General features: G+C 43.0%; 5 protein-coding genes and 4 pseudogenes across 8 annotated transcripts in view; 4 read left to right on the plus strand and 5 right to left on the minus strand.

Moving 5' to 3' along the window:
- The first annotated feature begins 9,920 nt into the window (after window positions 1-9,920).
- On the plus strand, window positions 9,921-10,905 carry LOC116469519 (small ribosomal subunit protein uS2-like). The gene has a single exon (XM_032755613.2). It carries the CDS (start codon window positions 9,984-9,986, stop codon window positions 10,869-10,871), a length of 888 nt encoding a protein of 295 aa, XP_032611504.1. The 5' UTR covers window positions 9,921-9,983; the 3' UTR covers window positions 10,872-10,905.
- Window positions 10,906-21,628: 10,723 nt separating this feature from the next.
- On the minus strand, window positions 21,629-32,249 carry LOC131383578 (large ribosomal subunit protein eL32-like). The gene is made up of 3 exons (XM_058439735.1): window positions 32,171-32,249; window positions 29,038-29,075; window positions 21,629-21,904 (listed from the first exon to the last, which is right to left on the minus strand). Exons 1-3 carry the CDS (start codon window positions 32,247-32,249, stop codon window positions 21,629-21,631), a joined length of 393 nt encoding a protein of 130 aa, XP_058295718.1.
- Window positions 32,250-36,998: 4,749 nt separating this feature from the next.
- ZNF697 (zinc finger protein 697) lies at window positions 36,999-66,342 on the plus strand. Of its 2 annotated transcripts, none has more exons than XM_032154851.2 (3): window positions 36,999-37,132; window positions 59,335-59,597; window positions 61,356-66,342. In XM_032154851.2, the coding sequence occupies exons 2-3, from the start codon at window positions 59,372-59,374 to the stop codon at window positions 62,765-62,767; spliced, it is 1,638 nt and encodes a 545-aa protein (XP_032010742.1). In that variant the 5' UTR covers window positions 36,999-37,132; window positions 59,335-59,371; the 3' UTR covers window positions 62,768-66,342. The 2 variants fall into 2 exon arrangements, with proteins under 2 accessions (XP_032010742.1, XP_058295381.1); XM_058439398.1 differs by lacking the exon at window positions 36,999-37,132 and adding an exon at window positions 56,356-56,376.
- Window positions 66,343-75,734: 9,392 nt separating this feature from the next.
- LOC116469527 (3 beta-hydroxysteroid dehydrogenase/Delta 5-->4-isomerase type 1-like) lies at window positions 75,735-84,087 on the minus strand (annotated as a pseudogene).
- A 790-nt stretch (window positions 84,088-84,877) lies between these two features.
- Window positions 84,878-87,191, minus strand: LOC116469521 (selenide, water dikinase 1-like). Of its 2 annotated transcripts, none has more exons than XM_058439399.1 (2): window positions 86,012-87,191; window positions 84,878-85,331 (listed from the first exon to the last, which is right to left on the minus strand). In XM_058439399.1, the coding sequence occupies exons 1-2, from the start codon at window positions 86,997-86,999 to the stop codon at window positions 85,216-85,218; spliced, it is 1,104 nt and encodes a 367-aa protein (XP_058295382.1). In that variant the 5' UTR covers window positions 87,000-87,191; the 3' UTR covers window positions 84,878-85,215. The 2 variants fall into 2 exon arrangements, 1 of the variants encoding a protein (XP_058295382.1); XR_009213651.1 differs by having other exon boundaries at window positions 85,227-85,331; window positions 85,593-87,189.
- Window positions 87,192-97,510: 10,319 nt separating this feature from the next.
- On the plus strand, window positions 97,511-98,519 carry LOC116469526 (glyceraldehyde-3-phosphate dehydrogenase-like; annotated as a pseudogene).
- Window positions 98,520-107,890: 9,371 nt separating this feature from the next.
- On the minus strand, window positions 107,891-118,728 carry LOC116467937 (3 beta-hydroxysteroid dehydrogenase/Delta 5-->4-isomerase type 1-like; annotated as a pseudogene).
- A 3,783-nt stretch (window positions 118,729-122,511) lies between these two features.
- On the plus strand, window positions 122,512-123,521 carry LOC116469525 (glyceraldehyde-3-phosphate dehydrogenase-like; annotated as a pseudogene).
- Window positions 123,522-142,885: 19,364 nt separating this feature from the next.
- Window positions 142,886-143,538, minus strand: part of LOC116469522 (3 beta-hydroxysteroid dehydrogenase/Delta 5-->4-isomerase type 1) — a 7,816-nt gene continuing 7,163 nt past the window's right edge. Inside the window, exon 4 of one of the 2 annotated variants that reach the window (XM_032154853.2) lies at window positions 142,886-143,538. This exon is cut by the window's right edge and continues 572 nt beyond it. In XM_032154853.2, the coding sequence (XP_032010744.1) occupies window positions 143,299-143,538 (240 nt within the window). In that variant the 3' untranslated portion in view covers window positions 142,886-143,298. The other variant, XM_032154852.1, reaches the window with a different exon arrangement.

Here is a 143,538-nt window from a genome sequence, read left to right on the forward strand (position 1 = left end):
ATCAATAGATGGAAATCAACCCAGAACTTGACACAGATGACAGAATTAGTAGGCAAGAACATAAAAATTATTATAACCGTATTTCATATATTTAAAATACTAAAAGGAATATTGGGCTGGGCATGGTGGCTCACGCCTGTAATCCCAGCACTTTGGGAAGCCATGGCAGGCAGATCACCTGGGGTCAGGAGTTGGAGATCAGCCTAGCCAACATGGCAAAACCCTGTCTCTACTAAAAATACAAAAAATTAGCTGGGCATGGTGGTGGGTGCCTGTAATCCCAGCTACTTGGGAGGCTGAGGCTGGAGAATCACTTGGACCTGGGAGGCGGAGGTTGCAGTGAGCCAAGATCACGCCACTGCACTCCAGCCTGGGCAACAAGAGCAGAACTCTGTCTCAAAAAAAAAAAAAAAAAAAAGAAAAGAAACATTGAATCTGTTAAGTACAGACATGAAAGGATATATAAAAGACTCAAATCAAACTTGTAGAGATGGAAGCTACAATGCCTGCGATGAAAGATCACTGGATGGGGATAATAGCAGATTAGACATTATGGAAGAAAAGGCTGGTGAACTTGAAGATATATCAATATAAATAGCCCAAAATGAAACACATCGAAAAAATGATGAGAAAAAATAAGCAGAGGATCAGTGAGTTGCTGGAAAATATCAAGTTGCCTAATATCAATGCAATTTGAGTCCCCAAAAGAGATCAGGGGACAAAGTAAGAGAAAAAAAATTTGAAGTAACAATAGCCAAAGGTTTTTCAAGTTTGTTGAAAATTGTAAATCAACAAATCCAGAATCTCAGTAAACCCCAAGCATAAAATATAGGAAAAAAGACACCAATGATCACATAATAAAGTTGCTAAAAAGCAAACAAAAATTAAAATAGGGACAAATGAAAAATCTTAAAAGCAGCCAAGGACCAAAAACAAACAAACAAAAAACAAAAACAAAAACAAAAAAACATGGTAAATATAGAAGAAGAATAAAGATAACAATGATTGCAGATTTCTCATCAATGCAAGCCAGTAGAAAGTGGATTAACATTCTTGAAGTACTGAAAAGGGAAAAAAATCTATCAATGAGTATTCTATAACCAGCAAAAACACCTTTCAAAAATAAAGATAACTTTTCCAAACTACAAATGCTGAAGGAATTAATCACCAGCATACTTTCACTATTAAAAAAAATTTAAAGGAAGCCTTTCAGCAAAGTAAAATGATACCAAATGGAGATCTAGATGCACACAAAGGAATGAAGAGTCTCGGTAATGCTATCTATGTGAGCAAATACAATGATGACTTGCCCAAAGTCAGAAAGTGGTAGAGCTGGGACTTGAGTGTAGGGCTTTTGACACCAAGGTCAATCTTAACCCACTCCACTGCAGCTGCATTTAACACTGCCATTAATTTAAATTAACAAACACTGATTACATTCTTATTCTATACAAAGTTGCTACAACATTGGTAGTGTTGGGGGGGAATCTAAGAGTAAATGAAGTACATGCTCTGCTCTCAAAGGAGCTTATCTTCTATTCGGAGAATCAGAGATAAAAAGGAAAGGGAAGTTTAGGGAAGAGTGTGGGAAGTTCTGAATATGTCCTGAGAGTGCAACTCCACCATCAAAATTAGAATGCTAATAAAGTGAGTCCACTTTCAAATCAAGAGCAGGGCCATTTCATCCATTAAGGATTACAGGTCCAAGAGCCCAAGATCCATGATGGTCTTAAAACAGTACTCATTGATAATTCAAGCTGAGTCTGGCGTTAGAAGATTTAAATAAAAACACAACACCTATTCTTTCATTTGACAAACATTTATTGCCATGGACTGTAAAGAATGCTGATGTAAAAACTGGAACAAGACACGGTGTTACTATGATCAGTATTATCAAGCATCTACAAAGTGGAATAGGCCACATGCAGCTGGTTAGCTCAGAGGAGGGCTAGATCACTGGGGGCTAGCATTCCTGGAAGGTTCTATGAGCTGAGCCTTAAGAAGGATAGACTAGAACAGGCAGTGAAGTAGGATGAACTGGTCCAGGGGGTTCTGAGCACAAGTATGGAAGCAGCAATGTGCATAGGAGGTTGGTGGAAGTGAAGAGAAGGACCCTAGTCTGCCTGTTGAAAAAGGAAAGAAAGGAGATTAGGTTGAAAGAGTAGGCTATGGAGAAGCTTTTAATTTAGAGATTGACAGGGGGCTCAGGCTATTAATAGGGGAAGAAAAGACAAGCTAACGGGTAAATTCTAGAATCAAATCCAAGATTACATATTCATTAGTAACTTTCTTCAACTAACTATAACCAGTTATTAGACAATGTATAATTTATACAGTAAGCAATATGTTTTTTATTCTGCAGGGACAAACAGGAACTCTAAGGAAATTAGATTGGCAGATAAAGTATAAACTGGCAATCTAGTAAACACAAATCATCCCAATGACTCGACTCCATGTTGACTTACAGGCTGAGGTGTTATCCATTCAGTTAGGCCACAGTGGCTATATGATCTTTGATCAATTACTTCCCCTCTCTGTGTCTCAATGTCTTCATCTGAAAAACAGAGCTGTCGTAAACATGTCCTGAAAAAAAAAATGGATGTGAAAATGCTTTGAAAACATAGTTCCTAAACAACTGTTATTTGTTATTATTATAGAGTAATGAGGACTAAGAGACATGATTCCACAACCATTCATCATTTATTATTCTGAATAAGTTTGAAGAGCATATGCTTGATATAAAGAGGGCAAACATACTCAAAGATGACCATTTTTTTTCTGTTATTTTGTACCATTGTCATTGAACCTGCTTTTCTTGCGGTCATTTTATTTATTGATCTTTCCTTTGCTACAGTGTCTTTTCTTGCTTCGTCCGTCTATACAAGATTATAAAATGTACCTCGAATTCAAGTCAAAGAAATGAAAGAGTTGAGGTGTATGGTATGAACATTTATTTAACTATTTATTTATTCAAACTAATTGTTCAATTAAAATATTCCAGAAATTATGCAAATAAGAAAAAATCTACATCCTTAAGGAGCTCACAGTAGGAGGGCCACATAGTCATGTAAATAAATAACACTATCACAAAAGAATGTCAAAAGGACTTTGGAGGAGGGTGCTCCCAGATGCTCTAACAGAAATCAGATTGGCTGGCTGGGAGGCAGGGATGTGGAAGCTTCCAATGCCAGGGACCACTGCAGCAATCTAGTAAGTAGATCATGCTTTGTGCAGAGGGAATGGGATGCCTAAAAGGATCAATACATGACAAGCCATAACATATCCAGGAAACTGCAATAAGATTAGCAATTTCAGAGTATAGGTTCTAAGGGAGTAGTGATGAGTAATAATACAGGATAATGGACATCAGCCAGGTCGGGAGGAGCTGTGCAGAGGAGTATGCAGAATCAGGGGGAAAAAAGTGCAGCAGTGAAGGAATAGATTGCACAATAAGGTGGTGAGATTTTATCTATGATATGTAAGAGAGATTCCAGGTGTGGATGTGTTTACAGCCATTAGATTATTACATATTGAGGAGCCTTTTATCCTATTTGTATTGTGTAGTCCTTTTACTTCTCTTACTGGCCATCCCTACTGAATGTCTTTTGACCATTTCAATGTTAATTACCTTTGTAACAAGAGTAGGATGGGGAAAAAGATCAATTAACTTTGAACATATTACTCTAATAAGCATGTGAACAAGTGAAATAGTTCTACCACTGGTCATCCAAATGAATCATGTGAGGGAGTAGACCAAACAGAAGTGAAGGCAATTTGTGTGCAACAGTGCCCAACAAGGACTAGCTGTTATGTATGTTTTGTGTCTAGCTGCTTTCAACAGAGAAATGATAACATAGGCAGCATTTTCAATCCACTTAATACTCAAAGAACTATTACCAGTAAATCTGGCAGCACCACGTAGGGAAGCAGGAAATTCACTAAAAAATCAGAAACATTGTGAACAGCTCTAGAATGGAATGCTGTAAATAGTCATGAGTTTGGTGTAGAAGCAGAGCAGAGGCAAAGAGAGAGCTTGCAAGTTAGCATCTTACCCAAACCGTGGAGTCCATAAATAATTACTCAGAGAGTGGAAAAACTGGTTTGTTGAAATTTGGAGGACATTAATAATGCTCTGTTTCTCCAGTGATCTCTTCCCACAGGGGAACTGGCAGTGCTTGGCAAGCAGCCTCATTACTCACAACCCTGCTTCTGCTGGGCTGGCAAGATCCGGAGGTATCATTAAACACATATAGTGGGTAGTCTTCCCCAGGCTACTCCAAGAAATGAGGTCCATTCAACAGTCAGTAAACATTTATAGAGTCTATATATAAATTGCTTTTGTTGTAAGAATTTATTGTTCTTTCCCAAACAATGCCCATTTTTTTCCAATACAAGTACACTAAAAGTATGTGCTAGAAAAGAACAGTGAAGGCAGGTGCAGTGGTGTGCACTTGTAACCCCAGCTACTTGAGAGGCTAAGGCAGGAGGATCACTTGAGCCCAGGAGTTTGAGGCTGCAGTGAGCTTTGATCACGCCATGGTACTCTAGCCTGGACAACAGAGTGAGATCCCTATCTCTTAAAAAAATAGAAAAGAACAGTGGAAAGATATTAAATGTGTTCATTTTCCTTCAAAATAAGGGTATAAGAACAACAGATTATTTTTGGTCTTAAAGGGGGCTTAGAGTCTGTGATGGTTCATTTTTTGTGTTAACATGGAGGATGTTATTGGATGAGATTAACATTTAAAACCTGGCATGTGTTTATGGATGAGATTAATATTTAAATCCGTGAATTTTTGAGTAAGTACATTGCTCTCCATAATGTGGGTGAGCCTCATCCAATCAGTTGAAGCCAAATAGAACACAAAGGCTGGCCTCCCTGAGCAAGCAAGAATTCCCCAGCACACTGCCTTCCAGCTTTATCTGCGCCACTGGCTCTCTTGGGTCGCTACCTTGTCAGCCACTCTGCAGATTTTGGACTTGCCAGTCTCTATAATCACATGAACAATTCCTTATAATAATCTCTTTCTATCTGTATATATTCACATCTTATTGGTTCTGCTTCTCTGGAGAACCTTGACTAATATCAAACCCAATGCTACTCTGTTTAACAACATGCTATTTAACACAGAATCATTGAATCAAAATCCTTTTCTTATTGACAGGGAATACAAACAGGAATTGAACACTGTTCTAGACCTGGAGAAACTGAGATCAACTGGGATTAAATGGTATTTGGATAAATCCGGTGTTTCTTTTTTACCTCCTTAAAATTTGGCAGGTCCAACTGGATTGTATTGCGTGAGACAAACAGCCTTAATTCCATTACCTTATGAATTTTCCCATTCTACCCATTGATGTATTGACCGTAGTTCTTTACTCTTGTGCACACATTTGGAATTCCAGAAATGCAAGACCCACTTACATATTAGGGCCAAGACTCAACAGGAGCCTGAGTCTTGTGGTTGTCACCTCTTGCCACTCTAGCACTATTCCATTCTGGACAATTTCCTCACTATCTCCTTGTCCACAGAGATTTCACTTGAGACTCAGGATTCATATTGAGGTGGCCTGAGTCATACAATGTTTTCAACCACTATTTATATTTCAACACATACAGTGTTTATTGTATGCCAGGCATTGTCATAAGCACTTTTATAGAATGTATTCATTACTCATAAGAACTCTAGGAGGTATGTTCTATTATTAGCATCCATAACATAATAGAAATTATATTTAATCTCTAAATGAGTATAGAGATTTAAAGACAATTTAAAGAGATTTAAAAAGCCAATTTTTAGCTGACCTCATAGCAGCATTGAGATTTGAATCCAGGCAGTCTGGCTCCAAATTCAGTTGTAACCACAATACTCTGTTGTCTTTCTACTTGCTTTAAGGAAAACAAGAAAATATCCCTGAATTGTCTGCCTCTGGCCCAGGAAATGTTCAGCACTGACTTCTCATATTTGTTATATTCTCATATATATCTTCTCATATTGTTATTTAAAATATTACCAAAAGATGAGGATGTTGGTGGCATCTCTCTTGTTTCCACTTGGCTCTCTACCCCCTGAAGGCCTCTAAAACCCCCTACTAGATCCATTTGGTCCCCACTTGCAGGTTCAGCTCATCTTGATTCAGAGATGAACTGATCCCCAAAAAGTGTGTTAGGAACTATAGGGTCAAACAAAGCTCATTGACTTGGAATCAAGCCAACTTACTGCTAGTTCTGCTGTGTTGCCCAGGCTGGAGTGCAGTGGCGCCATCTCGGCTCACTGCAAGTGCCGCCTCCCGAGTTCACGCCATTCTCCTGCCTCAGCCTCCCGAGTAGCTGGGACTACAGGCGCCCGCCACCACGCCCGGCTAATTTTTTACATTTTTAGTAGAGACGGGGTTTCACCGTGTTAGCTAGGATGGTTTTGATCTGCTGACCTTGTGATCCGCCTGTCTCGGCCTCCCAGAGTGCTGGGATTACAGGCGTGAGCCACCGTGCCCGGCCTCTTTCCTGCCTTTCAGCTCTGCTCCTCTCAATTCCCCAATAACACAATCCCTGGTCTCCTAAGTGTGGGCCCCAGGATAGTCTGCAAACTCATCACCTTCTAAGGGGGACTGCTTTCATTGAGTGGTCCCAAGCTGGCACTAGAGGCCAGTGTTGCAATGTTTTCAGTCTTTTCAAAAGAAATAGAAATCTTTATTATCTTGTGAAATCGCTTAATTTGGAGTTGGCTCCAATTACTTTTGAAACACTCCATGGGCCAAAAAGCACTTGTGTTTATGGTCAACAATTAGTGACCCTCAAAGAGGCTCTCTGGACTGAGTGTAGTGGCTGATGCCTGTAATCCCAGCACCTTGGGAGGCCAAAGTTGGAGGATCACTTGAGCCCAGGACTTGGAGACCAGCCTGGGCAACATAGCAAGACCCCGTCTCTACAAAATTTAAAAAATTAGCTGAGTGTAGTGGCGTGGGTCTGCGGTCCCAGCTACTTGGGAGGCTGAAGTGAGAGGATTGCTTAACCCAGAATGTTGAGGCTTCAGTGAGCCATATTCTTGGCCCTGCACTCCAGTGTAAGTGATAGAATGAGACTCTGCCTCAAGAATAAAAAAATTTAAAAAAGAAGATTTCTAAGCTTCTTCCCAACGTTTCTGACACACTGTGACTCTGACCTCTGCCCACATTTCTACATGGCTAATTTTTAAATAAGATCAATGGCTGATCCTAGGTCAGCAAGAACCACAAGGTCAGGAGTGTTCTTTCTTTGAAGTTCCAGGTTAATCAGATTCTCTTTAGGAAAAAGAACAATACTTCTCTTTAGGTAAGGTATCTACCAGAGCAGCCCCCTCTCCCACCCGAAAGTCACCTGAATACAGCTGTTTCCTGTGCCTCTTTCTGCTACAAATCTCTGCAGCATGTTTTGTTTTATGCATCAAAACTAGATCGACCTCTGCATTCTGATCATTTCCCCATGGTGTTGTCTTTTTCCAAACTTTCTGTTTTCATTAACTTAAAAAGTCTATGATGCTATCAAACTGATTAAGCTCATTCCAATCAAGCACCACATGCTGAAGCTAGTGAATTACATTGCCAGTTGGGCTTTAAAAAGAACAGGTTTGAATGTACATCCTGATGTATTATATAATATATTGTGAATATGGATTGCGTTGAAGCTATAATTATGAGGGATTTAATACATTCGGGCCTACATTCAACCCCGATGTACACATACTTATACATATGTAAAATGTTTGGCCCCTTAACTTAGCGTTGCTGACAGTTGTGGGAAAGTTTCTAGAGTTGTCAGTCACAAGGTCCTGTGAGAATCTGATCTAAGCAACTCAGCCTTCCCTCAAGAAAAAAACACTCATAAGCAAACAATTTCCCAAAGTTTGTGCACAGACCCTTAGGCATACCTGGACCCCACGTGAGAACTCCTGCTATGTCAGTGAGGGTGGTCAGACCCCAAAGTAAACTTAGATACTTCCTCTTTACCCCTTTTTTTCTGCTTTAAAAAATCTCAGCGATTCTTTCCTGCCTTTTTTTTTTTTTTTTTTGAGAGGGGGTCTCGCTGTGTTGCCCAGGCTGGAGTGCAGTGGCGTGATCTCGGCTCACTGCAAGTGCTGCCTTTCGAGTTCACGCCATTCTCCTGCCTCAGCCTCCCGAGTAGCTGGGACTACAGGCGCCCGCCACCACGCCCGGCTAATTTTTTACATTTTTAGTAGAGACGGGGTTTCACCGTGTTAGCTAGGATGGTCTTGATCTCCTGACCTTGTGATCCGCCCGTCTCGGCCTCCCAGAGTGCTGGGATTACAGGCGGAAATCTGTCCACCAGATGGCGCGCAAGAGATTCCAGTGTAACAAAACAACTACAGAAAAATTACAAAGCGAAATTTGCCCCGTGGAAGAATAAATAGAACTATGACTTCTATTTCACGTGTACTTTTATGTTCTATTAAGCACCTAACAGTTACATTCTCCAAACCCCTGGACTCTGGGTGTGATGTTCAGACAGGGAGGCACACAAGTTTCCACACCCGGCCTCCCTCCCCTTCGACCACCCGTAATCTCCGAAGACAGGGCACCGCCCAGTGAGACTAGGAAAGAACTGGCTATTGGTGAGATGTGCTCTCGGGAGGAAATTCCTCCATTTGAATGAAGGGCTGATTCTTACCTGAGTTCCCTCCCAACTCGGTGTCCTTGGGAAGGGTGGTCTCTCCTGTCCTAGATTCTGCGGCACTGCTCTCTCCCTATCTGCTCATTTTCTGTGTAATTTGATCAGAAATATTTATTTTTTTATGTGCAAGCTCTTCCAACTGTTTATAGCTTTTCACATTTTTTTCTGAATATAATAAGCTCGTTACAAGAAATGCGAATAGATTAAAAATTTAGAAAAAGTATAATTCCTCTATAATTCAACTCTTGGAGGTAACTACTGTTAAGTTTGGTGTATATGCATCTAGAACAGGGTTTCTTAATCTCAGACCTGTTGGTATTTGCGGCCAGCAAATTCTTTGGAAAGCTGCCCTGTGGATTGTAGAATGATTAGCAGCAACCCTGGCCTCTGCCCACTAGAGGCCAGTAGTAGCCTCACCACCACCACCACCACCACCACCACCACCACCACCCACCACCACCACCACCACCACCACCACCACCACCACCGCCTAGTTGTGACAACCAGTAATATATCCAGACATTGCCAAATGGTTTCATATTACACATACTTTCGGGCAACTGACTTTTCAACTTACATTTTTTGTTGTTGTTGTATCTTAACAATAGATTTTGGTCATCTTTCCATTTCAGAACATCTGGACCGATTACATTCTTCAATCTATTGTATCATGATTTATTTAACCTGGTATCTTCTATGGATGATCATTTGGATCATTTTTAATTTTCTTACTTTTACAAATGTAGCTTGGTGAAAAAAACATATTTAAAACCCAAACTGACTGCAGCCACTTGTAAGGGAAGAAGAAAGGCATATTTCATAGCAGAGGGAAAACAAGTATCCATATTGCTTCCTTTTACTTATAAATCTTGGTGAGTAAAAGAGAAAAGGAAGTCTGAAATGTGGAAACCTCCACCCATTTTTTGTACTGTTAAAGCTTGAGGCCAAATTAATGGTCCCTCCAGTAGTCTAGATGTTATCAAAGCTTTAGAAATGCAAAGAAGGTCCAGGAATGGGGAGGGTTAGAAAGCGGAATTGTTCTGCATACCGAGAGACAAAGTAGCAAACGGAAGGAGCGTGTGTTTGCCTGTTTCTGCTTGCCAGGGTAATTTTACAAAGCCCCTGATTGTGAGGCCTGCAGCTCTCCAGAAAGATACTTTGACAAAACAGGATAGAGCACATCCCCCATGCCTCTTGCCTCAGTCACTATATTCCTTAAAATTTAAGTGACCCTAGCTTTTTCCGCGGTATCTGTAGGGGGGTCCATACGGCGTTGTTCTGGATTCCCGTCGTAACTTAAAGGGAAACTTTCACAATGTCCGGAGCCTTTGATGTCCTGCAAATGAAGGAGGAGGATGTCCTTAAGTTCCTTGCAGCAGGAACCCACTTAGGTGGCACCAATCTTGACTTCCAGATGGAACAGTACATCTATAAAAGGAAAAGTGATGGCATCTGTATCATAAATCTGAAGAGGACCTGGGAGAAGCTTCTGCTGGCAGCTCGTGCTATTGTTGCCATTGAAAACCCTGCTGATGTCAGTGTTATATCCTCCAGGAATACTGGCCAGAGGGCTGTGCTGAAGTTTGCTGCTGCCACTGGAGCTACTCCAATTGCTGGCCGCTTCACTCCTGGAACCTTTACTAACCAGAACCAGGCAGCCTTCCGGGAGCCACGGCTTCTTGTGGTTACTGACCCCAGGGCTGACCACCAGCCTCTCACGGAGGCATCTTATGTTAACCTACCTACCATCGCGCTGTGTAACACAGATTCTCCTCTGCGCTATGTGGACGTTGCCATCCCATGCAACAACAAGGGAGCTCACTCAGTGGGTTTGATGTGGTGGATGCTGGCTCAGGAAGTTCTGCGCATGCGTGGCACCATTTCCCATGAACACCCATGGGAGGTCATGCCTGATCTCTACTTCTACAGAGATCCTGAAGAGATTGAAAAAGAAGAGCAGGCTGCTGCTGAAAAGGCAGTGACCAAGGAGGAATTTCAGGGTGAATGGACTGCTCCAGCTCCTGAGTTCACTGCTACTCAGCCTGAGGTTGCAGACTGGTCTGAAGGTGTGCACGTGGCCTCTGTGCCTATTCAGCAGTTCCCTACTGAAGACTGGAGCGCTCAGCCTGCCACGGAAGACTGGTCTGCAGCTCCCACTGCTCAGGCCACTGAATGGGTAGGAGCAACCACTGACTGGTCTTAAGCTGTTCTTGAATAGGCTCTTAAGCAACATGGAAAAATGGTCGATGGAAAATAAACATCAGTTTCTAAAAAAAAAAAAAAAAAAATTTACGTGACCCTAGTCCTTGGCTTCTCTTACACACGATAACATCTCACGGGGTTAGTCATTATGCTTCTATTACCTATAACCAAATGTACTTTAGTAAACTATAATCAAATGTACTCTTGCACCCAAACTTAGATGGGATTTTGCATATACTGAACCTCTACCACCTACCTACCAATGGGTTGAAACACTGCTTTAGGGTCCGACAGACCTCTCTGAAAGACTCCTCCCGGGCTATGGGCCTCAGTCTATAGTCCTCAGTAAGAACTGTGAATAAAACTTATTTTAATTCTCTAAAAGTTTGATTTTTTTCCCCCTTGGGTATTTTGACTGTCCCTAAATAGTCCATGGGAAAGCAAATCCTGAAAACAGAGAACTGATAAAATTTCAGGAAATGCCTGAGGTGGAGAGAGAAGGTCAAGTGACAAGCAGTATACCAGAGCCCATGGACAAATGTGGCCAGTGAGAAATTCTTCATGGGAAAGAGGACAAGAGGACAAAGGGCCTTTATGTATGAGAAAGTCTAATATTAATCTTTGAACGAGTCAGTTTGTGTGGTTGTAAAAAATCCACATTCAGATGGCTTGGGAGGTGTTTTTGTTGTTCTGCTTTGTCTTGAAAAGATAGAATGGTAAGGAAAGGGGATTGAATTTCACACGTACATTGGTTCAAGTCAAAAAGACAAGACAGGCTAAAAGAGGTGAGATGCAAGTGGGCTTGAGACAGAACCAGAGCTCTTAGCAAGATAGAAAGAACTGTGAGAAAATAAAACTACCATAACTCACAGAAATCACAGGGAGGGCAATGTACATCCCACAGGGTTATGATTCCCAGGTGAACTTCATTTAAATCTCAAGGCGTAGGGTGACTGTTGGCTACTGACTCACGCAAATGGCACTGCTATGACATCCTTTCTGAATGTATGCCTTTACGTTTTTGTACAACTTTTTTTTTTTTTTTTTTTGAGACGGAGTCTTGCTCTGTCGCAATTCATAAGTATTTATTGACTTTCTACCATCCGCAAATGTAGCAATGAGAAAGCTAGTCAATTGTATGAGATCCATAAAGATGATGTTTGCATTCTTTTAGTTAAATTGCCGAGTCAAAAAACATGATAACTTAAAAATTCGGAAAGCCATTTCAAAATGTTCTTTCTTATCTGGAGATTTGATTTTCATCCAGGCGTTGCTTTTATATTTTATATTTACTAATGGTGTGATGTGTTTCTCTATATTTAATTCTTATCCATCAAAATTGTATGTTGATGTATCATGTGAATCCCTTAATGATTTTTTCCCCAAAACATCCAACTAGTGTTTTAGAGCCACAATTTATCCAGTAGTTCAACCTTCCACCACTGATTTGTAATGCTTCCCTCATGATATTTTAACTTCTCTGTTTTAGAATCTGCTTCTGAGCTATTCTTTTTATTTCATTGAATTGCCTATCTTTTCTTATGCCAGAACCACAATTATTGTTTTAGCTATTATAGCTTTATGACTAACTTAACACCTGCTAAAGCAAGTACTTCCTCTTTCAGGAATAAGACAAGAATGTCTGCTCTCACCACTTCTATTCAGCAATGTGCTGGAAGGGCAAGTAGGCAATAAAATAAAATAAAATGCATCTAGATTGGAAAGGAAAAAAGTAAAACTAACTCTATTTGCAGATGACATGATCTTGCATATGGAAAATACTAAGAAATTTACTTAAACTATTAGAAGTAATAAATGAGTTCAGAAAATTTGTAAGATTTAAGATTAATACACAAAATGGGCCAGGTATATTAGCTTATGCCTGTAATCCCAGAGCTTTGGAAGGCCAAGGCAGGATGATCTCTTGAGGCCACAAATTTGAGAGCAGCCTGGGCAACAGCGAGCTTATGTCTCTAAAAAAAAAAAAGAAATAAAAATAAAAAGATTAATACACAAAATGAATTGTACTTCTACATGCTTTATTAAAAATCTGAAAAAATTAGAAAATAATTTCATTGAGAGCAGCATCAAGAAAATAGGAATTATAAAATAGAAATAGGAATAAATTTAGTAAGAGAAAAGTAAGTCATTTTTGTTTTTTTTTTATTGTTGTTGTTTTAGAGACAGAGTCTCTCTCTGTCACCCAGGCTGGAGCACAGTGGCATGATCATAACTCACTGCAGCCTTGAACTGTGCAGCTCAAGTGATCCTCCAGCCCCAGCCTCCCAAAGTAGGGTAAATCTTGTACTCTAGAAATTAGAAAACATTGTTGAAAGAACTTAAAGAAGATCCAAATAAATGGAAAGACATACATGCTCATGGATCAGAAGACTAGATACTGTTAAGATGACAATTCTGCCTAAATTGATTTATAGATTCAACACAATCCCTAAAAATCCCAGCTGGCTTGTGTGCAAAAATTGACAAACTAAACACAAAATTCATGTACAAATGTGAGGTACCCAGAATAGCCAAAATAATCTTGAAAAAAATGAAAAAGTTATAGGATCCCCACTTCCTGATTTTAAAACATATTACAGAACTATAGTAATTAAGACAGTGTGGTGCTGGCATAAAGATAGACTTATAAATCAATAGTGCAGAATCGAGAGTCCAGATATAACCCCTTAAAATTATGGTCAATTGATTTTCAACAAGGGAGTCAAGACAGTTCAATGAGAGAAAGAATAATCTTTTCAAAAATTGATGCTGGAACTGCTGGGTACCTACGTGTAAAAGAACAAAGTTGGACCCTTCCTCATACCATTTATAAAAATTTATTAAAATGGACCAGAGATCTAAATTTAAGAGCTAAAACTATAAAACTCTTAGGAGTAAATCTTTGTGACTTTGGTGTAGGCAAACTCTTCTTACATACAACACTCAAAATATAAGCACCAACAACAACAAAAATAAATTAGACTTCTTTAAATAAAAAAATTTGTGTTTCGAAGAATATCATCAAGAAAGTAAAAAGATAGCTTATGTAATGGGAGAAAATATTTACAAATCATAGTTTGTAAGGGATGGTAGCGAATTCTTGTCATTTTTTGTTGTCTCGGCATCCATTTTAAATACTAGTTGGGCTTTTTTGTACCAGGTGGCTCTCCATTCCTATTGGTGTGCTGCCCTCCTCCCTCTAGGACCTGTGAGTAATACGCTGCTTCTGCTACTTCATGCATTTTGTTGTGCTGCCTCTTACATGGCTCACCTGACTGACACACCCAAATCTAACTTTTTTACTAGCCAGGGATCTCCTAGACAGTGGCCATCTTGGTAGGAATAAACTGGACACAGATCAGACAGCAACAAATGCATCTGCCAGGATAAAGAAGTATCTCATGAAAGATACACTGTAAGCAGCCATGACCAAATTCCCTAAAGCCCAGGGCTAGAGTTTATATAGTCTCTATCCTAAGAGAGACGTCAAGACTAAACTAGAAGGCCCTGGCATGGTGGCTCATGCCTGTAATCCCACTACTTTAGGAGGCTGAGTAGGGTAGATTGCTTGACCCCAGGAGTTTAAGACCAGCCTGGGCAACATGGTGAAACTCTGTCTCTACTAAAAATACAAAAATTAGCCACCTGTGGTGGAGCACACCTGTAATCCCAGCTACTTGGGAGGCTGAAGCAGGAGGATGTCTTGAGACTGGGAGGTTGAGGCTGCAGTGAGCCATGATCACACCACTGCACTCCAGCCTGGGCGACAGAGTGAGACCCTGTCTAAAAAAAAAAAAAAAAAAGAAGGCTAATTTAGAGGAAAACATATAATGAAATAATAGTTCATTACCTGTATCCATAGCACATAATGAACCCTTACTACTCAACAATACAAGAATAAATAACCCAATTTGGAGATGAGACCTAGATTCCCTTAGATAGCCTGTCTTGCCCTCTCTTCTGTCCAGTGCTGCCAGATTTCTGACCAGCAATGCAGTGTGGTCAAGTGAGAATGTCAAGAGCTGTTGTAGAAGCAGAAATCTAGTTGAAGCTACTTTATCTAATGTTTACTCATGAAATCTTACCTGCCTGGCCCTAACCTCATGGAAAAATTGATCACCTGCGTTTTGGTGCCCCTCTATCTCATTCACACATCTCTTGAGGCATCTGTAGCATTTTCTTATACATTCTTATTCACAGCCTATATTTTTCTTAGCAGCCTGATAACCATTAACATGTGTCTTTATCACCTGGCACAGCTCCTGGCACTAAGGGGAAGCTCAAGGAACATTTGTGGAATGAAAATCTTTATAAATGAAGTACCGTAGGCCAGAAAAGAGTTGGATGGAAAGCCTAAGAGGGTCTAGAACCTTGAAGGAGACACACCAATAGAGAGGGGCAGTTGGAAGTGGGGATGGTAGACTGGCTCCAAGGACCAGGAGAAAGGTTTATTAGGCAGAACATATGTTCAGGCAAACAACAGGTGCTGATCCAAACAAATAGTTGGCATCATGAGGGCTCAGCAAAAAGTACAGGGTGTCTCTAGAAGAGGAGAGTGTAGTTCCCAGGAGTTGGCGAACAGGCGCTAGTCAGGGATGCAGGCAGGTGGCTGGCGTGGGAAGATGTGATGGCAGGAAGTATCAACTTACCATCCCCAGCATCTAGCAGGTGCCTAACAAAAATGTTTGAGTGAATCAATGGTCCCTGCCCTCCAGAGGATTACAGTCTGGTTAAGGAACAAGGCTATGATACATAATCTTTGAAATTAAGAGCTGTTAAGAGGAAGTCCCTCAGATAACAACTGGATGAATATGTCCTGAATTCTCTCCTTGCAGCCAAACCAAAAGTTTCCTGCAAAGCTTTATGATACTTAAGTGATTTTGAGGAAAATACCAATGATAACATAAAATTCTTAAAAGTTTTCAGGTCACCTTTTTCCTGTTTCATTTCATGTCCTTCCTCATCTACACAGTCATGTATTTTAGTTTGTTATTTCTTTCTTCTTTTAGAAACGTGATCTCACTGGTTGGGCACGGTGGCTCACACCTGTAATTCCAGCACTTTGGGAGGCCGAGGAGGGTGGATCACTTGAGGTCAGGAGTTCGAGATCAGCTTGGCCAACATGGTGAAACCCCGTCTCTATTAAAAATAAAAAAATGAAAAATAAAAAAAAATTAGCCAGGCGTGGTGGTGGGCATTTGTAATCCCAGTTACTCGGGAGGCTGAGGCAGGAGAATTGCTTGAACCTGGGAGGTGGAGTTTGCAGTGAGCCGAGATCACACCATTGTACCCCAGCCTGGAAACAAGAGTGAAACTCCATCTAAAAAAAAAAAAAAAGAAGAAGAAGAAAAGAAAAGAAAAGAAAAACAAAAACAAAAAAAGAAACATGGTCTCACTATGTCACCCAGGCTGGAGTACACAGACACCATCATGGTGCACTATAGCCTTGAACTCCTGGGCTTAAAGGATCCTCCCATCTCAGCCTCCAGAGTAGCTGGGATTACAGGTGTGCAATACTGCACCTGGTTCTGTGGTTTCTTAAATGTACTTGTTATAAGCCCTGAAGAATGAAGCCCATTTTGCACAACAGCACAATTTAGTTTTAGCTTTTTTTTTTAAATTATTTTCAGGCCAGTAGGGGAGATTATTTCCTTCAAGCCAACTGAGACCAGTAAGTGTGTAGAACAGAGAACATTACTAAAAGAATTTGAGACTCCCTCATTCCCTTTCAATCTTTTCAATGCAAGTATGGTAACACATTGGGGACAGCTAGGTCAATGATTCATTTAAAGGCAAAAATGACTCTGCAGAATTCAAAATCCCTAGGCCAAGGATGACATTAAACAGAGAAAACCAATCATGCATATTTTACACATTGATCTCTAGGGTAGAAATCAAAGAAACTCCCGTGCCACCCCCAGATTTGTTTTATGGTCTACAATTTGGTTATGATAGATTTCTTCCACTTATAGTCACACAGTAGCCCCTAGAGAAATGGTCTATGAGAAAACAGTCTTCCTTTGTGAGAGTAAATATATGAAAAGCCTTGCAGTCTCCCTGCTAATAGTGCCTGCAGGTCTCCAGCAATTATATTCTCTACTTTGGGATGTGTAGATTAAATGAAAGGTTCGTATGTTATGGTAGTGGGGCCAGATATCTAAAGAGACAACATGCATCTATTAGAAAGGGTATGAGCATCAAGCCTTACTGTAGTGTATTAAAGAACCAGCTAAGGAAGGCCAGGCTTGGCGGCTCATGCCTGTAATCCCAGCACTTTGGGAGGCTGAGGTGGGCAGATCACTTGAGTTCAGGAGTTCAAGATCAGCCTGGGCAACATAGTGAAACCCTGTCTCTACCAAAAATACAAAAAATTAGCCAGGCACGGTGGCACAGACTGTAATCCCAGCTACTCAGGAGGCTGAGGTGGGAGGCCTGCTTGAGCCTGGGAGGTAGAGGTTGCAGTGAGCCGAGATTGGGCCACTGCACGCCAATCTGGGTGACAGAGTGAGACCTTGTCTCAAAAAAAAAAAAAAAAGAACCAGCTCAGGAAGAAAAGGAAATGTTCTCGTATAGCTACACTTCCACAGCTATAGTTGTGAGCCTACAGTCACAGCTCACTGCAGCCTCAAGCTCCCGGGCTCAGGTCATCATCCCACCTCAGCATGCTGATTAGCTGGGACTACAGGAGTGTGCCATCACGCCCGACTAATTTTTGTATTTTTTGCAGAGGTGAGGTTTCGCCATGTTGCCCAGGCTGGTCTCAAACTCCTGGGCTCAGGCAATTCTCCTGCCTTGGCCTCCCAAAGTGTTAGGATTACTGGTGTGACCCACTGTGCTTGGTGAAAACTTAAAGTTTTATCTATAATTCACACCCACTAGAATGGCCAAAATGAAAGTGCTGAAGAAGATGTAAGGCAACTGAAACTCTCAGACATTATTGGGGGAATATAAATTGCATGACCACTTCAGAAAACTGTTAGGCAGTATCTTCCAAAGATGAGCATACATAGGCCCTATGACATAGCATTTCCACACTTAGGTATATGCCTAGCAGAAATGCATTATATATTTACCAAATTTCACATAGTAGGAAGTCCATGGCAGCACTATTCAAAAAAGCCTCAAACTAGAAATAATACAAATGTCCAACAGAAGTAGAATGGATAAATAGATAGTGGTATCTTCATAATGGGATTCCACACAACAATAACAAAAAATAAATTACAACCTCACGTAACAATAAAAATGAATCTCACAATGTTGAGTGAAAAAGGCAAATGAAGGAGTTATGTATGTTGCCATTTATATAAAATTCAAAAACAGACAAATACAACAACTAATGTATGGTGTTATAAATCAGGACACTTGTTACCCTTGGGAGGGGGCAGTGACTGGAAAGGGCATGAGGTGGGCCTCTGGGATGATATTAATGTTCTGTTTCTTCATCTATATTTTGGGTACACGGATATGTTCTCTTTGGGAAAATTCAGTGAGCCGTGCACCTGTGATTAGTGTGCTTTTCTCTATGTACTTTTACTTCAATAGAAAATTTACATAAAATGGTTTAATATAATTATAGTCTGTATGTTTACTAGGCAGTTTTATGTAATTATAGCCCAGGATCATATTTGCAATAATAATCCAAATCTCAATCCTTCATGCTGCCCATAACTGCTGATGAGTAGGCTTTTATTTTTTCAGTGTTCAATTCTCCAGCTATATCTGAGAATTCCCAGAAAATACATAATTTTGGGGAACCATCAGTTTTTGGTGATCTCTTCGTCATGTATAATTAGGGGCTCTGTGGACCCTCTCCTCTGTTGTCCACTGTTACTTTCATCATTTCCGGTGCTGGCCTTGCCACTGCTGTCCTTCTCTTGACATCTCTTTCTCTCTCCCAGTCTCCCTTGCCCTCTTCTCTCTGGCCAGTACATCCACATGTCCACTTCTTTCAGAGAGGACTCCCTCAGCTCTGCCATGTGAGCTTTTAGATACAATTCTAGCATTTCTACCACTGCCTTACCCTCCCAGAGCTCACAGGTACCCTGGGACCAAAGGGGGACTGCATGGAAGGGTAGCAAGTACCACTGGGCATTATGCCTGGAGCTCCTGCTCCTCTGACTCCAGACGCTACTGCTCAGTTGACCCACTCTAGATACGTTTCTTTATTCCTGGTCATCTGCTCTCGGGGGACCAGTTGAGAGTCCCTGGTGTCCTGCATCCCTCAGGGTTTTCCAGTTCTTTAGATAGCTCAGTAGTCCTCTGAACCTCAATTACAGACAAGGCTCTAGTCCTTTCCAACCAGCAAATACATCAGCTGAGCCTCTTGTACCCAGGACTTTACCAGTTTTGGAACTCAAAGTCCCACAAGCCCCTCAGTCCCAGGCAAATCAGGATGATTGGTCACCCTGCTAATCTGGCTTCTCGGTCCCAGAATGGGCCCCACTAGAGACAGCTGGACATCTACTTCATTTTTCCCAAATCTCCATGGCAGTTAGGAGGCTTATATGCCCAGAGCACACACAGGACCTTCAGGAACAGTGTTGCTCATGTCCACATGCAAGTCTATTGGTAAGGCCTGGGCAAGCAAATTAAGAAACTGAGAATTAAAAAAAAAAAAAAAAAAAAGAACTTGGACCCACAATCATTTGAAGATTCTAACCTAAATATGTCAAACCTAATTCTTCCTGCCAACATATCTAGCCAACACATCTAACATTTCTAGCCAGTTCTTGTCTTCTGGCTTTCCAGGTTAGGTCTTTACATAAAGACAGGGCTCACAGGGAAGTCAGCCCTATGATAAGGATTATCAGAGATCAGCAACAGAGGGAGGTAACTGGACACTGAATATCCTGGAGATTCATCAAGGAGAGAGCCCAGTTCTTTAGAATGGGTGTCAACCAAGGAGAGAAAATTCTCATTCTAATGGGCTGCAGAGTGAAGTAAATAAGAGATTGATCTGGTAAAATTGCATTCAAGTTGGAAATTTGTTTTGTCATTAAAGCAGAATAATAATGAAATACTAGCTAGCCTGTTGTTTTTAGATAACACTCTGTGAGTAGTGTTGATCTTACTGGTCCTTAGACATGTTCAGAACAGTCTGAGGTGAAAGTGCTCTTCACCAAAAATAAACCAAAATAAAAATATGATAAAATACTGCTATGTTAAATGTTCACCAAAAGAATACATTAGTGCTCACACTAGATTTAGTATAAGTAAATGGTAAACAATTATAGATAGAACTGAGAACATTTTCCCATTAACTTTTTTTTCCCTGGAGAAATGCCATTATTTGATTCAAATTCAGTTAAAAAAAAATTCTGGTTTACAGAATAAGTAGAGGCTGAGTTTGAGAACTACTGCTTTAAGGAACAAGACTCCTTAGGATTTGTACTTGGGTTTGCTTCAGATCTGTCTGTCTTCTTAAGCTAATAGAATACTTCCTACCACAGTCTTGGTTTTGCTCTTAATTTACCTTACAAATTCTATTATTTATACAGTTCAAAGAGGAATCAGATGGCCAATTTATTGAGGTTTTGCTCTGTGGAACAAAAGCCAGTTTCCCCTTCCTCAACATGGTCAGGCTTACTTCTTATCCTCATACTTCTAGTATTCCCGGGTGATGACAGAGGGCTTCTGGGTGACTGTGTATACTTGCTGCAATGCAGAGCCCAGGGATGTGGTCCCATAGCCAACAAGCCTCATTCAGCAACTAAGGAGGTGATTTATTGGCTGGGGGAGAGGGATGAAGAACAGCCAGTTGCAAATGAGTGTCCTGTGACTCTAAAGGACGATGTTGTTGGTAAACAGCCATTAAGGTCATCCTGTTGGCTAGCTTGGCTTACCAGCTGGAGGGCTGCTGTGCCTAGAGCTTAGCAAGCTCAGTTACAACTCTTTTGCAGTGGGAGAGGCTTCAGTGAGAAGGGCTGATGGTATCTTACTGTATTTCAGTGTGATATGGTGTTGCCAACAGGTCCTACCTAAAACTGTGGGGCCTGGCAAAGCATCCCACTATTGGCCCTGGTAAGCCTTCTCCACTGTGTCCATCTCCCAACACCTAGCCTGCTCTCTCTAAATTGCTTTGACTTATGAAGTGCAGCCTTGGCCCAATTCATAACTACTTCTTTTTCAATTTCCTCAGGAGCAAAATTATCTCACAATGCAGTTGTTGACCAAATGAGGTAACACAACCAGGCGTGGTGGCTCATGCCTATAATCCTAACACTTTGGGAGGCCAAGATAGGAGGATGCTTGAGGTCAGGAGTTGGAGACCAGCCGGGGCAACACAGCGAGACTTCATCTCTACTAAAAATAAAAAAAATTATCTAGGCATAGTGGTGCACACCTGTGGTCCCAGCTACTCAGGAGGCTGAGGCAGGAGGATCAATTGAGCCCAGGAGTTCAAGGCTGCAGTGAGCCATTATCATGCCATTGCACTTCATCCTGGAGGACAGAATGGGACCCTGTCTCCAAAAAAAGAAAAAAAAAGAGAGAGAGAGAGAGAGGTAACGTGAGAGGCTTGGAAAGAGTAAGTTTACTCTTTCCAACTGCTCACAAGTTAAATTCATCTTGGTTAATCCTAGTTGGAATAGTGAAACAGAATTCAACCGTGTTTCGTAAACCTCCATGAGGGGGCTCCCTTTCATTCCAAATTCAGTGTGTGGAGTTCCAGTGCTTTTTTCTTTTTCTTTTCTTTTCTTTTTTTTTTTTTTGGCAGTTTTTACGTTTATTTAAACAGAAAATGTGCACACAAGCTGTCTACTCATTTTCTTCGCTGCGCAGCCTGGCATTGGGGTTGATGACTCTGATGGCCAGTTGGGCAGCTCTTTCCACGATGGCTTTGCGGTTCTTGGAGGAAACATTGTGAGCGATCTCAGCACAGTAAGATTTGTTGCACATCAGCAGCACTTCCAGTTCCTTGACGTTGTGGACCAGGAACTTCCGGAAGCCATTGGGCAGCATGTGCTTTGTTTTTTTGTTGCTTCCATAACCAATGTTGGGCATCAAGATCTGGCCCTTGAATCTTCTACAAACCTTACGTGAAGGGACGGAACAGAGCACGTTGCCTTATATCCCCTCCAGAAATTGGACATTGTTCTCACTTAAGATTGTGACTAGCAAAAGTCCTTTTTCTGTATGCCTTTAGCAAATAATCCTCTTAAGAACCTCAAAAACTCTGTCAGTCAGTTTTGAAATCCATTTTTATGGGGCAATATTATGGTCGCACCACAGACAAACAAGTGATAATACATGCATAAGTCTCAACTATAACAGAGTGTGGGAATGTAGATAGAAGCCACTTCATGGGGGGACAAAAGAAATTGTCAAAGGTTGGAATGCTTATGGAAAATCTATTTTGTGCTAGGTGTTTTATAGATGTTTAATTTAATCTTCTGTAACAGAGATTGGTAAACTGTGGCCCAAAGATCAAATTCAGCTAGCTGACTTTTTGTAAATAAAGTCTTATTGGAACACAGGCATGCTAATTTTTGTTGACATATTGTCAATGTGCTTTCACCATACAATGGCAGAGACTGCATGGTCCATAGACTTAAAATCTTTACCATCTGGCTTATTACAGAAAAGGTTTGCTGATCCCTGCTCTATTGCTGTGTGAGATGGGAAGTATTTACATTTTACAGATGAATAAACTGAAACTCAGAGAAATTAAGTAGCCCAAAGTCACACTGTTAATAAATGGCAGAGCTAGAATTTGACTCAGGCTGACCTTATTTTCAAAGCTCTCACTCTTTCTGCTATTGTTGCACACAAACCTCCCCAGTTTATTAAGTGCCTATGTAGGCCTGGTGTTTTACATTGTGAATCTTATTTATTTCAATGAATTCAAACTGCTGTGCATTGTTTTCAAGGATCTGCACAATCCAATTTCAGCTTGATTTTCCTGCCCCATCTCCTACTCCTCCCCTAGTGGGCCTAGCTAAAGTCGACCTGGTGCTGTTGCTGTTCCCAGACACACCTTTCACTTCCTCTCTCTGTGATTCATTTCATGATTCCACTACCCAAAAATAAACAGCTCTCTCAGTTTTCAGAACCAGCCCTGTCCTCCAGGAATCCTACCTTGACCACCCGCTGAGAAGCGCTCTCTCTCCCTCTTCCGACATGAAGAGCAGTTATTCTTCCTGGTGGTTTAGTGCTTATCATATGCTGCCTTGGATTATCTTTTCACAGGCATGTCTTATCTTCCAAAGGAGGCTGTAAATTTCCTGAGTGTGAGGACTGTGCACACTCCTCTCCACACCCTGGTAGAGTGTGTCATCTGCATTGGTGTTGTGTAATGGTAGGTCAATTTGATGAATGAACACTCTTTCATTGAAATAAACCTGGCTTGCCCTTCCACACAACTCAGCATGTAACCGAAAGCACAAGACCAGCACCTGGATGTGGGGTATAATGCGTGATGAAATGAAGAAAAATGCAGGAAAAAAGTGTAAGGAAATAAGCATCTCACCTTTATTTTTAACTCTTTAACCTGCAGCGTTAAAAAAAAAAAGTAGCATTAGCTTTCCTTTCAGCCATGTGAGCTAACAGTGCCTTTCCCAGGACAGCAAAGTGATTTCCACCATGAGATCTGGAGGCAGGCCTGGGTTGGAAAATCTCTGCTACTTATTGGCTGTGTACCTTGGGCAAGTTACTGAACCTCTCTAAGCTTCAGTAAAGAAAGTAATAACTGCCTAATTGGGTTGATGGGAGAAGCAAATGAGGAAATACCCTTAAGACTTTTAGCTCAGTCTCTGGAATATATTATGCTCTTAATAATTACCAGCTATTATTTTACCATAGCACCATCCCTAGACAGGCACCAGATCTAAATATTTAAGACCAACTGAACTCAGTCCACCTACTGCTGTGCACTAACCATCCTTCCTGACTGTGTGATCAAACAACACTACTACAAGGTGGCCCACTGCAATCTGAGGGCTTACCAAGGAAGGGGATGATGAATACCCTACCCACAGCATCTATATTTTAATGAGACATGAGAAACAGGAAAACATATTTAATCTCTTTCCCTGCTCTCTAAACACTACTTATAGCAGACATGTAGTTCCTTCTTTAACTTTAGGTTTTTTTTGTTTCTTTTGTTTTGTTTTGTTTTGTTCTTTTTCTTTTGCTTCTGTCAACTCTACTTAACATGTAGTTCTAAACTGGAGATAGAATTAAGAAACAGTCATGTGTCCTGGTCTGCTAATGCAATGTCTCAGGGTCTTTTGGGTAAACTCTCTTTGGTAAAAATATCTGCCACCTTCTAGAGAACCCAGTACCTCCGCTTTGCTCTACTGTTATCTTTAGACCTGCCCACCCATTCCTGTCTTCCCTACACTTTCTCGGCTGGTTATCAGTTCAGGGCACACCTGAGTTTTCAGATTTAAGTACCAACTCTACAATAGGATGAGGAACTGGGGTTGACGTAAGCAACACACAGATAGAGAAGCTACTGCTATTAACCATTGACCAGCTTGCTTAGCTGAACTCTGGCTTGACAGCTCGTATCTCTTTCTCTTTCCACTTGGTCTAATTTTTCAACATTGTTCTTAATAGCTGCCTGAACTCTTACAATAGTTACTCCCCTGGATTCTGTGCTTACAAAGCCTGTCACATAATCCTTATCTCTAGAGATCCCAGCCTGGTATAAACTCTTATTCTGGCTTTCTAGCCTCTTCACATGGAGGAATCCCAAATATTCTAACAGATGTAGCTAAGAATATAATCCCAGGAAATCATTCGTCTCCCACCTGGACCTGCATTCCATTTCCCCTCCAAAAAAGTCTTGATATAGGATATATAATAACTCTCCATAATGCTTCCATTTATTTTTAATGAGTACACAGGGTGACTGGTTCCTTTTTCAGTTGACCTTTTGAAGCTGTTAAACTGGTTTCTCTATATCAACAGCTGAAACAAATGGCCATGAATAAAATCTCACAGGGGAAAAACGTGAATGGAGAACATGCTGGTATAATTTAAGCCCATAAGACACAACTATACAGGACAGAAGTCCCCATTGCATGGACATGGATGGAGGGAAACATTTTATAGCCTAGTCTGGGAAATCTCTATACATAACTGTAAGTGTTGATAATTAAAGCAACTATTAAAGAATCCATCGTTAATGGATGAAGTGCCTCCAGAAGCAGCCAAGAGAAACTGAAGCTGTCATAGTGAGTCCTACAGTAGGAAAGGGAAACAAAGTTTGAAAAATAAGAGAGCTAATATAGTTAAAGTTGTGAACCAGAAAGGATTTCTGGTTGAGAAGAGTCAGGAAGTTAAGCTGGGAAGTGAGTGCAGCTGGAGTACTAACTACACGACAAGGGAAGGTCTACTTTAGGGATCAGGCCCAGCAAGAGGCTCAGCGAGGTTGTGGGGAGGGAGGCTCACAGAGCCAGGGCACCGAGAACTGGCCAAGACTTACCTCTACTGGAAGAGCACCAGCTCTGTGTCTACTCTGGGTTGTTGTCCACCCCTTAAAAAGTTTCTGCTGGATGAGAGCGTGTGGCTCCTGAAGAGTCCCTCTGAGTTTTGTAGAAGAGAGAGGGAGAGGGCTACATTTCTGGAGGGACTCCTGAACTGCTCTGTGTGCAGCACAGCTGGAAGCACTCGGGGAGACAGGCAAAGCATGAAGCAAGACCCCTGTGCCAAAGAGCTTTAAAGTGGGGAGACAGAACCAATACATTGCATGAAACATCCGAAGAGACAATGAAAACAGTATAAAATGAAACACGAGTGTTTTGTGGTCCAGTTTATCAGAATGATAGGCATTCATGGGGGGGAGGAATATATAGTAGGGAAAGGGGAATTTAGAGATAGAGAAAAAAAACCCTGTAAAATGGAAAGCTGAGCCCCAGCCACTGAATAGAAGTCTTAAGAGTGAGATCCAGTCCCTAGATAATTTGGTGTCCCTTCAAATTAATATCCTTTTGCAGCAAGAGATGTGAAAATTGATGATTATTTTCATTAATAAAATAAAATCTCTCTTTATGCTCAAATAGGGGATTTGCTATATGCACTAACTACAGCAGAATATTCTACTTATTTGGAATTGTTCTTTGCTTCACAATTTTTCTAGTGTCCATAACTAGAAAGCATTATTCACTCACACTCACCAAGGGCAAAGATAACTTGCTTGGTATAGTTACACAGGCTTGGTCAAAATATCTTTTCTGAAAGTGCTATGAGGATAGCAAGACCACTGGTGGCATATGAAAAGGGAACTTTATTTTTTAATCTAAATACTTAACGGTAATTCCTTCATAGCAAAAATGTATTTACACATCACTTGCAGAATCTGTACACAGGAATATGTTTTTAAAGTTTCTCCTGTATTAGTTATTTATTTATTGGCTCTCATACCAATAAAACATTTGCCACATTTCTATAGTTTTTGTTCTCTCTTCAGTTTTCATTTCAATTGTCCAATTAGATAATCTCAATGGGAGATATACTAAAGGAATTAAAATTAATAGTCTAAAAAATATCTTATTCCCTGTGCTATGCCACACATTGTTCAGTTTCAGAATTCAACTGCTGGCTTCTGGTCTTCTTGGGATTGGGATAGGACTCTAATTACACCAAGAAACATGCATGTATATATCACAGATAAATCTGCAGCCCCAGGAGTGTTTTTACATTTCTATCCAAAGACACTTCCTTCTTAAGTGGGAGTAAAAACTAATTTACATTTCATCACTTGTGTTGCAGTGTTGGTAAAAAGTTGAATTAAATAGCACTGAATCTCTGGCTAATTCCAGTAATATTTTAGTGCCTCCATGAATTGAGGCCTGGGGCAGCTGAGTCTGCCCTTAGTCTGGTCCTCACTTGTAACCATGCCCATGTCACTGAAACTCTCTAAACTCAATTTTCGCATCTGTAAAATGTGGATATTAATATCTACAGAATCTACTTCATAGGGCCACTCAAATCTCAAATGAAATAATGAATGTGAAAACATTTTTGCAAAGAGGACGATGTTGGATGTGTGTAGGCTATTATTTCACTAGTGAAGGAGAATATGAGATTATTAAAGAAATATTACAATGAGAATCCTGTCTTACAAGACTCCTTGACTTCTTGTCAAACAACTCTCTTAAATCCATGGTTCATAATATATGAGGGAGTGGGGTGTGATTGGAGAGAGCAATGGCTTGCCCGTGTGTGACACTAGGTCAAGTCTCCAGCACTGTACTAGATTGAAATGCATGAACTTGGGTAAATCACTTAACCTCTTCAATTTCTTCATTTGTAAAATTAGATGTTTGGATTACAACCCTTATGTATTCTAGAAGTGTGGATAGTATGCTTTTCAGATTGAGATACTTAGGATTTGCTGAAATATGCATACTGCAAGCCCAAGCACCTGTCTTCTTCTTCTTCACTGATGTATCCTACAGTGTCGTACACTAGGCCTGATATATAGCAGTGCTCAGTAAAAATATATTTTGAATATAAGAATGACAGTTCAATCACTGTATCAACTGATTTATGGGGTAATTTTATACAATTTAATGTACTTTTATTTCTTTCAACAAAGGTGAATGATTAAATATCAAACTCCATGTAATTAATAAGAGCTACTTTTCTGAAACTTATTACTTAAGTAAGTCCACAAGTCCAAAAAATGATTCTGATTTTGGCTTGAAGAAAAAGACCAGCATGCCTTAAAAGGGATGTAATATTTAAATTCAGGATTTTCTGGAACTTGGCTCTATTGCCTTGTCTATGCAATTTCTTCTAGCAGTAAAATGTTAAGATCTAAAACAGCCAACTTTATTTTTAATCCTTCCCACCCTCACCCTCACCCCCTCATCCTGGACCCATTTTGGCCTTCCAAAATGCTCTGTAGCTCTTCTGAGTGACAAGTCGTTTCTAGGATCAGGATCTTTAAGCTTAAGATTCCTTTGACCCCAAATCACTTCCCTCCTTCCTCTGTACCTGGCCAACTCCTCCCCCTTTCAGGCTCAGCTAGAAACTTTGTCAGAAAATGTTTCCTCATCCCTAAGACTATGGTAGGTGCCAGTAGCACCCTGGACATTTTTCTAATGTAGTGTGTCTATATCAGGTCATTTATCACTTTAGATTGTCATTAAGCAATTAATGTGAAGAAGGTCAGAGCACAGACACTGGAGCTACACTGTTTGGGTTCTGAGCCAACTAGAAGATGAAATGAGCAAGGAAGGTAAATTAGGTGAGGGTGATAACAATACTACTTGCCTCATAAGGTTGTCAAGAGTATTGAATGACTAAAGGGTTCATATACAAAGCATATTGAACAAAGTTTAGCACACAGTATCAGAATCAGCAAATACCAGAATATCTGAGATTCTGATTCTGGCACTAAATATTATTATTACCTGTTTGGTCAACTCGAGTATATAAGCTCTTTGAGAGTAGAAACCATATTTTATTCACTATTGTATTTCTAGCACTGCAAATGCTCCATAAATATATATTGAATAAATAGATTTATCTTTTCTCCTTCACTGAAGTCATATCCCCTTAGTTGATCAGAAACAATAAACCTGGTGATGAAGCCACAATGCTCCCAGAGAAAAGACGAGTAGGTTGGGAGTACTAGTCGAGTCAGTTAGATGCCAAAGCAGTTTTGTTGAGAATAGGAGAAAGTTTTGGTGACACCACTTAAAAAGCTGTGACTGGTGGTACATTATAAGAAAATTAGCATGCCAATGGAAGTGAAACTGAGACTACTGAGTGTAGACACAGTAAAAGAAAACAAAGCAGTTTACTGCCTCATTCAGCCTACAGGGCTGGAGTCATTTACTTTTAGTCTATCTACTGGTATAGAGAGTCTGTATGTCATTACCGTGATACTGTGTCCACTGTCCACTCCTAAGCATGGCTCACAATGGCATTCTGGGTCTGTTCCTACTTCTCCAGTCTCAGGCAATGTCCTTCATTTCAGCTGCCCTGTCCCACCTTTCATAGCATTGCAGGTCTTTGCTCTTACCTGAAGTGCCTGGCTCCTTCCTCAGAAAACCTACCTCTACGCTTAAGACTTGGCTCAGGTGTCACCACTGGGGAAGCGATTTCTGACACCCCCAATTTCTTCAGCACCCATTATCTGCTATGCAAGCTCAGTGATAACAGCTCTGTCTCCTTGCATGGTTATCATTCTCTCACTGGATTGCACTCACGGCTTGAGTCTTCATTTTGGTGTCCTTTGCACTGAACACTGTGGAGGGAAGAGAGCAGGTGCAGATTAACACAGTACATTTTCTACTATTGAATGAATAAATGGATGGAACCATATTTTGTTCACCGTTGAAGGGATGGATGGATGGGGCTTCCTGGCTTTCGCTTTCACACTCTCACTCTGAATGTTCCCATTTTTTCTTCTTGTCATGTGGACTTAAATTCAGCCTCTGAATCTGACTGCTGAACGATCTTGGGTAAACACAGCCTCTCAGAGCCTTATTTTCCTTATTTGTGAAATACAGATTATGTGAATATTAAACAAATTAGATAGTTCCTGGTTTATAATAAATTTCATGTAAATGATCAGACCATCTGCAAGTAACATTTTTGTATCTTCATTTCTAATCTTTATACATTTAACTGTCTTTTCCTGTTGGGTTGGAATAGATTTCTAGTACCAAATGGAAGAGCAGCAGTGATATTGAGCATCCTTTTCCTGTATCTAATCTGAGAGAGAGAGAGCATCAAAAACTTTCCCATTAAATCAGATACAGATTTGTTTTAAAAGCTTAGTAAACTAAATATCTTTCTAGTTTTTGGAGTGTGGAGGTGAGTAAAATCTACACCTTGACCTATGTTATCTGCTTTTCCTGTAACTCACAATTGATTTTCCTTCTCTTCCCAACCTTGAGGGATTAGAGGTTCCAGGCTATATGAAGCCCAGCAAATAAACAGTGTCTTGGCCTTTAGCTAGGAGAAACATTTGTAGAAGGCAGGCTGTTTTAGAGCCAGTCTTCAGCCCAGCTAATCCCAGTGATAACATCCCCTCCTCCTCCCTCCACTTCCTTTGGGAAATACTTTCACTTTCCCCTTCCCTAAATTCTCCTCTAGGGAATAAGATATACTTCAAAATCTGAACACGTTAATGAAATATGCACTTCTATACATTACGTTTCAATAAAAATTTACTTTGAAAAAGTATATCTGAGAGAAATTGTCCACAAATGAACAGTGATGTTCCTCACAGCTGCTTTAAAAATATTCATTAAGTGTATTCAGCAAATTTCTTATGAGTTCCTACTGTAAAAGCTGAGCACAGTGTTGGACTCTTGGGGCAAAATTAGGAATGATACAGACATAGAGATCCCTACTCTTGTGGAGTTTCCAGCTAGTTTCAAGAGTGAAAAAAAAAAACAGGTAAACAAAATTTGAAGCGTTTTGAATAGAAGAAAACAAAGGACTAGTAGAAAATAAAGGGGGGCTACTTTGGATAGAGTGGCCAGAGAAAATTGCTATAAGGAGGTGACATTTAGGTTTAAGATGAGAAGGAGCTACCCACAGAAAGGCTGGGGCTGGAGGTGGAGTGTTGACTCCAGGCGTAAATGGGGGAAAGGCCCTGATCTGGGTGGGAGTAGAATGCAAGTCTTAGGACTTAAGATGAAGCAGCTAAATGCCACCAGGACACAAAGCAAAACATAAGATTGGAAAACCAAGCTTATGTTACCCACTAATAAACCAACCAGGCTAAACAATCACTTTAAGGATTGAATTTGTTTGTTTGTTTTTGATAGAGACCAAGTCTCACTTTGTTACCCAGGCTATAGTGCAGTGGCATGATTATAGCTCACTATAGCCTTGACCTCCCGGGCTAAAGCAATCCTTCTGCCCCAGCCTCCCAAGTAGCTGGGACTACAAGAATGCACTACCATGTCCAGCTAAATTTTTTATTATTTTTTTTTTTTGCAGAGATGGGGTCTCACTATGTTGCCTAGGCTGGTCTCAAACTCCTGGGCTCAGGGGATCCTCCGACCTTGGTGCCCCAAAGTGCTGGGATTATAGGTATGAGCCACTATGCTCAGCTTTTTTTTTTATTTATTTTTTTCCCCGAAAGAATCAATACAAGAATGAAAACATGGCTGAGTTCTCCTAATAGGCACTTACTGATCCATGTGTCCCCATCATTTATGTGCTAGAAAGTGGTCAGTTTACCACACATAGTCCTAATTCTCCAGCCTGGATTATGGAGTTAGAGAGCTAGCGGTGGGAACCACAGTGTCTCTAATAAGGAAAAGAACATTTCACTGGAAGCTGTTTTTCATGTGAACCTACCCCTTTTCCCCTGTCTTGTTCTCACATCCCTTTTTCCTGAGTAATTTCACCATGAAAAATTCCAAAAAACATTAAAATTCTGAGTTTGCTCAGAACTATTTCTGTTGAACTAGGCAAAAATCCAATTCAAATCAGATAAATAAAATGGTGGGGGAGGAGAATTTAATGGTTCCCAGAACTAAAAAGTGCAAGGATAGATTTCGAAATGCTTGGAATGAAGAGCTCAAGTCAATTTCTCTTTTTCTGTGTCTCCCTGTCTCAGCTCTTCCACTCTCTGTATTGACTCCACATTCAGGCTATACATTCCAGCATGTTCAGCTTAATGTTATTTTTTTCAACTAGCAATTCCAACAGAGAAAGAGGGCTTCTTTGATGTTATCTTCTGGGTCATATGCCCGTCTCTGACACAATTACTGGTCTGTGAGCTATGGAAGGCACTGATTGGCCAGGCCTGGGTTATAGATCCAGCCTCAGAACTGGGCAATGAAGTGGTAGAGGTAGGGAAAGATAGACCCTCTTCCAGACAGACTAAAGTTGAAGAAGGGGTGGTTCCTCAGAAGGAAAATTAGAGTGCTGTTACAAGAAAGTGGGAATGAATGCTGAGCCATCAAAAAACAGTGGTCGCACTCTACAGTCCATCTCTTGGCTTCTCTTCTTCCATACAGTTTTTAAAATGTCCCCACTTAATAGCATGCAATTATTCTACATATGCATGAAAATGCATTCACCCACAATCCAAAGGGTAAATGCATTTTCACATGTCTAACTTGTTTCATTTCTCTTGTTTTTGCTTTGTGTCTACCTCCTAGTCCATTACCGTTAAGTGATTTTCATTCTCTCTTTCTGACAACATATGACGAAACTACAAATTTGATCACTCCCTACATAGTATAAAACAGTAGAGGGGAAAATTGAGTAACTCCTACAGGAAAGCAATGAAAGGGTAAATAATCAGTATGGAGACTGTACCATGGGATGTATTACATTCTGCTAATTAGAAACGGCAAGAATTATCTGCCTCACAGGAATTGAGTTCTTTGGCCAATTTAGCTACCTTCAGCTTTACTCTCAGAAAGGATTCCTGTTGACTATTTTCCTCCATGATCACAACTGTAAAGGGAATTGAGGAGGATTCCCGTTCTTGGGACTGAATTGTTTTAGCCACCCCCCACTTTCTCTTGTATTTCAGAGGTATGGAGTCTATCTACGCTCTAGACCCTGTCCTGGGAGTTTCTGTCTTTTAAGGAAAAGCCTTAGAGATGACTCATTTTAACAGTCTTCAGTTTAACAGCCACCATCTTGGCCTCTGCCTAGGGCAACTTGAAATAACTATCTGCAGTTGAGGAGGACTAATGGAGTGGCCTTTTGATGCAAGGTGGTGTCCTAGTAGATAGCTCTTTAATTAGGGTGACCTGCTTTAGAGCTGTCATCTAGGTATAATTATTAATAGCACCCATCTCACACTCAGAGTTGTCCCATTTTGATAAGAAATTATATGGTCACCCAATTAAAATGGGGTTAATTCTTCCCTTCCTCTGGCAGGAACAGCACAGTAGGAGGAGTTTGATGTAGACTCAGGAGACGGTCTTTCTATTATCAGTTTTTTACCTTATGCCTTTGCTGTCACTGTGCAAGAGGCAGAGGATTTTAGTTTTCCAACGTGGCATGGCTCAATATAACTGACTCCGGACCATTTGGGTTTGCTGGCTACTGGTAGAAAGGGAATCTTTTAATCACACTGTAATTTTTTTCCTCTCTGCTACTACATAGGCCAGTTTCAACATTAGCATGGCTTTTTCTTTGGAACATTTATAAAAACTGTAAGTAGACCAAACTCTCTAAAACCCTGACATTTGTCAGTCAAGACCTCTTAAACTCCACCCTGGAAATGCTGGGGTCTGAAACCTCTCACTGAGTTTCCTGGCTACTGTATCACAAGAATTTCCAGTTCTCTAGACTGGCACAGAGGGATCTTTCCTACATTCACCATTCCTTAACTCAGCCAATTTTACATTTAAGGATCTGCACTACAGCATCCCACTTCCAGCTATATAGAACTCTTTTGGCTGCAAGAGATAGAACTTAACTCAAAATAGCTTAAGCCCGAAAGGGAATGTTTTGGCTCATGTAACTAAAAAGTCTAAGGGTACCTTGGCTTCAGGCATGATCAAACAAGTTATAAAAATTTGCTTATGCGTACATCCCTTCCCACATCCCTTTTCTAAGCTTTGCTTCCTTTAATAGCTTATCCCTCATACAACACTGAATTGGCTAATTGACAGGTCTTGATCACTACCTACCAATGAAGTGGAGGTGAAGATGGGCTCTGCCCTTCTCTAAACCACAAGACCTAAGGGTGGAAACGGGGTTTTTTCCCAAAGGTGCTGTTACCAAAAAAAGGGAAAGGGATGCTTGCTAGGTTAAGAAAAACAACAGAGGTCCATCCATTTTATACTTGAAAGCTTAAAAAAATGTAAGCAAATCTGTCCAGGCTCAACTCTCTGTTTGAAAGATGAGGATGAGAATCATTATTTACTTTGCCTCAAAGTGGTGAAGAAGAAGAAGAAAAGGGCAAGGGTAAAAATTTTTTTATTTTAAAAATGAAATGAAAATCCACAGGCTTGAAAGTTTAGACTTTCCTGAAGTTGCGGTGTGCCTTTCCAATCTATTGTCAACTTGGAAAAGACTTAATCTTCAACAGTGGAGGAAGCCTCCATTCTCTCCTTTGATTCACTTGTCTGTCACCTTCCCCTGAGGGCCTCAAGGGCAGGAGAGAGCATATGACAAGGAGGAAAGAAATGCCATTTCCTTCTGGTCTCAGACTCTGCGCGTCTTAGCTGGGATTGTGCAGTTTGTTCATTTCAATCTCAACATTTTCAACACTAAGTTGCAGGAATTAGTTAATTCAACAAGTATTTGTTGAATAAGAATCCCTTATCCTCTTTCTTTCCTCTTTGCTACCCTTTGCTTCTCTTCAAGACTTTTCTCATCAGCATTTAAACATCCTTAAGGCTCTCTCATCTTAAAAACCAAACAAATAAAACCCCCACAAACAGAAGAATGTCCTTTGATCCCACTTCCTTCTCAGCTACCATCCCGTTCACAACCAAATTTCACACACTACGTGTCTTCTTTACCGTCTGTATTTCCTCCCTCCCAAGCCTTCCTCTGGCCACTCCTGTCGACTCCTGCCACTCACTGGAATAGAAGGCTTATGGAAGGAGCCCCACTTTTACAGAACACGAACCCCAGTATAAGGCAGTGTTATAGCCCTTAAACACTGTGAAGTAATTGTGTGACATCTGTCTTTTCAACTGGAGTGTGGGCTTCTTGGGGGTAAGACATAGCTGGTGGTTACTCAGCAAAATATCTTACTGTTGAATGTTACATGTCTACTCCAGACATGGAGACTAGCATGAATAAGTGTTAACTAAAACTTGTTGAAGTAACGAAATATCTGGGATTGGAAACAAAAGGAAGGGACAGGTTTGGAATGGCGTGAAATAATGAGTGAAAGTTCAATTATTCTGAGCTTAAGTTAGAAGTGTAGGAGAAGGAGGAGAGTGTGTTGTGTTAAAAGCAGGGCAAAAAATAGCTTCAATGGGCAATGTTACACGTTAAATGCTACAAGCAAGTATGTCATGTTTTTCAGATTGAACACTATTAGAGGCTACTTGATTTGCAAAACAGTAATCAATTCTTTGGGGTGGAGATAGGGAGATTAGTTTCACTGGAACGTTACCAGGTTGAGAATGTGAAGGAGCAGTAATTTGTAGGGTCCAGAAAATGCAAGGATCACAGCACAATTAATTTAGGCGGACAGTCAACAGAGTGGGCATGCAACAGGACCTTTAGGGTGGGCATACAACAGGAACTTTCGGGAGGTGGACAGTCCTATCTGCATGCTTCTCATCAATTCTACATTTTAATCCAGCCCATCTTATCCCTGCGGTTAAGGATCTCTAGAGAAAGAGAACTCTAGCATAAACTTTACTTAAATGTAAGCTAAACCCTTCACCCAAATGTTTTAATCATATGGATTTAAAATGTGAAATGACAAGTGGAGGTGACGTAATTATGACCTTATTTTTTGAAACAGAGTCTCAATCTGTTACCCAGGCTGGAGTGCAATCACGGCTCACTGCAGCATCAAACTCCCAGTCTCAAACGACCCTTCCACTTAAACGACCGAGTAGCTGGGACTACAGGTACGCACCACCACACCCGCTATTTAATTTTACTTTTCGTAGAAACAGGGTCTCACTATGTTGCCCAGGCTGGTCTTGAACTCCTGGGCTCAAGTGACCCTCCCACCTCGGCCTCCCAAAGTGCTGTGATTACAGGCATGAGCCACCAAGCCCAGAGACTTGACTTTTCTTCCTCTCTCTCTCTCTGTCTCTTCCCTTTTTTTTTTTGAGATGGAGTCTCACTTTGTTGCCCAGGCTGGAGTGCAGTGACATGACCTCAGCTCACTGCAAGGTCTGCCTCCCAGGTTCACGCCATTCTCCTGCCTCAGCCTCCTGAGTAGCTGGGACTACAGGTGCTTTAGTAGAGACGGGGTTTCACCGTGTTAGCCAGGATGGTCTCCATCTCCTAACCTCGTGATATGCCCGCCTTGGCCTCCCAAAGTGCTGGGATTACAGGCGTGAGCCACCGCGCCCGGCCTCCCAGAGACTTTTCTATCTGATTACTTTTCAAACACATTCTAGAGCATCCTAGAACTTGTCCTTTCCTAGTTCAGTTTATTACATTCTGCTCATGCTCCTGGAGAGAATACAGCTTTTAGTCATTTAGTCTCTATGTGGTCATTCCTTGATTTTCTAAGGGTCCTGAGTCTATGGTCCCAGAAATAGACAAAAACGTGTGCAGGGCATCATAGACTCTTGCTAGGCTGGAAGTAGGGTTCCTCTCTTGTAGCCAATGCCCTCTTCTCCTCACTCTTCCACTTCCCAAAATACACACACTCAATATACAGTGGCCAGCACATCTGTTTTATAGGACCAAGAAACTGAATCCTAAAGGTTAATGAAGGAAAGATACGCAGAAAGTCCAGCACTTTCCTAATTCAGCAGCACACAGGTTTTCACATGTCTAATATTTAATTTACGTAATTTATTTTCAATCTCAATTTAATTGCTTTTCTTGAAAAGATGTTTGGGACAAGGCCAACAATGGAGGGAGGAATGTCACCGGGTCGGGATCTGGAAACAATCAGCTCTGTATGGTTTTAAAGATGAAGCGCCAAGATCTTAAGGAACCTGAATTCCTGGTGAGCAATCAAGTTCTTTAATCGGCCCCCAGCAGGATGCCAACGGCGTAAAAGACAAAAAGAAAATCTATTTTAAAAGATAGATTTTGTGTTTTTAGATTAATTTTTAAAAAGCGAATCCATCACAAACTTTCCGGTTTTTAAAGAAAAGGCCTCTCCCACCGCAGAGCCCTCTCGCACCATGGGACAGATCGGCGGCAGCGTCCGGTGCCGCGAGCTCGGAGTGCGGCGCTGGGATCTCGCGTCCTCCGCCTCCGGAGCAGCAGGCTCCTTGAGCGCCGCGGGGCGGGGCGTGGGGCAAGACCCGCCGGCCGCTCCCTTCCCCACAGCGCTTAGGGAAGCAGCGAGCGCCTCCCCTCCTGTCTTGGAGTCCTAGCCTGGCCGGAGATACCTCCAGGGCGCCCGCTGCTGCGGTGGCAGGAAGTCCCCGGGAACTACAAATCGAGGCATGCTGGGAACATTCTCCCGCTCCTCCCAGGAAATGTCCTTTGTCCAGCCCTACAGGAAGCCCCAGTGAGGAGTCAGCCGGGCAGCCGGCCAGCGAGCCAGCCAGCCAGCCAGCCAGCCAACCAGCCAGCCAGCCAACCAGCCAGCCAGCGGGCCACCCAGCGGCCGCTGCAGCCGCCGCCGCCGCACAAGGGCAGACGCGCTGCGGTGCGGGGCTCGGGCCGGGGCGCTCGGTGCCCTAGCTCCTCGCCGCGCCAGCCGCCGCGCAGGTAGGAGCGTGGCTGTGGCTGGGCTCAACCGCCTCCCGGGGATGGGGCTGATCGGGACCAGACCCGACCGCTGCAGGGATGGGGTGTGTGTTCGAGTGCGGTGGCGGAACGGCTGGGCGAAGTTGTGCCCCGTAAAGTGGACCGTTGTCCGCTCCCCTGGGGCGCAGGGCCCCGGGCTTATGGGGTGCTCTCGCGCCCCCAAAGCTGGGACTGAGCTCCCTCAGGGGTATGTGGCGAGGGGCGGGGAGGAGGAGGCTGAGACATGAGGGAGGAGACAGCGATGCAAGAGGGAATAGGACCGTCCCGCCGACCACCGAAGGGGGCATCAGAGACCCTCGGAGAAACCAAGCTCAGGGAGGAGCTTGGAAGGCAAGGAGAAGCTGAAGGGCTTTGTGTGCAGCTGTGGACCTTGACGGACTGCGCTCTCCTTGCCTTGTCTGTCCGTGCCCCCAGTCCCATTGGGGCTAAGGGAGGGTGGGGGGCTCCGAGAAGGCAGGAGAGAGGCGGCAGGTCATCTTGGGTCCTAGTGAATGAAATGTGTGCCTCCCTTTTCCTCTCTTCTCCATTCTAGCCCACTCAGATGAGCGGCTTTGGGGCTGCCATCAGACCCGGCAAATGACACAATAAGGACGGGTGGGTGGAGAGATGGGCAGCATCTCGCAGCCCAAGAGGGGTGGCCGTCTAGCCCCGGGAGGCATTCCAACCACACGTGTCCATGTATGTAGGTGGTGGGGTGGTGGGCAAAGCTGGAACCTGCACCTCGCGGGGATGCCAAGGCTCAGGATTGTGCATGGAGGCACGGGTGAGGCGCGTGTTGGGAGGAGTGGGTGAGTAAAAGGTTGAGGGGGAGCAGCGACGCAGAGGCGCTGAGTGTACCTTACGGCCAATGTACATTATGGTCATGCATCGGCAGCCGACTACCACTTCCTCTGGGACTTTCCACGATTTTCCTTTTTCCTAACCGCCCCCTCCCCCCAACTGCCCTGCCTCCCCAGCAGGAGTGAATCACCCACCCCTTGCTTGCTACATGAACCCTGGGCTGAATTGAAGTTGGTGATGTATCCCTGTCCTTGTAGCGGGCATGTTTGTCCTTAACCTGTAGGATGACACCAATGCTCCGCATCCCCTACTGCCTTACCCTCCTCCCTCAAGACCGAGCGTCTGGTAAATGCGGTTGGATAATGGCTAGCAAGTTAAATGTCTTTGAGTAGCTGTCGAGGATGAGTGGGCAACTTTGAACATAGTCCAAGTGTGACTGTTGTAACTGAACTCAGCATGCCTAAGGGGTCACACTCAATATATCTCCTTTCTCCCCTCACCTGATTTTTTTGTTGATGTCCCCAGCTGTTTACCTTCTTCTCTCAACAAGCCAACATGTGGATATTATTTAATGTGGAATACATTTGAGGAGCCAAATGAACCTTTAAGAATGCCACTTATATGGCCAGGCAGGAGTATGCAAGGCTCATGGTCGAAAGAATGATACTGTAGGGCATGGAGAGAGCCCTGAGCCTGATATAAATGGCTTTGGAGGTGAAACAAAACATTTCTTCCCTAGCTTCTTTGGGAGAGGTGAGGCATTTGAACTGAGATAAAGAATGGAATCGAGAAAAAAAAAAAACCCAGTTGTTTAGGATGAGGGCATGAGGATAATGAAGTGAAGGGAAGAGGCTCTGTGAATTTAGATGATTTCTAGTTAGAACATATTGGGGGTGTGTGTGTGTGTGTGTGTGTGTGTGTGTGTGTGTGTTGGAAGTGGGGCTTGTTGTTAAGGGAAAGTTGATGTCAAAAGTTCAGCCATGCCCAACAGAGAATAAGATGGCATCCTACTGAACAAGATCATAAATATGAAGTCAGGCTGCCCTTTACATTACACAAAGGAACACATAGATGGCTTTTCAGAACTACTGGGATAGAGGGGTAAATGGATGCTAGTCAGACAGAAGAACCGGCTGGATTGAAGTGGTAAATAGTGACCTCATATCAGCAGCATGACTAAGGCTCATGGAGTTGCATCACATTTCCTCTCCCTCCCCCACCAAAACTCTTTGAATTTCCTCAGAATCTACATTTTTTGCCTAATTACTAGTGTCCTGTGAAGGGAAGGAGAAAGGGTAAAGGTTGGTTGCAAGGATGATAAACTAAGGCAAGAAGGAGCTTGTCTGCTTATGTAGAAAGAAAAAAATAGCTGCAGTGTCAGTAAGAGGTCTGGAGCTCGAACCTGTCAGTACCTTTTCTTTGTATCTAAGATCCTACTTCTTTTTTCTTTTCTTTCACCTGCCCCTTAACAGGTTTCTCAGTACCACACACGATGTAGAGTTAATGTAATCAACAAAAGTAACTCCTTACTTTGGGATTTAAAATTCTACTCAATTCAGTGCCTACCTACCTCTCTCCTTCACTGGACCTGTGCCAACCCAATTTAGTACCCATCCTTGGAGCAAATAGCTCCCCAGTCCTTGAAGATGCAACAGACATTCTTCTGCCTCTGTGACTGTCAGGTTAAACCCCATGCTTGCTGGACATCCCTGTACCCGTCCCTAATTATTTTTGTACATATCCTGGCCCAGCTGATTATCTCCCTTATAGAACTCTTCCCAAACTTTGCAGTCAAAATTAATCTTACCCCTTGGTAATTTGTATTATTTCAATGACACCTGCTTTAGGTGTTAATACCTAACAAGTGCCCAAAGGATGTTTGATTTGAAAACATGAATAAATCAAAGAAGGAGTGAAAGGATAAAAGAATCTTAATTATCTTGCCTTTTCTTTAGAAAAGGGGATAGAGCCTTTCTCATAGACCTGTGATGATTCATCGCAATTGTGAAAATAAAGCATCTGGGACATGCCAGACTGAGGCTTTTCCTTTTGCTCCTGGGTTAAGAGACCCTAAAAGTACCTATCATAGTGTCTAGTACAAGGACATTCACAAAAAGTTTGTTGAATTAAGTTCTTTGCCAACCTACATTTTAAACTCTCAGGCAGAATATGGAGTGGATTAATCCCAAGCAAATAATCAAGAATTTTTGTCATTGTCCTAGACTGAAGAAGGTAACTGTTTCCATTCAATTATGAAGGTACAAAGTGCTCATTAGAAAAGCAGCACTACGAAGACTGTCCTGCTATTTGCAAGTAAGCCAGACATTTACCATTTTTATAGCCCAGGCAATCTATGAGGATTAAAATGTAGCATATAGAAATAGAAAACAAATCAGACTTTCAAATTTTCCCCAAAGACACTACAATTTACTAGTCCCTCACTTACTTCAAACTGGGCAATTTTTCATGCTTCTTTTTATGTGATTACAATAATAGTCGCCACTTATTGAACATCTGTATATCAGCTACTAAACTAGGTGATTTACATGTTTAATCTGATGACTTACATATTGTTATCTCCATTCTGAAAATGAGGAAACTAGGGCTTGGAGAGAAGGTAAGAAACTTGCCTGGAGTCCCAGATTCTGGACTGAGTGGAGATTGGAATTTAGGTCTGCTGACTGCCAAGCCTGTTCAGAATTTGCTTTCCATGGGAGAAAACTGACAGTTCTTCGTTCCTTCTCCTGAAGTCCTCCACCTCCCAAATTTCCTACCAGTAACATTGTTATGCTTCTAAAATCATCCTAATGGATCTTATTCTGAGAAGTACTGTTTTTTTCATAGATCTGTTATTTTTATGTCCTTAAACTCTCATGACCATCAGTTGGAAAGGCCAGGTTCACAACCCCTAATAAGACCTTTGGATAAAGAACTGTGTGTGTTTGGAATTCTTTTCTTTTTTCTCCCAGTCTGTCTGAATTCCTCTTGCCAGGCCAAGCCTCACTTCTTTTGGGTAGCCTTTTTCGGCTACACCAGGCCACCCTCAGCCTCTCCCCTAATCTCTTGCATTGTTTGAAATTCTGCAGTTCAGTGTTTTCTTAATGAAAGTAGACTTGAGTGGGTTCCCACACGTGACAGGGACTTTATGTCCAGAACACAACCTGGCATATGGTAGACTTTCAGAAACTGAGTTAATGATGAATTGGTAATGACTAAAATGCAGAAATGGAGGCATGAAATATTATTTGCATGTTGATAGTTTGCTTATATTGTAGAAGAGGGATAGAAAGAGAGGATAATTATTTTCTTAGTTAATTTTCACCCTTTTCATGTAACTTCCAAAAGAGGAAAGTACCTTCTGGAAATATGCCAGAGCAGACCACTGTAAGCTGAGTTTTCTGAGCTTGACTAACACTGGCACTGAATGATTATAGTGTTTAATGATTTTGGGTAGCGGGGTGGGGCATTGTTTAGTACCTTTCCCTTTGCTGTCATGCCAAATCTCTCAGATGTCATGCACATCTGAGAAAATCAGAGGGGTTTCACTGGCTGCACTTATTGGGGGAAAAGAAGGCTAGGGAGAGGAAGGAAGATAATTCATTCTGTTTTCAGCAGAGCAGCAAGATTGTTTGGGATATAGATTTGGCATTCATTACATCATGTATTGATAAGGGATGGTTAAAAGATAGTAGCTTCTTGTCTTTGGGTGGAAGAGAGTTTCACCTATCACTAGATTGAACCCATTTCCTTAGCTTGACTAAACCTTTTTCTCTGACCTCAAGGGTGCAGAGAGCTTTGAAAGCCCTGATATAAACACAGCGTGCTATGGGTTGTTGTAAGCACATTAGTCATGTTAAAGGAGAATAGGAGAGTTCTTGACTGAATCTATTCAGCAAGTCATGTCCTGTGCATCCATAGGCCAGCAACAGTGTTCCAGCAGGTGTGTGAGAAGGTCACATGCGATACTTCAGATTTCTCCTTCCCGTGGAGGCTAAATTTGCTATGAGTAGTTAAAGGGAAAGGGCCTACTTTTTATTCAGAGAGTTACTTCAGATATACATGGTCTTCTGAGAAGTTTATCAGGATCTTACCATAATTATAAAACAGGAATAAACTCTCTGGGTTTTATTTGCTAAGAAATGTTTTGCTTTGGCTCATCATCTCAGAGCTATTTCATGTGCTTAGCACATCTTTGATGCTTGATGAAGTTTAGCAGGGCACTATAGGAAGACTTTTCCAGTTGTTGAAATTTTTTGTCCCCCATACCTGGAAGCCTTTGTGAATTTCAAAGAATCACTTTATTTTTGTTTTGCTAGTTTTGAAAATAATCCTTCAGGCAGGTATTGACAATGATTTCTGATAATAGAAGGTGGTTTAGAAAGTAGAGGTGGTTTAGAACGTGGTTTAGAAATAGAAGGTAGAATAGAAATTTCATTAGAATGTAATCTTTACAACAGAGAATCTAGAATAATGGGTAGTGCATGGTAAGGGTTTGATAACTATTTGTTGAATGAATGTGTTTTTTTAAAATTTCATTTTAATTTGTTCCTAAAATGATGGCACAGACAATTTTTTACAATGAGGTGTGGGTAAGGTTGTATGCTTATAAATTATATAAGCTGGGGAAGATAGCTTACATATATGTACATTATGTACATATGTATATATAATTTCAAAAATATTTTAGAGCACTTTTAGGTTCACAGCAAAATTGAGAAAGTAGAGTTCCTGTCTGCCTCCGGCCCTCACACATGTACAGCCTCCCCCACTCTCAGCATCCTGCTCCAGAGTGATACATTTGGTACAACTTATGAACCTATATTGATACATCATTATCACCCAAAATCCATAATTTACCTTAGGGTTCACTCTTGGTGTACATTCTATGGTTTTGACAAATGTATAATGACAGGTATCTACCATTATAGTATAGTGCAGAATAGTTTCACTGTCCTAGACACCTTCTGTGCTCCACTTATTTATCCTTCCCTTCCCCTAACTTCTGGCAACCACTGATCTTTTTACTATCTCCATAGTTTGCCTTTTACAGAATGTCATATGGTTGGAATCATACAGTATGTGACCTTTTCATATTGGCTTCTGTCATTTAGTAGTATATATTTTAAGGTTTCTCCATGATTTTTCACGCCTTGATAGCTCATTTGGTGTTGTCGTGTTTTGGATTTTGGCCATTCTAATGAGCGAGTAGTGGCATCTTGTTTTAACTCGAAATTCTCAAATGACATTGATGTTTGTATTAGTTCATTCTCATGCTGCTATGAAGAAATACCCAAAACAGGGTAATTTATAAGGAAAAGAGGTTTAATTGACTCACAGTTCTGCATGGCTGGGGAGGCCTTGGGAAACTTACAATCATGGCAGAAGGTGAAGCAAACCTGTCCTTCTTCACATGGCAGCAGAAGAGAGAAGTGCCAAGCAAAGGGGGAAAAGCTCCTTATAAAACCATCGGATCTTCTGAGAACTCTCACTATCATGAGAACATCCTGAGGGTAACTGCCCCCATGATTCAATTACCTCCCACCTGGTCCCTTCCATGACATGAGGGGATTATGGGAACTACAATTCAAGATGAGATTTGGGTGGGGATGCAGCCAAACCATATCAGTGTTAAAAATCTTTTCATGTGCCTATTTGCCATCTGCATATTTTCTTTGGTGAGGTGTCTGTTCAGATCTTTTGCCCATTTTTAATTGGGTTTTAAGAGTTCTTTCTATTTCTTGGTTAACAGCCTTTTATCATATATATTTTTTTGCAAACATTTTCTCCCCACCTGTGACTCTTTTTCTTGTTATTTTTTTTTAGTATATGAGCTTTCCCCATCTTTTCCTTTTTTGGGGGGGAATGTGTGCCAGATTTAATTTAATACAAAACTAGTTTACTCCAGAACTGAGAAACCAAAATATGAAATTAACTTGAAGACACACTCCCCTTTTACCACCCCCCTTATAACAATAAGCATCAGCTGAATTTAACCAGACTGCAGCCACAGCCTACACTAGTCTGGGGGGCAGTTGTCACAGGACATCCTTTGTTTCTGTTTCTCTACTTCCTAATATGTGCTTGTGTTTATTGATTGAATTGGTGGTGTGGTAAGTATTCCTGGTCAACACTTCCTGTATGGCATGTAATCTTTACTAACTTTCTTAAGAGCCTTCATTTGTTTCCCAGCCTAATTCTGGACCTTTAGGGAAAGGGTTTTCTAGGCTGATGATTCTATGTAGGCGAGAAGAGAAATCAAGAAATCCATGCCTTTCTTGTTGTAGTAAGAAAAACAAAACAAAACATGAAACTCTTGAAAACTGCCAGAGAATAAAACTTTAGTCTGAATAGCCACTCTTAATGTTAAATGCAAATCTCCCTGGTATTTGAATGCACTCCCTGCCCTGCCTCACCCAGCAACTTCTTTAGTCTCATAATTACTTTGAAGGTTAAATGTTGGTCTTTCTTCATTCATCATTTAATTTCTGTGACTGCTAGTCCCAATTTTCCTTGGGTGGGAGAGAAGTAGTTGTCCTGTCATAGTGGGACAGTCTGGTAGCATTCCCCACAATGAACATAAACAGCACTGTGGCACCTCTGTTTGCACAGCTGAATCAAGGGTTAAACCCTTGGAGTGGAGGGAGGACCCACACAGGGGCATTTGATACAAACAAAGTGTGCTGGTATTTGGGCCAAGAGATGTAGAATTCTTTTTTGAGAATGGTCTGCCTAACTTTTGAGGCTAATTGCCATTTCCTGTCATGGCTACCTGTTTAGCAGAGTAATTAAGCATGTTTGGCTCCTGGTGCTAACAGGTTATTGGATCCAGTTAGGAGAGTTAGGTTGTCTCTATGACTCTACCTTACCTGATGTGATTTTGCCAAATCACTAGATTTCCTAGTCTTTTTAGGTCTTCCTTTTGAGACTGAGGGGAAGAAATAATTACTCCTGATTTTATCCATTTCAAGAACTATTTGAAGGTCCATTGTGTGAGGGAATTATCAAAGTGAATAAAATGTTTGTTCCCATAAGGAACTTACAGTTGGGAGGTGGTAGGAGAAAAAGGAGAACCAAAAATAAGACATGAATTATTGTAAATATGATTCTATTTAAAAAACTAATATTGGGCAGAATAAGAAAAAGTATCTTAAGTCATACAAAGTGAAAAAAGAATAATAATTCTATCTGAGCACTTACTATCCCTATAAGGTAGGTTCAGTTGTTTTCTCCATTTTATAGATGAAGAAAACTAAGGCTAAAAGAGGTTGAACAATTTGCTTAAGGCTAACAGCTAGACTGGATTCACACAGGTCATATGGCTCCAGAATCTTGTTTGGTTTTTGGTTTTTTTGAGACAGGATCTGGCTCTGTCACCCAGGCTGAAGTCCAGTGGTGTGAATACCTTCTGGGCACAAGCAATCCTCCCACCTCAGCCCTCCAAGTGGCTGGGATTACATGTGTATGCCACCACTTCTGGCTTTTTTTTTTTTTTTTTTTTGGAGAGACAGGGTTTTGCCCTGTTGCCCAGGCTGGTCTTGCACTCCCGAGCTTAAGCGATCCACTGGCTTAGGCCCCCAAAAGTGCTGGGATTACAGGCGTGAGCCACTATGCCTGGCCAGAATCTGAGCTTTTAACCATTACAGGTGCTGCTGCCTCTGGAAAAGGACAGACTGTAACCCATGCTTTCAGGAGGAAAAGCATCTGAGGAAGGGAAAACAGGGTGCCCTCTGGGGGATTTAAAGCAACCCTTTTGGGCTGGGGTTAGGGGACAGAGGTTAAGATGAGGTAAGAGAGCCTTGGACTACATTGTTAATGACTTGGAGTGTGTGCTTATGTGACAAAGTCACTTAGGGGTTTCTGAGCAGAATAAGAAAGTGACAACGTTTTAAGATTGATGCAGTAGTGACATGTAGGTGCATGTAACTAGTAAGAGTGTGCACTGCAGTGATAGTGGCAACTGAAAAAAAGAGAAAAGTGAAAAGAACATGGCAACTGATTTGATTGAAAGGGGTGAGGGACGGGTCAAAGTTGAGTCCATGGTTTTGAGCTTCTGAGTAAGAACAAAGACGGCTTTAACAGAAATGGACACTGCCAGGAGGAGCTGATTTGTAGCAAAGATTCAAGAAAGGAACTAATACTTGTTTTTAAATCTGACATGGGCCAGATACAATACAAATGGAAATGCATTGAGTCTTTATAGCATCCTTTCAAGGTATCTTGTTTTCCCCTATTGTGTAGATGATTAAACTAAGACTCAAAGAGGTGAAATAGCTGTCCCGGGGCACACCATGTGTCAGTGGCAGACTTCTACTTGAACCTGTGCTGTTAACTCCTTCGCATGTGCTTTTCCTGTTTCTGCTGCTTCCTGTCCCTTGTCACATGGGACATGGGGGACAGCACCTCAGGACTGGAAGGGACATTCAGGCTCCTCAGTTGTAACACTTGGGGTATCATGAGAAATGTGGATCTGCAGTGCAGGTCAGGGGTTGGGTGAGAGGTTCACATTTGTGAGGTCTTTGGATAGAAGAGCTGTATAAAGCTACAGGAAGAGGCAAAACAGTTGAGGGAGAGGGAGAAGAAATATTAAAAAGACCCTTGAAGGCTGACCTATTTTAGGAGTTAAGAAGAGGAGACAGGGTGGTCAGTGAAGTATGAGGAGGACTAGGACAGTGCAATATTGTGGGTGCTAAGCAAAGAGAATTTCCAAGGAGAGTGTCTCAACAAGATTTCCGGGCCGTGTACTGAACTCCTATTAAATGCCAAGCACTTTACTGTGTTGATGGTGAGGTCAAAGCAGAAGAGGAGACCACTGAATGTGGAAGGTAGAAATACATAGCTGATAATTGATGTGGGTCTGGATCACTAACTAAATATTAGCAGTTAACACTGTCTGCCGAGGTTGTCCCATCTGGAAGCCCGAGTTCACTGGGAAACTGTGAGAGTGTGGTGGTGATGTTAAGTTTTTAACTGGGGCTCACTAGCACTTATTCCTCCTTTTCCCAATAGCCTGTAAGATTTATTTGGCCCAAAAATGGCATTGCAGGAGAAAATATAATATAGTTGGATAATTGGTTTTAGTAATTTAAAAATGATACTGCAGAATGAGGCAGTCTCCCCTTTTAATGAGTTTCATAGTTTGAATAGAAAAATTTCTTTAAAGATTTTTTTTAAATGGCATAACCAGTACTACTGAGGCTTCATGGTCTTCCCCTCTCCTTTCTCTCTCTCTTTCCTCTCTCTCTCTCTCTGTTTCTTTCTCTCTCTCTCTCTCACACACATACACACACACAGACGATGACTTTTTTCAAATACTGTACAAAGGACTCAGTATTATTCAGTGTTTACTCTAACACTCCATTAAGTGAATGCTAATTCAAACAACTGCTTTTTTTTTTCTAGCCAACAAGATGTTCTGTTTTTCTCTAGTAAAAACAGCAGAGAATCCAAAACCTGTTAAGTCAGCGATCACTTCTGAGGATCACATGAAGTTAAGTTTGAAGAACATTTTCCATGTTTTTTCTAGAGGAAAAATAACTGAAACTACAATAGGAAAAAAATTATCAGGAGTCCGGAAGAAAACAAGAAAAATGAAGTCAGTGAAATGCTGTCACTAAAGCCAGAGCACTAAACTCATGAATATGACAGAGTGGGTTGGGAGAATCTGGTGCAAGGGAGATTGTACCTAAAAGGAATCCAGTAATCTGAAGGGTGGCCCCATCCTCTACCAACTTGACACCTTTGTGAATTCAAGCTGTGAGATTTGCTCATCATCTGTGGATACATTCTCTACAGCAAAATGTACTTGGAGCGGTGCTGTCCCTGCCACTGGGCACACATCTATACAACCTCCCATATGGGGACTGCAAAGCTGTTAAAGCATAGGGTGGAGCTGAGAAACTATTTGTAGTAATGGGTCACGTTGGATGAACTGAGTCCTTGATTCCATGGTGCGGTTAAATGTGAACTAGGCCTCCCTATGTTGCAGTTTTGTGTAACTCCCAGAATGCCCTTCTTTATCTGGGTATTTGCATGTTATTCTTTGCAGGCAAGATGACTTTGCTAACACTCTGAAGATTTGTTAGGAAAGAGTTGGTGACTTTGTCCAGATTTTAGTTCTTTTTCCTTTGAGAGGAGACGGATTAACTAACAAAGCGTTTTGTGTACTGGGTAGGTTATGGCTTGATTAATGTGATTTTACTCACTGCCCAAGCAAGCAGCTGATAGGAGCCATAAACCTGGGGTCAAGCTTATAAATTAGATATGTCCAAGAGAGGCAGGGTGTTACAGTCTTGAGGAACAACTTCCCTCCCTCTTAATGCACCTGTCACATAATGTGAGTGACTAGGAAGTGAAGAGCAGGTGAACTAATGATGCTGGGAAACCCAAATCACAAGTGTGAATTAGCCAAGCACCATAGGTTACGTTGGATTGAGTAGCAAGGGGAGATTGAAACAAAGGTTAATATGCCAGTGATTTAGGCTCGTGTCTGCCCTTAACTGGTGTGTTCATGGGCAATTTACTTAACCTTTCTTGGTCTCTATTGCCTGACTCATCTGTAAAATAGGGTGTTAGGTGAGATCACCAAACTGGATCAGGCAGGTTCCATTTGCTAGGTCCGTCACTCTCCATATGTGTTTGAAATTTACTGATATTTTTGTCTGTGCTACTGCCTGCTTTTGGACTTACTGCCATTATCTTCTCTTTTCCACCAGCACACCAAAAGATCTTGTGGCATATAGTAGTGAAATTGCTCTTATACTCCTTACCCAAAACCACTCTGTATCATTTTTGAATTGTTATGATAAGGAAATGTATCATGAGTCCTTTATAATAGTGGTTTATAACAGGGTTTTTGTTTTTGTTCCATGGATCCTTTCAGAGTCCAAGAAAAAGCTATGGGCCTTCTCATCAGGAGAAAGTGTCTACAGACACATTTCCATAAGGTTGCAGGGAGTTCACGGATTCTGAAGGCCCTCAGGCTGAGAACTCATGCTCAAGAAAAATACCGTTGTTCTATTTGCAAGTTTGTATAGTACTGTTGCTCTCTTTGGGAAATGCTAGGAACTGAAGGTAAGGGACCCAGACTGAACCTGATGAATGACTTAGTAATGTGATGTTCAAGTTATGAATAAGTCCCAGACACGCAAGCCTCCTTCTCGAGACAGATGCACCACTTCCTGGAGGAAAGCTGTGTCCTGTGACTGGGTGTGTGCATCCTAGATTTACTGTGCACCATTGGCTGAAACAGAAAATATCTGTGAGCTTTCAGTTCTCATGTAAAGTAGGAGCATAATATCTTCTAGTTGCTCTCTTTGTAGTGTGGTATGAAGCAATTTGACTGGCATCCTCAGAGTTTCTCTGAGCACTGTCTGACGACACTATCTAAATTTAAAAGTTCTCAGTTTGGGCTAGTAAAGTAGTTCTGTTCCTGTCAGAGTTCATCTCGTGGAGATCACATTTTCATAAATCACTACTGTGTTATCTTCCTTTTCATCTGTACATGATCTTCCATTTTTCATCCCCTTAGAAGGTGATTCTAGGGAGGACTAATAATTGATGTACTTAATCTGCTGGACACTCACATCCTTTCATTAGTTTGTCCGTCCTGGGGATAAAGCATTCCCCTCATAGAATTGTCACAACTAGGACCCCTAATACAGTTTATTCCTTCTTGGTTTGGAGTGTAGAGTTGCTGCATTAATGGTGGAAATAAACAAGTTCTGGTGGGCAGGATCCTTTTTTAGTTGTTTGGAAATATAAAAGTAGATGAAAATGGAAACAGAATCTGATTCTATTTTGAACATAACAGCTATTCCTTTATCTCATTTTTAAAAAGAGCAAAAAGCATCAAACTTAAGTTTCTATTAGTATCTTTGCTCCACTGCCCCTTCTCCCAGTTCCCATGAGCTCTATTTAGTATTAAGCCTTGTAACCACTCTTGTTTTGGCATGATTTGTAAAAGCAGGCTATTCCTCTTATGGAAGTCACTGATATTTTATTATGTTCTGGCCAGAACTTAAATGAACATAAATAACCCAAAATTTCAGAAAAAAATATAATTATCCATTTCAAAACTTTTTATAAGCTTTCTAGTAAATATATAAAAGTACATAGAGTAGTGTAATAAGCCTACATATACCACCATCCAGCTTTAACAGTGGTCAATATATGACCAATATTGTTTCATCTGTACCCCAGCCCATTTCCCTTTGCCCAGGAATTATGTTGAAGCAAATTCTAGACATATCATTTCACTTGTAACTATTTCATTATATATCTCTTAAAGATATAAGAACTCTTTGTACACTTAATCTCAGTACCAACACCTGACAAAATGAAGTTCCTTGATATCAAATATCTAATTAGTATTCACAGTTCCTCGGTTGTCTTATAATTTGTTTCTGTAATTTGTAAGTTTGAGTTGGCATTCAAATAAGGTCAGTATATTGGGGTTGGTTGATATTATTTATGTTTTTTGACCTACAGGTCTCTACTTTCCCCTTTCTTTTTTTTTTTTTTTTCTTTCTTTTTTTTTTTTTTTTGAGACGGAGTCTCGCTCTGTCGCCCAGGCTGGAGTGCAGTGGCACGATCTCGGCTCACTGCAAGCTCCGCCTCCCGGGTTCACGCCATTCTCCTGCCTCAGCCTCCCGAGTAGCTGGGACTACAGGCGCCCGCCACCACGCCCGGCTAATTTTTCTGTATTTTTTAGTAGAGACGGGGTTTCACCGTGTTAGCCAGGATGGTCTCGATCTCCTGACCACGTGATCCGCCCGCTTCGGCCTCCCAAAGTGCTGGGATTACAGGCTTGAGCCACCGCGCCCCGCCTACTTTCCCCTTTGCCATTTTTGTCACTGTTGCATTGTTATTGAAGAAAGTGGATCATGTGTGTTACATACTTTCCTATGGTCTGGTTTTTTCTGATAATCTGTTATTTTTAAGGAAATAAGAGTAATAGGTATGTAATTATTTAAAACCTGTTTTTAAGTGTATGCAAATGTTTTACTTCATGCTGAAAACTAGCTGTGGAGGTTCACAATTAGGCAGGAAAATTCAGGCATCAGGTGACTTCTTTACATTTTTATTCCTGTTTTTTCTTTTTGGAAGATATCTTGGCAGATTATAAGGAGAGGTGTCACTTACCCACTGCTGAAATGCGCTGGGCTGGAACACACCAGCCATTCTTCATCAACAACACCAAACAGTTATTTTGGGCAAAGAATTAGAAGAGCAGTTTTTTTGTTGTTGTTGAATCTACAGTGGGAAGCTGGGGTGATTGAATGTGTGCCTCAAGTCCTTTGGCCCCAGCACCCCTCTCTCCTTATTTGCTATGATAAGCATTCTCTTGAGGGCTATTCATTACAGTGGAAATATGATCACAGAATCATCTGGGTTGGAAAAGACTTCCTGAGGTCACCTGGCTCCATCTGGCAACATTAATATGGGATTCCAGCATCAACTTTCCCAGAACAAGGCTGTTTGTTAACAACTCACATAGCTCATATAAACCCCTGGTGCAGTCTTAGCCTGTTTTCTCTTTTGTCCTTCAGTGAAATAGATGATTAAATTGCATGTCTTTCTGCTGTAGGAGTGTTACACAACTAGGACCCCAATCCAGATAACACACATATGTGGCTGTGTAGATCTTTAAGATTAATCTTGATTTTTCCCTGCTGTCCTCTATAGCACATATACCCTGAGACTCTGTTCAACTATCTGTATGTAGTAACGGTTTTCATGAAAAATGTTTAAATGGGTAAATATGATGCAATTACTGCAGACTACACCTTTAAGCTACAATAGGTATGATGGTTAATTTTATGTGTCGATTTGGCTGGGCCACAGAATACCAAGATTTGTGTCAGACATTATTCTGGGTGTTTTGTGAGGATGTTTTTTAGATGAGGATAACATATAAATCAGTGGACTTTGAGTAGATTGCCCACCATAATGTGGGTGGGCCTCATCCAATCAGTTGAAACCTGAATAGAACAAACAGACTGATTTTCAGAGGAATCTTCTGCATCTGCTCTCCTGGATCTCCAGCCTGTCAGCTGACCCTACAGATTTTGGACTTGCCAGACCCCATAATGGCATGAGCCACTTCTTTATGATAAATCAATCTCTCTCTCTCTCTCCACACACACACACACACACACACACACATCCTATTGGTTCTCTTTCTTAGGAGGACCCTGATTAATCAGTGTGCCAAAAAAAAAAAAAAAAGACAAGTATATGTCCTCAATTTATCTGGCTATTTTTTGAAGATGTGTTTTATATTAAAGAGATGCACAGATCACTGGAGACACCATCGGCAAAATTGAGAGTCTGGCCACAACTCTTCTAGTAAAACCTGACTTTCAGTCACTTTCTCTTTCTAGCCTTAGTTTCATCTCTGTAAAAGAAGGTTGAACGAAGGGATTTCCAAGGTCTGTGATTTCCTGAAATGCAAACATGGAACATTTGAGCCAGCTGCTGAGAACGTGTCTAGAGATAATAATTCTGAGGGCTGCCCAAAGTTTCTCTTACTAAATAAAACAACTGAGGGTGTAAAACAGTAGTGGTGGTGGAGCACAGGGAATAAAAAACCATCAACAGAAAGATTTCCTGTATATAAGGAAAATATACAGGAAAATGGATCACCTTGACTTATGTCGCAGAAGATTCTAATCATAAATGTAAAATAAGGATAGTAAATGCCAACGGGAAAACCTTTAGCTTTTGTGACTTCTCAGCTGAGGGCAGATAGTCTAACTTTGAGGGCACTTAGGATCTGTGTCTGCACTGCACTAATTCTTATTTTGTGCAGGAGGAATAGGGTGGTGGTGGAGGATTGGCATTTGTGATAAGCTGAGGCCGTCAAGCCAAACTGAGGGGCCCTAGCCCAACCCATGGACAGGAAATGTCTGACCCCAAGGGCATTTGTGCTATTCCTGATCACAGAGATTGGAAGGAGCCTCAGACTTTTGCTGATCCATGGGGATGTAGGTTGATTTCTCTGTTGCCTTGGTTTTGAGCCTTCTTCTTTTTCCACCTTGGGCTTCCCTCTCCAGGTAAAAAAAGCAGTAACCACAAGGCAGAAACCATATTATTTTAGCTCCTCTTGTCTGGAGAGTGGGCAACACTTAGGTGCAGTAATCTTTTGGCTGTCCCTGTCTGGAATTAATGTTCACCCTCATGCAGCAGTCTGCCACTTGGGTGGCTGGCATTTTGGGTTGGGCAGTCTGGGTTTGTGCCTGGCAAAGCCAGCTGAGGGGAAGTTCGCATGCCACGTTTGGTTGTGGACACATTCTGTGTAAGGTGCTTACCCCTTGCTCAGTAGAGGCATCCCCTGCAAATATGGCGAGGTGGCTTTCTTTGCCCTTTGGGTTCCTTTTGACCATAAACTTACCAGTGAGGAGGCAGGACCTTGATGGTCATATCCCCTGAGAGGCTAGCTGACTTTTTACCCCGTTGGTGCTGAAGATGGACAAATGATTAACCCCCTAGAATCTCTGGTTAGACCCCAGTTGTGGTCATGAGTTCAGCCTTTTGAACCGCAGGCTGAAATTGTTTTTCCAGCGCTCTACCCAATCGGGTGTCCCGGCCTGGACTCTACTACGGAAGCTCTCCCTTGGGAAATAGTGGTGGGCAGCGGGGCGTGGGAAGAGGAGGGAGGAAGCCTCCAGCTGCTGCTGGCCGGCCCTGCGTTCCTCTGAGGAGGTAGGGAAGGGACCCTCGAGATGAGTGGGAGACAGGAAAGGAGCTGCAGTCTGGAGGCCCGAGTGGGAGCCGCTCCTGGCCCGCCGCCCGCCGGGCCGCTTCCTTCCCCTGACATGACAGCCCTGCCGGCCTGGCTCCCCGCCACCTGGCAGCGGCCGCCGCGGCACATGACTCCTCCGCCCTCTGCCCTGGGGGCTGGCGGGGCCCAGACGGGGCCCAAGCGGGGGCTGGGAGTGATCTGCTCTGGAACTGGCCGTCCCTGCTGGTCGGGGCTGCCAGGTGCGGCCCGCTCTGCTTCGCTGGGAACTGGCCTTCCTCTTCCATTCCTAACGCGCTGGCCATTTGTCCCTTCTAGGAGCCAGCGGAGGGGAACACCCGCTGCCTGCACCTGAAAGAGACGCCGCCTGGGGTTCAGCTTCCCTGGCCTCAGTGTTCTTTACACGTCAAACAGGTCGTCCTGATTTACCTCTCAGTTACTGGAGTCAAAGGAGATGGACCCGCTGCAGTGCATAGGAAGGTGCTTAAGTCCGCCCCAAGGCGACACCGCCTCCGCGGCGCCATCCAGGCCAGGGGCCGCGTGACAGCTTGGGGTCCGCGCAGAAGGCTGCCTCAGCGAGGCGGCAGCTGCGCCCCTGCCTTATCTTTTAGAGGCTGGGAGACTTGGTGCTATTTCTGGCCTTGGTTTCTATGTAAAATCCAGGATGGTGGGGGAGACGTGTACACTCCTCTGCCCTAACCTCTTCATAGGAAGTTAGGTTAAATCCACAAAGTGGTGGGGATCTTGCTCAATAGAGAGAGATTTCACAGGTAGCCCCAAAGTGGGAGATTTGGAGAATGTGCCAATAAACTTGGTTTAAATTCTAATTCTGGCTCTGCTACTGGCTTCAGTTACCCTCCCCCATCTTCCCACCTCATTCCCTCCTTTCCTCTTTTTTTTTGAGATGGGGTCTTGCTGTTTCTCAGGCTGGTGTGCGGGGGAAGGTGGGGGCAGTCTTGGTTCACTGCAGCCTGGAACTCCTGGGCTCAAGTGATCCTCCTGCCTCAGCCTCCCAAGTAGCTGGGACTAAAGACATGTGCCACCACACCCAGCTATTTTGTAAAAAGTTTTTGTGGAGAAGGGATCTTGCTCTGTTGCCCAGGCTGGAGTCTTTTTCTCTTTTTAGAGACACTTTATCACATTCACCTCTGCTCTGTAGCAGTGTCTTCAAAGTGATCTGATTTTTCTTTCAAGTGGGGTTGAGTTCGTCTAGAAGGCTCTTGAGCATTTTCCTAGTGATAGGGTGATAGGCCTTACTTTTTTGAAATTGGGGTAGGGGAAAGAGACATGAAAATATCACAAGTTCTAGAAACCAGAATTTGAGCAGTCTTATTGAAGTTGCCCAATCCCACCTTGAAGTGATCTGCATCCAAGAAAAAGGTTTTGTGATGGTGGTAGTGGAATTTTTGGGGATTAAGAGGTTGCTGTGTGGATTAACAAGCTGGAGCTGGAAATGTCTAATGAAACTGACAATGATGCCTTCCTGGATCAACTCACCTGTGTGTCATATGACAAGCTTGAAGAGGACTCAGGAACATTCAAACCCAACCTTCTCATGGAACGGAAGCCTGAAGGGGGCAAATGCTTAAAGTCACACAGCACAATGGGTGTTGGCCAAAAACCAGAATTGTCTCCCTCAGTGATTACAACTAGATGTAGAATTAGTTTTGTATGCCCACCACTCTATTGCTTTTCCCCCTTAAACTTCTATTCCTTCTTACTGGGGGAAGGAGAGCTCCCTTACAGATGGTGTACCTTAGGGTTTACTGAACCAGGCACCCACACCCTATTTAGCTTTAGACCTATACTCTGTTTACAGGACGGGCAATCAGCAGCTGAAAACTAACTGAATTTGGAATTAAACTTTTCTCCCTCTACCTAGCTCCCTTAAGCAACTAGTCACTCCCTGGTTCTTGTATCCACATGGTGAGTTGTTCATTAATAGAACCTTTAGCAGCAAGGCTGGGGGAAGCTGTTTGTACTTGCCAAAGGCCATTCTCCATGAACGTAGCTGGGAATAGGTGACCCCCAATTTAGAATGGGGGTGTGTATAATTCTCTTAAGAAGTTGGCTGAAGTTTCATCATAGTTATAACTACCATTTATTGTGTCTCTAACATGCCAGCAGCTTTTACAAACATTAATTTTTGTGGCTCGAGAAACAACCCTGCAAGGTAGGAGGCAGCATCCTTGTTCTTATGGATGCAGAATCTGAGATTCAGCAAGGCTAAGAAGCTTGTACAAGGTAAAGTGGCTGGCAAAGAGCAGAGGATTCAAACCCAGGTCAATCTGGCCACAAAGTGATCACACTGCCCTGCTGCCCATTGGATAATGGGTAGGCTCCAGCCTTGCCTAAGAAAACATGTTGCTAGTTTTTGAGAATGAATGGGTAAGGAGCTGGAACAAAATATGCCTGAATATCTGACACTTTATACCATGGTGTCTAGTGTTTTTGAATATTAAGTTTTCTAGATTGAGGTTATCACAACTCTTGCCCTTGTCTTCCTTTTTATTACTTCTAGAGTAATTGTAGGTTTAACATCTTCTATCATGTTAAAAACAAAGTTATTTTTCTGATTAAAAAATATCTGTTTATGTAGAAAATACAGATGTACAAAGAGGACAAGTCTCAAACTATATACCAGCTTCTGGTTAAGAACGTGTGTACGGGAGCTAGACTTGCAAGGGTATGTATCCCTGCTCTGCAATTTATAATCTGTGTGACTTTGGACTAGTCACTTCTGTGCCCGTTTCCCATCTGTGAAGTTGGAAATATCCTACTTTATTAGGTTAACATCAAATGAGTTAAGAGCTGCAAAGCCCCCAAAGTGACTGAGATGTTTAGTATTTTAATAAACTTCTGGTCTTCCTCTCTGATCTGTGTATACATGTGTAAATATACATGTTAGTATGCATATAAGCCAAAATGAAATATTTTTCAAACCATCTGCTTTTCGTATAATTGTATCGTGATCATCTTTCCTAACCTCTAAATAACCTTCTCCATTACCTGACAACTGCCTAAAACCCCATGATGTGCTGGCGTGAATGGAACTGAATCCGTGTTACTGGGCATGCAGATTTCCAGTTTTGCACTAACATAATGCATCTTAAAACAAATTTGAGTAGTTGTTGTGCCATGAATGGTATCTGGGTGACAGGAACTTAAAGCTCTTTTCAGAGCACACCTAATCCTCCCTCCCCTAGTCTAAATGAAAATAAGGATCAAGAAGTACTCCCTTCGGAGCTCAGAACCTGCCTTAATTCTGAGGCAGCACTGTGAACTTTTCATGTGTCAGCCCTAAGTGGGGAACTCACTCTGGCTCTCCCCTCTCCCTGCCTTCAAATCTAGAAAAACCATGTTTCCACATTTAATATCTGATGTCTCGGTTCCCAATAAATCACAAATCAGAAAGTTCTGTTGTTCCATTATTGCTATGTCTGAGGTGCCCCATAAGAAGCCTGTCCCTAAAAGGGCTTAGAGGTGAAGCCCTGCTCCCTGTTTCCCAGATTGGACTCCTAAATCCTGTCCTTCAGGATGGAATGCTGCAGTCCCTTTTATGCCATGCTGGGCACTGTACCTTTGCTGTTTTAGTTTTATGAGATTCTGATGACATGCTTATTTGACTTTATTGACATAGAACCCTCCTGCTGGTCTCAGATTGGTAGAAATCATTGACTAGTCCCCTCTTAACTTCCCCCCCCCGGCCCCCCGCCCTGCCAACGCCTGCACTGTTTTCCACTACTAGCAAATCAATAGGTCATGTTTGATGGCCCTACTCTTGCCTGTCCACTTTCAGGTGTATTATATATGCAGACTCAAGGGATGTACTTGTCCATTGCATCTGAGCTCCAAACAGGCAAGAATGATGGGCAGAAGTGATTTGGGGTCAGTAGTCATGGAGTATACCTCTTAAAAGGTTTACAGCTTTAATGAGATTTTTCTCCTACTGTCTTAGACAATAAATCTCCAAATGTTGGAAACTTGGTGCTTTAAACAGTATACATTCTAAAGGAATTCAACTGCATTTCAGGACCTGTTGACTGACCAACCTCAGACACAGCCATATCCTAAGACATTAAAGGAAACGGCTTGATGTTCCAATTTAGGGAGCGTATCATCATCTCTCAGAAAGAGTCTAATATGGTGATGAGTCTGCCAAAATTACAGAGGGGCTAGCATGTCTTTGGGGTGTGCTGGAATGGCATCAGGACTTAAGAGGAAAAAATGTGTGTATTACACGCTTGTAAAACTCAAAGCATCAGTTACTCTCTGCAGTATTTTCCAAAGTGCTTTTTCATTAGTTTCCTTCTAACACCCTCCCTGTGAGAAAGGTTAAGTAGCCTTACCCTTCTTCCACTCATGAGGACACTGGAACAATGAGAGGTTAATTGACTTGCTTTGGGCTCTCTACAGTGAGGCTGACCCAGCTGGAATTTCCAACTTCCGCTGCCTGGAACTCCAGCTTACCATTCCAAAGGCTCTGTAGAACCAGGGCCACCTCAGAGAAGGCCTCCACAGAGGGAGGAAGAGCTCCCAGCCAAGGAAGGGGCATCTTGCTCAGCCATGTTCTTGCTGTTTGGGGATTGCTGAGGCAGAGAGCTAGTCTCTTCAAAGTTACAGTCCAAGATCCTCGACCTAGAAACTGTTTGGCTGCCTGGAGCTAAGCTGTAGGAGTGATGGATGGCAGAAATAAATTATTTTTGGCTCAACTGCTCAGTCTTGGCAGGGGGCCCTTTAAATTTGAAATGTTATCCTGACATCTACTAAAGGTTTAGGAATCCGATGTCATTTTCTCCCTATGATTCACATGTTGGCCTTTTCTGTACAGGGGTTACCAATTATCTCTGGTGTATGTTCCTGTTAAGGGTCCTCTACAATTGGGATACTATAAAATATGTAATTAGGATGATAGAGATGGCTTCTAATATAGAGGGTCCCCTGTACCTCTTCTTCTTGGCCCCATCAGGCCTACTTGAATCATCTTGGCTCACTCCTCCATGCAAAGCAGATCCTTATTACAAAAGCCAGGTTGGTGGTGCTGTTGGTGACATGGTCTTAGACAAGAAGTTACTGTACTTGATGCTTCTCTTATTCTTGTGTCTTGATGTACTTTTCCTCTGGCTCCTTAAATTAGCCAAAATACTTGCACGATAACCAAAATACTTGCAAGGTTGCTGTGGGCTGGAGGAGAGCAAGCTTAATAAGAGTATGAAAAGCATGCAACTTTGAGGCAGCACAATTGCTTAATCCCCACTCTACTGCTTATAAGTTAGGTAGCCTTGGGCTAGTGGCCTCTTCTTTTTGAGTTTCGAGTTTTCTCAGCTGTAAAAATGGGAACATCTAGTTCACTGTTAAACTATAAAACCACACTAACAGACATCTATATCATAGCCAGAAGATCAAGATTTGGTCCAGTGAGAGTTGGCATCCAACCTCATAGTGAGGTTGTCACTGTTCTTCTGCCACCCAGTCCACCCTCCTTTGCACTCACTTGTTTACTTTAAAATGTGGAGTGAAGTGGAGGTTTGCCATCTGGGGCTTGGAACTCCATACATTTTATTAGACTTGGAAATTAAGGCTAGACGTGGTGAGGGGATGAGACCAGACTGACGTGACCTTTCTTTGTGTTTTTCTGGAGCAGGGATTCCTGGTCACCTCCCTTGCTCTTTTCTTCCTGGATGAAACAAGAAGATAATCACGGTGTCTGTGCACACCAGGACTCAGAAGACAAAGGGATGGGTTCTGATTTTGAGGACTCTGAGGACATGGAAGGGGACCCAGAAGAAAGAGAAATGGGCTCTAATCCAAAGGACACAAACAAGAGAGAAGGCCATCTGGAGCCGGAGATGGGCTCCAACCCACAGGACTCAAGGCACAGGGAAGCAGTGCCTGACATCTGCACAGGTGAGGAGAAAGCTGGGATTTCTATGCAAGCTGCCAAATTTACACTTACTTCTAGCTCCTCTAGAATCATAACTAGGGACAGCATTCTCTGTAAGGGAGTTCCATAGAGGGGACCATTAAGCAGGATTCTGTACTGACTTGCCTTTCTTGTGTTAGCCTGAAGAGCATCCTTTTCTTCAGCCCAGTCTGAGGTGAGCTGTGAAGAGGCTCACTCACGGGCGCGGTACTTTACAGTGTAGAGAATGCTGCTGTAAATTAACCCCTGGAACAACACTACAGTAGAATTACCCAGCTAGTATTAGAATCTACCTCACAGGGTTATTGGGAGGGTTAAATGAGTTGCTGCATATAGAGTTGCTAAGCACAGTACTGTGCAAATAGGAAGTATCCAGATGTTTACAGTTACGTCCTCATCTCCCTTTGCAGATAAGTCATCTCACTGGTAAGTGACCTGCCTAGGTTCATGTGGCTAACTCCCAAAGTGCCCATGGCCTCTGCTAAATGCCTTACTCTTACTGACCTGAGAGTGAATGCTGGGCCTCTACCCACCTCCTTGTTTCTGTCTTTGGGCATTCATTACTTTATCCTGCTCAGTGCATGCTCTGGGGACAGAAATGAGCTAAAATACTTTATGGCCAGGACTGTGAGAGGTGACATTCCTTCCCCTGTGACACAGTCCCAGACTCCCTGCTGCCCTCCTCCGCAGTGCACACAAGCATGTGGAGGAGGGCACGTGTGAGGCCTTTCACATCTCAGCAACTTCCCTCTGCTTGGGGATACGCAGCCAGAGACCAACAGGTGTGTGTCCTGGACCAGCCTCTAACCTGGGCTCACCAGCTCTACGCTCTGTAATCTCTTTTTCTATTCCTCACTACTATCCCCCTCCCCCGATCCATAGCAAAGTCCTGAAGGTGAGTTCAGTTTTTTGTTCCATCATAAGCTGTTTCAGACTGACCAAATGTACTTTAAAAATTAGTCCTGGGGGCTGGGCGCGGTGGCTCATGCCCGTAATCCCAGCACTTTGGGAACCGAGGTGGGCAGAAAACGAGGTCAGGAGATCGAGACCAGCCTGACCAACATGGTGAAACCCCATGTCTACTAAAAATACAAAAGTTAGCTGGGCGTGGTGGCATGAGCCTGTAATCCCAGCTACTCAGGAGGCTGAGGCAGGAGAATCGCTTGAACCCAGGAGGCGGAGGTTGCAGTGAGCCAAGATTGCGCCACTGCACTCCAGCCTGGACGACAGAGCAAGACTCCGTCTCAAAAATAAAAAGAAAAAAAGAAAAAATTAGTCCAGGGCCTGGTGAGGCCAAGTGGTCTTTCTCAGGTTGGCAGACTGTTCTTGTCTTTTGAGACTAGAATCTTAAAAGGAATTGGTAGCTCTTGGAGTGAGTAAACCTTTTCTCCTGAGATCTTAGGGAGTGTCCTACCTGGCACAGACTTGAATATCCCGAACACAGGCAGTCAGGCCTTCAGATGGCTCTGCTAGGCAGTGCCTCGGGTCCAGCTAGTGGGGCCTGGGCCCGAGGAGGCTGCCTGAAGAACTGGTGGGCAGAGGGGGCAATGAGTGCACTCTCCTTTAGGCCTTTCCCTGGAGGATCCAGTTGAGAGACGCTAGACTCTCAGGGGTCCTTGGAGGGGCAGGGATCCAGAGTGCCTGAGGGAGGGAATCACAGTTTTATTACTGAGGTTTCCTCTGGGCCTATCTTTTGAATGCCAAGTATAGTAATTCCCCACTGCGACCTTCTTCTGTTGCAGAAGGGCAGCTGAGTGAGGAAGAAGGCGTTTCTGTCCGTGGGGAAGAGGATGACCAATCTGGTGTAGCTGACATGGCGATGTTCCCAGGACTGTCTGAGTCTGACAGCATATCCCGGAGCCTCCGGGAGGACGACGACGAGAGTGCTGGGGAGAACCGGCTGGAGGAGGAAGAGGAGCAGCCGGCCCCTCCCGTACTTCCCTGGAGGCGACATCTCTCCCTGGGGAGTCGGCACCGAGGTGACAAGTCCGCCCACCGCCGCTTCCACCGGCTCCACCACCCCATGGCCGTGGACCTCGGGGAGCTGGATAGCCTGGTGGCCAGCATCATGGACGCGCCCACCATCTGCCCCGACTGCGGGGAGAGCTTCAGTCCCGGCGCCGCCTTCCTGCAGCACCAGCGCATTCACCGCCTGGCTGAGGCCGCTGCCGCCGCCAGCCTGGAGCCCTTCGGCCTGGCGGGGGAGTGCGACGCGATGGTGGGCATGATGGGGGTGGGTGTGGCGGGGGGCTTCGGGGCCGGGCCCCCGCTGGCCCGGCCCCCGCGCGAAAAGCCCTTCCGATGCGGGGAGTGCGGCAAGGGCTTCAGCCGCAACACCTACCTGACCAACCACCTGCGCCTGCACACGGGCGAGCGGCCCAACCTGTGCGCCGACTGCGGCAAGAGCTTCAGCTGGCGCGCCGACCTGCTCAAGCACCGGCGCCTGCACACGGGCGAGAAGCCCTACCCGTGCCCCGAGTGCGGCGAGGCCTTCAGCCTCAGCTCGCATCTGCTGAGCCACCGGCGCGCGCACGCGGCGGCCAGCGGCGCGGGGGCGGCGGCGCTGCGGCCCTTCGCCTGCGGGGAGTGCGGCAAGGGCTTCGTGCGCCGTTCGCACCTGGCCAACCACCAGCGCATCCACACGGGCGAGAAGCCGCACGGCTGTGGCGAGTGCGGCAAGCGCTTCAGCTGGCGCTCGGACTTGGTGAAGCACCAGCGCGTGCACACGGGCGAGAAGCCCTACATGTGCTCCGAGTGCGGCGAGACCTTCAGCGTCAGCTCGCACCTCTTCACGCACAAGCGCACGCATTCGGGTGAGCGGCCCTACGTGTGCCGCGAGTGCGGGAAGGGCTTCGGGCGTAACTCGCACCTGGTGAACCACCTGCGCGTGCACACCGGCGAGAAGCCCTTCCGCTGCGGCCAGTGCGAGAAGCGCTTCAGCGACTTCTCCACGCTCACGCAGCACCAGCGCACGCACACGGGCGAGAAGCCCTACACGTGCATCGAGTGCGGCAAGAGCTTTATCCAGAGCTCCCACCTGATCCGCCACCGCCGCATCCACACGGGCAACAAGCCGCACAAGTGTGCGGGCTGCGGCAAAGGCTTCCGCTACAAAACGCACCTCGCGCAGCACCAGAAGCTGCACCTGTGCTAGGGGCGGGGTCCGAGGGAGGCTGCCCTTTGGGGAGCCTGTGGGGGGTAGATATCCTGGGACGGACCCAGGGGAAGGAAGTGGGGAAGGGGCGGGAGGGACAATCTGAGAGTGACTGGGGAGCCTTTGGTGTTTGGGGTTTCCTGAAGTGGGAGGAATGTTGAGTAAGTTGTTCTTTCCCGGTGCTATACTTGCCTCCTCTCCATGGAAGAATTGTTCAGGAGATGCGCTTGGGGTGATGACTTCCTTAAATACACGCTGTAGGGGGTGAAGAGCTTGGAGGACCAGGCGCATTGAGGACCCTGAGGAAGAGCAGTTCGTGGTCTGGGGTGGGAACAGAATGGCGGGCAATAGACTAGGGTAGGCCGCGATGGCCTGTAGAAGTCTGCGGGGAGAGGGTTTAAATGAGGGTTATGGGGCGAAATAAAACCAAGTATAAGTGATTCTATCTGGGTCCCACCAAGAGTTTGCCCGATCTCCACACATCACCTGTTGTCTCACAAAAAGTAGGGGAATCTTGTCAGTCACATAGGAAAGGATATTTAATGTACTTTTCCTTTCTCTGAGCCACAGTTAGCTGCTATTTTGAGGCATCCAAGGGAAAGTGGGCTGAAAAACGCCACACTCTCATTTCAAGGGGCAATGTCTGGGGTTTAGAAATTCATTTATAACTGGTTCTCAGATGTGGGAAATCCTGATTCTGTCCCGGGTTCTTTGCTACTTCCTTGAAAATACTCTAGCTTCATGCTGGGTCAAGGTGGTTTACCTGGATGACCCTCCTCCCCCGCCCTCACCCCATCCCAGGTGTGTGCCACACCCAGTATTTCTTTCAGGTCTCAACTGTGGTGTTTTTAAGTGCAGGGAAAAGGAACAATCGCAGCTATGTGTGACTTTCCTTTTCCCACCTCACCTTGATGTAGGTGTTTCAAGTGAACTTTAGACCAACAGTTGCCCAGTGACCTGCTAAAAAGTCAGCTAGCTCAGAGTTTTGCTGGCCTTTATGTGAGAAATCCAGGAAAGTGTTCGCTTTGTTGGGATGCAAGACTCCTTGTTCTCATTTGCCTTCACTTTGCATTTGTTAGTGACCTCCACTGACCCCCCCTTCCATGCATATTGACGAGGGATCTAGTCTAAGTAAGAATGTCTTTTTCCTGCACGTGGAGGCACAGTAGAACTCTCAAGGCTTTACCCAGGAGAGCCCAGTCAGGGAGAGGTGTAAATGCAAAATTGCCAAATAGCACAAACAATGAATGTTTTCTGGTTGTTATATAGATGCCAAAATAGCACTTTGATATTTGCAAAGTGCTTTATGCTTTTTAATAATTGTTAGTTGTTTCTCACATCATTGTGAGTTAGATCAGTATTATGACCCCTGTCTTAGGGAAGGCCTGGGAACAGGAGTGTGCAGGCTGTCCTGAAGAGAGGCTGAGGACAGTGTGAATAATTGTAGCCTGACCTTTTGCATTCTCCAGCTCAGCTGCTAGGAAGACTTACTTGTCATGATTTATATAATAAAATAAGGACACTGAAAATTCTTATGCTTGATGAAAAACTTAAGGCTTGCCTAGAAGGGCCAAACTTGTCCTTATTGACAAAGCTGGTCTTTGTCGCCTAATTAGGGTATCCTAGCTGTGTTCCATTTCTAGTAAGGGGCTGTAGTTAGATGACTCTTGTATAGATTTCAGTTACTTATGCTGAAGATCCCTGTGCTAGGTTAGCCTTTAGAAGTTAGAGTTGTGGAAAGCAGTATTGTTTTCTTCACTAGTGATTGTTACCCTACACATTTCATGGAAGCATCTTCACAAAATATTGGACACAGTGGAAGGGAGAAAAAAAAGCTACGAGATTGTTTTTACACTTTTAGCAAAGTTTCTGTGGATGCTAGTAATTTATACTTGATCAATTGTATTCTAGTAAAGAACCTCTTTGGGGACTGTAGGAAAGCATGTTTTTGTGGTTATAAAAACACTTAAAAATCCTGATAATTCTGGGCTTGTATAATGCCTGTTGATCTTGCCCTCTTAATCAGTTTATTGTTATTCACAAATGCAAATAGATTTTCAAACTATAGACAGTTTTGAAAGACATTAATTCTCGTTTTCTTCTAGTCAGGAGTAATACAAGCAAACAAGTGTCCATTTTGAATTCTGACTTGTAATCTGAATACTAAGCATATTAGACCCACCTGAAAATAATATAGCCAATTTCTAGGTAATCTTACTGCTTTGTGGGTTTCTTTCCATGTACATCTACCTCTTCCAGCTGTTTTAAGTTTTCTCAAGTCTGTGCCTATGAAATCTCATCCAACTTTTGATTATTCATGGATTGATTATCCTCTTTATTGTTTTTTGCTGCCATTGCTATGCCTGGTCTCATCTTCATCAAATATACTACATATCAGCAACTTTAGAGAATGAGTTCAACAGGGAGTGGAGAGTGAAGCTAATGTAAAATAGTTTAGTGGCAGTGGGAATCTTTGGACTTCGTTTACCTCTCTCATTATTTCTATTACCATGGATAAGAGAGTCAGCTGCTACGTTGATATCCCTTCTATGAGCACATTCTTAGCAGAAGAAAACAATCCAACTACCAACACCCGACTCTATTGGTGCATTTAAAATGTGATTCCATTTTTTCTTACAATTCTTCAGGGAACTTACCTGCATTAAGTGAGGTTAAATGCATTCAGGAGGTTGTTTCTTCTATCTAGTTTTAGAATAATATTTCTTCAGCAAACTCTGTTAACTGCGATTCACCCTTGAAAATGTTAGTCTGAGGACTTTTTCCACCAACTCATTAATGATGGTGGAAGCAAGTGTATTATTTGTTTCCTGGAGAATTTGGTGAAGAGCAGTCTTCCTGTGCTGCCCTTTACTAAGCAAAACCTGGAGCAGTTAAAATAGGCTAAATGGTTTTGATTAAATCTTGAGCTCTGAGTTGGAAGGAGAAAATGAGAAGTTCACCCCTTGAGCCATGTGGTCTCTTTACAATCAAGAGACTGTACATATGTGAAAAAATACAAATTAAGGACCTGTGTTCATAGACAATCTAAACTGTGTTTCTGAAGTTTGTGCACATTTTTCTTCACTGTAATGTTATTTTACAGCTGTTTGTTAAAATAGTGAATAATTTAATGATCCTAAAAGTAACAGGTTTCGTGTGAGTGTGCTTGTATACGTGAGAATTACCTTATTTTCAGGTTGTTTTATTTAATGATGGTTCCTTGGACAGCATTCTGGTGTTCAGCAACCAATATGGAATATTTGTCATTAAATCCATATCAGTCTTTTACCATGTCATTCTTCTTTGCCACACATTAAATGTCACTCAGCTCTATCTATGGAAGCTATGTTCTTGTAGAACAAGGGTTGACAAACTACCAAACCTGCCCTGCATATCTTTGTACATAAAGTTGCATCAGAATGCAGTCATACCCATACAGGCACATTTGCATATTATCTGTGCTACTTCACCCTGAATTTGCTGTGAGTGGGCCTCTGCCCACATTCCAATTAGAAAAACTATACCCGGTCAACCTGGAATTCTTGAGGTTTGATTAGTTTAAGCTACAGATTTTTTTAACCTTGCAGAGCTTTTTGGATTGTTTGCCTTTTAAATGAAGAGAGCAATTAACTGGAGTGAGGCCTAAGTTCCTGCAGTTTTATAGAAACTCCCCAGGCGATTTTAATGAGCAAATGGTTGAGAACTCTGTAGGACCAATTAGAGACCCCCCATTCTTTCTTGGGAATTACAGTACGTATAATAGTACATAAGGCTCAAATCCTCTCCTCCGCTGGGGGATATGGAGGCAAAGGGCAGTGCAAGATGCAACAGGCTTTGTCTGCTCCTGGTAGGCCACCTTTCACACAACTGCTCCAAATAGTGAAGACAATATCATAAGTAAGAGCCAGGAAAAGTGCCTATCTTGGCTGTCCATCAGATGACAATGGAATAGGTGTGGAAGGCTGCTGCTGGCCTTCGCCGTCTTCACCACTCACAGTCAGCCTTCCTCCGCTTCTCTCAGATCTTTATTCCCCCAACTCAGCTCACAACAAAGCAAAACCCCAGGCATGACTCCTTTTCTCAGCTGCCCTTGGCATTCACATAATTTCCGTTCTCTCTGCCCCTGGTGGGAGGGGAGGAGCACACCTGGCCAGTCTCCAGCATGAATTGCCTAGTGCTTGCTCCTCTGTCTCCCTGTCACAGCCGCCAAGTACCTTGTAGATTGTAGTTTTCTGCTGCTAGACTGGTTTCAAGGTCATCTCTGCTAACCCAAAGCACATTCCAGTGGGTTTCAATTTCTTGCTGCTCCTGTGGGATCCAGGGCACTGTTCACAATGCTGTCTGCATCCAGCTGGCGCCCTGTCTCGTTCCAGCAGCTGGGAATGCTCAGCTTTGGAAGCCAATGAGGTGGGTGGCAAGGTGTTCCATATACCATGTTGCCCCGTGTTTTTAAGAAGGTTGAAAAAGGTGTCAGTGTAAGTGCAATGCTTAAGTTGGCATTCCCACACATATATTTGAAGGATTTCCAACCTGAGTAAAAGAATTGCCAGACCCCAGTTCCTGGAGACCAGGGATTTACTGGAAGCAGTTCCGTGCATTCTTTTTATCCACTGAAGACACGCCACTGAGATGCTTTTCTGAAAGCATCAAGGGCTGAAGTAGGGAGTGGTTCTGCCTGGGTGTTCTGATACCATCTGTGTATGACTGGCCTTCCCCAGGCCCCAAGGCTGTGACTCATTAAGAGCAGAGCCCCTGAGAAGTTCACCCCTCAGCTGAGTGGGCAAGTGCCAGGCATAGTGCTCAGTGCTAGAGAGACAGATATGAGAGAGAGATGCTTGCACATTCCAGCACCATTTAAAGGTGAAGGTGAAGGCCTATTTCATTTCCTGCCTGCCCAACCTGCTTGAGTGAATTATTTTGCCAACTATAAGTTTGACTTTAAGGATTTGGCCTCTGGGGCTGCAGGGTGTGGGAAGTGGACAGGGGGAACTTCATGTCAAGGCTTCACATGTTAAGCTAGGGCAAGATGGTACATTCAGCAAATGTTCAGCATTAAGCAGATTCTCTGCCAAGGACTCTGCAACTATAAGTCAGAGTCCCCACCACTGTTGCAAATCAGGCAATGCCCACTTTAGCTGGCTTTGTTGGGTGAGGGAAGGGACAGTGTGTGACCTTGGAAAAGCTAGTTCACCTTGTCAAGGGGCTGGAAAAGGATCTGGCTAGACATTTCTCTTGTCAAGTATAGCATTAGCGAATGTCTGAAATGAGGGTCAGTCACTTCAAGGTTTTAGCTGAAGTAGCTCTGCCGATTTCTGTGTCGAAGTTAATAGAGTTGGTAGAAATCACAGACATGACTTCACAGCCTGAGATTCACTGGACTGACACAGCCACCGTTGAGTGTTGCTGCAGCCTAGACCAAGCCCTATAGGTATTCTTGATCTTGCTCTCATCTGTGCAGTGGAAAGATGCAGGTATGAGGTGTGGGGAAATCAAACCAAATGACAAACATGAAGGCTTTTGTAAGATTCAGGGGCTTGTGTGAATGTTAGGAAGCAAGGTGGTTACCAGGCGGTTGTGCCCAGTGCTGCAGAGAAGGGGCTGCTGAGGGACATCCTAAAGTCTTGTATCATAGCTCCTGGGATCCTAGGAGGAGAGAGGCAGTTGCTGTGCATGTGGCCTGTGTCCTCTGGGATTTCCAGCTCCTGAGGCAGGGTGATGAGGGAGTGAGAAGGCATGGCCTCCCTTTCCTGAGAGCAGGAAGAAAGAAGGAACTAGTTCTGCTTCTCCTTTGAGGGTGTGCTGTGCGTGAAGTGTGCAGGGCAGAGCTTTGGCATTAGCTGGCAGTGGACTTGAGCAAGGCATGACTTTTCTGGGTTTCTGATTCCTTTTCAGTAGGCACTGTCTCTGTTGGTCCTGCCCATTTTAATTTCTAGTGATTGTCAAAGAATTTTAAAACCTTCTTGGGAAACATCTATAGCTTAATGCCAAAACAAAAGGCCGTATTAAAGTCAGCATTAAGTTCTGCAGTTCAGTGGTCATCAGATATCAGGGAGGAAGGGAATCAGTTCCTACTTGGCCCCACTTCTTGACCCTTCACAACCCTATGAGAGGTATGATGCCCCTTTCCCACTGAGGTGCCAGGTGCCACTAGAGCCAGGAAAGGGCTGGGAAACCACTTTCTCAAATAGCTTTGGCTTCACACAAACAAACAAGCACATGGAGGCTTGTGTTATGAAGTTTAGCTGCAGAAGTGTGCAGGTGCCAGAGGATGCAAATCATCTTACACTTTTACAGCCCAATGTCATTGGCAACAGACCTTAGAAATGAGCCATAGCCTTCATTTTGCAGGAAAGGAAACAGACGCAAGAAGGTAAAAAGATTTGCTTAACTTCGATGGCAAAATTGAAATGAGAACCCAGGATTTTCACTCTTCGCTCTTATTGCAAAAATATTCTTCTTCTAAAACAAAAGAATACTCGTTTTTTGCCCTCCTTGACCCCTTTGCTTAGTTTCTCTCACCCCCAACTACTTTTATTTCTATACCATGAAGCACCTGCCTGTCTCCATTTATGCAGCACCTACGTCCACAAGCTGATGTTCAGACGAGAGGTTGAGCTGTATGGGCCAGACAAATGGATTAGATAGCTGACTTATGGTTAAACCTGCCCTCTGCCCTCTTTCTAAATGTCTCTCATCCCAGTTTCCCCGCCCCACCCCCACTTTATGAATATGTTGGTAGGACAACCTCCTAGTTCTATGCCTTCACCCCCCTTTTCATCTTAAAAGTAGCAAATCCGGGGTCACTATTACAGACAGTGGTCTAGGTGAACATTGAGAAAGACATCTCACTTCCTAGGCCTCAGTTTCCTCATCGGTAAAATGAAAGAAGGAAAGGAGCCCACAGTTAAAGCTGGAATAAAGGTCCCTAGATCCTTCTTTAACTTCAATTTAATAAAAATTTTAGAGGTAAGGTCTTATCTGACGTTGAATTCCTGGATTCAAGTGATCTTCCCCCTCAGCCTCCCAGTAGCTGGGAATACAGGTGTGCCCCACCATGCCTGATGAAGCTTTCTTTGCTCTAAAATCTGAACTCCACAAAGACATCGATCTGCCCTGTAGGAGCCAGGGAGCTTTTTTCATGTACCCACGATAGGGCAGCAATAGGTGTTTTTCCCTGCTGCTGAAAGAAGTTCCCATAATCAGAATTCGCTGCATATTTTACAGGGATCAGTGCAAAATGAAATGTGGGGTCCCATGGCAGCCCCTTAAGCCAAGCACAGGCCCTGGGTGACCTCACCGGCCTTGTGCCCAGAGAGCTGCTCTGCTCAGAGCTACACCAGGGATTTGACAGACTCCAGCTGGTGCGGGAGGCAGTTAGGGCCAGGCTCATGAGAAGGGTATTCCTACTTCAGTGGCCAGTATTCATGCTAAGATGACAATAGGCCCAGGGTCCATCTCACGCCCACCTCTCTGTCGCCAGTACCTGTTTTGGAAGAAGGGCTGACTGCATCAGTGCTGGTTCTTCCATTTCTTGAGGAAAGATTGCACTGTTCAATAAGGAGCTTCAGGTTTCCAGAACAGATTACTGACTGTTTTGGAGTCTGTAACTGACCTCAGTGCTCCCTGCCTTTGGGGACAGAGTGGCTAAAGCCACTTTCTTTTCATCCAGCCTTCCCTCTCCACTTCCTCATAATGAACCTCTTTCATGCCGCAGATCACCAACTCCATTCCCTGCCCATTACCATTGGGTGGGATCTTGGGCCAAGATAAAGAATAAGAACACCCCTCAAATTTCCACCGGAGTCCCCTGATGTCTTAAGAAGCACCTGTAGACAGAGAGGTTGCGTGGTCCTCACTTGAGTCAATTAAGAGTGGGAGATTCTCTTCTGAATTCAATTTTCAAAAGCAGATTTTCCTTTTTTTGTAGTATAAAAATGCTCTGGGTCTTGCACCATTTCAGGTTTTGGATCTAATGCCCAGTCCCTTTATAACCTTGGCAGCTGGACTTCGCCTTCATCAGCCTTTCCCTTTCCCTGCTCATGGGCCTCTCAAAACCCCACTCTCTCTTTATATCACATAAATGAGTTCATTCTCAGCACCATACTCACTATGTGGCTTATCTCTTTCCCAGCTCTCATCATGGTGATCCAGCTTCTTCAGGTTCATCAACACTATGAAAATTCATCTTTGAATTCTTTCTTGCTTTGTCATTCAAAGCATTCTGCTCCCTGACTCTCCATCCCTCCTGTCTCCATCCTAGCAGTTGAGTCTGCTTGTGTTTCATCCTTCCATCCATCAGCCCATGTGTCTATTTTGTGTCAGTCACTGGGGACAGAGAGATGACATGGTGAGTTACTGTCCTCAGGACATGGCAGTGTAGGGGTGGGGAACAGGATATATAAATGAAAAATTAATGGCAGTGGTACTATGCACAAAGCATGGAGGCTATAAAAAGAGATGCTTTGGATGGTGAATAAGGAGCTAGGAAGGATGCACTGGCAGGAGAGCTTGGCACCCTCTAAGCAGAAGGAATGCAGTGCACTGGCCTGGGTGGATGTAAAAGCATGCTGCATGCAGGAAGCGCTGAGTTTGGAAAGTTGTTGAGACACAAAGTAGGAGAATCTGGGGATAGGGCAGGGACTGATGAGAATTAGTCTGGAGTGTCAGGCAGGGCCCAGGGCTTCAGAGACCCTCTATGTTATGCTAAGGCTCTCAGGCTCATCCTGACAGTCCTGGGGCTCCCCCTCGTGGTTGGTTTTAAGAGAGGGCGTGACATGGTGAGACTAGTTTGGAGAGAACTCTGGCAAGACTGCTGAGGATAGGTTTCATGAGTGACTCTCCAAGACAAGGAGGTCTTTTGGGGATACGAGTAGGAATGATGTTACCAGGGAGGAAGACGACACATTCAAGAGGTGTTGTGGAGGTAAAGTTGGTAGCGCTGAATGATAGGTGGGTGGAGTGGGGGCTGCCATCCAGGTTTCTGGCTTGAGAAAGTGTGTTCTTGGGAATTCTGTGCCCACACCCAGTCCTGTCTAAACTAGCGGCCATTCTATCTCAGGCCTGCTGCAGTTGCCCCTGTATTCTGTTTTGTTACCAACACATAACTCAGGCCTTTATTTCTTACCTAGATTCTTGAAGTATCCTCTTCATCTCTTTCAGTCCATCCTACAACATGCTGCCAAGGTCATCTTCCAGGGACAGCTGAACAATTCCCATTGCAGAGTGAATGACGTCCCAGCTTTTAGCATCACCATCAATATTCGTAGCTAGAGGAGACATTCTTTTCCCATAGAGTCCAATTTTTGAGAGAACATGAGGCATGTTGTATGTGTGAAGTAATTGAATGTCAAGTTGTCTTTTTTTTTTTTTTGGAGACAGAGTCTCACTCTGTCACCCAGGCTGGAGTACAATAGTGCAATCTCGGCTCACTGAAACCTCAGCCTCTTGGATTCAAGCAATTCTCCTGCCTCAGCCTCTCAAGTAGCTGGGATTACAGGCGCCAACACCTTGCCTGGCTAATTTTTTGTATTTTTAGTAGAGACAGGCTTTCTCCATGTTGGCCAGGCTAGTCTCGAACTCCTGACCTCAGGTGATCCATCTGCCTCAGCCTCCCAAGGTGCTAGGATTACAGGCCTGAGCCACCGTGCCTGGCCCAAGTCGTCTTTAATGGGGACACAGAACTCCTATTCTGAGATCAATGAAAGAAGGAGGCAGGTCGTCTCCAGGGGTGGCCCTGGGTGATCCTGTTTGTGCCCATCATGTCTTTCCAGGTGTATCTTCCATTTCTCCCTTGGCGTGGTGCTCTCTGGTCTGGTCTCATTGTTCCCTAAAAGTGACCCCTTTCCCACTTGGGTCTTTGCAGTCTCCATTGTCTCCACCTGGAATACTTTCCCTCACATTCCTGTCTGTGGAAATCCTACCCATCTTCTGATATTTAGCCCAAATGCAAGGACCCCATGAATCCCCTATGGGAATGGATCTCCCGGAAGCATTTTCCTTTCTTATGGCACTCTTCACATTTACTGTGCACTGCACCTAACATGTCTCCTATTTTATCTCTTGCACTGGACCACTAGACTGGGAGCAGAAGTGGAAAATCAGAGGCCTTAATCCTGGGGCCAGCCTGTGAATGTGTTTTCTTAGTTTGCATATTTGTTCCCCACCAAATTTAATTTATTAACAAATTATAACCTACGTTAAACATACAGGAAAGCTGAGAATATGATATAATAATGTATATTTGGGACTTATCGCCAAGAATGAACAGATTTGCTGCTGACACCTCGCCACCCACTTTTTAAGATATAAATTATTGCACATACAGTTGGAACACTAGCCCACACATCCCTCTCCTGGTGCAGATCTTCACACTGCTTTTTCAAATTTAGAGTTAGTCACTAATATTTAGAAATCACGGGATTTCACATCATAAGAGTTGGCCTCTGGTCACTTTCCTGCCAGTTCTCACCAGTCCATCACAGGCTCTGGGGCCCACCCCGGCCCTTGGAACCTGCCTATCTAATCTGTGGCTTAGTCTGGCACCTGAGCTCTCTCATCTGCCCTCTGTACATACTTTCCAGAAGGGGAGGGGCCCCCTCATGCCTCCCCGTCCTCCTCTGCACCACTGCTCGGGCTGTGCCCACTGCTTGGACCGAGGAATTCAAGGCCTCATTCAAGCCCCACTGGCTCCTGTGGCTTTTCCCAGTGACTTCGGCTCAGCTCCATTCTCTGTACTCATATACACCTAGCCCTTAAGCCAGTGGCTGAGCACTTGCCTGTGCTTTTATTCAATCCTTTGTCAGGTACCATGCAAAGCCACTCACCCAGGTGGAGAAAAAGGACTCAAAAATCCCGGCCAGGTCAGGCTTCCTTGTTCTTCCCTCTTAGCCTTTGCTGCCCCCGTGTGGTGCATCACGTGAGGTGCAGCGGGGCTTGGTGCAGGAGCTTTACCTGCTTGGCACCCTCAGGTGTAAGAAGGGATGGCAAATTTTGTTGGCCACAACACTGCGAGGTCTTTGTGCTTGTTCAGTTGAGACTGTTGACTCATCCGGCCCCCTCATCTGTTTCTTTGAACCCCCCTCGCTGCCCGTTGGAGATCTGTCATTTTCCTTCATTTCCCTGTGAAAATTGCCCTGGTGGTTTCGTAAGTGTAGAGTTTCACTAGGCTGAAAAACCAGGGGAAGGGCTCTTGTCCCTGATTCTACCACGCTCCGTTGATTCCCATGGTACTTGGCATTAACATATGGATCGTGCGCACGCATTACAAGAGCTGGAGAGATGCTGGCTCTTGCATTTTGTGAAGCAGCTGGAGAAGGAGGGGTGTTGCATTTTTCACCTAACCCCACTGCCTGGGGCCACTCCCTGCTGATGCTAGTGCTGATCATCTGTTCCTTGGGGTTTTGAAGGTGGTGGAAACCTGTTCATCTGGGCCAGAATGTGGTTCCCTTTTCTCTTCAGAATGAACACTGAAACTAACTCCATTGTGGTAATCAAATTCAACTGATTAATGATCTGTAAATTTCCTGTGTAAGAAAGAAGTCATTTTGATGTTGGATGTGACTCTCATCATGGCTGTGATACACAAAGGTCCAGAGGGAGACAGCTTCCATCCCCTCACTCTGGACCCATAGCAACCTCCTCACCTGCTTCATTTCAACTCTGTCCCTGATGCCCCGATAGTATTTCTTTTGACTGTTTTCATTGATTGGTTAATGACTATGTCATCACTGAAGTCCCCAAACTTGTCTTGATTGGCCTCCTCTCTTCAGGGAAATTGAGAAGAATGAGAGAACCAGTGATTAAAGAGGAGATGGAGGGAAGAAAGAGCCTAAGGATATGGAAGAATAAAGGAAGAAAGTATGTGATTTAAAGAAGAGGAGAAAGGAGAGAGAGAGGCAGTTAAATCTGGGGATGTGGGATAGTAGACTTCTAATTTTGGGCTGAGTAGAAGGTATATTTTGGAGGAAGTTCACACTTGTTTTTTCTACTTGCCCAGGAACCCATGGTGTGGTTCATTGTGTGATTTGAAAGGGTGAAATGCAGGGTTATGTATGATCAGAATGGCCAGCACACATATAGCCAGGTGTGTTCTAGAGACCTTCAAAGAAATTTACACTGAAGCAGGTGGAGGCCTGATGCATTTTTGTTTCTCTCTGCCCTGCTAAGGGCCATTAAGAAAGGCATGCAAATTCTTTCAGATGCCCCTCAGGGATTCTCCTTGGTTCTAGAGATTCCCCTGTACCAGATTGGGCAAGAAAGAGGTAACCCCAAAAAGCTGGGGCTCTCCCAAGTATCAGCATCCCATGATCCAGTGCTCTGCTGTACCACTGATAAGACCAGTTCAGGCTGCATGATTCCATGGAAAGATAAGGACTTTCAAGACCAACTTCCTGGTATCAGGCCTAGCCACTAATCATTAGTGTGATGGTGAACAAGTTTCCTTAACGGTAAAATGGGAATAGTCACCCCCACCTGATAGGTTTCTGATAAGTATTGAGTGAGGTAATATATGTCACATGTAGGTCCTATTGTAGATGCCTGAAACACAGTAGAGCTTATTCAGTCTTTATCGCCCTTCCAGATCCTCCCACTACTCTGCCCACCCCTCCAACCCTGGCTTCATGCTACTCTCCTAAGTTAAAGATGATGATACCTGGAAATGAAAAGAAAAGGAGGGAACTAGGTATTAACAGAAAACTACATCTTCCTCTAGGTTAAGCATTAAAACATTTATTGCTCTTTACATTGAACTGCGTGAAGAAATAGGAGATTTAAAAGAAAAGAAATCCTTTCTCATTTAAGAGTAGAAATGGAGCTCTAGTAGTTAAAAATGACCTCAAGTTAGAAGAGACAACAATTGTTCAGAATCGGCCACTGAGATTTGGAAAAAGCAAATCACATTGTCTCTCCTCTGGTATATGATTAGGACAGAAAGCTTCTGGTTGGGCCAGGGACTAGGCAGGTTTTGACGACATGAGGAAGACAATAAGTTGGCTATTATGTGAAAGGGAGGCAGCAGGACCTGGGCTTTTGCCCTTGTCACATTCTGTATGAAGCCAGGAGGATGGAGCTTGATGACATCTCCTAACAATACCCACATGCACATCTCTGTCATCCTTAAATCACTGAGTCTTGGACTTCAGGGTATCCTTGTGCCAGTCCACAAGGGAACCAACCCACTCTACAGTTTTCTGCTTGGCTTCCTCCCAGCTGTAAAGTGGCTTATATGCCAGATCTTGCTGAGCCTTCTTGTAAGAGAAGGTGAACACGCTATTTGACAATGTCATTCTGTGGTGGTTGAAGGGTGGTTGGCAGGTGTAAATTGGCCTCAGCAGGAAGCTCACTATTTCCAGCAGGAAGCCAATCCAGTGCATCAGGGATAAAGGAAGCCTCCAACTGGAATCAAGGCAGAGGCCGAACTCTTTGCTCAGGGTGTAACTAAGGTTATCATAGCTTTGGTGAGGCATGTCATCTGAGATATAGTAGAACTGTCCTCAGACACTTGGGGCCTTATTGCGGTACCGCAGGGCCCTCACAGCCAGAATGTGGGCCCAGGCCACATTGCCAGCATAGACTAGGTTGACTCTGGAGAACTTGCTAAAACTTGACAGAATCCCATCGTTGTTTAGGGCCTCATTTACACTGGCAGAAAGGATTGGGCTTCCTTCCCCATAGATAAACATTGGTCTTAAGGCACAAGTGTACAAGGTGCCACCATTTTTCAGAGTCCACCCATTAGCCGCCAGCACAGCCTTCTCAGCAAGCTTTTTGCTGTATGGGTATGGAGCGGACCATGTGTTTTCCAGAGGCTCTTCTTCGTGGCTGTTCTGGATGATTTCCTTGTAGGAATTGGGCCTGGCTACCTCTAGGGTACTGGTGTAGATGAAGACTGGCACAGTAGCTTGGACACAGGCCTCCAACAGAAGCTGGGTACCTACCAATGAAAAGCATTCTGTCAATGTCAGGAAATATAACTAAGGGGCCCCAACCACGTGCATAGATATTCATTCCCAAATGCAGTGGTTATAACAGACTCAGAGTATATTCTTATGTGACTCTGACTGAGACTGGGCCATGCTACAGCCATAGGAAAAACATCAAAATGAAAAGAAACTGACATGTGGGTTCTGGAGAGCCAGAATTTCTATACTTTTGGGTGTATGGTTGTGTGTGTCTCAGTGTGTGTGTGTGTCTCAGTGTGTGTGTGTGTATATATACTGTAATTTTGGCAAAGGACCTAGAGTTATCACTTTATATTCTGTCAAGTAATGATGTTGAAAAATTACAATGTGACATCAATACCATTAATGGCAGATTATTGAAAAACTAAAAAATCAGGAAGATATACTCCGAGAATATGGACAGTCCCAGTCCTTAGGCAGAAAAGGGCACTGGAAGAATTTATGTCACACACACACCCATACACAATTCTATATAAGGAATATACACTCTGAAATGTACTCTTAAATATACATGCAATTGCTGGTATTTTTCTCATTTTGAGCGCAGTAATAAAACTTTGTCACAAGGACCATTCCTGGAGTCATTGAGCAAACAGTGGCTTGGGAGATGCTGGAAATCCACACTCTTTTCCTGATTGTGCATTCCCTGGGAAGGCTGCTTCCAATTCTGGCTGTGACTCTGTTTACCTGGTTATGTAAAGTCGGGTTGATAAATCTTCCTTTAAACCCTGCCCTGGCCTTTCCTGTGGAGCCTGCTGGAGGACTGTGGAGAGGAGTGTGCCCTCTGCTGGTAACACCTGCACTGGGAGGACCTTGCAGCCTCCCCTGAGCTGTGTGGAAGTGAAGCTCATGGAGGTGTTCGGAGTGCCTTCCCTTGAAGAAGGAAGGAATTTCCTAGGCAAAGGATTATTATTTTTTCTTACTTTTTTATTCTTGGCCCTGTTTAAAGTCTCTGTGGAATTTGAATTTCTGGAGAGACAGCCTCATGTTTTCAACAATTAATCTGGTGGCAGAGAAAATGTGGAAGTAGTTTACCTTCAAGGGGGAAATGACCAACATTGTGAAATATTTTCTAAGCCTGGGAGTGATAATGGTTTAGGAAACAGATGCCTCTAACACTTCCCCTGTCATTTCGCATTTCTTGTTGTTGGGAGCTGAGGAGAGTTAACAATTCAAATGAAAAACTGGTTACTCTTAACACCCTCCTTGCACTGTAGGGGTACTGAAAGACATGAATGAGTAGAAACTGGAAAGGTTTTTTCTTTCTTTCTTTCTTTCTTTCTTTCTTTCTTTCTTTCTTCTTTCTTTCTTTCTCTTTCTTTCTTTCTTCTTTCTTTCTTTCCCTCTTCTTTCTTTCTTTCCCTCTTCTTTCTTTCTTTCTCTTTCTTTCTTCTTTCTTTTCTTTTCTTTTCTTTTCTTTTTTTTTTTTTTGGTGCTAGAGACTCAAAAGCAATTAGTTGCAGGAGAAAAGGCATCAGAGTAGTCTGAATGTGGAGGGCCAGGCCTGTGGTTGGGAGCTGTGGTGCTGAAGAGACTGGACTCTGGGAATCAGAGAGTGATACTGCATAGCAAGATTCCTTAAGGGAATGTGTCTGAATTTAAAGTAGTTCGGGAAGCTGCAATTCAGAAAGACCACCAAGCTTTTAAGGGATGAGGATTGAATGAAGGTGCACTTTGGGCACCTAGTTTGAAATGGCTCTGTAATAGCAGGCCTTGTTGTGAGCTGAAGAGATCGTATTCTGCATACTGGGAAACTCTTTTTGTTAAGAAAATATTGTGAGAATGCATGTGCTGGATAATTCCGTCCTGACAGACCTCTGTGAACCAGCTTTGCTAGTTCTCTCAAGAGTTTGAGGTGGGCAGGAGAGCTCTGAATGGTCTTGATATGGGAGTGCTGGGAAGGGAAGAGCATGGTCCCTTTAAATGATATGGGAGCAGAGAAGGGAAGTGCTGGGTGAAGGAGGGTGTGGTCTCTGGCTAGGGCTGCACCCCCAGGGACCTAGATGAGGACAAGCATTTTCTGCCCAAATGTTGCATTTCCCAAGACCACCCTGGCCTGCCATGCCCCCATTCTCTGCCTATAAATCCCCCCCACAAGACCCTAGCAGGCACATGCACAAGCTGCTGGACGTTGAGAGGAGCAGATTGGCAGAAGAAGACAGAGGGGCTGGATGTCAGGAAGGGCACATCAGTGGAGGCACACATCAGCGCAGGAACACATCAGCAGAGGAATACATGGGCAGCTGGACTTTGGGAAGAACACACCCACAGGCAAAATGATGTGGAGTTTGCCTGAGGTGTTTGGAGAAGAGTTGGGTCATTGAGCAACCGACTCCAGGGGAAAATCCTCCCCTTCTGGCATTCCCCCAGCTGCTGACAGCTACCTCCACTCAACAAAACCTGGCACTCATTCTCCAAGCCCAGGTGTGATCCAATTCTTCCAGTAACCAAAGCAAGAACCCAGAATACAGAAAGCCCTCTGACCTTCTGACAAGGTAGAGGGTCTAATTTAGCTGGTTAAAACAAGCTGCCTATAGATGTTGAAACTAAAAGAGCAAGACTAAAAGCACCATGTAACACACACCCACTGGGGCTTCAGGAGCTGTAAACATTCACCCCAGACACTGCCATGGTGTCGGAGTCCCACAGCCTGCCTCTCTGTATGCTCCCATAGAGGTTTCAGGAGTGAGGCACTGAAGAAGCAAGCCACATCCCCACTGCATGCCTGGTGAGGGGGACAAGGGAATTTTTCCCGTTTCATTATCATAATCCTACACACAAGGTTTAAAATGATGACTGTGGTGGCACCTGGAAGGTTTGATTCTGTCCCATAGAGGCAAAGAGTGGCTGGATATAAAGAGTCTAAAGTCAGAGTTTAGCTGACTTTTGACTGGAGCCACAACAGGGTGTCCACAGCCTTTGGAGGGGTGAGTTTAAAGTCTAACTCTCCTACTTACTTACTTACCTGGGGGACCTTGGACTAGTTACTTGCCACCTGTAGCACTGGTTTCCTCATGTAAAATACTGAAGATAGCAGCTTTGAACTCCCCCAGTTGGTAGTGATCAGCAAACACACGTGGCCAAAAGCACAACAGATATTCAGTGGAGGGACTTCTCTTCCTTTGTTGTTTGTCTTTCTGATCCTTAATTGCCCACGTTGCTTCATCTCCTCCCCAGGCCTTTCACATTGACATTCATGATGGACTCTGTGAGTGACACCGATGACATCTCTGATAGAGGCGATGTGGATGATGACTGACATGTCCTGGCAGGCTCTCCTCAGGAATGGCTCATCCAGAATGTCTCCTTCCAGCACTGTCAGCTTGGTCTTGTTCTGGAGCTCTATGTGAACACAAGACAGGTTATCGGAATGGTTTCTGAAACTGGCTTGGAATTTTCCTCATAAAGATGATGATACATAGGTGTTCGAGGATGGCTAGAGTCAGGGTGTTGGAGTGGAGGGTGTACATTCCATGGAAGGAACAAGTAAACAAAGACACAGAAGTCAGAATGTGTAGCAATTTATTGGGAAAGAGCAAACATCTGTATCTACCCCATGTCATTTCAGAAAAGTAATCTGAGCAATGAGCTGTCAGGTGTGGTTGGAATATAAGCATTTCTAGGGTCACGGAAAGCTCCCAAAATCTTTAAAGAGAGTAGGGTGATTGTGGAGAGTTGGGTGTAAGAGGGAAAATTTGAATTTAATCCTGCATGTGATGCAGGATCATGATTTTGGGTCTCCAGCACCATGTCAGAGAAACTCCTTATTTATATTTGGAATAAGTAGAGAAACAGGCAGGGTGTGGTGGCTCACACCTGTAAGTCCATCATTTTGGGAGGCTGAGGTGGGCAGATTGCTTGCACCCAGGAGGTCAAGATCAGCCTGGACAACCTCATGAAACCCTGTCTCTACTAAAAATACAAAAATTAGCCAGGCGTAGTGGTGCATGCCCATAGTCTTAGCTGCTTGGAAGGCTGAAGCAGGAGGATGAATGGGGCCCAGGAGGTGAAGGTGGCAGTGAGCAGAGATCATGTCTCTGCACTGCAGCCTTGGTGGCGCAGCCAAACCCTGTTTCAAAAAAAAAAAAGAGAGAGAGAAACAGAAGCAGAATTGTAATGTAGGAAGTCAACATTGGCTTTAGGATATAAAAAGGACTGGTATAGGGGATATGAGAAAGTAAGGTAATTAAGAGATTAATCAGAGTATCTGTGCCAAAGTTTCAATGAGGACTGGAAGCAGGGTCCAGCAATGGAAGCAGAGGAGGGGAGAGATAAAACAGGTTTGAAAATTTGTTTGAGTTCATTGTAGATTCTGGATAATAGCCCTTTGTCAGATGAGTAGGTTGCGAAAATTTTCTCCCATTTTGTAGGTTGCCTGTTCACTCTGATGGTAGTTTCTTTGGCTGTGCAGAAGCTCTTTAGTTTAATTAGATCCCATTTGTCAATTTTGGCTTTTGTTGCCATTGCTTTTGGTGTTTTAGACATGAAGTCCTTGCCCATGCCTATGTCCTGAATGGTATTGCCTAGGTTTTCTTCTAGGGTTTTTATGGTTTTAGGTCTAACATGCAAGTCTTTAATCCATCTTGAATTAATTTTTGTATGAGGTGTAAGGAAGGGATCTAGTTTCAGCTTTCTACATATGGCTAGCCAGTTTTCCCAGCACCGTTTATTAAATAGGGAATCCTTTTCTCATTGCTTGTTTTTGTCAGGTTTGTCAAAGATCAGATGATTGTAGATATGCGGCATTATTTCTGAGGGCCCCATCAAAAAGTGGGCAAAGGACATGAACAGACACTTCTCAAAAGAAGACATTTATGCAGCCAAAAAACACATGAAAAAATGCTCATCATCACTGGCCATCAGAGAAATGCAAATCAAAACCACAATGAGATACCATCTCACACCAGTTAGAATGGCCATCATTAAAAAGTCAGGAAACAACAGGTGCTGGAGAGGATGTGGAGAAATAGGAACACTTTTACAGTGTTGGTGGGACTGTAAACTAGTTCAACCATTGTGGAAGTCAATGTGGCGATTCCTCAGGGATCTAGAACTAGAAATACCATTTGACCCAGCCATCCCATTACTGGGTATATACCCAAAGGACTATAAATCATGCTGCTATAAAGACACATGCACACGTATGTTTATTGCGGCACTATTCACAATAGCAAAGACTTGGAACCAACCCAAATGTCCAACAACGATAGACTGGATTAAGAAAATGTGGCACAAATACACCATGGAATACTATGCAGCCATAAAAAAGGGTGAGTTCATGTCCTTTGTAGGGACATGGATGAAACTGGAAAACATCATTAGGAGATATACCTAATGCTAAATAACGAGTTAATGGGTGCAGCACACCAACATGGCACATGGATACATATGTAACAAACCTGCACATTGTGCATATGTACCCTACAACTTAAAGTATAATAATAAAATAACATAAAAAAGAGCACAGATGCTGCACGAGACTGCCTGAGTTCAAATCCAGCTTTGCAATATTCTAACTCTGGGACCTTTGGTGAGTTAATTAATCTCTCTGTGTCTGTCTCCTAATCTGTAAGAAAGGAGAATAATAATATTAATCTCATAGGGTTGCTATGAGTAAGAAATGAGTCAGCACATGCAAAACATGTAGCACAGTGCCTGGCACAGAAAGAACACTGAAAGGATTCTTTGTTTTTATCTTCATACAGGCCACTGCCCATCCATTATATCTCCTGCCTTTTCACCCTAAGGAACAATTCCTCTAGGCTGAGCATTGCTTTTTTCTGGTATTACGTGTTAGATTGTAAATACTGGTGACACATAAGGATTACAAACATTTAAGATTTGTTTCATGTTAAGATTTGTTTATGAAAGACACCATTAAAACAGAGGGTGAGGAAATCGGAAGAGGTCAGAGAAGAGCAAAAAAGGAACAGCCTGTTGGGTGTGGTCCCTGAGTGCTGTCAAGTAGAGGCTTCTCTGAGGGCAGGTCATGACTCTCTGCACAGCCAGAGCCCACATGTAGACACACAGCCCCCCCAATACCCTGCGTTGGGGAGGAGGACAGGGAATTGGGCACCCAGGGAGGCAAAGGGAGAGACTGAAGACCCACTTTGCCAAGCACAGCTCTGGAGTCAAGTGAGGAAGCCTCTGGAGGAAGATCTGGTCTGAGCTGTGCTACACATTAATTAGATGGTCTTGGCAAGTTGCTTTATGTTTCTGGACCTTGATGGTTCATTGTTCAGTTGGATGTGACCCTTTTTCTACCTTCCTCATGGGGTTGCACAAGGATGTGCTACACCAAATTCTGCAATTTCTTGGTGATTGAGCAACAGAGACAAATGGTTAAAAAGTAAAGCCATATATGAAAAATTGAAAATGAGGCGTATCTGGCCTCACACTGCCTCTTGCCGTCTCTGCTCTGTGCTGTGCGCTTGTGCACGGGCTCTCTCTATCACTGATGCTCTCTCTCTCTTATCCTCTCTCTCTCTCACTCTTTCTCATGCATTCTCTGTCTTTCTCATTCTCTCTCTCTGATTTTCTCTCCCCCCTCACTTTCTCTCTCTGTTTCGCTTTCTGGCACACACACACACTTACACACTCGCTTATACATTCACTTCCTTTTATTTTGCCTTCACTAAAGATGCCAAGGATGCTACAAAACAAAACAAAGCTCCAGGCAGTCTAGAGAGGCAGGGACCCACTGGTGAAGTCTCCAGGTAAATGGTGTCCTTTGTGAATGTTGCAAAGCAATTGCCAAGACAAAAAGCTTCAGAACATAAAAAAGTTGTAGACAAGAAAAATAACTGATGTGGGATTTTCTAGAAGAGAATAAAAGGGGCCTGGTGTCCAAAGTGGCTGCCTTTCAAGTTCTGGGTCAGGGCCAGAATCCAGTCTCTGGACACCCCGTCCAGTATCTTTCACACGATGCCATTTTATACTATTTAATATTCTTTTTATGATGATTGTGGATGTGGGATTGGTTTAGATTTGACTACAGCTTTCTGTAACTTGCTAGAAAAGGTTCACCTTCCTGCACCCATGCAGGGTTTAAAATGGAGCCACACACCCATGAATCAAGTTTACTTATAAGAAAATTCCTCCCTCAGCTTTGGTCTGAAGGCCTTGTCCAAGGCCCTGATCTCCTTCAGCTCCTTCTCCTCCACCAACAGGTGGATGATCCTCTGACCCAGAAACTCTCCTGCTCCTGTCACAAGGCAGCTCCAGCCTGTCATCACCAATCTAAGATTGCAGGAAACACTCGCCAGGAAACAGAAGATGCTGGGGAGCAGATCTGATTCTAGGTTGACCCTGGAGAGGGCTAAAAATGAGATCAAATGGTTATATACTCATACAAATGCTTTATTTTTCTCCACCCCATTTTTTTTTTTTTTTGCAAAAATTCCATGTCTTCACCATTACCAGGAATAGCTGAAAGAAAATAAAGAAACTCTAACTGTTAGATTGTTAAAGCTGGACAGAAGAGTCAGGGTGCTGGTCACTTCATCCCCTAAGGTAGCCCTGGAGCTCTATGCTCTGTGGCTCCTGGCTTTCCCCTTATCACTTTGAACTCCTGCCACATACTCATTGCTCCTGTCTCTTCCAGTATCCCCTTTCTCAGAAGAAAAGTGACTTTTAATTTATATCTCTAATTCTTCCCAGGAACAGGAAGAGACGTCCAATTGTAAGGCTGCAGTGTGGTAGAGTCTTAGGTTTAGCCTTAACAGGACACTAGTCAGTTGATACCAGTTTTCTGGGATCCGCAATCTGTGATCTTAAACTAGACTGAGAGAAATCTCCAAGTGTAATGTGAACTTTGCCTTTGTGCAGTAAATATGTTTGGAGGGAAATCCACATGAGCCCATTCTCTCCTCTCTCAGAGTGTCATTTGAAATGCAATTTGTAATGGTGACAGCTCCAATTACTAAGTTTTATGGAGGTGACTTTCTTTCTCACTCAATATATCCAAAACCTCAGTTGCCATTTTACCCTGGAGAGCTCTGGATTCCTAGATGAAGAACATCATTAAAGGAAGGCTATCTAGTGATAGCCACTTAATTATATGGCCTGTACTGTTGCTGTTGGTTACTACGGCGTGAATGAAGGTGGTCAAATGTAGAAATGAAGACAAACACAAAAGGATATGTTTTCAAACAAGGGGCCAGGGGGCTCCTTGCTTCTAGTGAGCAAAGGCAGCTCTGAGCTTCTACAGCCCCTTGTATTTATTAGGTAGAAAGAGCAGGTAGGGAGAGGTAATGGTTGGTCAGCTGCTTGATTTACCACAGGTACACATAATTGCTTTCTTTGTACAACAGCTTCATATGTTCCTATAGATAATCACAAGGAACACTGCACTGAGGGTGTGACTGCCCTCAGCACCCCTTCTGGCAGCAGACGTAGTTTGTCAGTTTTCCAACATCCTGCTTTCATGAGAACAGTTTTCTGTTTGCTCAAATAGCCTCCAGTGGTATACTGAGTTGGTCACGATCCTCATTCTTTTTGGCCTGTAACATCTCCCCCTTTTTGTTTTTGCATTAATTGAATACAGGTAATTGCAGGTTGTGCATCTCTCAGTTGCCATGTGGTGGTCCCACTGATATTGCAGACTACGAACAAAAAACAGAAACATAATAACATTAATACAATAGTTATAAAAAAGACATTGGGGTGCTGTTTGAAGTAGGTCCAAGGGTAAAGGCTTTCTAAACCTTGTTGGAATTCTGCTCGAGCTTTTAAAGAGGGCTGAAACGCTCGAGTCTGCTTATTCAAGTTAAGGATTTTACTTTGTAAATCATTAATATCAAAAGTATCATTGGATGTGAAAGCTCCCTGTAAATGGGCCTTTACAAGGTCCCATGGATATTCACTTTTGTTATATTCCAAATTGGTCACACAAATATGAGTATGGTTAAAATGACAACACAATTCCTGCTGCAACTGCAAACTTTGTCCTTGTTCTCCTAGCCACAGAACAGTAGTCTTCAACATTGCCACTTCTTTTTTGTTGTTGTTGTTGTTGTTTATAGTCTTTAATTGAAGTGATAAGGGAAATAGATCTATTTAAAAACAAAACCAAACAGCTATTTCTGTCTAGATTAAGAGGTGGCCCCGGGTGTGGGATTCACGTTTTGAGTGGCCACTTGTGGTGCAACCTCGATGATTCGGGGTTTGTCTATGATTCTCGCTGTGCAGTTGCCCTTCTCTACAATCCCAATAATCCATGCTTGGTGGCCTTCACCATATTTGGGGGACTTTATCTCTGCACAGAACCGAGCTGCTTGCTCACGTGGTAAACAGATCAGAAGGCCGCCTGAAGTCTCCGGGCAGGTCCCGTGCATGAGGCCGAACATGTTTCTGCAGGCCTTGCTCACCGCAGCCATCTTGGCCAGTACCGGGAGGTTGTGAATTACAAACGACACCTCGTTCCTCTGCTGCTTGGCCAGGTTCTGCGCATGGCCCAAAATCCCGAAGCCCGTGTTGTCAGTGGCGGCGTGGGCATTGAACGTGTGCGTGAGTCCTGCAGCTGTCCTGTTGAGCCTCGCCATGTTCATCATCGCCTCCTGGTAGGCCAGCTCTACATCTTCTTGGGTGACCACTAGTTTAATCTTATTCCATTTCTCAGGAATATCCAGCCACTGGTGCACAGCCACTGCCACCTGTGTCCCCAGGGGTTTTGTCAACACCAGCACGTCCCCTGGCACTGCATTGTCTGGCATGATAAATTCATTGGGCTGGCAGACAGTGGTAGCGACTCCTCCCAGGACAATCCAGGGGTTTAGTACTGTTTGGCCGCCCGTTACAGACGTTTCTGCTTCCTCAGCTGCGTCTTTAAAACCTTGAATAATCAGAGGCATCACTTTATCCCTTTCCCTGTCGGTCATTTTATTACTGACTCCAAGGAGCATCAGCATATTGTCACATTCCGTGACCCCCATTGCATAGAGGTCACTGAGGACATTGGCACATGCTATCCTGCCCATCATGTAAGGGTCGTCTACGATCGGGTAAATGTAATCTGTGGTTTGAACCAAGGAAAGCCCACCGTGCCTCAAAGGAATGACACAAGTACCCATTCCAATGCCAAGCCTTGGCATAACGGCTCCCAGAAACTGCTTATCTTCTTGGAAGTGGTTCTCCTGTAAAGATTCCAGCAATTTTTGCAGGACATCTTGGGGCACTTTGCAGCCTGTGCCCTTCAGTTCAGTGAATCTGGTTAGCCGGAAGCTTTTGTCCAATTCGTAACTTTCCGGGTTAAAGGACTCCCGCGTAGACATGGTTCTTGGGCCCCGCTCTCCTCACAGCTCAGCCCCTCCCCTCCCTCTGCGGGTTGGCTGGGTTCTTTATGGATCCACCGGCTCGCTTTGCGCCCTCCGCCTCCTCCCGAAAACGGGCCGCAGGCCGGTCCCACAATGCACCGGGCGCGGCCGGGCTCCCTTAAGCGTCGCCTGAATAAAAATGCCGCGCCCGGCGGCGGCGGCGGCGGGGGCCCGGGCCCGCGCCTGGGCGCCGCGGGGGCTCGCCTGCCTCGTCGCGGCCCTGCGGGAGCTGGGCCGCCGCTCTCCCGCCGGCTGGGCGCGCGGGGCTAACATTGCCACTTCTGTTTGTATCTCGGTGTTAATTTTATTTTGAAGCATCCATACCTGGTCAGCTGTGCATGTCCAGTTTTCTACATATTGAGCTGTTTGAATGGAGATGTGCATTGATACTGAAGACACCACAACAGAGGTTATTAATGTAACTAAAGAGACTATAGCAAAAATTATCATGCCTAAGGCTCTATGAGCACGATGAGTAAGCTGGGAAAAAAGAGTTTTATGAGATGTAAAGTGGGAGTGGCCGCCCAAGGCTCAGACATAGTTTCAGGAACCCATAATCAGGGAATGTGACTTAGAATTATTAGGGTGGATATGCTCTGTGTGTTTGTATTGTGCTATGATTAAGGCAGTGATACAGTTGACAGGAATTACAAGTCAATTGGGCATTGTCCATCTGGAGTTGGTCCTCTTGCTGCTAGAAAAACATAAGGATTAAAAACACAAATCATAAATTGAGTGGTAATATTTTCTACAAGGGTAACATTAAAACTGCATTTAGCACTGTTACTATTATTGAATAGTGTTCTGACCCAAATGCTGCCATTCATAAATGGGAGTGCTGTTTTCCACATCGACTCCTGAATTGGACCTCTCTTTCCTTGATAATGCCATCAAGGCAAAAGCGGGCTAAAGCCTGAGTGGTGCCAAGCAATTTGCACAAGAGATTGGGATTGAATCTCAATATGATGTAGTGAAGAGATGTTAAAGTTTCACCACCAGTGCTAGCAAAGTTCATGCCATGAAGTCTGATGCTCATCTCTCCCAACAAAATGACCATGGGGATCCCAGTTGATAATGTCTCCCATTAGCATGGACTGTTGTCTAGCTAGGGGGACCAAGACACTGGGTCCAAGGAAAGGGGTTAGAATTATCAAAGGGAGCCCATTCTGTATAATTAATACAATTTGGGCATTTGGGCCAGGAGTGACTAGTAGTTATACCAGTAATATTAATAGAGCTAAGGCCTAATAGGTACATATATTTTCCATGGTAACTCAACCATGCCTGGGATTGAATTGTAAGGCAGCTGTGGTTGAGCAATGTATGCTGGGTGATGCATAAAGGAAGTCCCTGCAATGGAACAGTATAATTGATACCATTGTTCTGAGAGTCTAATTGCTCTATGTCAGGGGGAATTAGGGGTCCTGGTGCCCATGCTCCTTGATCATGATATATCTCTGGAGGAGTGTCACTCCAGAGTACAGGTCATACTACTGGAGGTTTGGAAACCTATGCCCAATATGTCTTTGCCTCTACACAGGGAAAACATACTGCACAGGATATTACAGCTAGCATGGCCATAAACATGGAGTCAGGGGTTTTTGCCTGATCCTGACGCTCCAGCAGTTTCTCAGCTTCCTGTGTGGTTTTATTGATCTGTTCTCATGTTATGGGGGTTGATGTCTGTGTGACTCTGGTCGGTCCTTGCTCTGTCTTTGCATTCAGATTCAACTGGCTCATGGCTTGTACTGGGGGAACCAGACCCATATTTAGGGTCCACGGGTCCCTCCAGTCTCTTGTTCCATGATTGCACACACCATGAGGGCACCCACATGGTTTGTCCATCTCCTGTAAAAACACAAGCATACCCTCATCCCCATGTCAGTAAATCCACTGGGGCTTTCCATTGTCCTTTTTCCAGGGATTTCCATAATACCTTTGGGTAAACTTTCCTTTTTCCCTCTAATATTTGCCAGTGTCGTTCTGCTGGAGTGTTATTATTGTACCATGAGTCAAAAATTTTAAAGTAAATATGACTAAATGTAATTTTGTTTGAGGTGGTAGCTGGTCTCCTACTCCCCCTTTTTGTCTTTTCAACATACATTGTAATGTTTGATGTGCCCACTCTATAACGCCTTGTCCTTGGGGATTGTAAAGAATTCCTGTTTTAAGAGTGATTGCCCATAACTGTAAAATATTTTGAAAAGCATGGCTAACATAAGAAGGTCCATTGTCAGTTTTTATTTGTTTAGGCACCCCCATATGGGCAAATGATGACAAACAATGTGGTTGGACATGATCAGCTGTTTCCCCTGTTTGACATGTGGCATGTAGCATATGAGAGTAAATATCTATAGTCACAGGAATATAGCTAAGTTTGCCAAAGGCTGCTATATGTGTAACATCCATCTGCCTGATGTCATTTGAAGCTAAGTCTTGTGGGTTACATCCTTCTACAGGTATATCACCAGGGACATGCTGACAAGTGGGGCAGGCTTGCACAATAGCTTGAGCCTGGCTGTGAGGCAGATGAAACATATGAGTAAGGGCAAAAGTGTTTTGATGCAGTAATGCATGAGAAGCTTGAGCTTGTTGAAATACAGAACCAATCAGTTTACCTGCTCTATCATTACCTAGAGATAGTGGTCCAGGAAGTTGTGTGTGAGAATGAATATGAGAAATATGAAAAGGAGCAGCATGAAAGTGAATAGCTTGCTGAAGTCTTAGAAACAAGTTAAACAGCTCTGGGTCTAGGTGCTTTTAATAGTGGCGGTCTCAATGCGACTGGCTACCTTTACAACACAGGCCGACTCACAGACAGTAGAAGTTGAAGCAGTGAGCTGTAAAACCTAAATAACTGCTATTAATTCTGATCCTTGAGCTGAAACTCCAGGGGTTTTTATTGTTTGAGTATGCTTAATTCCATCAATAGCTGCAGGGCCTTTGGAAGAGCCATAAGTAAAATAAGTCTGGCCTCCTGAAATAGGCTTGTGATGAGTAATCACAGAGAGGATAAAAAGGTGAAGTTTATAAAATGGCAAAATTTTGTCTGATGAATAGTTGTTGTCTATTATTCCCACAAAATCTGCAAAAGCAACTTGCCATGCAGTCAGCATTTCCCATGCTGCAACCTGTTGTTGGCAATCTAAGGGAACAATAATCTTGTCTGGATCATATTCCATAAGCATTTTTGATCTATGCCTACCAATGGTTATAAGTTGAGTAATTAAAGAAAGATAAACCTGTAAAGATTTTACTGTCTGATTGGATAAAAAGAGCCACTCTATTACCATTATTGACTTGTCTATGAACTGGCCCAAAAGTCCTGTTGGAGAATGGGGGGTAGGAAGAATAAACAGAAGCAAAGACTTCTGCGGCTGTAGCCAGGAGGCATGTTTCTGCTGAAGCATTTGTTCTGTAAGCTGTAATTCAGCTTCTGCCTCCTTAGTAAGATGCCGAGGAAAATCTAGTGAAGAATCTCCTTGAAGGGTCTGATAAAGGTGTTTGAGTTGATAAGTAGCGATACCTAGCATTGGGCACAGCCAATTAATATCTGCTAACGAATGTTGGAAATTGTTCAAGGTTTCCAACCTGTCCTTATGGAGAACTACTTTCTGAGGTCGAACACTTCTTTTAGTAACAATAGTGCCTAAGTACTGGTATGGGGAAGTTGTTTGCACCTTTTCTGGAGCTATTTTGAGATTCCATTTAATCAAAGCCTGTTTTGTTTCTCTGAACAATTGATGTAATAACTGTTCTGTAGGAATGGCCAAAAGAATGTCATCCATGTAATGAATGATGTAAGCAGTAGGAAACATATTTCAAGGCTCCTTTAATGCCTGCCCTACAAAATGCGGACATAGCGTAGGGCTGTTAAGCATGCCTTGGGGTAAAACTCTCCTTTGATAACAAGAGACAGGCTCCCTTTGATTAATAGAAGGCACAGAGAAGGCAAATCGAGGCTTATCCTTCTCATGTAAGGGTGTAGTAAAGAAACAGTCAATAAGATCTATAACTATGAGAGGCCAGTCCCTTGGAATGGCTGCTGAGGGTGGCAGATCTTGCTGTAATGCACCCATTGGTTTAATCTGTGCATTAATAGCTCTTAAATCATGTAGCAATTGCCATTTTCCTGACTTTTTTGGAATTACAAATACTGGTTAATTCCAGGGGCTAACTGACTCTTCAATATGTCCTGCATCCAATTGCTCTTTTACTAGCTGATGGAGTTGAGCTAGTTTCTCCTGAGATAGGGGCCATGGGTCCACCCATACAGGTTTGTCAGTCAGCCACTCTAGTGGCAAAGTAGTGGGTAGAGGGGAAATATCAATGACCGCCATCAGAAATCCTGACGACCTAGCCCTTTTCTATCTGGTTGTCCAGTTATAGATATAGTATCAAGGTTTCCATGTAGGGACTTTCCTAAGCCCTTTAAGCTCTGATATCTCATTTTCTTTAACATTTTAAATCCTGGATTGTCAATAGTTTGATTTGTAAATCTCATATCCCATGCTGTAAGTAAATCTCAACTCCATAGGTTAACAGCTATATTTGTAACATAAGGTTGAAAAGTACATGACTGTCCATCTGGTTCAAGACAGGGTAAAATCTCAGGACCCTGTTGAGCACTTGGAGCTGTTCCTACTCCCACTAGGGATGTAGAAGTTAATTGTAAGGGCCAGGATGGGGGCCAATTATTTTTAGATATTACTGACACATCTGCTCTCGTATCCATAAGCCCATAAAACTTCTTTCTTTTAATTTGCACTGAACAGGTGGGTCTATTAGATGCTATGGGTTGTGATAGATAAATTTCCCTCCTAGCTGTACTCCCAAATCCTTGATTTCCTTGCTTTTCCTTTCGTGGGAAAGGGTGCAATTTGCAGGGAATAAGCAATATCTGAGCAATATATTCTCCCAGTTCAAAAACCCAAAGATCCTGTGACATTCCTACTACTTGAATTTCTCCTTCATAATCAGAGTCAACAACTCCTGGGACTACAGTAATTCCCTGTAAGTTAAGACAGCTTTTGCCCAAAAGTAATCCCATATGTCCTGTTGGTGAATGTCCCCAAATACCAGTGGGAATCTTGGTGGGTTTGTCTCCTCCAACCAACATAACCCTCTCTCTGACTGGGAGATTGAACCCTGCATTTCTGAGTGTTTCTGGGAAGAGGGAATCAATGCTCCTCCAGAAACCCATCCCTGGAATGGGGTTGTGGTCTGGACTGGGAATGCCCTCATTGTTTGTGGGGCCTGGGTCCAGGCCCCCTTCTCATTTCCCGACATGGGGGTGCCGTTCTGATGAAATTTTGAGCAGCATTGGCTAGCCCAATGATTTTCTTTATTGCAATGAGGGCAAAGTCCTGGCATTTTTTTCTGTTGGGGGTGGGGGAGCTGCATTATAATATCCCTTCTGCCCAGAGGTCTGACAGTATTCTTTTTTGAAATGTCTGATTTTTCCACAATTATAACATTTTCCCATTTTAGGATTTGCCCCTTGGCCTTTTTTAGATTTGTCCATCACTAAATTAGCCATTGCTTGAGCCATCATTATAGAGTGATGAAGCTCAATTCCCACATGTTGACAAGCTTTGAGAAAACTTCCCAAGTTTTTTGTACATCTCACAGGTGCCAGTGCATGTTTACAATCTGTGTTTGCATTCTCAAAAGCTAGAGTTAAGGTTAGCGCTTCTGCAGCCATGGTATGAGGAACCTGACACTTCACTGCCTCTTGTAATCTTGCAGGAAAATGTGCATAGGGCTCCTGCGATCCTTGCATGATATGTAAAAAAGATTGTACTGGCCCCTTTCTCTGGAATTGTGGTCCAGGCGTGTTTAGCAGCCAAGGCACACTGCTTATAAGCAGCATCTGGGAGTGCCATTTGATGTTCTAGGTCTGAAAAACGGCCATTACCCAACACATATCCTCTGTAATGTTTCCATGTCCAGCAGCACAATTTTATCCAGCCTGGTCTGCACATTGTTCTTGCCAATTTAAATTGCATACCAGATATGCACTAGCAGACAAACAAGTGTGAGCCAAATGCTTTACATCAAATGGTGGAAGGCTTATGGCGCCAAATATAGATTCTAGCAATCCTAAAATAAATGGGCTTTGTACTCCATTATTAACTACACTAGCTTTCAACTCCTTCAGCAACTTAAACTCTAGTGGAGTATGTTCATGCATAAACTGCTATGGATTATTTGGATCGGGCCTTACGGAAATGGGAAAAGTGCAAGGTCCTAAGGGCTCTCCAGCTATAGCAGCAGAGCATAAGTTTCTTTGTATTGGGGTCTCTTTCTGCTACTAAAGGAGGCAGTACAGTGTTTCTTCTACTGGAGTGGGTGGTATATGCCAATTTTTATCCTTCTCCTCCTGTTTTTTATTTTCAATTGGTGCTGTGGGTGGGGGACAAAAGATTCTTTCAAACTTTTAGACTCAGAACATGACTCCTGTTGTCTAGCAGAATAAGAAAGAAATAATGGCAGGAGGACAGTACGGACTAAACTCCAAGTGGAGAAAACAGAAGGATCAACTTTAAGACCTTTTTGATGAACCTATTTTAATCCTTCTGCTCTGTCCCAGTTTTCCACATCAAGAGTGCCTGTCTGTGGAAACCATGGGTTATGCATAATAACCTCCTGCAGCATCTTAGTGTTTGAGAACTAACTTGAGCACTAGATTGCTTAAGTAAAACTTTAAGCAATTGCACATAATGTTGCTCCTCAATAGACAAATTCTGCCCCATGTTACCCTGATTCAGAAAACATCCCACTCCCAGTACCTCTTTAGGGCACTGACCTTATAACCCAGTACCTCTTTAAGGTACTGACCTTATGTCCCAGTACCTCTTTAAGGTACTGACCTTATGTCCCAGTACCTCTTTAAGGTACTGAACTTATATCTGTCAGCTGACTCTTCCCAGGGTTTCTCATTCATCTTGTCAGTTTCACTTTCTCTGCTCCAGCAGACCTTCTTTGCTCATGTCCCTGTCCCAGGCACCACTTGTCATTGTCAGTTGCTATGGGGTGAACAAGGGGGGATGAATGCAGAAATGAAAACAAAGACAAAAGGATATGTTTTAAAACAAGGGGTCAGGGGGCTCCTTGCTTCTAGTGAGCAAAGGCAGCCCTGATCTTCTATAGCCCTTCTTATTTATTAGGTAGAAAAACAGGGAGGGAGAGGTAATGGCTGGTCAGCTCCTTGATTTATCCCAGATACACATAATTGCTTTCTTTGTACAATAGGTTTCAGATGTTTCTACAGATAATCACAAGGAACACTGCACTAGGGGTGTGACTGCCCTCGGCACCCCTTCTGGTGGCAAACATAGTTTGTCAGTTTTCCAATATCCTGCTTGCATGAGAACAGTTTCCTGTTTGCTCATATAGCCTCCAGTGGTATACTGAGTTGGTCACGACCCTCATTCTTTTTGGCCTGTAACACTGTACCACAAGAGTGGGGATTTGTGGTTGAATGCCCCAATGACTCTTATCATAGATGTCTGAACTTTTTCCATATTTTTGGGTACAAAACCATTCTCAGCAAATTTCTGAACTGAAGATGCTGTGAATGCTCCTTGAACCTATGCCAGAGAACTGCCCAAATTTCACCACCATAAGCTCTCCAAGACACTTTCCTCTACCTATAAAAATGAGGTGTAATTTATATTCATGAAAATGCCCAGATCTCAAGTGTTCAGTTCAATGAACATTGACATTTATATATGTCCATGTAAGTAGCACCCCCAAAAATGTATAGGTCATTTTCTTCACTGCAGAAAGTTCTTTTCTGCCTGTTATTAGCTAATTCCCTCCCCTGTCCCCAATCTACCTGGTAGGCAACTACTTTCTGATTTCTATTCCCACAGAATTCTCATTGTATCCCTATATTTTCTTATTTATTCTTCTAAGATCTCTGTGGTTCTGGATATATATTTAAATATAAAATCATTCTGAAATGAATTTTTGTGCATTGAGTACAGAAGGAGTGACCATGATTGTCTCTATTGTTCGTTCATTTTTCTATTTCACGATTTTCTTTATTTTTATTATCGGCTTATGTTTATTACCTTTGGGGTTGTTTTACTCTTTTTTTTTCAGGGTTCTTATTATAAAAGCATATATAATTGACTTTAGTCTTTTGCTCATTTCCACTAAAGGCATTTAAAGTTGTAAGTTTCTCTCTAAGCACTGTGTCAGCTGTATTCAACATTTTGATGCATTGGGTTATCATCATTCAGTTACTGAGGTTTTGAACTTTTTCTTGCAAGTTTGCCTTTGACCCAAGTAAGCCATACCAACAGAATATGTTGCTTGTTTTCTAAAATTGGGAATTTTCTAGATATCTTATTGTTTTGAACTTCTAATGAAATAGTATTGTGGCCATAGCATATACTCTGTATGATTTTGATCCTTGCGTATATATTGAGACTTGTTTTATGGTGCAGCATATGGTCTGTGTTGGTGAACATCCCATAAACACTTGAAAAGAATGCTTTCTGCAGTTGCTGGAAGTAATATTCTACAAATGATTTGCTTTGAAACCCCACTCTAGGTCTTGCCCTCCTCCCATGTTGTAGACATTCAACTGCTACTTGGGACCTGACTACCAATGCTTCAAACCCACTTGCCTAGAAAAGGTTGGCCCTGCGCTGCAAGATGTAGCAACTTGTTCTCTGATAGCTACAGGCCCTGGGTCTTGCTGAGACATGTGGAGCGCTATCTGAAACCACCCAGGTGCATCACACAACTTTGTCTTCTGTAGCACAGGCTAGAGCCCACCTTACAGATTCCCCATCACCTTCAGGATGGACCTGCACATTCCCTCAGCTATTGAGAGTTCTGAAGGCTGATAGATTTCAGCCAGTGTCTCTTGGAGTGTCTGAGTGGAACCAATAAATAAAATCCCTAAAGAAAGTGAAAAATTAAACAAAGGGCAAGACTAATGGGGGCCACACTACTAAATTTCTTTTATTTTTAAACAGCTTTACTGAGGTATAATTGACATAACATTCACTTGTTTTAAGTGGGCAGTTAAATTATTTTCAGTAAAATTTTAGACTTGTGTGACCATCACCATGATCCTGTTTTGCAACATTTTTATTTTTCCTAAGAAATCCCTCGTGCTTATCAATCACCACTACTTTTTCCCAGTCCCCAGCTCCAGGTAACCCATAATTGACTTACTGACTCTACAGGTTTGCCTTTTCTGGAGACCATATAAATGGAATCATGTAACATGTGGCCTTTTGCATCTGTCTTATTTTATTAAGCCTAATTTACTTTTATGGTTCATGTATGTGGCAGCACATATGAATATTTAATTCCTTTTATGTGCCAAATCCTATTAAATTGTATGGATAGCTCCCATTAGTTTATTCATTTATCAGTTGATTGATATTTGATGTGTTTCCACTTTATGGACTATTACGGATAAAGCTGCTATGAATATTCACATTCATGTGTTGTGTGGACACAGGTTTTTTTCTTCTGGGTAGATAGCTAAGAGTGAAAGTGCTAGGTCATATGGTAAATGTATCTTCAATATTTTAAGATACTGCCAAACTGGTTTCCAACATGGCTGCATGTCCATCAACGATGCATGAGTATTTCAATTTTTCCACATCATTGTTACTTCACTTCCTCCAGGTGTTACTGTCTTTTTTTTATTATAGCATTCTAGTGGGTAAGAAGTGGTGACACACTGTAGTTTTGATTCACATTTCCCTGCTGACTGACGATACTGACCATCTTTTCATGTACTTTATTGGCCATTCCTACATCTTTTTGATGAAATGGTTACATAAATATTTTGCCTATTTTAAAATTGGGTTATTTATCTTTTTGTTGCTTAGTTGTCAGTAATATTTTATATTCTGGATACAAGTCCTTTATTAAATATATGATTTGAAATTATTTTTCTCAGTCTATGGTTTATCTTTTCATTTTCTTATTGATGGCTTTTAGATGCCAACATTTTTAGTTTTGGTTATATTTTATTTTTCAAGTATTTTTTAACCAGGAAAAGTTGGGTTTTTGCCAATTCAAGATCATGAATATGTTAATCTATGTTTTCTTCTAAAAAGTGTATAGTTTAGCCCTTAAATTTAGGCCTATAATTTATTTTGAGGGAATTTTTGCCTATGTGTGAGTTAATGGCCTAAATTCGCATGGCCAATTGATTTTGACAATAGTAAATTTAATAGGGAAAAAGATTGTCTTTTAAACAAGTGACACTGAGACAACTGAATTGTCCACATGCTCAGGGAATGTCAGCCTGCTATGTCAAGTGATGTCCACCTGAGTCACCACCTATTGACATCAGAGTGTGTGAAGAATTTCTCAATATGATAAGTATGGGTTAAATAATATGCTGTAGCTTTCTGCTTCTCCCGTTCGACAGGCAGCCGCATCTTCTTGTGCGGCACTAGCCACATCCCCGAGACACCATGGTAAAGGTGAAGGCCAGAGTCAATGGATTTGGCCCTACTGGGTACCTGTCACTAGGGGTACTTATAACTCTGGTAAAGTGGATATTGTCACCATCAATGACCCCTTCATTGAGCTCAACTACATGGTCTACATGTTCCAGTATGATTCCACCTATGACAAATTCCATGGCACCATCAAGGCTGAGAACAGGAAGCTTTTCATAAATAGAAATCCCATCGCCATCTTCCAAAAGCTAGATCCCACCAAAATCAATTAGGGCAAGGCTGGCACTAAGTACGTCATAGAGTACACTGGCATCTTCACTACCATGGAGAAGGCTGTGGCTCACCTGTAGTGGAGAGCTAAAAGGGTCATTATCTCTAACTTTTCTGCTCATACCCCCATGTCCGTGATGGGCGTGAACCATGAGAAATATGACAACAGCCTCATGATCATCAGCAATGCTTCTTGATTATGTAAAAACATGCTTCCCACCAAACGCTTACCAACTCTGACCAAGATCATCCATGGCAACTTTAATATGGTGGAAGGACTCATGACCACAGTCAGTGCTATCATTGCCACCCAGAAGACTGTGGATGACCCCTCTGTGAAAATGTGGCAAGAAAACTGCAGGGCTCAAAGGAACATCATCTTTGTATCTCCTGGCACTGTCAAGGCTGTAAGCAAGTATATCAATAAGCTGCACGGGAAACTTAGTGGCATGGCATTCCATGTACCCACCACCATCATGTTGGTCATGGACCTGACCTACCGTCTGGAAAAACCTGCCAAATATGATAACATCAAGAAGGTGGTGAAGCAGGCATCAGAGGGTCCCCATAAGGGCATCCTTGGCTACACTGAGAACCAGGTTGTCTCCAGCTTAACCACTGACACCCACTCTTCTACCTTGGATCCTGGAATGGGCATTGCCCTCAATGACCATTTTTTAAGCTCATTTTCTGATGTGAAAATGAATTTGGCTACAGCAACAGGGTGGTGAACCTCATGGCTCACATGGCTTCCAAGGAGTAAGACCTCTGGACCACCAGCCCCAGCGAGAGATGAGAGGAAAAGAGAGGCCCTCAGCTGCTGGGGAATCCTTGCCACACTTCCCCCACCACACTGAGAATCTCCCCTCCTCACAGTTTCCATGCAGACCCCCTGAAGAGGGAGGGGCCTAGGGAACTCCATCTTGTCATGTACCATCAGTAAAGTCCCTTGTCTGTGCTCAGAAAAAAAAATGCTGTATTAGGAAAGCTCACAAAGATTACTTATCAGAAAAAGAATAGACAGCATGATTTCTCCATCCTCCTATTTAATACTGATGCATAAATGATCAGGAAACACTGGGCTCACAATGAGAGTCTGCATTCCAGTGTGGGAGCATTAGTCTCCCTTGTTATAATTTTTTATCATTTTAAGCACAAGGATGCAGCTTTATCAATGGAGGAGCACACAGGCTTTTGGTGTAAAACAGTCCAGATTTAGGTGCCAGCTGTTCACAAGATCATCTAGAAAAACCAACTACCCAGCACCTGAAGTCTTTGGGGCTCATGCAAAAGGCTTCCCTTTTCTTAGGGGAGAAAGCCACCCATTCTACAAGGAGCTGTACTAGGCACAGCCCCCCATGCTGGGAAAAGGAAAATTCCTCTCCTTGGCCAGCTTATTAAACTCCTGGGTTACTTTAGGATACTTACATCCCTTGTGCTTGAGTTCTAGAGAGGTCGGTTTGGACATGAGTAGCATAGAATAAGTTTTAAAGTCACAGGAGTAGTTTAAATAAGCTAGGGTAAGAATTTTCATGGATAAGAGGGAAAGTTTCTGGACTGAATCCTGGAATACACATATTAACATTTGGAAGTTGAACAGAGAAGGAGGGGCCAGCTAAACATGCTGAGTAGGAGTTGGTGGCAGGAAGGAGAAAAATTATGAGGAGATGGCCTTGTAAAAGTCAAGTGAAGAAAGTGTTTCAAGAAGAGTTTGGTCCACTATATTGGATGCTGCTGACACATCAAATGCAACAGGAAAATAATTGATTACTGGGTTTGGCAAAATTGTAAGTAATTTGTAAGAGCAATTTCCACAAATAGTTGGGTTGAAAGTTCAACTGGAAAGTCCAACACACAATTCATCTGCGCGTTGAGGAATAGAAGAAAAATGTGAAGAGAGTGACTATTAAAAAAAACACCTGTTCAAGAAGTTGAACCATGAAGATCTCAGTAAAAAGGTGTTACAGCCAGTGGAGTGAAGAGTTTGCTTTTGTTATGTTGTCTTAAACTGGACTACAGTTGATCCTTAGCACCTTATACAGAGCAAATGTTCAAACATTGTTGAGTGTTTGACTAAATAAAGTGTCTATGTCTCATACATCTTTTTATTACCATAAGAATTTGCACATATGACATAATAGGAACTTAACATATGTTTATTGAATAAAGGAATGGAAGGATGAGTGAACGATCAAGGACTCTAGAATGTCTTAATGCTTTTGAAAGTTAGTGCTTATGGACTAATACAAAGAAGGAAATAGAAGAGAACAGTGACCACAAAAATGAAAATACTAGAAAGTTTCCCATACTAATGAGAGGCTGGAATCATTGCCCAGACCAAAGCTGTTTGCCAAGGAGAAGCAATTTTCTTCTCATCTATAGCACAGATATGAGTAGGATCCCAGGTATTTGAAGTGTACTTGAAGAGCCAGTTTTCAGAAGTAAGGAAAAATGGGCCATCCCCTTCACCATACAGGGAGAACTAGGGCCAGAGCTTTTGGGTTATATGAGCTCAACTTGGCTATCTTTCCAGGTAAGACATTCAAAGTGAGAAATGAGAAGGCTTTAGCAAAATCTCTTTTTTATTTCTTACTGAATCCTCTGTTTGTCAATTATTTTTTGAGGGAGGTCAGATAGATGTTACTCAACCATTTCCTCCAGAGTCTGACAATGATGGTACGGTAGCCAGCCTCTAAGTTGACTCCAGTGATCTCTGCTTCCTGGTATTCATTCCCTTGTGTGTGGGCTGAACCTACTAACTTGATTTTAATCAGTATAATTGGACAAAAATGATGGAATGTTACTTCCATGATTAGGTTAGGAAAGATCGTGATTTCCATCTTGTTTTACACTTCCTCTTTCTCATTGGGCTGGATGAAGCAAGCTGCCATGCTGGGGAGGAAAATGTAGTAATGAACTGAGGGCAGCCAACAGTCAAATGGGAACTGAGGATCTCAGTCCAATAAGCTTCGAGGAAGTGAATTTTCCAACAACTATGAAAGTCAGCTTGAAAGTAGATATTTCCCCAGTTGAGTCTTCTGATGAAATTGGAACTTTGTGCCAATCAAGAGCTCTTGGTACTCCAATGTTTAAGAAGAAAAAAGGTAAACTGACATACTTTTAACAAACTGCTTTCTTTTCTTGGGGATTTCTCTTGCATTACAAAGAACTTTATCCCTTCATTAAACTCAGTTTGAAAACTATGAGTGGTTTAGCAAATATTAGACTCACTGAAGTTACTAAGTGTTGGTGAAGATGTGGGGAGACAGGCAGGTTATTCGTGGAAGTGTAAGTTAACACAAACATCTGGTGAGCATGTGACAAGATATTTTAAACTTTCACAAACTTGACCCAGCAAGTTCACCCAGATATTTATTTTAAGGAATAATCAGTTGAGATTAGACCAAGAGGTCATATGGGACATCTCCTTGCACATAGAAAGCTCTACATAAGAGATGTAACATATTAATCGAGCCCTTTACTATGTATCAGGTGCTTTACATATATTATTTCATTCAGTTTTTAAAATGGACTTTATTTTCTATGATAGTTTTGACAGCTAGGAGGAGAGAAACAGTGTGATGTGATGCGTGAAGCAGAGCCTATTCAGGAGAGGATGGTCAGGGATGTCTCACCTCATTAGGGTGGTGACAGTTCAGCTGAGATCTACATGTCAACAGAAAGCCAACCATGAGAAGATGAGGAACATCATTTTATGTAAAGGGAATGATAAATGTGAAGATCCAGAGGCAAGAAAGTATTCCGTGTTTACAGAATTGAAGGGAGGCCAATCTGGCTGGGACACCATGAGTAAAAGAGAGAGTGATGAGGACACAAGTTGGAAGGATGAGCAGATCATGTGGTGCCCAGGAGAGCTGGAGATCAGTTTAGAGTCTATAGTAAATGGAATGGGAAGCCTCAGAAAGGTTTTATATAGGTGAGACACAGGATTTGAGTTTACTTAAAACATCTCTCAGGCTGTTGTATGGAGAACAGAATGCGGCAAGCAGCAAGAGAGATCATGGGAAAAGCCAGTGCTGAGGGTGTTCATTTGGAGAGAGATTTTTTTTCTCTAACCTTGTTTTGTTTTTTGTTTTTTAGAGACAGGGTCTTGCTCTGTCACCCAGAGCACTGGTGTGCAGTGGCGCAATCCTCAACTTCCCAGACCAAGAGATTCTCCTATCCCAGTCTCAGGAGTGTCTACGACAACAGGTATGCACCAAGATGCCTGGCTAGGCTTTTAACAAATTTTTAATTCTGTAGAGATGGGGTCTCCCTATGTTGCCCAGGGTAGTCTTCAAATCTTAGACTCAAGTGATCCTCCTGCCTCAGCCTCCCAGAGTGCTGGGATTATAGACATGAGATTTTGTGCCCAGCTATCTCTAACTTTGATGTGTGTGAGCCTCTGCCTACATTCCAATTAAAGAAACTGTACCTGGTCACCGTGGAATTCTTGAGGTTTGATTAGTTTAAGTGACAGATTTTCTTAACCTTGGAGAACTTTTCTGTTTGTCTTTTAAATGTAGAATGCGGCAAGCACACTTGGCCAGTCTCCAGCATGAATTAGTTGAAGTGAAGCCTAAGTACCTGTAATTTTGTAGAAACTCCCTGGGTGATTTTAATGGGCAAAGAGGGTGAGAACTCTTTAGGACCAATTAGGGACCCCCTTTCTTTCTTGGGGATTACAGTAAGTATAATACATAAGGCTCAAATCCTCTCCTCCCCCAGAATTATGGAGGCAAAGGGCAGTGCAAGGTGCATCAGGCTTTGTCTGCTCCTGGTAGGCCACCTTTCACACAACTGCTCCAAATAGTGAAGACAATATCATAAGTAAGAGCCAGGAAAAGTGCCTGTCTTGGCTGTCCATCAGATGACAATGGAATAGGTGTGGAAGGCTGCTACTGGCCTTCATTGTCTTCACCACTGACAGTTAGCCTTCTTCTGCTTCTCTCAGATGTTTATTCCCCCAACTCAGCTCACTTAACAAAGCAAAACCCCAGGCATGACTTGTTTTCTCAGCTGCCCTTGGCAATCACATAATTTCCATCCTCTCTTCCCCTGGTGGGAGGGGAGGAGCACACTTGGCCAGTCTCCAGCATGAATTGCCTAGTGCTTGCTCCTCTGTCTCCCTATCACAGCTGCAAGTACCCTGTAGATAGCAGTTTTCTGCTGCCAGACTGTGGTTTTAAGGTCATTTCTGCTAACCCAAAGCACATTCCGATGGGTTTCAATTTCCAGCTGCTCCTGTGAGATCCAGGCCACTTTTCTCAGTGCTCTCTGCATCCAGCCAGTGCCCTGCCTCATTCTAGCAGCCAGGAATGTTCAGCTTTGGAAGCCAGTGAGGTGGGTGGCAAGTTGTGACATATACCACGTTTCCCTCCATTTAAGAAGTTTGAAGATGGCATCAGTGTATGTGCGGTGTTCAAGCTGGCATTCTCACGAACATATTTGAAGGATGTTCAACACAAGTAAAACAATTGACAGACTCCTGTTCATGGAGACTAGGGATTCACTGGAAGCAGTTCCATGCATTCTTTTTATTCACTGAAGACACTCCACTGAGATGCTTTTCTGAGAGCATCAAGGGCTGAAGTAGGGAGTGGTTCTGCCTGGGTGTTCTGATACCATCTGTGTATAACTGGCTTTCCACAGGCCCCAAGGCTGTGACTCATTAAGAGCAGAGACCCTGGGAAGTTCACCCCTCAGCTGAGTGGGCATGTTCCAGGAATAGTGCTCAATGCCAGAGAGACAGATATGAGAGAGGTAGAGATGCTTACACATTCCAACACCATTTAAAGGTGAAGGTGAAGGCTGATTTTGTTTCCTGCCTGCCCAACCTGCTTGGGGTGAATTATTTTGCCAACTATAAGTATGACTTTAAGGATTTGGCCCCTGGGGCTGCAGGTGATGGGAGGTAGACAGGGGGAACTTCATGTCAAGGCTTCACATGTTATGCTAGGGCAAGATGGTACATTCAACAAAGGCTCAGTGTTAAGCAGATTCTCTGCCAAGGACTTTGCAACTATAAGTCAGGATTCCCACCACTGCTGCAAATTGGGCAATGTCCACTGTAGCTGGCTTTGCTGGGTGAAGGAAGGAACAGTGTGTAACCTTGGAAAAGCTAATTTACTTTGTCAAGGGGCTGGAAAAATATCTGGCTAGACATGTCTCTTGTCAAGGGCAGCATTAGCTAATGTCTGAAATGAGGGTCTCCTCAAAGTTTCACCTGAAGTATCTCTACTGCTTTCTGTGTTGAAGTTAATAGAGTTGATAGAAATCACAGACATGACTTCACAGCCTGAGATTCACTGGACTGACACAGCCACTGTTCAATGTTGGTGCAGCCTAGACCAAGCCCTATAGGTATTCTTGATCTTGCTCTCATCTGTGCAGTGGAAAGATGCAGGTATGAGGTGTGGGGAAATTAAACCAAATGACAAACATGAAGGCTCTTGTAAGATTCAGGGACTTGTGTGAATGTTAGGAAGCAAGGTGGTTACTAGGTGGTTGTGCTCAGTGCTGCAGAGAAGGGGCTGCCGAGGGGCATCCTAAAGTCTTGTGTCATAGCTCCTGGGAGCCTAGAAGGAGGAGAGGCAGTTGCTGTGTGTGTGACCTGTGTCCTCTGGGATTTCCAGCTCCTGCGGCAGGGTGATGAGAGAGTGAGAAGGCATGGCCTCCCTTTCCTGAGAACAGGAAGAAAGAAGGAACTAGTTCTGCTTTCCCTTTGAGGGTGTGCTGTGCATGGACTGTGCAGGGTAGAGCTTTGGCATTAACTGGCAGTGGACTTGAGCAGGGCATGACTTTTCTGGGTTTCTGTTTCCTCTTCAGTAGGCACAGACTCTATTGGCTCTGCCCACTTTTATGTCTAGTGATTGTCCAATAATTTTAAAACCTACTTGGGAAACATCCACATATTAATGTAAAGACAAAAGTCCTTATTTAACTCATCACTAAGTTCTGCAGTTCAGTGGTCAGCAGATATCAGGGAGGGAAGGCATCTGCCACACTTCTTGGCCCCACTTCTTGATCCTTCACAACCCTATGAGAGGTATGATGCCCCTTTCCCAGTGAGGTGCCAGGTGCCACTAGAGCCAGGGAAGAGCTGGGAAACCACTTTCTCAAATGGCTTCAGCTTCACACAAACAAATAAGCACATTGAAGCTTGTGTTATTATGAAGTTTAGCTGCAGAAGTGTCCAGGTGCCAGAGGATGCAAATCATCTTACTCTTTTACAGCCCAGTGTCACTGGCAACAGACCTTAGAAATGAGCCATAACCTTCATTTTGCAGGAAGGGAAACAGGCCCAGGAAGGTGAAGAGATTTGCTTAACTTCGATGGCAAAATTGAAATGAGAACTCAAGATTTGCACCCCTCACTCTCATTTGTAGAAATATTCTGTTTCTAAAATGAAATAATACTTGTTTCTTTTTGCCCTCCTCTCCCCCTTTCCTTAGTCCCTCTCACAGCCAGCTACTTTTATTTCTATACCATGAAGCACCTGCCTGTCTCCATTCATGCAGCACCCGCGTTCCTCAAGCTGTTGTTCCCATGGGAGGTTGGGCTGTATGGGCCAGACAAATGGCTTAGACAGCTGACTTCTGGTTAAACCTGCCCTCTGCCCTCTTTCAAATGTCTCCCATCCCAGTTTTTTTAATCCGTTCATAAATATGTTGGTAGGGAAACCTCCTAGTTCTATGCCTTCACCCCCCTTTTCATCTTAAAGGTAACAAATCCTAGGTCACTATTACAGATGGTGGTCTAGGTGAACATTGGGAAAGTCATCTCACTTTCCAGGCCTCAGTTTCCTCATCGGTAAAATGAAAGAAGGAAAGCAGCCCACAGTTAAAAGCTGGAGTAAAGATCTCTAGATCCTTCTTTAACTTCAATTTAATAAAAATTTTAGAGACGAGGTCTTGTCTGGCCTTGAACTCCTGGATTCAAGTGATCCTCCTGCCTCTCTGTCTTCTAGTAGCTGGGGCTACAGGTGTGCCCCTCCATGCCTGAGGAAGCTTTCTTTAGCTCTAAAATCTGAGCTCCACAGACATTGATCTGCCCTGGAAGAACCAGGAAGCCTTTTCCATTTACCCACCATAGGTCAGGCAACAGGTGTTTTGCCTGCTTCTAAAGAAGTTCTCATAATCAAGACTGCCTGTGTATTTTACAGGGATCAGTGCAAAATGAAATGTGGGGTCCCATGGCAGACCCTTAAGCCAAGCACAGGGCCTGGGTGATGGCACAGGCGATGTGCCCATGGAACTGCTCTGCTCAGGGCTACACCAGGGATTTGACAGACTCCAGCTGATGCAGGAAGGAGTTAGGTCTGGGCTCATGAGAAGGGTATTCCTACCTCAGTGGCCAGGGTTCATGCTAGGATGACAATAGTCCCACAGCCCACCTCATGCCCACACCTCTGTCACCAGCATCTGTTTAGGAAGAAGGGCTGACTTCGCTAGTGCTGGTTCTTCATTTCTTGAGGAAAGATTGCACTGTTCAATAGGGAGCTTCAGGTTTCCAGAACAGATTACTGACTGTTTTGGAGTCTGCGACTGACCCCAGTGCCCCCTGCTTTTGGGGACAGAGTGGCCAAGCCACTTTCTTCTGTTCAGCTAGCCTTCCCCTTTCACTTCCTCATAATGAACCTCTTTCATGCCTCAGATCACCGACTCCATTCCCTGCTCATTAGACTTGGGTGGCATCTTGGGCCATGATTTAAAAAAAAAAGGAAAAAAAAAAAAACTCCCTCCAAATTGCCACCAGAGTCTCTTGATGTCTCAAGAAGAACATGTAGCCAGAGATGTTGAGTGATCCTCACCTGAGTTGCCTAAGAGTGTGAGATTCTCTTCTGAATTTAATTTTTAAAACAGATTTTCTTTTTCTTATAGTATAAAAATGCTCTGGGCCTTGCATCATTTCAGGTTTTGGATCTAATTCCCAGTCTTTTTATAATCTTGGCAGCTGGGCTTCACTTTCATCAGCTTTTCCATTTCCCTGCTCGTAGGCCTCTCACAACCCCATTCACTCTTCATATCACACAAATGAGTTCATTCTCAGCTCCATACCCTCCATGCGCCTTCTCTTTCTCCTGGATCTCTTTATGATGATCTAGCTTCTTCAGGTTCATGGACATCTTGAAAAGTCATCTGTGAATTCTTTCTTATTTTGTCATTCAAAGCATTCTGCTCCCTGACTCTCTATCCCTTCCTCTCTCCATTCTAACAGATGAGTTTACTTGTGTTTCATCCTTCCATCCATCCATCCCTCCATCAGCCCATGTGTCTATTTTGTGTCAGTCACTGGGGACAGAGAGATGACATGGTGAGTTACTGTCCTCAGGACACAGCAGTGTAGGGGTGCGGAACAGGATATATAAATGGAAAGTTAGTGAGTGTGCAACTCGATATGCACAAGACACAGGCTGTAAAATGAGACATATTGGATAGTAAATAAGGAGCTGGGAAGGATGTGCTGGCAGGAGAGCTGGGCACCCTTTAAGCGGAAGGAACACCATGCACCAGCCTGGGTGGATGTAAAAGCATGCTGCATGCAGGAAGTGCTGAGTTTGGAAAATTGTTGAGGCACAAAGTAGGAGAATCTGGGGACAGGGCAGGGATTGGTGAGAATTAGTCTGGAGTGTCAGGCAGAGCCCAGGGCTTCAGAGGCCCTCTATGTTATGCTAAGGCTCTCAGGCTCATCCTGACAGTCCTGGGGCTCCCCCTATTGGTTGGTTTTAAGGAAGGGAGTGACATGGTGAGACTAGTTTGGAGAGAACTCTGGCAACACTGCTGAGGATAGGTTTCATGGGTGACTCTCCAAGACAAGGAGGCATGTGGGGGGTTCAAGTAGGAATGATGTTACCCAGGAGAAAGACGACACATTCAAGAAGTGTTGTGGAGGTAGAGTTGGTAGCGCTGAATGATAGGTGGAAGGAGTCCGGGGCCGCCATCCAGGTGTCTGGCTTGAAAAAGTGAGTGCATGAGAATTCTGTGCCCACACCCAGTCCTGTCTAAACTAGAGGGATTCTGTCTCAGGCCTGCCTCAGTTGCTCCTGCATTCTGTTTTGTTACCAACACATAACTCAGGCCTTCATTTCTTACCTAGATCTTGAAGTATCCTCTTCATCTCTTTCAGTCCATCCTACAACATGCTGCCAAGGTCATCTTCCAGGGACAGCTGAGCAATTCCCATTGCAGAGTGAATGATGTCCCAGCTTTTAGCATCACCGTCAATATTCATTGCTAAAGGAGACATTCTTTTCCCGTAGAGTCCAATTTTTGAGAGAAGATGAGCCATGTTATATGTGAAGGAATTGAATGTCAAGTCGTCTTTAAGGGGGGTGGGGCACAGAATTCCTACTCTGAGGGCAATGAAGGAAGCAGGCAGGCTGTCTCCAGGGGTGACCCCAGGTGATCCTGCCTGTGCCCATCATTTTTTTCAGTTGTATCTTCCACTTCTCCCCTGTACTTGGGCTTTCTGGTCTGGTCTCATTGCTGCCTGAAATTGACTCCTTTCTCACCTGGATCTTTGCAGACTACATTGTCTCTGCCTGGAATACTTTCACTCACATTCCTGTCTGTTGAAATCCTACCCATCTTTTGATATCCAGCCGAAATGCAAGGACCCCATGAGTCCCCTGTGGGAATGGATCCTTCAGAAGCATTTTCCTTTCTATGGCACTCTGCGCATTTACTATGCACAGAACCTAACATGTCTCTTATTTTATCTCCCCCACTGGACCACTAGATTGGGAGCAGAAATGGAAAATCAGAGGTCTTAATCCTGGGTCCAGCCTGTGAATGTGTTTTGTTAGTTCGCATGTTTTTTCCCCACCAAATTTAATTTATTAAAAAATTATAATCTATGTTAAATATACAGAAAAGCTGACAATACGATATAATAATGTATATTTGGGACTTTTCACCAAGAATGAACAGATTTGCTGCTGACATCTCACCACCTACTTTTTAAGAAATAAAATATTACACATACATTTTGAATACTAGCCCACGCATTCCTCTCTTGGAGCAGGTCTTTGAGCTGTTTTTTTAAAATTTAGAGTTATTTGCTAATATTTAGAAATCAAGAGATTTCACATAAGAGTTGGCCTCTGGCTACTTTCCTGCCAGTTCTCAGCAGGCCATCACGGGTTCCTGGCCCCATCCTGGCCCTCAGAGCCTGGCTGTCAGGTGGTGGAAACCTTTGTCAAGCACCTGAGCTCCTCATCGGCCCTCCTTACGTGCTTCTCAGCAGACGGGGGGCCTCCTCATGCCCCTCGTCTTCCTCTGCACCACTGCCCAGGCTGTGCCCCCTGCCTCAACCCAGGAATTCAAGGCCTCACTTAAGTCCCACTGGTTCCTGTGGCTTTTCCCAGTGACCAGCTCAGCTCCATTCTCTGTACTCGTATACACCTAGCCCTTAAGCCGGTGACTGAGAACTTGCCTGTATTTTCCTTCATTCCCTTGCCAGGTACCCTGCAGAGCCACCTAGGTGGAGGAAAGGGACCCAAAAATCCCCACTGAGTCAGGCTTCCTTGCTCTTCCCTCCGAGACTTGCTGCCCCCGTGTGGTGCATGGCGTGAGGTTCAGTGAGGCTTGCTTGGTGCAGGAGCTCTGCCTGCCTGGCACCCTCAGTTGTAAGAAGGGATGGCACATTTTGTTGGCGGCAACACTCCGAGGCCTTTGTGCTTGTCCAGTTGATACTGCTGGTCCATCCAATTTCTTCCTCTCTTTCTGTGATCACCCTCACTGCCCATTGGAGGTATAATATTTCCCATCACTTCTCTGTGAACATTGCCCTCATTGGTCAATAGGAGTGGGGTTTCACTAGGCTGAAAAACCAGGGGGAAAGGCTCTTGTCCCAGATTCCACCACCCTCCTATCCTTCCCATGCTATTTGTCATAAACATATGGATGGTGGGCATGCCTTACAAGAGCTGGAGAGGTGCTGGCTCTTGCATTTTGTTCAGTGGATGGGGCAAGAGGGGTGTTCCATTTTTCACTTTATCCCACTGCCTAGGGCTATTCCACCCTGATGCTGGTGCTGATCACCTGTCCCTTGGTGCTTTGAGGTTAATCATCTGTAAATTTTCTGTGTAAGAAAGAAGCTATCTTGATGTTGAGTGTGACCCTCATCATGGCTGTGATATACCCAGATCCAGAGGGAGATAGCTTCCCTTCCCACACTCTGGACCCACAGCAACCTCCTCACCCGCTTCAGTTCAACTGTGTCCCTAATCCCCCTGAAAGTGTTTCTTTTGACCATTGCTTCTTTGGTTGGTTAATGACTATGTCATCACTGAAGTCCCCAAACTTGTCTTTACTAGCCTCCTCTCCTCAGGGAAATTGAGAAGAATGCGAGGGCCAGTGATAAAAGGGGAGATGTAGGGAAGGAGAAGCTAAGGAGTTGGAAGAATAAAGGAAGAAAGGACATGATTTAATGGAAAGATGGATAAAAAAGGAGGGAGAGGTAATTAAATCTGGGGATGTGGGATAGTAGACTTCTACTTTTTGAGCTGAGTAGGAGATAAATTTTCTGGGAAGCTCACCCTTGTTCTCTTTACTTGCCCAGGAACCAATGGTATGGCTTCATTGTGTGATTTGAAAGAGTGAAATGCAGGGTTATGAATAACCAGAATGACCAGCACATATATAGCCAGGTGTGTTCTACAGACCTTCATGGAAATTGGCACTGAAGCTGGTGGAGGCTAAATGCAGTTTTGCTTCTCTCTCCCCTGCTCAAGGCCATTTGGTAAGGCATGCAAACCTTTTCAGGTGCCCCTCAGGGATTCTCTTGGGTTCTACAGAGTCCCCTGCATGGAACTGGGCAAGAAGTAGGTAACCCATGGGAGTTGGGCTCTCTCAAGGAATGGCACCCCATGCTCCAGTGCTCTGCTGTACCACTGACAAGACAAATTCAGGCTGAGTGTTTCAGTGGAAAGATAAGGACTTTCAAGGCTGACTCCCTGGTAGCAGGTCTAGTCACTAATCAGTCGGTATGACTGTGAACAAGTTTCCCCCCGATAAAATGGAAATAGTCATCTCACATCAGAGGTTTCTGATGAGTATTAAATAAGGTAATATATGTCATATGTAGGTCATGTTGTAGTTGCCTGAAACACACTAGAGCTTATTCAGTCTTCATCTGCCCTTCTTGACCCTCCCACTACTCTGCCCACCCCTCAAACCCTGGTTTCATGGTACTCTTCTAAATTGGAGATGGTGATATCTGGAAATGAAAGGGAAAGGAGGAAAGTATGTATTAATAGAAACCACACCTCCCTCCAGTTAAGCATTAAAGCATTTATTGCTCTTTTCATTCAACTGTGTGAAGAAATAGGAGATTAAAAAAAAAGAAATGCTTTCTGATTTAAGAGGGGAAATGGAACTTTAGTAGTCAAAAGAGACCCTCAAGTTAAAAGAGACCCCAAATTGTTCAGAATTAGCCACTGATATTTGGTAATAGCAAATCACATTGTCTGTCCTTTGGTATATGGTTAGCACAGAAAGCTTCTGGTTGGGCCAGTGACTGGGCAGGTTTTGATGACACGAGGAGGAAAATAAGTTGGCCATTGTGTGAAAGGGAGGCAGCAGGACCTGGGCTTGTGCCCTTGTTACCTTCTGTATGAAGCCAGGAGGATGAAGCTTGATGACATCTCCTATAGCGATTGAAGGGGAGTTGACAGGTATAAATTGGCCTGAGCAGGAATCTCACTATTTCCAGCAGGAAGCCAATCCAGCATATCAGGGCTAAAGGAAGGCTCCATCTGGAATCAAGGCAGAGGCCAAATCCTTTGCTCAGGGTGTAACTAAGGTTGTCATAGCTTTGGTAAGATGTGTCATCTGAGATATAGTAGAATTGTCCTCGGATGCTTGGGGCCTTCTTGGGGTCCTGCAGGGACCACAAGACCAGAATGTAGGCCCAGGCCACATTGCCAACATAGGCTGTGTTGATGTGGATAACTTGCTGGCACTTGACAGGATCCCATTGTAATGGGGCCTCATTTGTAGTGGCAGAAAGTATAGGGCTTCCTTCCTGATAGATATATATGAGTCTTAAGGCACAAATGTACAAGATACCGCTATTTTTCAGTGTTCACCCATTAGCTGCCAGCACAGCCTCCTCAGCAAGCTTTTTGCTCTATGGGTGTGGAGCAGACCATGTTTTCCAAAGGCTCTTATTTGTGGCCGTTCTGGATGATCTCATTTTAGGATTTGGGCCTGGCTACTTCTATGATGCTGGTGTGGATGAAACCTGACATACCAGCTTGGACACAGGTTCCCAACAGAAGTTGGGTACCTGCTCATGAAGAGCATGCTGTCAGTGTCAGGAAATATCCCTATGGGGCCACAACCACGTGCGCAGATCCACGTGCCCCACTCCCCACTCCCAAGTGCAGTGGTTGTAACACACTTGGGTTACAACTGAGTGTTGTTTTCTTCTGTGGCTCTGACTGAGATTGGGCCATGCTGCAGCCATAGGAAAAACATAAAATTAAAAAGAAATGAACATTTGGGCTCTAGAGAGGAAGAATTTCTAGACTTTTGGGTTTTGTGGACGTGTGTGTGTGTGTGTGTGTGTACGTGTATACTTTAATTTTGGAAAAGAACCTAGGGTTATCACTTTATATTTTGGCAAGTAAGAATATTGGAAAATTATGATTTTTCATTGATACCATTAAAGACAGATTATTTAAAATCTAAAAAATCAGGAAGCTATACTCTGAGAGTATGGACAGTCCCAGTCCTTAGGCACAAAAGGGCAGTGGAAGAATTCCCATCACACGCACACATTCACAGTTGTATATAGGCAATATACGCTCTTAAATATATACATGAAATTGCTGGTATCTTTCTCATTTTGTTGAGGACTAATAAAACTTTTTCTCATTTTATTGGAGACTAATAAAACTTTGACTAGTAAAACTAAATCCCTGGAGTCACTGAGCAAATAGTGTGTTAGGGGAGATTCTGGATACTCACACACTTTTCCTGATTGTGTGTCCCCCAGGCAAGCTGCTTCCAATTCTGGTTGTGACTCTGTTTACCCAGTTATGTAAAGGGGGCGGTGGTGGTGATAAATAAACCTTCCTTCTACTTAGTATTCCAAACCCTGCACGGATGTTTCCTGTGGAGCCTGGTGGAGGACTGGGGAGGGAGTGTGCCCTCTGCTGGTAACACCTGCAAGGGGAGGACCTTGCAGCCTCCCCTGAGCTGTGTGAAAGCAAAGCTCATGGAGGTATCCAGAGCGTCTTCCCTTGAAGAAGAAAGAAAAATCATGGGTAAAGGATCATTTTTATTTGCTTATTTTTGTACTCTTGGCTCCTTTTAAAGTCTCTGTGCAATTTGAGTTTCTGGAGAGACAGTTTCATCTTTTCAAAAATTAATCTAGTGGCAGAGAAAATACGGAGTTAGTTTACCTTCAAGGGGTAAATGACCAATGTTGTGAAGTATTCTCTAAGCCTGTGAGTGATAATGGTTTTAGGAAACAGATGCCTCTAACACTTCCCCTGTCATTTCACATCCCCTGTTGCTGGGAGCTGTGGAGAGTAAGAATTAAAATGAAAAACTAGTTTTCTTAGCACACTCCTTGCACTGTAGGGGTACTTACAGGTTATGGGTAGGTAGAAACTGAAAAGGTTTTTTTTTTTTTTTCTTTTAGATGGTGCTGGAGACCCAAAAGCAATTAGTTGCATTAGAAAAGGCATCAGAGTAGACTGAATGTGGAGGGCCAGGCCAGCATTGGGGTGCTATGGTCCTGAAGAGACTGGGCTCTGGGAATCAGAGGGTGAGACTACATGACAAGATTCCTTAAGCCAATGTGTCTGAATTTAAAGTAGGTTGGAAAGCCACAATTTGCAAAAACCACCCAACATTTAAGGGATGAGGATCGAATGAGGGTGCACTTTGGGCACCTGGCAAGAAATGGTTCTGTAATAGTAGGCCCTGTGGTGAGCCGAAGAGATTGTATTCTGGATATGCAGAAACTCTTATGGTTAAGAAAATATTGTGGGAAGGCATGTGCTGGATAATTCTGTCCTGACAGACCTCTGTGAACCAGCTTTTCTAGTTCTCTCAAGAGGACTTTTTCTTTGAGGTGGGCAGGAGGGCTCTGAATGTTCTCATCAGCCTGCACACAAGGTTCAAAATGATGACTATGGTGGCACCTGGAAGGTATGATTTTTGCGCTGGGAGGCAAGTGGTGGCTTGACATCAAGAGTCTGAAGTTGGAGTTTAGTTTATCTTTGATTGGATCCACAGTAGAAAGAGCATCCACAGCCTTTGGAGTCACACAAGAGTGAGTTTAAAGCCTAACTCACCTACTTACTTACTTACCTGGGAAACCTAGGACAAGTTACTTGTCATCTCTTAGCCCTAGTTTTATCATCTAAAAAACTAAAGTTAGCAGTCTTGAACTCCCTATTTGGTAGTGATCAGCAAAGACACTTGGCCCAGAGTACAGCAGGTGTTCAGTGGAGAAACTTCTCTTTCCATCCTGTCCTTCTTTCTGATTCTCATTTTCCCACATTGCTCCATCTCCTCCCCAGGATACTGTACCTTTCACATTGACTTTCATGATAGACTGTTTGTGAGTGACACCGAAGACATCAATGATAGAGGCAGTGCGGATGATGACCAAGACATCCTGGCAGGCTGTTTTAAGGCATGACTCATTCAGAATGTCTCCTTCCAGCACTGTTAGTTTGGTCTTGTTTTGGAGCTTTGCATGAACATGGGTCAGGTCATTGCAAGGATTTCTGGATCTGGCTAGGAAATTTTCTGATAAAGGTGATGTTTCATAGGTGCTCAAGGATGTTAGAGTGGAGGGTGTACATTCCATAAAAGGAACAAGTAAACAAAGACAGAGTAATCAGCATGTGTAGCAGTTGATTGGGAAAGAACAAATATTTGCTTGTACCTCACCTCATTCCAGGAAAGTAATCTGAACAGTGAGTTGTCAAGTGTGCTTAGAATGTACGCATTGCTACAGCCATGGGAATTTCACCAAATTTCTTAAGGGAAGTAGGGTGATTGTGGAGAGTTGGGTATAAGAGGAAAATATTTTAATTTAATTCTATATGAAACCAGGGATAATGATTTTGGGTCTCTAGCATCATATCAAATAAAACCTATTATTTATATTTAAAAGAAGTAGAAAAACAGACTGGCCGTGGTGGCTCACCCCTGTAATTCCAGCCAGCACTTTTGGAGGTTGAGGTGGGTGGATCACTTGAGCCCAGGAAGTTGAGACCAGTCTGGACACCGTGGTGAAACCCTGTCTCTACTAAAAATACAAAAACTACCCAGATTATAGTGCTTATAGTCTCAGCTACTTGCGAGGCTGAGGCAGGAGGATGGATGGAGCCCAGGAGGTGAAGGTGGCAGTGAGCCAAGATTATGTCTCGGCACTCCAGCCTGGGTAGCAGAGCAAAACGCTGTTTCAAGAAAAAAAGAAAAAAGAAAAACCGTAAAAGGGAAACAGAAGCAGAGTTGTGATGCAGGAAGTTAACCTTGGCTTGAGGATATAAAATGGACTGGTATAGGGGATATGAGAAAGCCAGGTGATCAAGAGAATAATCGGAATGTCTGTGCCAATGTTTAGATGAGGACTGGAACCAGGGTCCAACAGTGGAAGCAGAGGAGGGGAGAGATACACCAGGTTTGAATTTCAGACCTTACCTTGAAGGTCCTGGTACCTATTGGAGCTGGGCTGAGAGGAAAAGGAGAAGACAAAATCACCCCTACAGTTTCCTGCTTGGGCAACTGGGAGGAGAGTGGAGCCATGACTCAGGAATTGTAGATAAAATGATGAAATGATGAATTATGAATGAATGAATTTCATTGACATGATGAATTTCGTTGAAAACTCTTATCAAAATGGCATGAAAAGCAGATAGCGATGCTGACAATGAGTTAGCCACCAATGAACTAACATCCCAGCTGTCTAGCCAGTGGCAGTGGTTACAACATCAGTGTCTTCAGGCTTCTCTGAAATCCACAGGTAGTTATGCTGCCAGTAAAGTTGTCACCTGGAATTAGCCCACAAAATGAACACCATTCTACATGGAGCTCGGATAAATACTCTCATTTGTGCTTTATAATCTGCATACGGCTCACAGCTTGCTTATTTCCTTTTATCTCTATCTCAAGAGGTAGGTATTCTGAGTCCCACTTTATTGGTGAGGAAACTGAGGCTCAGAGAGTTTAAGGAGAGATCTAAGGCCAGGCTTCTAGTGAAGGCTCAAACCTGCCCATCCCACCTGCCATTTTTGTACCCTGTACCCCAGGTGCAGGACTGGCTGTTTAGGATCAACTTTTCTGAGAAAGGGTAAGAATAAGCCAGTTTAACTGAAACTGGCAACAAAGGCTAAAGAACAGTGATAGTAAAATTCAGAGTGAAAAATTCAAGGCTGGAGAAATTCCTTCCCAGGGTACAAGCAGGACCATTTGCTCTCCTGATGCCTCTGCCATGTTTTGTCTACTTCCAGACTCTTCCCTTTGTCAGGCAACTCTAAGAAGGTCCTGCAGTAGGGGGAGGTAGGAAAGAGGCTGTTGGGTAGGAGGTGGCTAACAGCCTGAGAGTGGAATTTTCTCTGGTTGTTTTTCCACCTGTGCCCTTCCTACTCCCTTCCTCTGCTTCTTCTTTGCTGCCAACTTCAGACAGACTGGCTCAAAGGAATTGCTATGTCAAAGCAGAAGAACTCCAAAGCAGAGAGAAAAGGACTCTTCCCCCAATGAGTTTGCAGGGATCTAGAGGGACCTAGAAAGGGAACTTTTGTTGATGAAACCATAGCTCCCTCCTTCTCCAAGGCACTGTGGACTTGGCAAGTGTTTTATGTAGACTAAATGCAGTTGCTTTTATGGCATGACTTGAGCTAGAGGGAGGCCTAGAGAAGCTGCTAGACAACTACAGCTTAAGTGCACAGAAGCTCTACTACACTGTCTGGGTTCAAATCCAGCTTTGCCATAATCTAACTGTGGTACCTTGGACAAGTTGATTAACCTCTCTGTCTCATCATCTGTAAGAAATAAGACTAATAATATTACCAATCTCATAGGGTTGTTATGGGGAGTAAACAAGTCAGCACATGCAAAACCTTTAGCACAGTGCCTGGCACAGAAAGAACACTGAAAGGATTCTCTGTTTTTATCTCATACAGGCCCTGCCCATCCATTATGCCCCCTGCATTTTCACCATAGCAGAACTGTTCCTCTAGGCTGAGCATTGCTTTTTTCCTGATGTCAGATGTTAGATTGCAAATATTGCTGAGACCCAAGGATTACAAACATTTAATATTGGTCATGCATTAATATTTGTTTATCAAAGACACCATTAAAACAGAGAGTGGAGGAAATCGGACATTCGAAGAGGTCAGAAGAGTGAAAGAAGAGTAGATTGTTGGGTGTGGTCCCGGAGTGCTGTCAATGGGGGGTTTCTCTGTGCACAGGGCAGGACCCTCTGGGCAGCCAGAGCCCACATATAGACACACAATATCCCCAATCATTTGGGTTGGGGAAGATGACAGGGAATTGGTTTGGGACACACATGGAGGCAAAGGAGGAGACTGAAGACCCACCTTGCCAAGCATCAGCTCCAGGGCCAAGTGATGAAACCTCTGGATGAAACTCTGGTCTGAGCTCTGCTACACATTAATCAGATGTTCTTGGCAAGGCACTCTGTTTCTGCATCTTGATGGGTTCATAGTTCAGTTGGATGCTACCCCTCTTCTTTTTTTTTTTTTTTTTTTTTGAGACGGAGTCTTGCTCTGTCACACTGGCTGGAGTGCAGTGGTGTGATCTCAGCTCACTGCAACCTCCACTTCCTGGGTTCAAGTGATTCTCCTGCCTCAGCCTCCCTAGTAGCTGGGATTGCAGGGGCACGCCACCACACCCGGCTAATTTTTGTATTTTTAGTAGAGACGGGGTTTCACTATGTTGGCCAGGCTGGTCTCAAACATCTGACCTTGTGATCTGCCTGCCTTGGCCTCCCAAAATTCTGGGATTAGAGGCATGAGCCACTGCACCTGGCCTGTGACCCCTCTTCTAACTCCCTCATGGGTCTATTTGTACAAGGAGTTGCTACTTCAAATTCTGCAGTCAACTTACTGTGGTGATAACAGAGACGAATGGTTAAAAAAAGTCATATATGTGAAATCTAAATGAGGCATGTCTGGCCTCATACTGCCTCTTACTCTGTCTCTGCTCTGTGCTGTGCACTAGTGCGCACTCTCCCCCTCTCACTGATGCTCTCTCTTTCTCACTCTTTCTCATTCTCTCTTTGTGATTCTCTCTCGCCTCATTTCTCTCTGTGACACACAAATGCACACACACACTTACACACTCATCTTTTTTTTTTCCATTTCCTTTTATTTTACCTTCACTAAAGATGCTAAGGATGCTACAAAACAAAACAAAGCCTGGGGCAGTCTAGAGAGACAGGGACTCACTGGTGAGGTCTCCAGATAAATGGTGTTTTTTGTGAATGTTGCACAGCAATTAGCAAGACAAAAAGCTTCAGAACATAAATGAGTTGTAGACAAGAAAGAGAATTGATGTGGGATTTTTTAGAAGAGAAGAAAAAATGCATGGAGGCTGAGGCAGCTGCCTCTCAAGTTCTGGGTCAGGGCCAGAATCCAGTCTCCAGACATCCCATCCAGTATCTTTCTCACTATGCCATTTTATACTATTTAATATTTCTTTTTTGATTACTGTGGATGTGGTATTGGCCTTTATTTGACTACAACTTTCCATAACTTGCTAGACAAGGTCCACCTCCCAACATGCATGGAAGGTTTAAGATGGAGCCAAAACACCTATAACTCAAGTTTACTTACTGGAAAATTCCTTCCTCAATTCTGGTCTGAAGGCCTTTTCCAAGGCCCTGATCTCCTTCAGCTCCTTCTCCTTCACCAAGAGACGGATGATTCTCTGACCCAGAAACATTCCTGCTCCTGTCACAAGGCAGCTCCAGCCCATCATGGCTAATCCAAAGTAGCAGGAAACCCTTGCCAGGGAACAGAAGATGCTAGGGAACAGATCTGATTCTAGGCTGATCCAGGAGAGGGCTAAGAAGAGTGTTCAAATTGTTATATACTCACACAGATCCCTTATTTTCCTCCACCCTCTTTTTTTGCAAAAATTCCATGTCCCCACCACTGCCAGTGGTAGTTGAAAAAAAAAATGAAAAAGCTCTAGCCATTTGTTATCTAGTTAAAAGGTGGACCGAGTAATCAGGGTGCTGGTCACCTCATCCCCTGTGGCAGGTCTGAAGCTTTATGCACTGTGGCTTCTGGCCCAGCTCGTATCAATTTGTACTCTGGCCACATATTCATTGCTGTCTCCTCCTGCAGGATCCCTTATCTCAGAAGAATAGTAACCTTTAGGTTATATCTAGTTCTTCCCAGGAACAGTAGGAGAAATCCAATCTTAAGGCTGCAGTGTGATAAAGAGTCTTGGGTTTAGTCTTAACAGGACACTGGCCAGTTGATACTAGCTCTCTGGGATCTGCAACTTCTGATCTTAAACTAGACTGGGAGAAATCTCCCAGCGAAATGTGAATTTTGTCCTTGTGCAATAAATACATCTGGAGGGAAATCTACATTAGCCCATTATCTCCTCTGTCAGAGTATCATTTGAAATGTTGCTGCTATCTTGCAAAGTTTAGAAATTTGCAATGATGACTGCCCCAATCACCAGAAAGTTTTATGGAGGTGACTTTCTTTTGAACTCAATATATCCAAAACTTCAATTGCCATTTTCCCCTGGAGAGCTCTGGGTTCCTAGATGAAGAACATCACTGAAGGAAAGCTATCTAGTGATAACCACTTAATGATATGGCCTGTACCACAAGAATAGGGATTTTTAGTTGTATGCCGCAATGACTTTTATCATAGATGTTTGAAGTTATCTTACATTTTTGCCTGCAAAACAATTCTCAGCAAATTCCTGGAGATGCTGTAAGTGCTTTTGAAGCCTATGCCCCCAGAACTGCCCAAATATCTCCATCATAAGCTCCCCAAGACACTTTCCTCTATTTTAAAAAATTGAGATGTAACTTATGTGCATTATAATGCCCAGATCTCCAGTGTTCAGTGTCAGTGAACCTTGACAGTCATATATGCCCATTTAAGTACCACCCAAAAGAAGATATAGATCATTTCCTCCACCCAGAAAGATCTTTCTGCCTGTTCTCTGTTACCTCTCTGCCTTTCCCCCAATCTACCTCATAGGTATTGTGCATGGAGTACAGAAAAATTGACCATTGGTTGTCTCTATTGTTTGTTCATTTTTCTATTTCATGATTTTCATTATCTTTTAATTGACTTACATTTATTGACTTTCGGTTTATTTCACTCTTCTTTTTCAGGATTCTTATGATGAAATCATAGATAATTAAGTTTACTCCTTTGCTCATTTCCACTATAGACAATTAAAGTTGTAAATTTCTCTCTAAACACTATGTTAACTGTATCCAACATTTTAATGCTGGGTTATCATCATTCGGTTAATGATGTTTAAAATATTTCCTTGTGATTTCTTCTTTCACCCAAATGTTAATCAGAAGCATGCTGCTTGTTTTCTAAAAGTTGGGGATTTTCTAGATATCTTATTGTTATGCCTTTATAATCAAATACTATTGTGGCCACAGCATATACTCTGTATGATTTCGATCTTTGGATATATATTGAGACTTGTTTTATGGTGCAGCATATGGTCTATGTTGGTGAACATGCCATAAGCACTTAACAAGAATGCTTTCTGCAATTGTTGGAAGTCATACTCCAGAAATGATTTGGTTTGAAACCCCACTCTGGGTCTTGCCCTCCTCCCATGTTGTAGACAGTCACCTTCTACTTGGGATCTGACTATCAATGCTTCAAACGCACTTGCCTAGGAAAGGTTAGCCCTGTGACCCAGGATGCAGCAGCTTGTTCTCTGAAGCTATCAGAACTAGCTGCAGGCCCTGGGTCTTACTGCGATGTGTGGAGCACTACCTGAGACCACTCAGGTGCATCACATGCCTTTACCTGCTATAGCAGATGCTGGAGTGCACCTTAACAATCCCCATTGCCTTCAGGAGAGGGTCACTCATTCCCTTAGATGTTGAGAGTTCTGGAGGCTGGTAGATTTCAGCCAGTGTCTCTTGGAGTCCCTGAGTGAAACTAATAAATGTAAGCACTAAAGAAAGCAAGAAATAAAAGAAAGAGGAAGACTGATTAGGGGTCAATAAGGCCACACTGCTAACATTCTTTTGTTTTTAAACAGCTTTACTGAGGTAAAATTGACATATCATAACATTCACCTGTTTTAAGTGTACAGTTCAATTATTTTTAGTAAAATTTAGACTTGTTTGACCATCATCACAATCTTGTTTTGGAACATTTCTATAATTCCTAAGAAATCCCTCATGCTCATCAATACCACCCCTTATTCCCACTCCCAACTCCAGACAACCCCTACTTGACTTACTGACTCTACAGATTTGTCTTTTCTGGATATCATAAAAATGGAATCATACAACATGTGGTTTTTTGTATCTATCTTCTTTCACTTAGATTAATGTGCTTTTGTGGTTCACCTATGTTGTAGCACGTATCAATATTTTATTTTTTTAGGTGCTAAATTCTATTACATTGTATGGATCACTCCCATTTGTTTATTCTTTCATCAGTTGATAGATATTTGATGTGTTTCTACTTTGTGGACTATTATGGATAAAGCTGTTATGAATATTCACATTCATGTGTTGTGTGGACATAGGTTTTTTTTCCTTTGGGGTAGACAACAAGGAATGAAAGTGCTAGGTCATATGGTAAATGTATCTTCAACATTTTAAGAAACTGCCAAACTGGTTTCCAACATGGCTGCATGTCCCATCAACAATGCACGAGTATTTCAATTTTTCCACATCATTGTTATTTCACTTCCTCAATTGTTATTTTCCTTCATTTTTATCATAGCATTCTAGTGGGTAAGAAGTGGTGTCTCATTGTACTTTTGATTGCATTTCCCTGCTGACTGATGATACTGACCATCTTTTCATGTGCTTTATTAGCTATTCCTACACCTTTTGGTGCAATGACTACTCAAATATTTTGCCCAATTTAAAATTGGTTTATCTTTTTAGTTATTTAGTTGTCAGTGTATTTTATATTTTGGATACAAATATTTTATCAAATGTATGATTTGAAATTTTTTTTCTCAGTCTCTGGGTTATATTCCATTATCTTATTGATGTCTTTTAAAATGCAAACAGTTTTGGTTTTGATCATGACTCATATTTCAACTTTTTTCTTCTACCAGGAAACGTTGGGATTTTGTCGAACTCAAGTTCATGCGTATGCTAATCTATGTTTTCTCCTAAGAGGTGTATAATTTGGCCTTTAAATTTAGGCCTATAATCCATTTGGAGGAAATTACTGCTTATGTGTTAGTTAATGGCCAAAATCGTAGGGCCAATTGATTTTCACAAAAGTAATTCAATGGGGCAAAAAGATAGTCTTTTAAACAAGTAATACTGAGACAACTGAATTGTCCACATGCTCAGGGAAGGTCAGCATGCTATGTCAAGTGATGCCCATCTGAGTCACCACCTATTGGCATCGGAGTTCGCAAATAATTTCTCAATATGATAATTATGGGTTAAATAATATGCTGTAGCTTTCTGCTTCTCCCGTTTGACAGACAGCCACATTTTCTTGTGCAGCGCCAGCAGCATCCCCGAGGCACCACAGTGAAGGTGAAGCTTGGAGTCAATTGGTTTGGCTGTATTGGGTGCCTGGTCTCCAGGGCTGCTTTTAACTCTGTTAAAGTGGGTACTGTTGCCATCAATGACCCCTTCATTGACCTTGACTACATGGTCTACATGTTCCAGTATGATTCCACCCATGGCAAATTCCATGACACCGTCAAAGCTGAAAACGGGAAGTTTGTCATGAATACAAATTTCACCACCATCTTCCAAAAGCTAGATCCCACCAAAATCAAATAGGGTGATGCTGGCCTTGAGTACATCATAGAGTCCACCGGCATCTTCAGCACCATAGAGAAGGCTGGGGCTCACTTGCAGGAGGGATCCAAAAGGGTCATTATCTCTGCCTCTCTGCTGACGCCCCCGTATCTGTGATGTGCATGAACCATGGGAAGTATGACAACAACCTCAAGATTATCAGCAATGCCACCTGTACATCTAACTGCTTAGCACCCTTTGCCAAGTTCATCCATGACAACTTTAGTGTCGTGGAAGGACTTATGGCGACAGTCCACATGTCACTGCCACCCAGAAGACTGTGGATAGCCCCTCCAGGAAACTATGCCATGATAGTCGTGGGGCTCTCCAGAATGCCATTCCTGCATCTCCTGGCACTGTCAAGACTATGGGAAATGTCATCCCTGAACTGAACAGGAGGCTTACTGGCATGACCTTTCATGTCTCCACTGCCAACATGTTGGTTGTGGACCTGACCTGCCATATGTAAATCCTGCCAAAAATGATGACATCAAGAAAGTGTTGAAGCAGCATCGGAGTTCCCCTTCGAGGGCATCTTGGGCTACACTGAGAACCAGCTTGTCTCCTTTGACTTTAACTGCGACACCCACTCTTCCACCTTCGATCTTGGGACTGGCATTGCCCTCAATGACCACTTTCTCAAGCTCATTTTCTGGTATGACAATGAATTTGGCTATAGCAAAAGGGTGGGGGACCTCACTGCCCACATGGCCTTCAAAGAGTAAGATCCCTGGACCACCAGCCCCAGTGAGAGCATGAGAGGAAAACAGAGGCCCTCAGCTTCTGGGGAGTTCCTGCCACACTCAGTGCCCCACCACAATGAGAATCTCCCCTCCTCACAGTTTCCATGCAGACCCTCTGAAGATGGAGAGGCCTAGGGAGCCCCACCTTGTTGTGTACCATCAATAAATTCTTCTGCATTCAGCCAAAAAAAAAACTGCTCTATTAGGAAAACTCACAAAGATTAGTAATCAGCAAAAGAGCAGATGGCATGATTTCCCCATCCTCCTATCTTACACGGATGCATAAATGGTCAGGAAATTACTGGGCTCACAATGTGAGTCTGTGTTTGAGTGTAGGAAGACTATCTTCCCTTACTATAATTTTTTATCATATTAGCACGAGGACACAGCTCTATCAGTGGAGGAACACACAGGCTTTTGGTGTTAAACAGTCTAGATTTAGGTGCCAGCTGTTCACAACATTATCTGGGAAAATCAACTGCCCAGAACCTAGAGTTTTGGGGCTCATGCAAAGGGTTTTCCTTTTCTTAGGGGAGAAAGCCACCCATTCTATAGGGACATATACTAGGTAGAGTCCCTCATGCTGGGAAAAAGAAAATCCTTCTTCTTGGCCAGCTTATTAAACTTCTGGGTTACTTTAGAATAATTATACCCCTTGTGCTATAGTCCTAGAGAGGTCAACTTGGACATGAGTAGCATAAAATAATTTTTAAAAGCCCAGGACTAGATGAAATAAGCTAGGGTAAGAATATTCAAGGATAAAAGGAAAAATTTCTAGACTGAATCCTGGAATAGACATATCGACATTTAGAGGTTGAACCGAGGAGGAGGGGCCAGCTAAAGATACTGAGTAGGAGTTGGTGGCAGGCAGGAGGAAAATTAAGAGGGGATGGCATTGTAAAAGTCAAGTGAAGAAAGTATTTCAAAAAGAATGTGGTCCACTATGTTGGATGCTGCTGATGCATGAAATGTAATAGGAAGAGAATTGATCATTGGTTTTGGCAACATCATAAGTAATTTGGTAACAGCAATTTCCACAAATAGTTGGGTTGAAAGTTCAACTGGAAAGTCCAACCCACATTTCTTCTGTATGTTGAGGAGTAGAAGAAAAATATGAAGACAGTGACTATTGAAAACAACACTTGTTCAAGAAGTTGTGCCATGAAGATCTCAGTAAAAAGGTGTTACAGCCAGTGGAGTGAAGAGTTTGTTTTTGTTGTGTTGTCTTAAACTGCACTACTCCTTCATTGATTCTTAACACCTTGTGCAGAGTAGATGTTCAAATATTGTTGAGTGTTTGACTAAATAAAGTGTCTATGTCTCATACATCTTTTTATTACCATAAGAATTTGCACATCTGAAATAATAGGAACTTAATACATGTTTATTGAATAAAGAAATGGAAGGATGGGTGAACAATCAAGGACTCTAGATGTCTTAGTGCTTTCAAAACTTAGTGCTTATGGACTAATACATAAAAGGATATAGAAGAGAACAGTGACCACAAAAATAAAAAAAGTGGAAAGTTTCCCATACTACTGGGAGCCTGGGACTTTTGCCCAGGCCAAAGATGTTTGCCAAGGAGGAATAATTTTCTTCCCATTCAGAGAATGGATATGAGTAGGTTCTCGGGTATTTGAAGTGTACTTGAAGAGCCAGTTGTCAGAAGTAAGAAAGAATGGGCAATTCTCCCCACCATACAGGGAGAACTGGGACCAGATCTTTTGGTTTATGAGCTCAACTTTGCTGTCTTTCCCAGAAGGCCTTCAAAGTGAGGAAGGAGTAGGCTTTAGAAAAATCTGATTTCCTTCTTCTACTTATTACTCTGTCTGCCAGTTATCTTGGGTGGGGTGAGGTCACATAGATGGCATTCAACCAGGTGCTCTAGATGCTGACAATGATGGTATAGTAGCCAGCCTCTAAGGTGACTCCAGTGATCTCTACCTCCTGGTATTCATTCCCTTGTATGTGGGCTGAAACTAGTGAATTGTTTTAGCCAGTATAATAGGACAAAAGTGATAAAATATTACTTCCATGATTAGATTAGAAAGTATTGTGACTTCCATCTTGCTTTTACACTTCCACTTTCTCATTGGCTTTGATGAAGCAAGCTGCCATGCTGGAGAGGACAATATAGCAAGGGATTGAAGGCATCCAACAGTCAAGGGGGAACTGAGGTTTTCAGTTTAGTAACCTGCAAGGAACTGAATCTCCCAAGAACTCTGCAAGGGAGCTTGAAATTAGATCTTTCCCCAGTTGAGTTTTCAGATGAAATCAAACTTTATGCTGATGCAAGAGCTCTTGAAATTCCAATGTTTAAGAAAAAAAAAAGGTAGATTGTCATACTTCCAGTGAGATGCCTTTTTCTGTGGGGATTTCTTTTGCATTACAAAGAACATGAACCCTTCAATGAACCCAGTATGAAAGCCACAAGTAGTTTAGCAAATATTAAAATAGCTCAAGTTACTAAGTGTTGGTGAAGATGTGGGGAAACAGGCGTGTTATTTTTGGAAGTATAAGTTGATGCAAATTTCTAGTGAGTATCTGACAAAATATTTTAAACTTTCACACACTTGACCCAGCAAGACAACTCTAGAAGTTTATTTTAAAGACGAATCAGTTAAGATCAGACCAATAGGTCATATGGGACATCTCCTTGCATATACAAAGCTCTACATATGAGCTCTAATAATATACTAATTGAGCCCTTTACTATATATCAGGTGCTTTACATATATTATCACATTTAAGTTTTAAAGTGGGCTTTATTTTCTATAATAGTTTTAACTTCACAACAAGATTAAGGGAAACAGCAGATAGTTCTTGTATACTCCCACACCCAAACATACATAACCTCCCCCACTCTCAACACCCTCCACCAGAATGGTACATTTGTTAAAATGAATTGACCTGCATTGACACATCTTTACCACTTAAAGTCCAAAGTTTACTCTTGGTCTTCTACATTCTCTGAGTTTTGACAAATGTATAATGACATATCACCACCATTTTAGTATCATCTGCCCTAAAATCCTCTGTCCTCTACCTATTCATTTCTCTGTGCACCCTGACCCTGACAGCCATTGATGTTTTTACTGTCTCCAAGGTTTTGCCTTTTCTAGAATGTCATATAGTTGGAATCACAGTGCATGTACCCCGTTCATTTTGGCTTCTTCCATTTAGTAATATACATTTAAGTTTCCTCCATGTCTTTTTATGGCTTGATTGCTTTTTCCTTCTTTAGCACTGAATAATGTATCATTGTCTGGATGTACCACAGTTTGTTTATGCATTCAATTCCCGAAAGACGATTTGACTTTTTCCAAGTTTTGATAATCATGAATAAAACCCCTATAAAGATCTAACCAGCCAGGCACGATGACTCATGCCTGTAATCCCAGCACTTTGGGAGGCCGAGGTGGGCATATCACCTGAGGTTGGGAGTTTGAAACCAGCCTGACCAACATGAAGAAACCCCGTCTCTAATAAAAACACAAAATTAGCCAGGCATGATGGTGAATGCCTATAATCCCAACTACTCAGGAGGCTGAGGCAGGAGAATCACTTGAACCCTGGAGGCAAAGGTTTCAGTGAACCGAGATCATGCCGTTGCATTCCAGCCTGTGCAACAAGAGCGACAAAAAAAAAAAAAAAAAAAAAAAAAAAAGAAAGAAAAAAAGATCTAACTTAAAAGTAAGTTTTAAGAAATAAGTTTCCAATTTATTTGTGTAAATTAAATAAAGCATGATTGCTGGATCATATGGTAAGAATACGTTTAGTTTTAAAAGAAACTGCCAAACTACCATTTTGCATCCCCACCAACAATGGATGAGCATTCTTGATGCTCCACATTCTTGCTAGCATTTGGTGTTGTCAGTGTTGTGGATTTTCGCTATTCTAATGGATGTGCAGTGGTATCTCATTTTCATTTTAGTTTGCAATTCTCTAATGATATATGATGTTGAATATCTTTTTACATGGTTTTTTGCATTCTATACATCTTTTTTGGCAAGGTGTCTGTTCAGGTCTTTTGCCTATGTTTGTATCAGATTGCATTACAAATGTAAGAATTTCTAGGAGTTAAGAGATTCCTTCTGAGATTTTATATGCACCTCTTCAGTTTACTGTGGACATTCATTTTTCCCTGTTTCTGAGCAATAGAGAAAAGTATTTTGGCATTATCTTAATATTCTTGCCATTTCCCTTGGAATTTTGGATCTTGTCCTCTGAGTACAGACACAACTTAAAAAATTACACACAAGTGTGTCCAGGAGCACAGCTATCACCAGGTGGATGTATTCAAAGAGAGCTTCTACTACATTCTCTTATAAAGTAAGCTAACATCATTGTCTGCATTGTCTGTATGCCAGATTGCTTTAATACTATATGCTCATGTGATTTGTTTCACTCTTACCACAAACCAATCTCTGTTGAATCCCACAAGTCCTCAGCTGGTGATTTCAGGGTTGAAGAGATGATCTTTAGCAGTCCATTATGCCTGCTTTGAAGTCCCTGTAATAAAAGGAAACTTTGGTAAATTTTGCAACATGATTACTAGCCAGCATGAAAGCATGAAAAAAATTGATTTATGAGACTGTGATTGGGTGTTTGGAGAGGTGGATGTTATCCTACGTATGTTTTCTCTGATTTCAAGTCTTATCTTCAAGGCTTTACTTATGTATTTATTTAACCACAAAGAACAATTTAGTACTGAGATGTTCTTATCTTTTTCTGATGTGAGAGAATCATGAGACCATGGTTATGAATTGAACACAAATAAAAAGATAGTGAGAAAAGTTTTATGTGAGAAAGAGTTCTGTGGTCTAGATGTGAACTTCCAAAGAGTAAATATCTAGAAAGGGCACCAAGTCCCACTGTCTGTGAGGCAGATTCCTGATAGAGGACAAGGGTATGAGGATTGAGGAACAGGCCAGAGGAGAGCAAAGTCTGCCTAGGTTTGATCATATGCTGTAGGACATGGCTGGTGGGAGAGCTGTCTAATGAGTCTGCCCAATGTCTGAGGTCATGTTCTTGGGGACTCCTGAGTAAGAGGAGATTTCTTAGACTTAAGTCTCTGCCATTTATTTAGCTCTGTAGTACTTTATTGAGAAAGCCTCCATCTATCTACTAAAGCTATCCAATATGACCAAAATAAAGATATCTCCTTTCTTATTTACTCTTGAATAACTGAACTAGTCAATTTTAATTTATTTCTGTGGTTCCTGAATCCCTTATCTGAAAACTCTCTTTCTGCTACTTTTCTTGAAGGTCACTGAATTGCACAGAATAAATATTAGTCAATGGGCCATAAAATCCTATAACATTCTAGGTCTTGACAGTGAATATTTTACTCTTTCCTTCACTCCTGCATTTTTTTCTTGTCTCTGGCCTTGGCTCTGTGACTTGAAGTAAAAAATATTACCAAAGTCCCTTGCAGCAGTGCATGAGTTAGGCTATACCAAGATTACCCTTGTCCCATATTCCTTCTTGATCTTGTGAAATTGTATGGTCTGAATATATCTCTTCCAGGTTTATAGGTTGAATTTTAATTGCCAATGTGATAGGATTTAAACTGGTTCCTTTAGGAAGTGATTAACATATGATGACAGAGCCCTCATGAATGGGATTGTGATCTTATAAGAGCGCTTGAAAGAACTAGGTGGCTCCTTCCATTCTCCCTCCATGTGAGGACACAGTGTCCATCTCTTGCAGAGAATGCAGCAACAAGATGCTGTCTTGGAAGGAGATGCTGTGCTCTCACCAGACATGGAACATAAGAGGACCTTCATTATTGACTTCCCAGCCTCTAGAACATGAGAAATAAGTTTCAATTATTTGTAAGTTTTCCGACCTCATATATTTTGTTATACTAGCACAAACAGACTAAATCATGAAGCTTCCATTTTTTTTCGAAGTCACATGTTGCCACACAAATCAGGGTATTGGAGGTCATCTTCAAGGGTCATGGTCATCTAGGCATCCTGTCCCACAATGGCACTGTTACTGCTGCATCAACCAGTCACCCGTAGATGTGTTCTTTCTTAGTATGTCCCTGAACTTTCAGCACAAGCACTCCATCTTTGATGCCAGATTAAAGACCCTCCACTCTGTGTCCTGAAATTATCAGTCCACCAAAGCAGCAGCCAATTTGAGACCTGAATAAAAAGTGAAGGCCTAACAGTGGAATCATGGTCAATTTCCCTTTTCTTTTTATCAACCCATTTACAATGACATCTAATTTAGACTTCTGAGCTTCTTTTAAATGACCACAGTTCTCCAAAGTATCCACTATTTTTCCAAGTATTCTAATGACACCTGCTTTTTTTTCCTTTCCTCTGATTTTCCTCTGCTGCACTGTTTAATAGATAGAGAGTATGGGAATCTGGCAATATGGCTGAATAAGAACAGCTCCAATCTGCAGCTCCCAGTGAGACCAATGCAGAAGGCTGGTGATTTCTGCATTTCCAACTGAGGTACCCGGTTCATCTCATTGGGACTGGTTAGACAGTGGGTGCAGCCCATGGAGGGTGAGCAGAAGCAGGGTGGGGTGTTGCCTCACCCAGAAATCACAAGGGATCAGGAAACTACCTCCCCTAGCCAAGGGAAGCCATGAGGGACTGTGATATCTGGCCAAGATACCATGCTTTTCCCCCAGATTTTGCAACCTGCAGACCAGGATATTCCCTTTGATGCCTACACCACCAGGGCCCTGAGTTTCATGCACAAAACTGGGCGGCCATTTGGGCAGACATTGAGCTAGTTGCAGGAGTTATTTTTTGTACCCCAGTGGTGCCTGGAACACCAGAAAGACAGAACCATTTCCCTCCCTTGAAAGGGGCTGAAGCCAGGGAGCCAAGTGGTCTTGCTCAGTGTGCCCCACCACCATGGAGCCCAGCAAGCTAAGATCTACTAGCTTGAAATTCTCACTGCCAGCACAGCATTCTGAAGTCAACCAGGGGAGCTTGAGCTTGGTGGGGAGAGGGGCGTCTGCCGTTACTGAGCCTTGTGTAGGCGGTTTTCCTCTCACAGTGTTAACAAAGCCACGGGGAAGTTTGGACTGGGTGGAACCCACCACAGCACAGCAAAGCTACTATAGCCAGACTGCTTCTCTAGATTCCTCCTCTCTTGGCAAGGCACCTCTGAAAGACAGAGTCAGAAGGTCATAAATAAAACTCCCATCTCCCGGGGACAGAACACTGGGGGAAGGGGTGGTTGTGGGCACAGCTTCAGCAGAATTAAACGTTTCTGCCTGCCAGCTCTGAAGAGAGCAGTGGATCTCCCAGAACAGTGCTCAAGCTTTGCTAAGGGACAGACTGCCTTCTCAAGTGGGTCCCTGACCCCCATGCCTCCTGACTGGGAGACATGTCCCAGCATGGGTCAACAGGCAGCTCATACAGGAGAGCTCTGACTGGCATCTGGCAGGTGCCCCTCTGGGATGAAGCTTCCAGAGGAAAGAGAAGGCAGCAATCTTTGCTGTTCTGCAGCCTCCACTTGTGATACCCAGGCAAACAGGGTTTGGAATAGACCTCCAGCAAACTCCAGCAGACCTGCAGAAGAGGGGCCTGACTGTTAGAAGAAAAATTAACAAACAGAAAGCAATAACATCAACATCATCAAAAAGGACACCCACACAAAAACCCCATCTGAAGGTCATCAGCATCAAAGACCAAAGGTAGACAAATCTACGAAGATGAGGAAAAACCAGTGCAAAAATGCTGAAAATTCCCAAAACCAGAATGCCTCTTCTCTTCCAAAGGATCACAACTCCTCACCAGCAAGGGAACAAAACCGGACAGAGAATGAGTTTGACTAATTGACAGAAGTAGGATTCAGAAGGTGGGTAATAACAAACTCCTCTGAACTAAAGGAGCATGTTCTTTTTTTTTTATTATTATACTTTAAGTTCTAGGATACATGTGCACAACCTGCAGGTTTGTTACATATGTACACATGTGCCATGTTGGTGTGCTGCACCCATTAACTCGTCATTTACATTAGGTATATCTCCCAATGCTCTCCCTCCCCCCTACCCCCACCCAATGACAGGCCCCGGTGTGTGGTGTTCCCTACCCTGTGTCCAAGTGTTCTCATTGTTCAATTCCCACCTATGAGTGAGAACATGCGGTGTTTGGCTTTCTGTCCTTGTGATAGTTTGCTCAGAATGATGGTTTCCAGCTTCATCCATGTCCCTAAAAAGGACATGAACTCATCCATTTTTATGGCTGAATAGTATTCCATGGTGTATATATGCCACATTTTCTTTTTTTTATTGGTTAATTAACCCAAATTTAGGATACTTTTTTATTATTATTATGCTTTAAGTTTTAGGGTACATGTGCACAATGTGCAGGTTTGTTACATATGTATACATGTGCCATGTTGGTGTGCTGCACCCATTAACTCATCATTTAGCATTAGGTATATCTCCTAATGTTATCCCTCCTCCCTCCCCCCACCCCACAACAGTCCCAGGAGTGTGATGTTTCCCTTCCTGTGTCCAGTGCCACATTTTCTTATTCCCGTCTATCATTGATAGACATTTGGGTTGGTTCCAAGTCTTTGCTATTGTGAATAGTGTTGCAATAAACATACATGTGCATGTGTCTTTATAGCAGCATGATTTCCAATCCTTTGGGTATATACCCAGCTATGGGATGGCTGAGTCAAATTGTATTTGTAGTTCTAGATCCTTGGGGAATAGCCACACTGTCTTCCACAATGGTTGAACTAGTTTACAGTCCCACCAACTGTGTAAAAGTGTTCCTATTTCTCCACATCCTCTCCAGCACCTGTTGTTTCCTGACTTTTTAATGATGGCCATTCTGACTGGTGAGAGATGGTACGTATCTCATTGTGGTTTTGATTTGCATTTCTCTGATGGCCAGTGATGATGAGCATTTTTTCATGTGCCTATTGGCTGCATAAATGTCTTCTTTTGAGAAGTGTCTGTTCACATCCTTTGCCCACTTTTTGATGGGGTTGTTTGTTTTTTTTCTTGTAAATTTGCTTGAGTTCATTGTAGATTCTGGATATTAGCCCTTTGTCAGATGGGTAGATTGCAAAAATTTTCTCCCATTCTGTAGGTTGCCTGTTCACTCTGATGCTAGTTTCTTTCGCTGTGCAGAAGCTCTTGAGTTTAATTAGATCCCATTTGTCAATTTTGGCTTTTGTTGCCATTGCTTTTGGTGTTTTAGACATGAAGTCCTTGCCCATGCCTATGTCTTGAATGGTATTGCCTAGGTTTTCTTCTAGGGTTTTTATGGTTTCAGGTCTAATATGTAAGTCTTTAATCCATCTCAAATTAATTTTTGTATAAGGTGTAAGGAAGAGATCCAGTTTCAGCTTTCTACATATGGCTAGCCAGTTTTCCCAGTACCATTCATTAAATAGGTAATCCTTTACCCATTGCTTGTTTTTGTCAGGTTTGTCAAAGAACAGATGGTTGTAGATGTATAGTATTATTTCTGAGGGCTCTGTTCTGTTCCACTGGTCTATATCTCTGTTTTGGTACCAGTTCCATGCTATTTTGGTTACTGTAGCCTTGTAGTGTAGTTTGAAGTCAGGTAGTGTGATGCCTCCAGCTTTGTTCTTTTGGCTTAAGATTAACTTGGCATGCTGGCTCTTTTTTGGTTCCATATGAACTTTAAAGTAGTTTTTTTCCAATTCTGTGAAGAAAGTCTTTGGTAGCTTGATGGGGATGGCATTGAATCTATAAATTACCTTGGGCATTATGGCCATTTTCACAATATTGATTCTTCCTACACATGAGCATGGAATGTTCTTTCATTTGTTTGTATCCTCTTTTATGTCATTGAACAGTGGTTTCTAGTTCTCCTTGAAGAGGTCCTTCACATCCCTTGTAAGTTGGATTCCTAGGTATTTTATTCTCTTTGTAGCAATTGTGAATGGGAGTTCACTCATGATTTGGTTCTCTGTTTGTCTGTTATTGTTGTATAGGAATGCTTGTGATTTTTGCACATTGATTTTGTATCCTGATGCTTTGCTGAAGTTGCTTATCAGCTTAAGGAGATTTGGGGCTGAGATGATGGGGTTTTCTAGATATACAATCATGTCATCTGCAAACAGGGACAATTTGACTTCCTCTTTTCCTAATTGAATACCCTTTATTTCTTTCTCCTGCCTGATTGCCCTGGCTAGAACTTCCAACACTATGTTGAATAGGGTGGTGAGAGAGGACATCTCTGTCTTTTGCCAGTTTTCAAAGGAAATGCTTCCAGTGTTTGCCCATTCAGTATGATATTGGCTGTGGGTTTGTCATAAATATCTCCTATTATTTTGAGATACGTCCCATCAATACCTAGTTTTTTTAGAGTTTTTAGCATGAATGGCTGTTGAATTTTGTCAAAGGCCTTTTCTGAATCTAATGAGATAATCATGCGGTTTTTGTCTTTGGTTCTGTTTATATGCTGGATTATGTTTATTGATTTGTGTATGTTGAATCCGCCTTGCATCCCAGGGATGAAGCCCACTTGATCATGGTGGATAAGCTTTTTGATGTGCTGCTGGCTTCAGTTTGCCAGTATTTTATTGAGGATTTTTGTATTGATGTTTATCAGGGATATTGGTGTGAAATTCTCTTTTTTGGTACTGTCTCTGCCAGGCTTTGGTATCAGGGTGATGCTGGCCTTATAAAATGAGTTGGGGAGGATTCCATCTTTTTCTATTGATTGAAATAGTTTCAGAAGGAATGGTACCAGCTCCTTTTTGCACCTCTGGTAGAATTCAGCTGTGAATCCGTCTGGTCCTGGACTTTTTTTGGTTGGTAGGCTCTTAATTATTGCCTCAATTTCAGAGCCTGTTATTGGTCTATTCAGGTATTCAACTTCTTCCTGGTTTAGTTTTGGGAGGGTGTATGTGTTGAGGAATTTATCCATTTCTTCTAGATTTTCTAGTTTATTTGCATAGAGGTGTTTATAGTATTGTCTCTGATGGTAGTCTGTATTTCTGTGGGATCGGTGGTGATATCCCCTTTATCATTTTTTATTGCATCTATTTGATTCTTCTCTCTTTTCTTCTTTATTAGTCTTGCTAGCAGTCTATCAATTTTGTTGATCTTTTCAAAAAACCAGCTCCTGGATTCATTGATTTTTTGAAGGGATTTTTGTGCCTCTATGTCCTTCAGTTCTGCTCTGATCTTAGTTATTTCTTGCCTTCTGCTAGCTTTTGAATGTGTTTGCTCTTGCTTTTCTAGTTCTTTTAATTGTGATGTTAGGGTGTCAATTTCAGATCTTTCCTGCTTTCTCTTGTGGGCATTTAGTGCTATAAATTTCCCTCTACACACTGCTTTAAATTTGTCTCAGAGATTCTGGTATGTTGTGTCTTTGTTCTCATTGGCTTCAAAGAACATCTTTATTTCTGCCTTCATTTTGTTATGTACCCAGTAGTCATTCAGGAGCAGGTTGTTCAGTTTCCATGTAGTTGAGCGGTTTTGAGTGAGTTTCTTAATCCTGAGTTCTAGTTTGATTGCACTGTGGTCTGAGAGACAGTTTGTTATAATTTCTGTTCTCTTACATTTGCTGAGGAGTGCTTTACTTCCAACTATGTGGTCAATTTTGGAATAAGTGTAATGTCCTGAGAAGAATGTATATTCTGTTGATTTGGGGTGAAGAGTTCTGTAGATGTCTATTGGTTCCGCTTGGAGCAGAGCTGAGTTCAATTCCTGGATATCCTTGTTAACTTTCTGTCTCATGGACATGTCTAATGTTGACAGTGGGGTGTTAAAGTCTCCCATTATTATCATATGAGAGTCTAAGTCTCTTTGTAGGTCTCTAAGGACTTGTTTTATGAATCTGGGTGCTCTTGTATTGGGTGCATATATATTTAGGATAGTTAGCTCTTCTTGTTGAATTGATCCCTTTACCATTATGTAATGGCCTTCTTTGTCTCTTTTGTTCTTTGTTGGTTTGAAGTCTGTTTTACCAGAGACTAGGATTGCAACCTCTGCTTTTTTTTGTTTTCCATTTGCTTGGTAGATCTTCCTCCATCCCTTTATTTTGAGCCTCTGTGTGTCTCTGCACATGAGATGGGTTTCTTGAATACACCACAATGATGGGTCTTGATTCTTTATCCAATAAACTAGAAAATCTAGAAGAAACGGATAAATTCCTGGACACATACACCCTCCCAAGACTAAACCAGGAAAACGTCCAATTCCTGAATAGGCCAATAACAAGTTCTGAAATTTAGGCAGTAATTAATAGCCTACCAACAAAAAGCCCAGGACCAGACGGATTCACAGCCGAATTCTACTGGAGGTACAAAGAGGAGCCGGTACCATTCCTTCTAAAACTATTCCAAACAACAGAAAAAGAGGGACTTCTCTGTAACTAGTTTTCTGAGGCCAGCATCACCCTGATATGAAAACCTGGCAGAGATACAACAACAGAAAAGAAAATTTCAGGCCAAAATCCCTGATGAACATCGATGCAAAAATCATCAATAAAATACTGGCAAACTGAATCCAGCAGCATATTCAAAAGGTTATGCACCATGATCAAGTTGGCTTTATCCCCGGTATGCAAGGGTGATTCATCATACACAGATCAATAAATGTAATCCATCACATAAACAGAACCAATGACAAAAAATACACGATTATCTCAATAGATGCAGAAAAGGCCTTAGACAAAATTCAACACCCCTTCACAATAAAAACACTTAATAAACTAGGTATTGAAGGAACATATCTCAAAATAATAGGAGATATTTATGACAAACCCACAGCCAATATCATACTGAATGGACAAAAGCTGGAAGCATTCCCTTTGAAAACTGGCACAAAACTAGGATGCCCTCTCTTACCACTCCTATTCAACACAGTATTGGAAGTTCTGGCTCAGGTAAGCAGGCAAGAGAAAGGAATAAAGGGCATTCAAATAGGAAGAGAGGAAGTCAAATTGTCTCTGTTTGTAGATGACATAATTATATATTTAGAAAACCCCATCATCTCTGTACAAAAACTCCTTAAGCTGATAAGCAACTTCAGCAAAGCATCAGGATACAAAATCAATGTGCAAAAATCACAAGCATTCCTATACACCAATAACAGACAAACAGAGAGCCAAACCATGAGTGAACTCCCATTCACAATTGCTACAAAGAGAATAAAATACCTAGGAATCCAACTTACAAGGGATGTGAAGGACCTGTTCAAGGAGAACTACAAACCACTGCTCACAGAAATAAGAGAGGGCACATACAAAAGGAAAAACACTCCATGCTCATGGATAGAAAGAATCAATATCCTGAAAATGGTGATACTACCCAAAGTAATTTATAGATTCAATGCTATTTCCATCAGGCTACCATTGATTTTCTTCACAGAATTATAAAAAACGGATTTAAATTTTATATGGAACCAAAAGAGAGTCTGTATAGCCAAGACAACCCTAAGCAAAAAGAACAAAGCTGGAGGCATCACACTATCTGACTTCAAACTACACTACAAGGCTACAGTAACCAAAACAGCATGGTACTGGTACCAAAAGAGGTATATAGACCAATGGAACAGAACAGAGGCCTCAGAAATAACACCATACATCTACAACCATCTGATCTTTGACAAACCTGACAAAAACAAGAAATGGGGAAAGGATACCCTATTTAATAAATGGTGTTGGGAAAACTGGCCAGCCATATACAGAAAACTGAAACTGGACACCTTCCTTACACCTCATACAAAAATTAACTCAAGATGGATTAAACACTTAAATGTAAGACCTAAAACAATAAAAACCCTAGAAGAAAACCTAGGCAATACCAATCAGGACACAGGCATGGGCAAAGATTTCATGACTAAAACACCAAAAGCAATTGTGACAAAAGCCAAAATTGACAAATGGGATCTAATTAAACTAAAGAGCTTCTGTACAGTAAAAGAAACTAGCATCAGAGTGAACAGTCAACCTATGGAATGGGAGGAAATTTTTGCAGTCTATCCATCTGACAAAGGGCTAATATCCAGAATCTACAAGAAACTTAAACAAATTTACAAGAAAAAAATAAATGACCCCATCAAATGGTGGGCGAAGGATATGAACAGACACTTCTCAAAAGAAGACATTTGTGTGACCAATAAACATATGAAAAAAAGCTCATCATCACTGGTCATTAGAGAAATGCAAATCAAAACCACAATGAGATACCATCTCACTCCAGTTAGAATGGTGATCATTAAAAAGTCAGGAAACAACAGGTGCTGGAGAGGTTGTGGAGAAACAGGAACAGTTTTACACTGTTGGTGTGAGTGTACATTAGTTCAATCATTGTGGAAGACAGTGTGGTGATTTCTCAAGGATCTAGAACCACAAATACCATTTGATGCAACAATCCCATTCCTGGATATATACCCGAAAGATTATAAAGACCCATGCATATGTATGTTGATTGCTGCACTATTTACAATAGCAAAGATTTGGAACCAACCCAAATGCCCAACAATGATAGACTGGATAAAGAAAATGTGGCATATATATACCATGGAATATTATGCAGCCATGTAAAAGAATGAGTTCATGTCCTTTGAAGGGAACTTTGAAGGGATGAAGCTGAAAACCATCATTCTCAGCAAACTAACACAGGAACAGAAAACCAAACACTGCATGTTGTCACTCATAAGTGGGAAGTGAACAATGAGAACACATGGACACAGGGAGGGGAACATCACACACCAGGGCCTATCGGGGGGTGGGGGACAAGGGGAGGGATAGCATTAGGAGAAATACCTAATGTAGATGACGGGTTGATGGGTGCAGTAAACCACCATGGCACGTGTATACCTATGTAACAAACCTGCACATTCTGCACATGTATCCCATAACTTAAAGTATAATAAAAAAATAAAATAACATAAAAAATAGAAAGTATGATTTTTGTTGGGGAATATTTTATAAATATTGCTCTTCTGTCCAGAGTGCAACATTCCATAGTTATCTCCTAGCGATATAAAGGATGTGAAAAAAACTATAATCCACTGGCTGTTTCAGTCATTACTGAGCTGCTCTTTTAAGATCTTTTGTTGTGAGAAGAATCAAAGGAGCTGCTTTGAGTCAGACACTATGGAAAACAATTTTTTTAAGTGACTGCTGATTAGAAAGTTTGATGTTCACTTTCCTGAATTCTGTGTTCTGAATTGCAGTTATATGAAAGCAGAGCTGTACAATGGTAGTTTGCTTTTCCTTTATAATTTGTGGGTGGTATACATCCTATACATATATTTGGGTTAAACAAATAGCCTTAAAATTTATTACCAGAGTGACTGCTTGTGGGACTGCTTTCTCTTTTGGTGTTTTCCATGCGAATGTTTCCTTGACCCAGCTCTTGGCTCTGTGGGTTAATCTGGTCAAAAGTGGACCTGCACAATGGCATGGGTTTATGCAGGAAAGTGTCCAGTCAAGGAATGAAAGAAGACTTTTCAGGTCTGTTGGCTTAGATAGTGACCCATTCTGCTGGGTTCCATCCTAACTCACTGTTTTCCTCCTCTGACTGCTATAATTCTCCAGATGTGCTGATGTAGTTTGGTCCAGCTTTGCCTCCATGGATTAATTTATTTAATAAATATTTATGGGGCTTTCTATGACATTGGGCATGATTCTAGGTTTTTGGGAATGTAGCAGGAAGCAAGACTGTCTAAGGTCCCTATTCAGGTACAGATAAACAATAAAATAGACAACTGATAAGTTAGTTGCAGGTTGCAGTAACAGCTAGGAGGGGAGAAACAGGGTGATGTGATGAGTGAAGCAGAGCGTATTCAGGAGAGGATGGTCAGGGATGTCTCACCTCATCCTTAACAGTTCAGCTGAGATCTACATGTCAACAGAGAGCCAACCATGAGAACATGAGGAATACCATTTTATGTTAAGGGAATGATAAATGTGAAGATCCAAAGGCAAGAAAAATTTGCTTGTTTATGGAATGTAGGGGAGGCCAATCTGGCTGAGGCATCATGAGTAAAAGGGAGAGTGATGAGGAAATGCGTTGGAAGGATGAGCAGATCATGCAGTGCCCAGGAGAGCTGGAGGTCAGTTTAGAGCATATAGTAAATGGAATGGGAAGCCACAGAAAGGTTTAAATAGGTGGGACATAGGATTTGAATTTACTTAAAAACATGTCTCAGGCTGTTGTATGGAGAACAGAGTGTGGCAAGTAGCAAAAGAGCATGGGGAATCCAGTGCTGACGTTATTCATTTAGACATTCTTTTTTTTCTCTAACCTTTTTTTCTTTTTTATTGTTTTCTTATTTTCTGACAGCGTCTTGCTCTGTCACTCAGAGTACCGGCGTGCAGTGGCATGATCCTCAACTTCCCAGGCCAAGTGATTCTACTACCTCAGCCTTGGGAGTGGCTGGGACCACAGATGCACACCACCAAGCCCTGATTGGCTTTTGATACATTTTTAATTTTGTAAAGATGGAGTCTCCCTATGTTGCCCAGGGTGATCTTGAAATCCTAGGCTCATGTGATCCTTCTGCCTTGGCCTCCCAGAATTCTGGTATTACAGACATGAGCCTTAGTGCCCAGCTATCTCTAACTTTGCTGTTAATGCTTATTCCCCTGTCTCCCTGTCACAACCTCAAGTGCCATGCAGATTGCAGTTTTCTGCTGCCAGACTGCGGTGTCAAGGTCATCTCTGCTAACCCAAAGCACATTCCAATGGATTTCAGTTGCCAGCTGTTCCCCTGAGATCCAGGCCACTGTTCTCAGTGCTCTCTGTATCCAGCTGTGCCCTGCCTCATTCCAGCAGCCAGGAATGCTCAGCTTTGGAAGCCAATGAGGTGGGCAGCAAGTTGTTCCATATCCCATGTTTCCCTCTGTTTAAGAGGTTTGAAAAAGGTATAAGTGTACATGCTGTGCTCAAGCTGGCATTCCCATACGTATCTTTGAAGAATGTTCAACACAAGTAAAAGACCAGGGATTCGTTGAAAGTAGTTCCATGCATTCTTTTTATTCACTGAAGACACTCAACTGAGATGCTTTTCTGGACCTACTATAGCTGAAGTAGGGAGTGGTTCTGCCTGGGTATTCTGATACCATCTGTGTATGGCTGGCTTTCCCTGGGCCCCAGGGCTGTGTCTCATTGAGAGCAGAGCCCCTGGGAAGTTCACCCCTCAGCTGAGTGGGCAAGTGCTGGGTATAGTGCTCAATGCTAGGGAGACAGATATGAGAGAGGTACAGATGCTTACACATCCCAACACCATTTAAGGGTGAAGGTGAAGGTTGGTTTTGTTCCCTGTCTGCCCAATCTGCTTGTGGTGAATTATTTTGCCAACTATAAGTATGAATTTAGGAATTTTGGGCCAGAGGCTGCAGGGGGTGGGAGGTAGACAGGGGGAATGTCTTCATATGAAGGCTTCGCATGTTATGCTAGGGCAAGATGGTACATTCAGCAAAAGCTCAGGCTGTGCTGGCTAGTGCTTTCATTCATTCCTTTGCCAGGTACCTTGCAGAGCCACCCAGCTGGAAAAAAGGGACCCAAAAGTCCCTGCCAGGTCAGGCTTCCTTGTTCTTCCCTCCAAGCCTTTTCTGCCCCCCATGTGGTGCATCAGGTGAGGTGCAGCAGGGCTTGGCGCAGGAGCTCTGCCCGCCTGGCACCTGTGGGTGTAAAAAGGGATGGCACATTTTGTTAGCCACAAGACTCTGAGGTCTTTGTGCTTGTTCTATTGAGACCGTTGGCCAATCCAGTCTTCTGTTCTCTTACTTCAAACACCCCTCACTGCCTGTTGGAGATAAATCCTCTTTCTTCCCTTCCCTGTGAAAATTGCCCTGGTGGATTAATAGGTGTGGGGTTTCACTAGGCAGAAAAACAAGGAGGAAGGGCCCTTTTCCAAGATGCCACCACCCTCCTTTCCTTCTACCGCTATTTTGTATTAACATATAGATGGTGTGCATGCCTTTCAAGAGCTGGACAGATGCTGGCTCTTGCATTTTGTGCAGTGCCAGGGAAGGATGGGTGTTCCATTTTCCACGTTACCCTACTGCCTGGGGCCACTCCATGCTCATACTCGTGCTGATCATCTGTCTCTTGGGGTGTTGATGTTGGTGGAAACCTGTTCTTCTGGACCAGAATGTGCTTACCTTTTCCCTTCAGAATGAATCCTAAAACTATCTCTTTGCAGTAATCAAATTCAACTGATGAATAATCTGTAAATTTCCCATGTAAGAAAGAAGCCATCTTGAAGTTGGGTGTGACTCTTATCACGGCTGTGATACACTCAGGTCCAGAGGGAGATAATTTTCCCCTCCCCACACTCTGGACCCACAGCAACTTCCTCACCCGCTTCAGTTCAACTCTGTCACTGATGCCCCGACAGTGCTTTTTGTTTTTTTGTTTATGTTTTTTCTTTGACTGCTGCTCCTTTGGTTGGTTAATGACTATGTCATCATCGAAGTCCCCAAGCTTGTCTTGATTGGCCTCCTCTCCTCAGGGAAATTGAGAAGAATGAGAGAGCCAGTGATTTAAGGGGATTTGGAAGGAAGGAAAGAGGCTAAGGAGATGAAAGAATAAAAGAGGAAAGGATATGATCTCAAGAAGAGAAGGAGAAAGAAGAGAGAGGCAGTTAAATCTGGGGATGTAGGACAGTAGACTTTTATTTCTTGGGCTGAATAGAAGGCACATTTTGGGGGAAGTTTAAACTTGTTCCCTTTACTTGCCCAGGAACCCATGGTGTGGCTTCACTGTGTGATTTGAAAGGGCAAAATGCAGGGTTATGTATGATCAGAATGACTAACATACATATAGCCAGGTGTGTTCTAGAGACCTTCAAGGAAATTAGCATTGAAGGTGGAGGCTGGAGGCATTTTTGCTTCACTCGCCCCTGCTCAGGGCCATTTAGTAAGGCATTCAAACCCTTTCAGATACTCCCCAGGGATTCTCCTGGGTTCTAGAGAGTCCCCTGCATGGGATTGGGCAAGAAGGAGGTAACCCAAGGGAGATGGGTCTCTTCCACGTATTGGCACCCCATGCTCCAGTGCTCTGCTGTACCACTGATAAGACCAGTTCAGGCTGCGTGATTCCGTGGAAAGATAAGGACTTTCAAGGCCAACTCCCTGGTAGCAGGCATAGCCACTAATCAGTTAGTGTGACTGTGAACAAGTTTCCTCAGCGGTAAAATGGGATTAGTCACCCCCACCAGATAGGTTTCTGATGAGTATTAAATGAGATAATATATGTCATATGTAGGTCATGTTGTACATGCCTGAAAGGTAGTAGAGCTTATTCAGTCTTCATCCGCCCTTCCTGGTCCTCCCACTACTCTGCCCTCTCCCCAACCCAGGTTTTATGCTACTCTTCTAAATTGGAGATGGCAATACCTGGAAAAGAAGGAGAAAGGAGGAAAGTATGTATTAACATAACTCACACCTCCCTCCACATTAAACATTCAAACATTTATTGATCTTTTTATCAAACTATGTGAAGGAATGGAAGATTAAAAAGAAAGGAAATCCTTTCTCATTTAAGAGGGGAAATGGAGCTCTAGTAGTCAAAACGACCCTCAAGTTAAAAGAGACCCTAAATTGTTCAGAATCAGCTACCGAGATTTGGTAAGAGCAAATCACATGGTCTTTCCTTTGGTATATGATTAGGACAGAAAGCTTCTTGTTGGGCCAATGACTGCGCAGGTTTTGATGACATGAGGAATACAGTAAGTTGGCCATTGTATGAAAGGGAGGCAGGAGGACCTGACCTTGTGCCCTTGTCACTTTCTGTATGAGGCAAGGAGGGTGGAGCTTGATGACATCTCCTAACAATACCCACATGCACATCTCTGTCATCCTTAAATCACTGAGTCTTGGACTTCAGGGTCTCCTTGTGCCGATCCACAAGGGAACCAACCCACTCCACAGTTTTCTGCTTGGCTTCCTCCCAGCTGTAGAGTGGCTTATACGCCAGATCTCGCTGAGCCTTCTTATAAGAGAAAGTGAATACGCTATTTGATAATGTGACTGTGTGGCGGTTGAAGGGCGGTCGATAGGTATAAAGTGGCCTGAGTAGGAAACTCACTATTTCCAGCAGGAAGCC

This window comes from Hylobates moloch, unplaced genomic scaffold (assembly GCF_009828535.3).
Source record: "Hylobates moloch isolate HMO894 unplaced genomic scaffold, HMol_V3 SCAFFOLD_5, whole genome shotgun sequence".
In the NCBI taxonomy this organism is placed as follows: Eukaryota; Metazoa; Chordata; class Mammalia; order Primates; family Hylobatidae; genus Hylobates; species Hylobates moloch.

Bases quoted from the DNA above. Each gene is read 5' to 3' on its own strand.
- LOC116469519 (XM_032755613.2), top strand. From the start codon at position 9,984: ATGTCCGGAGCCTTTGATGTCCTGCAAATGAAGGAGGAGGATGTCCTT.
- LOC131383578 (XM_058439735.1), bottom strand. From the start codon at position 32,249: ATGGAGGAAAATAGTCAACAGGAATCCTTTCTGAGAGTAAAGCTGAAG. The intron at 29,076-32,170 runs GTGAGGCAGATA...TTCCCTCCACAG, and splicing joins GGCCAAAGAACTCAATTCCT to TGTTCAGTGCAAAGGACACC. The intron at 21,905-29,037 runs GTGAGTGCAATC...CCTTCACGTAAG, and splicing joins CCAAAATGAAGACTCAAGCC to GTTTGTAGAAGATTCAAGGG.
- ZNF697 (XM_032154851.2), top strand. From the start codon at position 59,372: ATGAAACAAGAAGATAATCACGGTGTCTGTGCACACCAGGACTCAGAA. The intron at 59,598-61,355 runs GTGAGGAGAAAG...CTTCTGTTGCAG, and splicing joins AGTGCCTGACATCTGCACAG to AAGGGCAGCTGAGTGAGGAA.
- LOC116469521 (XM_058439399.1), bottom strand. From the start codon at position 86,999: ATGTCTACGCGGGAGTCCTTTAACCCGGAAAGTTACGAATTGGACAAA. The intron at 85,332-86,011 runs GTGAGCAAGCAG...TTTTGTTCGTAG, and splicing joins CCTTCTGATCTGTTTACCAC to TCTGCAATATCAGTGGGACC.